Source organism: Chelonia mydas, chromosome 10 (genome assembly GCF_015237465.2).
Source record: "Chelonia mydas isolate rCheMyd1 chromosome 10, rCheMyd1.pri.v2, whole genome shotgun sequence".
In the NCBI taxonomy this organism is placed as follows: Eukaryota; Metazoa; Chordata; order Testudines; family Cheloniidae; genus Chelonia; species Chelonia mydas.
Window position 1 is genome coordinate 24,951,261 of NC_051250.2, and position 122,589 is coordinate 25,073,849.

Here is a 122,589-nt window from a genome sequence, read left to right on the forward strand (position 1 = left end):
TACACAGAGAACATGAAACAATGGGTGTTACCATACATACTGTAACGAGAGTGATCAAGTAAGATGAGCTATTACCAGCAGGAGAGTGGCGGGGGTGGCGGGGGGAGAAAACCGTTTGTAGTGATAATCAAGGTGGGCCATTTCCAGCACCAAGACAAGAACATCTGAAGAACAGTGAGCGGGAGGGAGGGGAATAAACATGGGGAAATAGTTTTACTTTGTGTAATGACCCATCCACTCCCAGTCTTTATTCAAGCCTAAGTTAATTGTATCCAGTTTGCAAATTAATTCCAGTTCAGCCGTCTCTCATTGGAGTCTGGTTTTGAAGTTTTTTTGTTGAAGAATTGCAACTTTTAGGTCTGTAATCGAGTGACCAAAGAGATTGAAGTGTTCTCTGACTGGTTTTTGAATGTTATAATTCTTGACATCTGAATTGTGTCCATTTATTCTTTTATGTAGAGACTAAAAAAGAGGCTACATGGTCTAGTGGTTATACCAGAAGGATGGGAGACAGAAAATCAGGGTTCTAATACCATTCTGACACTGGCCAACTGGATTACTTCAAACAAATCACTTTACCAGACTGTGGCTCAGTTTTCCCATCTGTAAAATGGGGCTAATAATAGGAATATAAGAATTACTATCCCGGATCAGACCAGTGAGTCTGATACCCTGTTACTGATAGTGGCCAACATCAAATACTTCAGAAGAAGGTGCAAGAAACACTGCAGTAGGCAGTTGTGCCATAGCCTGCCCTAAAAGAAAATTTCCTCCTAACCCCAAACACTTAGAGGTTAGACTAAGCCCTGAAGCATGAGGCTTTCTCTCTCTTCTAAAACTCTTCATCTTCTTAGTATTTATCATTATAACTTGGACATATTTGTTATCCATATACATGTTTAATCCTTTTCTGAATGCAGCTAACCGCTCAGCCTCAATGCTGTCTTGTGGCAAAGAGTTCCACAGGAAAATTGTAGGTTGTGTGCAAAAGCATTTCCTTTTATCAATATGAAATTTACCACCTCTCAATTCTGTTATATTTTTCACAGAGATGATGTGAGCCTTCATTCATAAATGTTTGTAGAATGCCCTGAGATACTTGGACAGAAGGGGATAAGGAATGGCAAAACTAATGGTAAAAATATGTGCGGTAATTAGTGAGGGGCCCTTATGGTGAAGACCCATTCTTGGTTCTGTGGTATGGGGCAAAGTATGGTAATAGAAAAGAACAAGAGAACAAAGTAATAAAAGGAACAATTGGGAGATAAATAGTGCGGAGTAGGAAATATTTGCCTGTTTGTAAGTGGAGACAGAAAAACAGAAAAAAGTATGCAAGATAAACAGTTAAGAAATTATTATTGGGTAACTCAGTTATGCTGCAACCTTCTCTCACCCTAGGAACCAAAGAAGGAGACTGTCCAATTTGTGCAAATGTCTGAGCATGTACCATGGAAGATGCTCTCTCAATATTGCTTTGCCTAAAAGTCAGAGTAGACAAACTGTGACTATAAATGTACTGAGGCATAAAAAGTGAAGGTATCATAAATTTAGACACACCTGGTACCAGCATAAATTTTTGAAGAATTCAGGCAGCCCAGGAGAAAAGAATATGAATTTACAGAAAAGAGATTCACCAATAGGATGAATTAAAAACAACCTAAACCAATGAAAATTAACTGCATTCGATGATTTCATTAGAATCAGTTTTGTTTCTCACTTCTTTTTACTGAATTACAAAGAGTAACAAATGAGTGTTGACTACATTGTAATCCCAGTACAGTATTGTGCTAAATAAACATGGAAAAGCAACACAATATGCTTTATACTCACGCTGGCCTTCGTTACTTTAACTCTTATACATGATTTTAATGAGGCAAAGTTCCTCATATAATTTCACTGTTTATATCAGCAATACAAGGGTGTCACCACAGCAGAAGCAGTACACCACATAAATCGTGTGAATTAAAATGAGTTGAATAGCAGGGAGTTTTATCATTTAAGACAGAGAGAGAATGGGGGGGGGAGAATAAATTTTAAATGAAAGAGTATGCTCACTTTTCATTCCTTTTCTCCCTGAACTCTTGGGTTCAACACCCCATGTTTTCTGAATTACCCTAACTCACATCATTTATTCACCCTGGGATACACTTACGCATCTGCTATTTATTTGTATTTGATACATTATTACTGAGATACTCAATCTATTGAGCTGATTGAGGAAAAGGTTAGAAGTGACTTGATCATGGTCTACAAGAACCTACACAGGGGGAGAGCATATTTGAGGTTAGAGAGCTCTTTAATCAAGCAGACAAAGGCATAACGAGATGCAGTGGCTTGAAATTAAAGTCAACAAGGTTCAAACAGGAAATACAATTCCCATTTTTTAACCAGGCCTCTAAAACAAGGGCTTATGTCTCAGACTCTCTTCCTATTACAAAAGTAATTAAGCATTGGAACAGAACACATAGGGATGTGGTGACTCCATCACCTGGGGTGTTTAAATTAAAGGCTTGAGCTCACTACCAGGGTAAGTCAACCTAAGTTACGCTAGCTATTCACATAGCTTAGGTTGACTTATCCCGGTGTCTTCACTGCGCTGTCTCGATGGGAGACACTCTCCAGTTGACTTCCCTTACTCTTCTCAGAGAGCTGGAGTACCAGAGTCAACCAGAGAGTGCTCTGATGTTGATTTAGTGGGTCTTCATTAGACCTGTTAAATCAACCCCTGCTGCATCGATTGCAGCAGCGCCGATCTCCCCATAGTGAAGACCAGCCTTAAGACTGGATGTATTTGTGAAATAAATGCTCTAATTCAATCACAAGCTGCTGGACTTGAGGCAGGAAACACTGGCCGAAGTCTGTGATCTTAGTTATTCAGGAGGTCAAACTAGATGATCAGATTGGTTGCCCCTCATTGGCTGGCGAAGGGTTAGTAGCAGCCCTTGGAGTGGTTACGCAGAACCCAGCCAACCAGAGGAAGGCTTAGAAGCAGCCAATCAGAGCCAGGCTGGGCCCTATAAGAAGGGCTGCAGGGCAGAAAGGGGCTCAATTTCTCCCTGCAGCTTGAGGGAGAAGACTGGCTGCTTGTAGAGAGAAGTACCTGTGACAGAGAGGTGCTGGTCAGGGGAGCAAGTGGAGCTCTAGCCTGGCTGGCTCCCAGACTGTAGCCTTGATACAGGGGCCAAGTAGGTGCCAGGGCTATGGGGACGTGGCCCAGGGAAAGCAGGTAGTTGCAGAGGGGAATGAGAGGCAGTGAGCGGCTGCCAGCTATAGGGTCTCTGGGTTGGGGCCCAGAGTAATGGGTGGGTCTGCCCCTCTCCCCCTTTTGCCTCACTGCCTGCCAGGGGAAGTGGCCAGACAAAGGAATGCAGTTTGTCTTGAGTGAGGGGCTGGACTAGGGACTGCAGTTTGCCACCGTGGTGAGAAGCCAGGTGAAGGACTGCTGGTTCCCTCAGAAGGGGAGAGACAACAGAGTTGGGATACAGCTGGAGGGCCTGGCCCTGAAGAGGATGCTGTGCTCCAGGAGTGCTGCAGATCCCCACAGACAGTGGAGAAGCAGTGACAGAGAGTGAGACACCACAAGAGGATGCTGCCCTACTGATAGATGGAGCTAATTCCCAGAGCAACCAGCAGGAGGCACCATGGTGGTAAGCACGACCCTTTACGTGCCCCCTGTCTTTAAAATGTACTAATCTCTTCCCGTCCCAATAACTCCTGGGGCCCCCATTGTGACTGAAGCCTCCTGTTACTTGGCCCTGTACAAACATAGAATCATAAATCTGGAAGGGACCTCAAGAGATCATCTAGTCCAGTCCCCTGCACTCTTGGCGGGACTAATTATCAAGACCATTCCTGACAGGTGTTTATCTAACCTGCTCTTAATCTCCAGTGATGGAGATTCCATCACCTCCCTAGGCAATTTATTCCAGTGCTTAACCACTCTGACAGTTAGGAAGCTTTTTCTAATGTCAAACCTAAACCTCCCTTGCTGCAATTTAAGCCCATTGTTTTTTGTGTTATCCTCAGAGGTTAAGAAAAACAATTTTTCTTCCTCCTCCTTGTAACAACCTTCTACATACTTGCAAACTGTTATGTCCCCTCTCAGTCTTCTCTTCTCCAGATTAAACAAACCCAATTTTTTCAATCTTCCCTCATAGGTCATTTTCTAGACCTTTAATCATTTTTGTTGCTTTTCTCTGGACTCTCTCCAGTTTGTCCACATCCTTCCTGAAATGTGACACCCAGAACTGGACACAATACTCCAGTTGAGGCCTAATCAGTGTGGAGTAGAGCAGAAGAATTATTTCTCGTGTCTTGCTTACAACACTCCTGCTAATACATCCCAGAACGATGTTCACTTTTTTGCAACAGTGTTACATGGTTGACTCATATTTAGCTTATGGTCCACTATAGACCCCAGATCCCTTCCTGCAGTACTCCTTCATAGGCAGTCATTTCCCATTTTCAATGTGTGCAACTGATTGTTCCATCCTAAATGAAGTACTTTGCATTTGTCCTTATTGAATTTCATCCTATTTACTTCAGACCATTTCTCCGGTTTGTCTAGATCATTTTGAATTTTAATTCTACCCTCCAAAGCACTTGCAACCCCTCCCAGCTTGGTATCATCTGCAAACTTTGTAAGTGTACTCTGTATGCCATTATTTAAATCATTGATGAAGATATTGAACAGAACCGGACCCAGAATTGATCCCTTTGGGACCTCACTCATTATGCCCTTCCAGCATGACTGTGAACCACTGATAACTACTCTCTGGGAACAGCTTTCCAACTAGTTTTTCATCCACCTTATAGTAGCTCCATCTCAGTTGCATTTCCCTAATTTGTTTATGAGAAGGTCATGCGAGACAGTATCAAAAGCTTTTCTAAAGTCAATATATACCATGTCTACCGCTTCCCCACTAGCCATAAGGCTTGGTACCCTGTCAAAGAAAGCTATCAGGTTGGTTTGACATGACTTGTCCTTGACAAATCCATGCTGACTACTACTGATTACCTTATCTTCTAGATGTTTGCAAATTGATTGCTTAATTATTGCTCCATTATCTTTCCAGGTATAGAAATTTAACTGACTGGTCTGTAATTCCCTGGGTTGTCCTTATTTCCCTTTTTATAGATGGGCACTATATTTGCCCTTTTCCAGTCTTCTGGAATCTCTCCTGTCTCCCATGACTTCTCAAAGATAATTGCTGATGGTACAGATATCTCCTCAGTCAGCTCCTTGAGTATTCTTGGATGCATTTCATCAGGCCCTGGTGACTTGAAGACATCCAATTTGTTCAAGTAATTTTTAACTTGTTCTTTCCCTATTTTAGCTTCTTCTGATCCTATCTCATTTTCAGTGCCATTCACTATGTTAGATGTCCAATCACTACCAACCTTTTTGGTGAAAACTGAAACGAAGAAGCTATTAAGCCCCTCTGCCATTTCCACATTTTCTGTTTTCCCCTTCATTGAGTAATGAGCCTACCCTCTCCTTGGTCTTCCTCTTGCTTCTAATGTATTTGTTGAATGTTTTCTTGTTACTCTTTGTCTCTAGCTAGTTGTTCTCGTTTTGTGCCTTGGCCTTTCTAATTTTTCCCCTTTGTACTTGTGGTGTTTGGGTTTTTTCCCATCCTTTGTAATTTGACCTAGTTTCCACTTTTTGTAGGACTCTTTTTTTGATTTTTTTTTTTAGATCATTAAAGATCTCCTGGTTAAGCCAGGATGGTCTCTTGCCATACTCCCTAGGTTTCCTACGCAATGGGATTGTTTCGTCTTGTGCCTTTAATAATGTCTCTTTGAAAAACTGCAAACTGTCTTCTATTGTTTTTCCCCTTGCACTTGCTCCCCATGGGATCTTACCTACGAACTCCCTGAGTATGCTAAAGTCTGCCTTTTTGAGATCCATTGTCTTTATGTTGCTGTTCTCCCTCCTACCATTCCTTAGAATCATGAACTCTACCATTTCATGATCACTTTCACCCAAGCTGCCTTCCACTTTCAAATTCTCAACCAGTTCCTCCCTATTTGTCAAAATCAAATCTAGAACAGCCTCTCCCCTGGGTAGCTGTCTCCACCTTCTGAAATAAAAAAATGTCTCCAATACATTACAGGAACTTATTGGATAATCTGTGCCCTGCTGTGTTTTCCCAACAGATGTCTAGGTAGGTGAAGTCCCCCATCATCACCAAGTCCTGTGCTTTGGATGATTTTGTTAGCTGTTTAAAAAAAGCCTCATCCACCTCTTCCTGGTTAGGTGGTCTGTAGTAGACCCCTACCATGACATCACCCTTGTTTTATACCCCTCTTATCCTTATCCAGGGACTTTCAACAAGTCTCTCCTATTTCTAGCTCAATATCAGTTAACGCCTTATATTTAAAAAAATACACATCTCCTCCCTTTTTTCCCTGCTGGTCCTTCCTGAGCAAGCTGTACCCTTCTATACCAATATTCTAGTCACGTGTATTATCCTACCAGGTATCTGTGGTGCCAGCTATGTCATAGTTGTGTTTGTCTTCATAAATGCTAGTAAATAAAGGAATTTACAATCTAAAAAGACTCGGGAGGAGGCCAGAGGGATACAATTCTCATATGCATATATACCTTTGCAAAGTGTATATGATAAGATTGTCAAGTACTTTTGTTTGGCACTTAATTTATTCATCAGTAGACTGATTTATTATTGGGCTTGCATCATTATGTTTACACATTTGTAAACAGCTGGAAAGATGAGGCATGAAAGCCAGACCTTGTGGCTGTGGGGAAATAAAGGCTTTGCTTCAGAGGTCTTCATGCAGTTTCCCTTCGTTTTGAGCTTTGAGTTCTTACCCCCGCCCCACAAAAAAAAAATCTCATTTTGAGTCTTCACTTGCAAATTCCCAGAGTGAAGTTCTGCCAGAAGCAGCAGTTATATAGGATTTCATGGTGAAAGCATGTGACACAGAAAAGCTGGTGTGGTTTCAGTGCAAAACCAGAAATCTGCTAGGCTTTGGCCAAGCGGTGGGCCACATGAGCTCGGGAGGTTTGCAAACCTTTTAGTGAACATAGTCCAAGTTCAAAGTGTGTGCTGAAACCCAGAAGCAGGTGCATTTAACATGATTTGGGCTGCTTAAATGACATCATTTTGCTAAACTCTATTGCACAAGGATGATGAGCTGTGCAAACTAAACTGTATCGATGCTGTGGGGCAAACCCTGCCACCCAATGCCAGCTGGGCAGCCTTTGCCCATTGTGGAAATGGAACTGGTGCATTTGCACAGTATACATTCCACCAAGGCCCTGTGCAGGGGATCCATAACCCCCGTGCACGATGAAGCTGTGCTCCTGTCTCCGCTCACAGGAGGTTGGGGGTTTAGAGTGACTGCGTGAGGGAGGGCTAGTGTGGCCATGCAAACCTGGCTACCCTATGTGGGGAGGGAGCAGATGCTGTAGGTGAAGGATTGGCCCCAGAGTGGCTTTGTTGCCACTCCACAGCTGTGGGGAAGAGAAAGGGGAGGGAACATTCCAAGCATCCTCCCCCAAAGCCCATTACATCGGTTTGACTATTCAGCCCTATAGATTTATGAATACTTAAATTTCAGTGGGTTTCCTTTCTTCCCTCACCTGAAATAATTTCCAAGTATCCTGATTCTCTAAGTATAACTTCTTTGGTGACATCTACCATATTACCCAGGTTGCTGCCCTACATACCTGGTACATCCCTATGCAACAGTGAAAGTGTTAACTGACATTGTTACCACAAAGCTACAAGGGAGAAGCATCCACTGATGTAAATGCATGTCACTGCATTGAAACTGGGGATGCCTTCAAGGTTTTAAACACATTTGTAACCCATCTTCTTTGTCGTGCTTGCAAGGAATTATTAACAATGTCGTCCACTTGCAGATCAAATCTGTCTTTGTCTGTTTAGGGGACATGTTATGTTGCTACCAGTTGCCTTGCTTGAGCTGTCAAAGCTTGTTTGCTTCCCAGTTCAAGTATGGAAGCGCAGTGAGCGGCGTCGCGGTGCCAAGGCATTGCTTGGGCAAGCAACGTTCCTTTCCACCTCTTCAAGGACTTCCTATCAATGTGATATGTGTTCGTTCTTATTACTGGGTGTGGCTCCAGTTTCCAAATGGCCACCTTAACTGCAAGAGCAAAGTTCACACGTGCAGTGCTTCTTTGGTGCACGTGGGAGTTTTGAGCTCACAAAGAGAATGCACCTGCAAACTGTTTGGTGCCTCTGGGGAAGCCATTTGAAAAACAGGTTAATGTTATGAAATGTATGTCAGGGCTCCAGTCTCTACTCCCCTAACCCACAGCATCAGGGTCTTCTCTCCAACCGAACAGGTGATACCCTTCCAAGTCCCAACCCCCAGTGCTTGGCCTGAACTTCTCCCTAACAGTCCATATACCCAGTGCTTCCACCAGGCACCAACACTGAACTCTCTCCTCCAAATGCTGATAGTCTGCTACACCCAGACCCCCAGCCCTGAGTCCAAACTGCCCAGTCCCCACAATTCATATGCCCAGTTTCAACTTCTTACTTCCTGCTTATGCTTTCCTCCCATAGCCAAGTCTCAGCACTGCTTGCTCCCATTGAAAGCAAGTGGGGAATCTTGCCACTTACTTCAGTGGGAGCTGGCTGGGTTCCACAGTGGCTTGCCATGCTGCACATGACAGCACCTGTACATCTTTGGGAGAAGGTGCTAACTACTTGCTCCACCCAGCTGAGGCTGTAAGGTATTGTCACACCTAGACAGTGGCTGTAACATCTGATTTTTCCCCCCTCTTATCTATTTGTCCAATAGTAACTTAAATTGAAATAAAGAACCCAGTAATTCCTTGGGAAATGTGGAGCATACACAAGTCACACACTCAGCCAAATGACTTAGCCCCCCCTAAATCTCAACAGCATGATGCTGTGCCCACATTACAAAATAAAGTGACTTGGACCACCATCCAATATAAGCTAATCTCAGATGAAAATTATTTGCATCTATTTGTCACTTAGAGCCAGGTTTTCAAAATGCTCCGGTAGGGATGCTGAGCTCTTCTGAAATCTGGCCCTTATTCTGGTGCCTAAATGGCTGCTGAGCTCTTTTGAAACTCTAGTTCTGAAACTGCTAAATGTCTGTCTCCACAGCTGCAGAAGTCATCCTGCAGCAGAACTGACATGTGGTTTGTCTGCATAAACTGGGGTTGGATTCAAGGGCCATGCAGTGGGCATATCGCTACAGAGCATTTAACTTAATTGGGAGTCCCTTCATTACAGCTTGCATGGAGTGCAGCTGGGCAACCTGGGGAGATGAGGGAGCAAGGTCAGGGGATTTTCCATTGTGCAGATTTTCCAGTCCTCTCCTCGGCAGTAGGACCATTTTAAGATTGGTCAGGGCTACCACAGAGCCACTCCATATGCTTGCAGTAAGGATGCCACACCCCCTTCTCCACTGTACCCAGCCCAGCTGCTGGGGCTGGGAGCTGTGCCAAGGACCTGACTCTTTCTTAAATTCAACAAAAGCACTCCAAATCATCAACCACAAATGCAATACCTTTTCCTAAGGGAATCATTACCACAGCATTCCATGTCCCAAGTCAGGGCACCTGTTCATCCCTCCTACAATGCATTACATCTCTTCCATTAGATGTATATGGGTGTAATTTTCCACCAGCATGTATTAGCATAAGCAATCCTCCAGTAATGATGACTGGGACCCACTGGAAGAGTATATCTAAGGCTGTATAATTACAATTGATTTTTCTATCAGATTTGCATTTGGAATAGTATCTTTTTGTACCTTGACTCAAGATAGCCCGAAAGGACATGTAGGATTTAGCTTTGATACAAATTAATCTTCCTGTTGGTCTGAGGTTATCAATTAATGCTGGGTGAACTTCAAATGATCTGTAGGTGTCTTTGTAGTTTTGTACAAGCACTCAGAAATTTGGGTACTTACAGAGTCTTTTTGAGACTGGACTAGAAATCACATAAACAGCTGTGATAGGCCAGAAGTTAAATGCCAGATCTGAACCTGGTTTCATATTCAAATTCAAACTCAGACCTCTCTCTATAGTAATCAGCTGGGAACACCAAATCTGAACACCTCAAACTTTGGCAAAATTCAGCTCTGGATCTTGAGTTTGAACTCCCACTTCTGGGATGTGCATTCAGTCAAGGTCATGATCTTGAATCTGGAGTTCAAAATCAACTGGTTCAGGCCAGTCTCTATTTTCTCATGGCTCTTGCTTCTTGCCAGAACACAACTACAAAAGAGGAACCTCTCTAGTAGTATGGCAGCATATCTGTTTCTGAGCCTAGAGAGAACTAGGAAGTGAATGCTGTGGAATGGTGGGAAACCTCAAAAAAGTTGTGCATTTTTGGGGTGGTGGCAGAAGGGTTCAGTGGATAGAGCATTAGTCTGGGACTGTGCAGACCTGGGTTCTATCCTGGCCTGGCCTGCTGGTGATCTTGAGCCAGTCACTTTACCGCTATCTCCTCCTTCTCTCATCTATTTAAACTGTTAGCTAGTTGGGGCAGGCACTCTCTCACTGTGTTTGTATAGTGCCTAGCACAACGGGCCTTTGTGTGCTGCTCTAATACAAATAATACATTGATCCTTACCAGGACCAGCTCCAGCTTTTTTGCTGCCCCAAGCAGCGAAGGCAAAAAAATAGATTGAGCTGCTGCCGATTTACCGCCGAAGAGGAAGAGAGGGAATGGAGGACTTGTTGCCGAAGACCCGGACATGCTGCCCCAATAACGCACCGAGTGCTGCCCCTTTCTATTGGCTGCCCCAGGCACCTGCTTCCTTTGCTAGTGCCTGGAGCTAGCCCTGATCCTTACTGATCAGAACCAGTTTGCCCACTTGGAGTACTTGCTGTACCAGGAACAATTTATCAACATTTTTAACATTGGTGAGCTATTGGTGGGGAATGAAGATGAAGCATTGTTGTCCCCCACACCACCATGTTTGTCTTACAGTGCCAACTGAAGAACCCCATATTATTGTCTTTAATACCCTTGCCTAGCCAGCTAGTCCACACCTTCAGTACTCTGACAGCATCCAAAATGCTTCTGGATGTTGCTTTCTCTTTCATTTTAACACATTCCCCCTCTGAATTTGTGGCTTTGTGTAGCAGTTACAATAATACACCACTCACATCTTTGTCCTAATTCTTTCTATATTAATCAACACTTTCTGTTCTGTTAGCTTATCTCCCCACTTGGAGAGTGGCCTCCTCATAACTTTTATTCGTGAGGCAGATATTATCTCTACTCCCAGTACAGCTTTTAAATACAGCAATATTTTATCTCCTGTGGTGCTCCAAATGACAACAGAATTCTCAGGGAGGTCTTAAAGCAAAGTTGTACAGTTTCATAACCTCCTTTGACTCACATTCTGCAACTCCAGCAGCACTATGTTATTATGCTGTTACACTCATTTACATTTTTCCAAGTACCTGCCAAGTCTGAAGAGTTATCCAGAAGGTGAATGCAATTTGATTGCTCTTCAGTAAACTGATTTCCAACTAACCAGGGCATTGGGAGGATGTCACTCAAAATATGGGCAGAGTTAACCAGTTTCAAAGGTGGTGTAGACTGTGGCGTAAATCTCAGTGTAACTAATTGGTTAACCCCTTTTCAGTTTGTCCCACCACAAGTAGGATGAGTGTGCCCAGCTGGTCAAATAGCACAAAAAGCAGGACTGATGGTGGCCCTGGTATAGAAAATGCTGCAGGGACTTCTAGTGTTTAACATCTTGTCAGTTGAAGCCAAGATTCCCAAAACAGCCTAGGGCAGTTAGTCAGTTATACTGACTTCCAGTGGGATTTGGGTGTCTAACTCCTTTAGGTCCCCTTGAAAATCCTAACCCAATTCTGCTTTAAAAGTTTGACCACTGAGGCTCACAAGTGATGATCTGAAGCATGTTGAGATCCTGGATTTCAGTTTACTCTAAACAGCTGGAAGTCTTGTCTCCTTTTTAAAACATTTAATCTTATAGGTAAAATGATTAAACTAGTGTTATAGATCTGGTCTCTATAGATGAATGTTTACAGCTTCTTGATTTATTAGGTACGCACACAGAAAAGACTCATCACAATTTAACATATAGGTGTTAAGGGATTGTACTAAGGACCCCGTGCAAAGCATGTCTTCTCAGACCAAAGGAAAAGGTTAGGCACTGTACTGAAGAATCAAAATCTTCAAATAACCTAACCACTGCACATGCCCACAGTCAAAATGGGCCTGAACTGCAGCTATTGAGCAGTAGTATTGCCTGATAGCTAGGACATTAGACTGGGTGTTAAGGTACATAGGTTCTACTCCTTGCTCTGCTGTTGAATTGCTTTGGGACCTTGGGAAAGTCCTTCTGCTTCCCACCTTTTGTTTGCATTGTCTGTTTATACTGTAAGCTCTTTGGATCTGGGTCTGTCTCTTGCTATGTGTTTGAACAGTATCTGGCACAACAGGGCCAATAAGTGCTACCCACCACATAAATCTTAAAGAATAAGGGCTAATATATTTATCAGCATTTAGCAAAGAAAAACACATTCTTACTTCTAGAACCAGGAATTCTCTCTTGACCAGAAATTAGACAAGAAAAACTTATTTACTGAAGCACAAGGCATAGGTTGATTTTTTTTTCCACCACCAATCACTAGGACACATTGCAAGGTCTAGGTTTTGTTGGGGTTTGTTTGTTGCTATCCATCGTTTCCTTGACTGTCCCACATTTACAGCAGATGGGATGGGGCCTCCTGAGACTTACTGCTATGCTGCATGCTCTAATATTGCTATGACTGTTTCTCTAGGATGCCTTTGCCGATTATTTTCTGGTGTCTTTGTAGAAGAATGGCATCATGTCTGATGACTGCAATGATCCTAGTTTACACCTTTATAATTGTATTCTACTCCCTAATATCTGTTTGCAGTGACTTTGGGATGGAGTCAATATATAATGGGTGCAATATTCCATTGGTAGGTGTTTCTAAAATTTTTCTACCAATCCCTCTTTATTGCAAAGGCTTCACCATTAAGAAATGTGTGGTGCATCAAGCCAGCTAATTCAAAGTCAAGGATCTCTAGCCAAACAAAGGGACAAACATTAAGCATAATCATAGTATAAGTGTTCTCCTTTCCTACATGTACAATGTTCTCCTACTTGGAATTCTCTATTGCAAAATGTATATCACTTACTCATATTCATTCTATGTGGGCTGGTTCACTCCAGTTCATTCCAGCAGAGTACTAAAAACCTCTGAGGGATAAAGACTGGATTTTAAAGGAGATTTCAGGGTGATGACCTGGATGACCCAACAAGCCTCTTCCAGCTGTAGATTCCCCTATGGATACAGAAACAGTGAGCTCTGGTTTACTGTCTTCTATGAAGAGATAAATTACATACCGAAAAGAAACAGAAACAAGCAAAACATAATGAATTAACTATCTAGGAAGAGACAAATCAAGGTGTTGGAACCAGGCTACACCTTATGCAAGCTAAAGAATGTCATAGGTACAGCAAACTGCAAAAATACTGGATATTCAGTCATGCTCTACAATGAAATAAAGTAGAGCTAGCAGCCTTCCAAGACACTCAGCCCCAGACACTGGCCTTTGGACATGGCTGGTCCTTATTCTTAAAGCTCACAATGCAGTTTTTTCCTGCAAGATCCATCATTAAGATCACATCCTCTTCAACTCTCTTTATCTAGGCATGGTCTACTATTTTTCTCTTTCTGGAACTGTAGATCATTAGACATACTCTTCTTTGCAGTAGCATTCACAAATATAATCTTACTTTACCATCCATGGAAATCAATTATTTCTACAGGTGGACTAAGCTAAAGGCTATCCCAGAGAAAAGGTAGGGAAAACCAGTGTGTGCTGCCACTGAAACAAGCTCAGAAAAATCACACTAATGGTAAAGGCAATGTACAGTTTAGATTGGCCAATTCCTCTACCTATAGAGGAGTCTACATATACTCTGTACTATAGGAAAAAAGCTGTGGGAATTACATTGTTCTTTTAGACTTTAAGCCCTTTGGCCTTTTTATCTTGTACGTTGCCAAATATGCTGTTGGCACTTAATAACCACAGGATTTAGTGATACATCCACACAAGTTACCTACAATTGCTGACTATGGCGTTTGCTGAGTTCATCATGGAGAGAAAGAGGGTCCTATCAAGTCATTCACATTCCCCAGTTACTAGGCAAAGCAGGTGAAGCCATTCTGAAACAAAAGAAAAGGAATTACTGACCTCTTCTCATCAGCGAGGGGTGTGTGTGTGGAGCATAGAACATCCTTTAAATAGGACAGCAATATAAAAAGGGGGAAATGGTAGCCTTGATGAAACCGAGTGCAACACCTGGAATGAGTTAGGGAAGCCCAGAGTTACATTTCCAGGGAGCCTGCTATTTTAAAAAAAAGCTGCATACGGTCAGTGCAATCCACTTAAGTACTGTACACAAGTGTCTCCATTTTGGGGAAAACAATTTCTCTTGACAAAACTCAGATATTCTAAAGGTGGGTATCAACACTCTTGAAAGGATTATAAATGACCCCCACCTACTGGCTAGCATTTATCCAGTGAGACTGGCAAAGCTCTTTAACTGTCTGGGGGAGAATAGAAGAAATCAAGCACAATCCAGCTGGCCTATTCCCAGATCACAAACTCTGACCTGGTAAACTTAGGACAGTTAAGACTCACTCAGGCTCAGCGAGAAGGCAAGCAAACACCCTTAGTGTTCCTCATTTGTCACCTGTTACCAGGTTACTTGTAGTCATTTGTAGAAACAGATGACTTTCAAAGCTATCTGTGACCTCCTAGCCTAGATAATGAGTACCTCTCCTGTAGCATTGCCTCTGAGTACATCTTCTGTATTTCTATTAATATTGAAAACAACAGAGCAAAATTTCCCATCTGGCCTGGGACAGCTTGGGAAACTTACAATAAGTTTTTCCAGTTGCTGAGTCCCTGACTAAGGATGAATAGCCAGAGTTCCCTCTCACTGGTGGAAATCGTGAATAATTGTATTGAAGTCTATGGAGTCAATGTAAACAGGTGTATGCAAAATGAATCAGGCCCTTCATTTCTATAATATTTCAGTGGAATCTCTTCAACAAACAAGATCCATTATGCCCTGATAAGCAGGCGAGGGTTTGTGCAATGGTCAGTCATTTTCAGATATGGCTATAACGATTTGCCTTCCCTCTGCCCTGCCCTGCCCCGCCCACGGCCCATATGTTGGGGGAACATCACAATAAGTTTTAATGATCAAACCGCACTGTAAATATTTGGGACTCAAGGAGATAGTTTGTCCCACTGGGACATACTCAGGAAGCATTTGAGTTCCTAACAAAAAGTCAGCCAAAGGCAGGGATGTGGGAACTTCTCTGAGAAAAGAAGTTTGGGGTTTGGAAGGACTCCAGGCTTTTTGACACTGCAGGTTAAGGGCCATGTCTGGCTGCAACCAGCAGCCGATATGCCAAAAGCTCATGCTGCTTAAATTTTCACCCTAATTTTTACAGATGCAAGAAGCCTGGATGAACTTAAATAGCCACATTTTTTGATCCTTATGCAAACCAAACCTGAATTATGAATCCTTTTGAGGTTCCACCAACACTAAGTAGAAGTGCCACTTCAAAGTCAACCTGGTATCCCCTTTCATAACATTGTCTTTTATGACCCAGGAAATAACTCTGCATTTGCATCTTCTGTTACAGGCACCTTTGCAGAAGAGGAGAAAAGAGGTACCACGCTAGGAAGAGGATAATCAATCCCAAAAGATTCAAACTGGCCAATCTGCCATTAGGAGAGAGCAATACATATCCCCATTTATTCTGCAGAAAAGCTGGTGAGCCTCCAAATATAATAGCAGATGAAGACTCTGTAGTCTGTACCCTGAGAGAGAGTGGAAAAGAACAAGGGTTGAACTATAAGTTTCCTGGAGGGTGGGATTTTACTTGCAATAGCCCATGTTTCCAAATCACTCAGGCCTCAGATTCACATTTCCTTATAACAGATATATACACCACACAACCGTACTTTTCTGTTCCAGAGAAAAAAGGCAAAAAGTCAGAATCTAGCCTATAGAGGGTTAGAGTTTAAGGCTAGATTCCGACTTTAGGCACAGTCTGAGCAAGCAGGGATGCACATGCTGCACCAACGCAGGAGAAAAGCCAGGAGCCTCTCTGCTTCCAAGACGCTCCTCTGAGTGACAATTCCTCCTTGCTCCCAATAAATACTAAGTTACTATTAACCAATACCTGCAGCACATTTCACTCTCCATCACACAGGCCCAGCTACTCTGCCCAGTGAGAGGAGCATGTACTCAAGGCTCCACCCACGTGCTCCAGGGAGGGAATAAGTGAACAAGTAGCCTATGTGTTGGGGGTCAGGGAGTGTCCTCCTTCTCCAGCATGGGGGTGTGACAACCCCCCCACATAATCTAGCCATTAAAGGGATAGCTTTTTGGAGGTGTTGCACGCTCCCAGGGATTTTGATCGAAACTGCAAGGGCTCAGCACCACTGAAACACAAATCCTTCATTTCTACTCCCACCTTCAGGGTTATGCCATCTTTCTCTCTTCTGATTATCCAGCACCTCTGCCTCCTAGGACTTCCTGCAGCTGATGCCAGGTTTGCTTCTGACCCTGTGTCTCACTGTGCTCAAGGGCTTATAAACAGGGAGAGGCCCCTTGTCCTTTGCGTCTTCTCTTGCCGAAAACAGATCTGGTTAAAGCCTGAAAGACCATCTGCCTTCTCAAGCATGATTAAAAGTAATTTCACAAAATCAGCAGAATGTTTTCCATGGTGGCTCATGTTCGGCTGTCAAGCAGTTATTCATGCAGATTAGCCATCTAATACGTGAGAGGGTTTCAAGGGATGCGCTTAATAGCTTTTCAAATTATTTTATAAAAAGTTCTAATGGTGTCTTCAGTTCTTTGCAAATCATGCTGTGAAGGCTATTAGGGTTAATCAAAATATGAGGGGAGCTCACCATCTACTCTTAATTAATAAATTGTGTGCCTCTGTGTAATCAGTGAGATTTCATCAGGGTTGGAATTAAATAGCAGCCCCATGACCCACGATCACAATTTTCAAATTAAGAACATGAGACAATAGCAGCAAATTAAGCCTACATTCCAGAGTGACAAAACCATGCTGTGGTTTGTTCAACTTGGTGAGAGGGACGCCCAGGTCTCCCAGGACAGCCATGATACAGGAAAGTGCTTGAGTACATGGCTTAACTTTAAGCATGTATTTAAGTTTTGTTACGGTGAATGCGGTTGAAGCATGAGCTTCAATTCTGTCCTGGATCGGGGCCTACGCAAAGAAGGAAAATACCATAAGGGTAATGGTGTTCAACATTAAGGCTCCGCTACTGCAAATACTTATGTATATATTTAACTATGCAAACCAGTGGCATTAACATGGGCCTAAATCTTTGCAGACTCAGGAGGCCCTTAATTTCTGTCTTTGATCCTGTAAATGCTTATGCCTGCATATAACGTTATGCACATAAGTAGCCCCATTGAATCCCACAGGGCTACTCATATGTTTAGCATTCATCACATCTGCAGGCATGAGGCCAACATCTGTATTCTCTGCAGTGACTTACAGTAAATAATAAATTAAACAATTTCTCCTATGACAGACTATAAAACCGTTTAACATGTTACTTAAGACTTTGATACTGAGCTCTCACATGACCATTGCCAATAACACTCCTGAAAGCAGCTGGCTGGTTGGCACCAGGAGAAGGCTCAGAAATAACAATTGCATTTTCTTTTAAATTTTCAATGCATTTTATGATTTATTCAGAGTCGTCGTCTTTTTTAAACTTCCAGGCTCCTGGGCTCAGCCAAATGGGATAATTCCATTCTTCTTGGAGGTTATTAAATTAAGATAAGGTAAGTCAGGCAAGGTGCAGTATGCTGGCTGATGAGGGAAGACTTGAAGTGAACAGAAATCATTTCTGATAAGCAGCTAAGGGGATTATGAACTTCCCGCTGGGCCTCAGAACTGAGAGACGAAGTGCAGAGTGACATTTGTATGTTGTTTTTGAGATCTTGCTAGGACTAGGCTTTAAATAGTAACTCATATGTATGCTTTTCTGGGGCCAGAGTCACTACTGAGGGAACGTGGCACCTCCCCCTTAACAGTTGCATTGTGCCTACTTATACCAGTAGACTATTTGGTCCCTTGGAACTGTGAATTTAATACCATTGAGGAGTTAACACCTCAAGAATTGGTGTCACAAAGTGGAGAATCAGCCCCCAGTACCCCAATTCAGGAAAGCTATTCAGCACATTTATTTTTAAACACATACCAAAACTTAAGCACATGGTAGAATCCTAAAATCATAGGACTGGAAGGGACCTCGAGAAGTCTTCTAGTCCAGTCTCCTGCATTCATGGCAGGACTAAGTATTCTGTAGATCATCCCTGACAGATGTTTGTCTAACCTGCTTTTAAAAATCTCCAATGATGGAAATTCTGCAACCTCCCGAGACAATTTATTCTAGTGCTTAACTACCCTGACAGTTAAGAAGTTTTTCCTAATGGCCAACCTAAACTGCCTTTGCTTCAGTTTAAGCTCATTGTTTCTCAGAGGTTAATGAGAACAGTTTACCTCCCTCCCTCCTTGTAATAACCTTTTATGTACTTGAAGCCTGTTATGTTGCCCCTCAGTCTTCTCTTCTCCAGCCTAAACAAACCCAATTTTTTCAATCTTACAACCTAGATGGAGCTACTACTATAAAGGTGGGTGCATAACTGGTTGCATTTCCATAGCTTGTTTATGAGAAGGTCATGCGAGACAGTATCAAAAGCCTCACTAAAATCAAGATATACCACACCTACCACTTTCCCCTATCCACAATGCTTGTTACCCTATCAAAGAAAGCTATTAGATTGGTTTGACATGATTTGTTCTTGACAAATCAGTGCTGACTGTCAATCATTACCTTGTTTTCTAGGTGTTTTCAAATTGATTACTTAATTATTTGCTCCATTATCTTTCCAGGCACTGAAGTTAAGCTGATTGATCTGTGATTCCCAGGTTGTCCTTATTCCCCTTTTTATAGATTGGCACTATATTTGCCCTTTTCCAGTCCTATGGAATGTCTGCCATCTTCCATGACTTTTCAAAGAAATAATCACTAGTGGTTCAGATGTCTCCTCCCTGGATGTCTCACTAGCAGTCCCTGGGACTTTTCATGGGACTTATCTGGGGATAAGGGATAGTGATTAGAGACATTCCATAGGACTGGAAAAGGGCAAATATAGTGCCAATCTATAAAAAGGGGAATAAGGACATAATAGTTCATAATCCCCTTAGCTGCATTAGTGATTAGAGACATTCCATAGGACTGGAAAAGTCAGCTGCACTAAGGGGATTATGACTAGAGCAGCTAAGGGGATTACGAACTTCCTGCTGGGCCTCAGAACTGGCTGTGGAGAAAAGCTTGGAAATGTGACCCATGAAAGCTCAATCCCCAGAAGGCAAATAAAGAGAACACCAAATTTATTATCTTAAAAGCTTCTGGTTTTCAAGCCAAGCTCATGAGTTTGGGGGCATGACAACTTTTTTTTAAAATACTTGGGGTTAGCAGTATTGAAGCTAATCACTCTCTGAGAAAGTCAGAACTAGAAAACAAATAGTGGCCTATCTGGTGTAAATCAGCATAGATCTGCTGACTTCAGTTTGCGCCAGCTGCGGATCTGTCTCACTGAATGCAAGTGCTGTGTTGGTGACAGATACTCTTCCCACACAGACATTGTTGAACTTAATTGCCCTAGTGTGTTTTTAAGGCTGGAGGTCATCCCTTATAGGGCAGCTCCACGCCGCAGATGAGCTTTCTGAGATGTCAAATGATCGATCCTAGGGCATCAACAGCAAATGCAAAACCAGCTGCCAGCTTTTGAAAGGCGGCGACAAGGAAATTCTTAAGTGACAGACTGAGAATTATGTAAGTGCCGAATGCCCTGCCAGCCTGGTGAGGGAGAGCTTTATGCATACATTTCTGGCCTTGGCTCAGTTGTCAGGTCATCCTTAGTTTGATGTTCTAAATTAGATCCCTTAATTATACCCTTAGGGCAAGATTGTGTCTGCTGGCCCTTGAAGTGGATTGTGCAGGGAACCAAGCTGTAGAAGCCAAGCAGAGATGGCTCCAGGTGTTCTGTGTGCATAACAAACAAACAGAATAGCTTGGGGGAGTGGGGAGATCTTGGGGGAGGGAACCTGCTTAGCAGTAGATAGAACTGCTGCTTTCAAAAGACCCAGTGTCCATTCTTTGCCCCAGCCAGCCATCAGCAAGAGTGCAGATGGTCACGCCCTTCTGAGGCCATGAAGAGTCCCAGGGAGTGCTAGTGCAGGTACACTAAGGGGCAAGAGGAGGGAAATTACTCCCTCTGTCCTCCCTCCCCTCCACAATGCATCCATTCTGAGACATCCAATATACATATTCCTTGGAGCACAATTGCTATACAGCTTCCCAGCATAAAGTTGACTATCACTGGATTCCTCGAGTCAGCTCATGTGCATTTCTCTGGCCTATCACGGGCTTTTAATTGCCAACTTTCTTCTAATTGAATCAGAATTTGTTTACTATCAGCATAGGTTAGCAGAGCAAAATTAATAATCACCACTCTTGGGCTGAATACAATATGTGCTGTATAAATTTGTTCTGCAGAAAAATAGATTTTTTGCTAATGCTGCACTTCAGCCAACAAACGTTTAATGAGTTCTGAGGTTGGGATTTGGTCAGGGGAGGAGTTATTTATTTAAATCCTAGACAAGGTTCACTGAAATGTCCTCCAGCTCCAAAGACACTGGAGAGTTGACATTTTAATTAAATGGATTATCTACAGTGATTCTGAAGTAGATAAGTTCATAAACCTTTCCCCTGCATTGGACAACCCAGCTTAACAATAAAAGAGAAACCCTTATTCCACTGCTCGAAACCTTTCAAGATGCATAATTTACTATTAAGGCAAGAGGACACAGACAATAGGCTATTGTGATTTGACAATTAGATCCCTAAACTAATGTGGTTAAGGGGAGAAAAAAAAATCATGTACAACAAATAAAACGTTTGAAACATCATGAAAAATGAAGCTTTGTAAATAACCCTTTCCCCATTTTAAGGGGGCACAAGCTCTCACTGAAGTCAATGGCAAAACTCTTCTCAACTTCAGTGGGAGCATGAACAGATCCCAGAACATGGTATGCCTCCCCCCAACTCCACCTCTCCCTGTGAATATGTGAACATGTGAAAGATTGTGATTAAGAATTTAAACCAATGGGAGTTTGGTGCCTAAATACTTTTGATGATCTAGGTCCTGGTCTCTGGAGTATTCTGTTCACCCACAGAGCAGTATTATAATGGGCACAGCTATTTCCCCACCCTAAACACCTCTGCAAGTAAAGGGATAGTTCGATCTCTACCCCCTTCAGGTCCCTATCTAGCAAGTTATCTGAAGCATGTGAATGGTCCCACTGTGGTCAATGACATTACATAAGTGTGTAGCAGAGCTCCCTGGCTCCTGCCTCTGCTAAGTCCACAAAGTCACTCAGACCCTGGCGTTAGTAACCACAGGTGCAGTTTACTTACAGGCTTTTTCCCCACCACCATTTCACCACATACAATTGGCCCTTCACCATCTGGAGGTGGGAGACCTACCTCCCTGCTTCCACTCTCTATCTTTTCCCTTTCTTTCTGCTCCCCCCTTGACTTCTATACAGCCCCAGGCTAATTAGGTGACAGCTAACTGCTTCCCCATTTAGGGCCAGATTATCTCCAGCCAGCTCTAATTTATTCCCCTAAATGGGAGCTGGTGTGACAGAGGGCTGAACCAGCAACCTTTTGCCCAACACCTTGTCACAAGGTGTTTAAAGTTATACAGGGGCTTAAGTTCTCAGCCCTTGTCATCTGCTGATATGGCCAACAAGGGTACCAATTAGTACTAACCTTGGTGGTGGATGGGTGATATAATTTGTCTACTGGATATTGCATCACTCATTCCATGTAAACCACAGAGCAGATAACAGATTGGAATTATTATTGTGAGGCACTACTGACTTGAATTGAATTCAGATAGGTCTGCTAGAGTTGAAAAACCCTATATCCTATTACCAATCCTTTTAGTCATCCAGTCCTCTCTTCACTGCCTATTTTGTAAAACAACCAAGTCTCCTCATTCTGAGCTAGTAGACCAAATGTAAACATTTAGGAAACCAAACTTCAACCTTGTATGTCCCAATGGTCTATACAAAGCAATGATAAATCACAAACAGTACATTCCTATGTAACAGAAGATAATCATAGCTCACGAAAAATGAGTATCTCTGGAATATGAACAGGCATGTAAGGCCTGATTTTCTAGGATGATCATGCATAATCACGTGTACCAGTATATTAACAGACATACAACTCCTGCTCCCAAGAGCCAGTGTGAGCGCAAATCATGTATTTTTAGGTACACATGGCCAATGATGGTATCTAACTCGTTGTGCCTGCTTAGTGCCTTGTGAGAGCAAACACTTCTGATTTGCATCCACTAAATCCTCACCTCCACCAGTTCCCAAAATATGGCACAAACCAAAGCCCAGCTGAGTCATTGGGAGCATATCCACTGACTTCTACGGGCTTGGGATCAGGCCCATAGTGCTTTTATCCACCTAAGAAAGTTAGGTCCAATTCAGTATTGTTCCAAGCCTGCCTTCAGTTAATTCCACTCTTGATCAAAGGCTTTTCCAGCAGCCAATACTAATACACATGGGTCTTTCTTTGAACAGGCAGAGTGGATAATCCCCAGACTTGTCTAATGCTGTCTGTTAGCTGCTTGCCACAGAGGAAGCATGTCTGAAGTCTGTGTACATGTATAGGTCGTATTTTGTTTTTTCTAGGAGCCAGAATCTTGGCCTAATTTTTACTGTTATTTAACTCCAGTCTAGGTCAGTACATGTCTAACAGAAATACGTCAGCTAAGATCTTTACCTGGCTTAGGAGAGACTGTCATGGAATCTTCTGTCACTGATGCTGGAAGTAGAACTAGCCAAAAAATTTCAAACAAATTTTCATTGGGAAAAAAAAAAGGGGGGGGCGGGGGGCCTTTTGTGTAAAAAAAAGGCCCTTTTGTGTTTTTTAAAAAAAAAAAAGCTTTTTTTTTTTTTTTTTTTTTTTTTAACACTACACAAAAGGGCTTTTCTGCCAAAATCTGTTGGCCTTAAAATTGCTCATTAAAAAAAGTGTTTTTGAAAATAGTTTAACAAAAACCATTGTTAAATTATCAAAAAATTGTTTAGCAAAAAATCCAGTTTTGCACATTTTAAAAATGTTTTAAGTGTTGGAAAAAAGGAATTACTTTTTAAATATACATATTAGCCAGTTTCAAACACTTGGAAATGAGAACAGTTTTGAAATTTTTCATGAACATAGGTTTTCATGTTTTGACCAGCTCCAGCAGGAAGCTTGTGCTCCACCAGTGTAGCATTGTAAACACGTGTCAGCATACCTATTATCCCTTCATGAAAAAAGGGTTATAAACCTTTGCAGGACCATAGGCTATGTCCCTAGGTTGCACTCTATGAAAGCAGGGATAGTGACAGCCTCTTCCTGGTGAGAGAGGGGGCTGAGGTGGGCCAGAAAGAAAACTGGAGGGGGGGGTACTGCACCCCTCTCTCCACAAGACCCCACCCCACTCCATGGCCCTGCCTCTTGGCCAAGTCGGAAGTCAAAGCAGGGCAGTCCAGGGTGCTGGCTGCTCACAGGTGGTAAGAGCTTCCCAGGTAGGGGGCACTGGCTACAGGGCCAGCACAGTTCTCAGGGAGCAATGATCATGGTGGGGGAATGCCAGGAGCCCAGACCAGAGGAGGTCAGTGCAGCCTGCCGCGAGGAGCCCCGTACCCTCCACCTGCCCTAGGTGGCATGGCCTAGCTGGCAGAGACATGGGCTGGGGGCTACTCTGGGGCACCCTGGCCCCCCACCAGGGCTTACTCCTGCACTGCTGCTGGAGCTGGGCACCTGGCCAGCAGCTACCGCTCTCTCCACTCTGCCTTAGAGCACAGCAGAGAGCAGCAGTTGCTATGGGCAGATGTGGGACTAAGGCAAATTTTGGGGTGGCTATAGCCCCCGTAAGCTCCCCTCCCCAGTGCCTCCTCCGTATGAAAGCTTCTCTTACACTTCTTCCATTACAGCCACTTCCCACCTTTCTCTATCTGAATCTATAAATCCTGAGAAACTAACGGCCTGTACATAGTTATAGGTTTTATCTACTTCTAGGCTATAAGATTTGTTCCAATTGTTATAGTACTCTCCAAAACACCATGCTTATTTCTTTGAGAAATGTAAAATGATTTACATTTCTCAATGAAACCATTTACATTTACACTGGGTACCTCTCATTTGTGTTTTTCCCCTACAAATCTTTCAACTTCCAGGTCAAAAGTCTCTTTTTATTTCCCCCTCATAATATTTCTGCTTCATCAGCTAAATGTTTTGTTTGCTTTGTTATAAAGATATGTAATTTCCATCCTTCATGTGGCAATTTTTGAAAAATACTTGATCAGTTTTGTGTAATTATATAAATTGGTCCTATGGTCAGATTTGGCCCTCAAGACCCTGTATTAGTCACCATAAATCCATGGGGATTCAGCCACTAAGTTTCTTAGATAGAGTGAGACTGGCATATGAGCTGACTATGTGATGTTTCCAGTGGTGCTGCCATCAACTAATTGCAAGCGAGAATATGTGATGAAAATCAAGTGAGAGAGAGAGTTCTATTCCTGCAAGAGAATTAAACAAAATCTTTATCATTCAAATGTACAGTTCTCCATTACCTCGGAGAATGTCCACCAGTAACTAAAATGGAGTCTCTTTTTAGAAATATTTGTCAGATCACATTTTTGTTTCAGGGTTCAATTAAAGAACCTGTCTAGTACAGCTTCCCATTCTCTAAACTTGTCTTGAATGTTAAATAAGTTCTCAAGGACTCCTTTATTCTTGTGTGGCTCCTTCTTTCCTGATTCTCACATAGCATCTCTGAAGGAGAGGATAATCTTGCTTCTCTCCAGCTGCTTGGTTTGGACCTGCTGATTCAATGCTGCATCTGCATGCTCTTCTATTCCACTTTCAGCTGTGCTGACCCTCTCATCTAGATCAGCCCCATCCTTTCCTATAGCTAGTAGCTTGGAGTGAATATTAGATAGGGTTGCCTTGATCGTTGTTAGAAGCATCTCCAGATAAGCTTCTGAAGCAGAGTGAGAGTCTTTTCCTTCACCTCTTTAGGTAGCCTAGGCACCATATCATTTCCTTCATAAAGCGGAGGTGAATCCTCCTAAGCTGTAGCTTTTAAGGCTTGGATTCCTGTTTGGAGTAGCCACTGGATCATTTATTTATAATTTTAAAGTTCAGAGGGCAAGTTTAGAAGGAGATGGATTCTTCAGCTGGCCACTTGGAGCTGGGAGTTCATGCTGCCATCCCTGGCAGTGCCCCCACAAAACTTACTATAGGACAGTGACTGCTGTTACAGTCATTCAAAGCCAACATATTGAAATCACAGAGTGCAAGATGCTTTGAAAATATTCTGCAGGGAGGCTGCAGAGTTTGATTGAATCTTTACAGGAAGACACTGAGTGTATGAGAAGACTTACCGATGACATTCTCCTTACACCAATTTCTTTTCATATGTTAGCAATAGATAATACTTCACACGTATGCAGAGCTTTTAATTCAAAGATCTCAAAGCACTTCACACTATTATTCCCGTTTACAGATGGAAATGATGAGGCAGAAAAAAGAGGAAGTGATTTGTTTAAGTTGCACAGACTCCACTCCAAGTCTAGTGCCTTCTCCACTGGACCACACTTCAGAGGTTTCAAGTTCTGTGTCTCCTCCTTCTTCCAGCCCTCACCCATTCTCAAATGAACTCAAAGGGACAGATCTTCAGCTAATGTAAATCAGGGTTGCTCTGTTGACTTCAATGGAATTATACTGATTATGCCAGCTGAGAATCTTGTTTTGGGCCATCATTGGAAAGCCATCAGAAATATACTAGCCAGGCAATTTATGGGTGGTATAGATAACTTATAATGTCAACAACATCCTCTGCTTTCACAGAAACATCTGGGGCAAGCTTTTTATTTCATTGTGTCATTTCCTAGAAGACTACTGGAGTACTTTGACACAAACTTTGCAGAGATTATGTATGACAAACTTAATAGATTGGACTCTGCAAAAATCTAATCAGTTGATTGAATTATTTAAACCCCTCTAGTCAGTTTGCTTAGCTGTCCCAAAATCTGTTCTTCTCTTTGTCCCATTTTCTATTTAAGCCACTTCACAATGTGGCTGCCATTTTTTTATTTTTTGGTCAAAATAATTTTTAAGCTGTTGAAAATGCTGTTTTTCTTCATTGTTACACCTGATATCTATTGACAAAGACACAGCAGATCAGCTATAGGGAGCTCAGCCAACTTTAACATAAAAGACGCCTGTGTTGCTATAATTGGAATGATGAAAAGCAGTTTTCCCCCTCTCTGCCCTGTGGGCTACTGATGTTTCTATCCTTAGAAAGGTCAACTGCTTTCTACAAGAGCATAAATGAAACTTCCAACTGCACTCTACAGAGCAAAGCTTTGGCCCCATAACTCACATTGTAAAATCTGATACAAATGCAAATCTGTTGTCCTGGGGGAGCCATGGATACTGTGAAAAAGTCAAGTAATTTCATTCCATTTTCCCCACTGTCACAGCAAGGACAAAAACTCATGCCAACAAAATTAATTTATTCTTGTGATGAAGATAGTAACAAGAAGAGAAAAGTGGTAGGGAAAACAAATGTAACCTTATGACATTTTTAACAGTGACAAGAATAAAAAAGGCCTGTTTTTAATAGCAGCCCATCACATCATCCTGTTATTGTCAGAGCTGACATTATTTATTCTACATAAGTCACCACTCTCAAGTCTGCAAAATAGCCAGAGTTACAGAAAGGAGGACAAATGTGACACAGACTAAAATACACTAAGAGTCTTGTGAGAGTCCAAGGAAGGACCAGTGTATGGTTTCTCCACCAATGCTAAAAAATAAAATTGAACCAAAAATATACAAAGACCACTAATGATGTGGAGGTAATGAGCTCACCCCAGTGCCGTGAGGTTCAGTGGGATGAATCTTTGTCACCCTCCAGAAGCCTGTTCACTCAGTTTAAGAGAGAGAAAGGCACGTTTTTGACCATTCATTGACAGGACTATAATACAGAATTAAGGCTGACATCAGCTGTTTCTTCATAGAGCAGCAATCCTGTGGTGCATGCACCAGGCACAGTCTGGAGCACATCATACAGGATTGAGGCACTTTGTAGGACCAACTTCAACCCCTAATAACTCTCCCAATATTGTTTCCCCAAAGTGGTTGTGGATGCCAGACACTAGCTGAGATCAAACGCAACTAAGCAATATCAATTTAGGACAGATCTGTGACATCATTTGGGCCTCAGATGCATGCAAAAATGTTACAAGAACAGGAAAATTTTACTGACATGTTCTTTTATTAAAGGTACTGATTCTCAGGAACCCCTTGACCAAACGACACTAATTTTGAACTATTAAACTTACCACATATTTCAACAACACACCCCAATGTTCAGGGCAATCTGAGCATGCATGTAGATTTTAGAGTCCTTAGAAAAATCAGCTGTTAAACTATAAACTCCAGTCAGTCTTGACTTGTGCTTATCCATAATACAGGGTGCTGCAAGATGAAAAAAATCGAGGACAGTGGTTCTCAAGTTAGGGTCCCTAGGCCACTGATGGACTGCAAAGTTGTATCCTTCAAAACTGCAAGGAATGCTCAGGAAAAACCAAGAGGCTGGTCCACCATCTAGAACATTTCAATTGTTCACGCATCCATCTTCAAGCAATACCTCCTCTAGGCCTGCCACAGCTCCCTTGTAAACCTCTGCCTGTTTGGGTTGCTTCACAGAGATTTAAGTTCTTTATTAATTAGTCCCATTCATTATTTCACATACCTTTGCTGTAAATTTAACCCATATTGAATCTGCTGAGGTCACCAACATTGTAGGTGACACATACGAGAACAGAGTCAAACTGGAAAGAGACCCTTCAGACATTTTTGCATTAAGAGGCTGCAAGCAAGGAGCAGAAATTCAGGACAGTCACTACAGGGGACAATATCAAGGTATCCCATGGAAAATGAATTATGCAGGAAGCAATAGATTGTCTTGGAGTGTCCAAGTTCAATACAATGAAAAAACCCATCTGAGCTAAGCTAGAAAAACCCACTGACTCCCTAGCTTCCATTCCAGCACTGGAATATGTGTAAATAAAACAAGCTGCACAGAGAATACATCCAGACTCCATGTCACTGGTTTCTCCTCCAACAGGAAAGTTACATGCAAGGCCCTACAGCTACTACCACTTGGCAGAGGGGTAACAATAGAAAGTCAGTGATGGGATTCAAGGACAGCACAGGCTGGAATGACAAGGGCAGGCAGAGAAAGGATGTGGGTGCATTTACAAACCAGCCTTCTTTAAAATGACACACACAAAGTCAGACACAAGGTGGGTGAAGTAATATCTTTTATTGGACCAACTTCTGTCAGTGAGAAAGACAAACTTTCAAGCTTATGTGGAGTTCTTCATGTCTACACTACCACTTTGGCAATCAGGGTTGTGGGAAAAAAAAATATTCCCCTGAATGTTATAAGTTTCAACAACTGAAGCGCCGATGTGGACAGCGCTATGCCGGCGGGAGACGCTCTCCCGCCAGCATAGCTGCTGCCACTCGCTGGAGGAGATTTCATTATGTTGACTGAAGAGCTAATTACATGCTGTCTGTGGAAAAGGCATAATAAAAGACATTCATTATCAGAAATTAAACAAACTACACTTGTCTTAGAGGAAAAGCCTACTTATATTGTAGATGTATCAAAACTGGAGCCTTGTTGTCAGAGACCCTTCAAATTTCAAGAGGGGTAGAGTGGCCAATCTTCAAAAGGTCATTTTTATATTGTTTCATTCAAGTAAGTTTCCCCATAACCAACACATCCCATACTTCACAATTTAAATTGTCCAACATGGGAAGAGAAGGACTGTGACTCTGGGATGCAATAAAAAGTCTGAGGGCAACCAACAGCAAGTGTAGAAGATCAGCTTGTCATGGGTGGACAGTAGCTGCACTAAGGAAAGCAAGAGGTATTAATTGGTACAGCAGAGACTCAAGATCAGGCTGACTATATTGCCAGGATGGCAAGTAAGCCATGGATAGAGTAAAATATGTAATTCACTGTTACAAGATCAGTACCAACTATCCTGGGAGAGATTTCAGGTACTTCAGACCCAGTACAAATAAATGAGGTCTTTCCCCAAAAATGCATTCTAATAGGCCAAGTCTTATGAAGATGCACTTGTGAGGACAGGTAGAATCAGAGCACTCCCAATCACACAGGATTTATAATTTCATGCCTTCAGCAGTTACAAGAGGGCCATCTTGTCTAATTTGATATCAGCATGAAGAAATTGCAAATGGTGACCAGGCATCAGACAAGCAACATGTATTCATTTCCCAACACCCCTTAGGAAAAAAATTACTCCCTGTCTTACTGAGACTAACACATTCCTCGCTTTAATAATATGCCAAGTGAACTCTGAATGGTGTCAGCAGTACCTTGGCTGCTGCTGTCTTATTACATTCAAATTCTATTCAGAAATTCACTTAGGAAAGTTTAAGAAATCGTCTCTCAAAATATCTAATACGTGTACTGGCATTTTTGACATTACCTGTTTTAAATTTCCTTTGTATCTACTTTTAAGCATCAGAGCTTAGAGCAGGGGTCTCAAAGTCCTGGCCCGCGGGCCATCTGCAGCCCAAGAACCTCCCCGCTGCGGCCCGTGGAAGAGAGACCAATGCAGCCATGCTGCCAAAAATGTCTGCTGCAGGCACCGCCCCCCGCAGCTCCCATTGGCTGGGGGAGAGGGACGAAGGTACCATCACTAGTCGCTGGGCAGAGTCAGCCATGGAGGCCACATCACTTCCCCCCTCCCCCCACAATGAACATAAAGTTGTATGACAGTTCTATTATTTCTAAGAAATTCAAAATAAAAAATACAATTTAAATGTTTTCTTTTCTGAACACCATCTTCAATGACATTATTGGCCCGCTGGGAGGATTTGAGGACTGGCACAGGCCCTAAGGTAAATTGAGTGTGAGACCCCTGGCTTAGAGCATAATCCCCCTCTGCAGCACTCAGGGTATGTGCTCCCAGCAATACACTCTACTCCCCAGTCAATGCCATTTGAATAATCATATATGGACCAAATTCTGCCTTTGGCTACGCATTTAGGGCTTCCACAACTTCCAAGACAGACAGGTGGATATAGCCAAAGGCCGCTTGTCCCACAGAAAGTGAACTGAGAATGTCATATCAGCACTACTACTACGAGTTACAATAGGAAGATGCCCCATCCTGATCTCATGGATACCAGTGTAGTTCCAGAGGCTTCAATGAAAAAGGGTACAAGAGGGAGAGGAGAATCCAACCCCTGGAGACAATGCATGATACAGGTGGGAAGCCAACCAATGCAGCTACTTATGTTTGGGGTGGAACGATTAAAAACCACCTTCCCTTGCAAGATTCACTCCTGACTTGCCATTTTGGACCAGGCTAGCTCACAGTGAATAGTGCCTTACCATGCAAACCATTCTACTGATTCAGTGCGGGTGCCTCACCAAATGAGGATGCATAAAGGGCAACAGAACCCAGCCCTTTAACCTTGAAGGGGTTGTTAAAGCCAGTCCTGAATAATGACTTTGGTCTGTGGTAATACCAAGTCTTGATATTTAGCTTTGCAAAAATAGTTGGAGATCTATTTGGGTCACTGAGGTCAGGAAAGGCCCCTAAGACAATGGCAGGCCAGATGTCAGTTTACTGCATGCAAAGTGCATATGACTTCTGAAATGGATACTCAGCACTGTGTTACATTAATTTAAAATTAGGCCCCTTTTCAGTATCTCAAGTTGGGCACCCCAAAAAAAATGGAGGCATCCAAAAAGGGACTCATCCCTTTTGAAACAGCTGTTCCTGGAATATGTGATTCACATCTTTTTGCAAAAGTCTCAGGGTATGCCACTGATTGTTTATTTCTCTCGCTGGAAAGCACCTGTCCCAGTGCATCTTGTTGCTGGTATATTCTGAAGTGCACCACTGTATACATTTGCACATATTTTTTAAACATGCAAATAACTTGGCTTATGAATCAATCCCAGTCACATATATAGTTCACCTGCAGTACAATAAAACCATCCCTCCTCTGACCAATCCCACCCCTCAGTCCAACCCTTCCCCCCAAAAATCATGAAAACAGCATACCATGAAGGGCATCAAATCTGAAACATGACCGCCTGAGACAGCATTCTAGAGGCGAGGATTCTTCGCAGAGACTGTCCTGTTACCAGCCTCATCTCTTTTAAACTAAGGAACTGCTAGGTCAGGCACCTTTGCTGGTTGCTATTACAGTGGTAGCAAATGAAGAAAGAACCTAGCTCTCTAGCAGCTATCCATTTAGGCATTTATAAGTCAAGATCAAGACCTATAACTAGAACTACACCCCAAAATTAAACCACCCATGTAAACTACAGCATAATACGCATTCTGCATTAAGTGCCTCTTAACTAGACAAAAGTCATGTCCTGCCCTAGCTTATGTTCTGGATGGCCCCGGGGGATAGATTTGCACCACCATCCTGTGAAAATGCAATTTCAGACTTATGCTAGTTGTGTATAATGTATAGAGCTATGCAAACTTATCACTGGGATGGTAATTGTGTGTGTCAGATTTTTCCCTCAAGAGCTTTAAAAACCAAAAGAACTCTTTACCTCACAAGATTTGTTAATTTTAAATCCACTCATTAGTACAGAACTACACAATGTATGGGAAACTACAGTGGATTCCTGGTGCACATCATTCATAGCTAGTGAGCTAGACAGACAATGTTATGGGTAGCCTGGCACTTCCTCACTTTGTTAAAAACTGTTCATCCAATTATTATGAAAACGTCTGTGTACTGGTGGGAGTTATGCATGGTAATAGGATCACAATGACAGAGGTTCATGCATCATCATTAATAAATCTAAGTACCTCAAAGTACATTATAACCATTAACTTACTTATCCTCAAAACACTTCTCTGAGGTAAGCAAGGGTGAGTATATAGAATACACACATGCAGGTAGATATGGGGGATGAGCACTGGATGTGCCCCCACTTTATCCAGGTGACAGCTAGACATCTGGGAAGTCTGTCATGCAATGTAAATATTTTGACATTGGTAGTGAATATTGTACATGACTAAAGACATACTAAAAAGATTTCTGAACAGCATTCATCCCATAGACATGTTCTTCTTTAAATCCTGCAGCAAGCTATTGTGTAGTTTAGCGATATCTGAAACAGCTGCTATGTTTCACTATAGAAGTGTGCTGCACTTCAGAAGAGTGGTGGTGACTATCTTCCACCCTAGTTTAGTACAACATAATTTAAAAATAATAAAATGTAAGAGCAACAACTAATGCAACACAATCTTTGCAAACTAGGTTAGAATGTAAAATGAACATGGAATCTATTTAGATTCCATACAGTACCTGCCCAAGTAAAAATCAATAATAAATCACTATTACGAGGGGCTACATTTCTAACTTTAGCACTTCGTATGAATTTAAGGGATTGCTAATCACTTGGTTCACTGAAAATACATTTCCATTACTTAATACTGGTATTTTTTATTAACTTTGATGTGTTATATACAATATCGTCACCGTGGTGATAGTAAATACAGCAAAGATGATGGCTAGAATTATCCAAAAGTTGTGCTGAAATGGAGAGGCATGCTTGATACGAACACTTGGGCCAAACTTCTCCCGGGTATCTCTGCGGCTATAGTGAACCAGCAGAGGTGGGATGATCAACTGGATGGTGGTTGCAGCATAGGAGCCAGTTATTCCTACAATCACCTCAATGTTCTCAGTAACGACCGCAATCACAGTTGGTGGGATGATGGCCAAAAGCGGAAAGAGGAGTCTTTCAACAGCCCAAATGCGAGAACATTGGAAGGAGCTGAACATAGCCCATATGTTGTCTCTTAAAGCCACTGCGTTCAGGGGAAAGATGGCACTCACCTTAAAAGTGGTATAGAGTCCCAAGAAGTAAATGAAGGACACTCCAGGCACAATAGAGCAATCCAAAAAATTTAACAGAACAATTTCCTGAATCTTGTCCTTTTCAAAGGTGAACATGATAGTTAATGAAAGCAGTGCATAAAATGCACCCACAACTATGAAGACAATAGCAATTCCCAGACCAAGGTTGGCCTTGTTTAGTATGGGAGGAATGATATGAGGAAGGGTGGCATGGGATACAGCAGCTAGTGAACAAGCTCCAAAGATGTTTGGAAGAGCACCAGAGTTAGCCAGAGTAGGATTTCCTTTGCCTCGGCCAATAGCTAGGAGGTGGAATGCCATGACGAACATAATGCAAAAAACTGTAAAAGAGAAGAGAGAGTTTGGATTAAAATTGTTGGGGGTAAACTCAAATTCCTAGATTACTGATGAAGACTCTTGCAACTTCTTTATTCCTTTTTAAAATCCAGGTATTAACCATCCTATTTCTCCCCCCCCCCCCCCCCCCCATCACCACCTCCCTTTTCTGAGAGCTGCTGGTTACTACCGTAAACAAGACAGACAGGCCCAAGATAAAACCATGGATGCAAACAGCTCTGAACTTGGACTTTGTAGCTGGGGGCTAATCTCTAGCAAAAATAAATAGTACTAGAAGGGGATGACTAACCAGCTCCAGGCCAGCTCTTCAGCTGGTATAAGTCAGGATAGCTCCATTGATTTTAGTGGAGCAATACTGATTGCCACCAGCTGAAGATCCGACTCACTCAGAATGGACATGCACCACTTATCCATGGACTTGGGCAAACAAAAGAGAAGGTGAAGAATAGAGCTAAGACATAAGTTAGTTAATAGGCCTGGTCTGGCTTTATGGGTTAGAGCAGGGGTGGGCAAATGTTTTGGCCTGAGGGCCACATCTGGGTATGGAAATTATATGGCAGGCCATGAATGCTTACAGAACTGGGGGTTGGGGTTCAGAGAGGGTGAGGGCTCTGGGGTACGGCCAGAAATGAGGAGTTCAGAGTGTGGGAGGGATCTCCGGACTGGGGGAAGGCTTGGGGTGCATGGGGTGAGCGTTCCAGCTGGGGGTGCAGGCTCTGGAGATGGGCATGAGTGGTTGTGGGTGCAGGAGGGTGCTCTGGGCTGGGACCGAGAGGCTCAGAGGGCAGGAGAGGGTCAGGGGTGCAGGCTCTGGGTGGCGCTTACCTCAAGCAGCTCCCAAAAGCAATAGCACGTCCCTCCTCCGGCTCCTACATGGAGGCGTAGCCAAGCAGCCCTGCACTCTGCCCCACCCACAAGCGCCACCCCTGCAGCTCTCATTGGCCGGGGTTCCTGGCCAACAGAAGCTGTGGGGGTGACGCTTGGGGCAGGGTCAGCATGTGGTCCCCCCTCCAGCTCCTACATGTAGAGGCAGCCGGGGGGCTCATGTCGCTGCTTCTGGGAACCATGTGGAGCCATGGCACATGTGGAGCAAGGCAAGCCCTGGACCCTGCTCCCTGGCAGGAGCTTGAGGGCTGGATTAAAACATCGGAAGGGCCGGATGTGGCCCCTGGGCCATAGTTTGCCCACCCCTGGGTTAGAGCATGAGTAACTAGATACTCTATATAAGCAAAGGAAGACCCAAGAAAATCTACACTTTAGACATTTTTCTCATATAAAGTGCCTGGGACCAAAGTCATGTACCAGGCTGGAAATGGAGAATATAAATGCCTTGGTGGATGAACAAATTAAAGGTTTGTGCAAACCCAAACCAGAGAAAATTTCTGATCAGTTCAATACACAGGGTTTGTGACCCCCGCCACCCCCAGCCCTCCAGTTTAATGTTCATACAAACTCAAAGCAACATTCAGCCAAAACCAGCAAGTTTTGCCAGATCTTCTTAGTGAAACTACTGGGTTTTGACAGTTTTTAGGAGCCCAGGGAGACTCCTCAGTTTTGTAATGAAACTCTGACCAGGAAACTTGCTGGTTTCATGCACGCTTTTCAGCATAGGAGTAGGAGTACTTTGTGCTGTCTGTCCAGAACAGAAAAATCTGTCCAAGGAAAAAAACCCCTGCCAGACTTTGCCAAACAAGTGAGTGCCACCTGCCTTTGCGTTGCAGGCCCACAGAAGGTGGAGACTGAACAGACCTGTGAATCAGTCTTCCTGCCCAAGCAGGGTCTATTAAATGAATGGGACAGATTCTCAGACACAACCTTGCTCTACCATCTTCCTACAGCGGTTCTGCTGCGTGGGTGGTGTTAATGTATGTCCTGAGATCTCCCACTGGTAGAAGCTGGCTGAGAGAGGTGCTGGCCTTGTTGATTATTCTGGCCACATATACTCTCCTGAGTCAGCCTAGCCCACTCTCTGGGCTGCATTGGCAGGCTCCATGCTCCCTTCAAGTGCAGGGCTGTGGCTTCCAGTTTGTGCACTGCTCAATGTTCCCTCCAGAATAGCTCTGTCCCACAGAAGGCCTGAGGTCCTGGGACACACAGACAGGCACTGGCATCTCTCAGCTGAATGGAACACAGTAACTAGTGTTGGGGGGGGGGGGAATTGTAATGTATCAATGCCCAAAAACCCTAATCAGAATTGGAGCCCCATTGCGTTTGATGGCGTACAAACACCTACTAAGAGACAGCACCTATCCCAAAGAGCTCACAAGTGAAAGAACAAGCAGTGCAGGGGATTTAGCCAGACTGCTATTAATCTAAGTGGAAGATGGATGACTGAACTCCCGATACTGCTTTGAAAATCTCAGCCAATTGCTTTTCTGGAGAATGATTCATAAACAGCAAGTTTGTAACAAAATAAAGGACTGCCTCCCAAGGTACAATATAAATGTGCCAGACAGTTTAAGAAACTCCCTTTTCTCCAAACAGCTTTAACCCAAAATGTCAAGGTGGATTTTCTGCTTATAAAGAATTCTGTGCTATCACACAAATACTGTATGTGTTATTGCTGCCTGACGTAACTCCTTGGCATTGACATAATGTCAGTGGTTGAGTCCTTGCTTTCAGCCATGTATGATTAATGGGCCACCTGGCAAACACACTATGTGTACGGTGCCAGGTCACGTTGAGTTAGTTTTTGCCAGGTGACACAATAGAAAATATTCCTAGCTGAAAATATCTACAGATTTCAGCTGCCAACATAATGTCCCAAACTCCATGCACTGCAAGGGTTGTTTCAGCCTCTCTGTCCTAGCCCTCAACATCACACACTGTGAACTCAGCTTCCAAATCTCTTCTTTCCAATGGTGCAAGCAATGGTGGGCCAAGACGTTCTGATCTGGACCTGAACTTTGCCTGGGGCTATTTTGGGAGGGAGCTGGAGAAGCAATGCAGAGGGGTGGTTCTGAGGCTGTGTTTCATGCCCACCTCTATCCATGTGTCTTTGAGTTAATGTGCAAGATACATTTAACTGAACAGACATGAAAGCCTTAGGTGTAAAGACAACATCTGTGCTCACGCCAGCATTAAGGGGGTAGAAGAACCCTGGCTCCCGTGCATGGGCTGCAGGTACTGTGCTGCTTCCCTGGACATGCTACTCCTATCCCAAGCCGGTGGGAGGTGTGGAGTCAAGGTTCTGCCCACAATGCACCAGCCAATGCAGCTGAACCAGCACAGAAGAAAGTAGCCTGCACACATGAAAATGCTAACACAGACTATTTCTTGCCTAGAGCAAGGGGGGAGGAACCAGGGACTGAACTGGGACTCCATCACAATTCAGTCCCCAGAGGCAGCACAGCTCTGTGCTGTCCCTTACTCAGGGTTTCTGGTAACTCCCTAGTCAAACCCAAATTAGGTACTACCATATAATCTAATGCAATCTACCACAGCATGCACCAGAGTCTGTTTGCTCCAGTGGATGTACTGGAGCACTCTGGGAAATAGCAAAATGTCTTGTGGATACTGACATGTTTTAAAAAACCTCAAGATCTTCACTTATGGTATCATTGGCAGCCATGTTTGGGGAGTTTTTAACTAAGAACCTCACACTTTCTTTTTCTTTCCAGATCCATTCAGGCCCAGAACAGAAATAATTATAAATAGTGAGGGATAGATGGAAGCAGAGATGGAAGGCTGATAAACGAAAAGGACCTTCTAGCTACTTGGACCAGACTTTCCTTCTGGGTAGGCAGACCTCATGGGAAAGGATAACTAGGAGCTGGCTCAAATGAAGCCTTGGTGATTTATACTTACATATAAAAGCAGTAGAGCTTGTTAGGATTTTTCTTTTTCTGTGAACATTTGATAGAAGTGATTTTTGTCCTGGTTTTTGTCAAAATTTAGACAACTTTGAAATCTGGGGGATTGTCAAAAAGCTAAAGTTTTGTTTTCCGAATGTTCAGTTATCAAAATGTTCAGTTCAGAAACCAAACAAAAAAACAATTTTCATTTGCCAAGCAATGAAGAACATCCAGCGTTTGAAGAAAAAACAAATGTTTGAGGAAAAACCATTTTCTTGTGCAAACATTTTGGTTACTTAAAAAAAATATTGTCAAAAAAAGAAACCTCACTGTGATGGAAAAATGTTTAACTAGCTGTAACAAACTACAGTAATTGTTCTAACGATGTTTCTCTGTGTCTTTGGTGCACCAATCAATTGTCTGAGAAACTCCCCAGCTAAAAATTCATTCTTAAAATGGCTCCTCGATGTCATGGTACTCTGAATTGGAGGGGGGGGGCATACAACACATGGGGCCCAATTCCATAAACACGTCACATAGAACATTCCCACTGAAATTCGTGGCAGTCCCACACGATGAGCACTCACAGGATCCAGCCCCACAGACGCAGCGTTGCAATTGGTAGTACAGCACCACTGGCCACGTGAAGGGTTGGGCCTCACATTTCCTGGATTCTCTAATTTAAGTCGGGCCTTTAAGCAGCCTTGAAAAATTGCAGCCTAGGGATTCGGACGCCCAATTCCTATGTAAATTAATGGGAAATGGGTGTGCAGATTTCTTCGCCTTAATGTTCGTATTCTCACCACTTCATGCTCATGAGCAGCTAACAGTTGCTCCCAATTGTAAAGGTTTTCCTTGTGGGTTTGGAAAGCTCATTTGAAATGTGTCAGTCTCCTTCACAATTTCAAAAGAACCAGCAACTTTTCCAGCACTTCGTTACCCACGGCTATAGGGGCCTTCCTGCTCCTTACTGAACCAGCTTCCTCAGTCTAAAGTAGGCTCCCTTAAGAGCAGCTACACCTTTTAACATGTCTTGTATGGTAACAGTCCTGGCAATAGCTCTCAGACAGGATTTTTGGGTAATGTACTAGAAAAATGAGAGCAACAGCAAGTAATATCACCTGTTGATTCAGGTTTATAACACAGGGGCTAATATTCTAGCCCAGGGGTTCTCAACCTTTCTTTCAGAGGCCCTCCCCCCCCAACAGGCTATAAAAACGCCACGGCCCAGCTGTGCCGCACTCACTGGTTGTTGTTTTTTTTTTTATAAAAGCCAGGGCCCACATTAGGGAGTAGCAAGCAGAGCAATTGCCTGGAGCCCCATACCACAGGGGCCCCTACAAAGCTACATTGCTGAGGCTTTGACTTCATCCCTGGGTGGTGGGGCTCAGGGCCCTGGGCTTCAGAGACAAACACCTACAAGATCTCTATCAAGAGTTCTTACAACTACAATACCCACCTGCTGAAGTGAAGAAACAGATTGACAGAGCCAGAAGAGTACCCAGAAGTCACCTACTACAGGACAGGCCCAAAAAAGAAAATAACAGAACGCCACTAGCCATCACTTTCAGCCCCCAACTAAAACCTCTCCAACGCATCATCAAGGATCTACACCCTATCCTGAAGGATGACCCATCGCTCACAAATCTTGGGAGACAGGCCAGTCCTTGCTTACAGACAGCCCCCCAAACTAAAGCAAATACTCACCAGTAACCACACACCACACAACAGAACCACTAACCCAGGAACCTATCCTTGCAACAAAGCCCGTTGCCAACCGTGTCCACATATCTATTCAGGGGACACCATCATAGGGCCTAATCACATCAGCCACCCTATCAGAGGCTCGTTCACCTGCACATCTACCAATGTGATCTATGCCATCATGTGCCAGCAATGGCCCTCTGCCATGTACATTGGCCAAACTGGACAGTCTCTATGTAAAAAAGACTAAATGGACACAAATCAGATGTCAAGAATTATAACATTCATAAACCAGTCGGAGAACACTTCAATCTCTCTGATCACTCGATTTCTGACCTAGAAGTGGCTATTCTTCAACAAAAAGACTTCCAAAACAGACTCCAATGAGAGACTGCTGAATTGGAATTAATTTGCAAATTGGATACAATTAACTTAAGCTTGAATAGAGACTGGGAGTGGTTTAGTCATTTCACAAAGTAAAACTATTTCCCCTTGTTTATTCCCCCCCCGGACTGTTCCTCAGACTTCTTGTTAACTGCTGGAAATGGCCCACCTTGATTATCACTACAAAAGGTTTTCTCCCCCCCCCCCCCCACTCTCCTGCTGGTAATAGCTCATCTTCGGTGATCACTCTCCTTACAGTGTGCATGATAACACCCATTTTTTCCATGTTCTGTGTGTATATAAATCTCCTCACTGTATTTTCCACTGAATGCATCTGATGAAGTGAGCTGTAGCTCATGAAAGCTTATGGTCAAATAAATTGGTTAGTCTCTAAGGTGCCACAAGTACTCCTTTTCTTTCTGGGTTTATATGTGAGAGCTTTACTCCCAGCAAATATTTATACTAATGCTTTTGTCTCCCAGGCTACTACTTCCACCCTTATCCACACTGAGAAGTACTTGACAGCCAATCAGCAAAATGATCTATCCTGGTTTTTTTTGAGACTCCTTATTCTAGGTACTGGCATTCTTGCTAGAACAGCATCTGCTTTGTTTCTCTACATCTTACAGTCATTTATATAAGTATATAAACAGAAAGCTGGTGTCCCCTTACAGATCCTTGTAGTACCTCAACTAACTCCTATCCACCTTTAAAGGGATTTAAGGCTGTCCTTTGTTTCCTGTTCTTTAGCAGTTCAAGCTGCCAATATTTTACTTATTCCATGACCCATAACCCCAAAGAGTCTCCCTTAAGACATGAATTTATTACATGCATTCTGATTGATTCAGTAGTAGATACTTTCTGCAGCCCCTTTGCCATCCCATGTGCTCAGACATTATGACAAGTTACAAAGATGTAACTATTACTTGCCTTGAATTAGATGGGTTATATCTAAGCAAACTCTAAAGTGCTTTTTTGATGCCCAAGTTGGTGACTTCATTTAAAAAAAAAGCCTTTTATGATTGCCCTACTGCTTACATCAGTCTAATCTAACATTTGGTGAACAATAGTTTTATTAGCCAATTTCAAATCAAAGTTCTCACCTAAACTGTGAGGAGTCTAAAAACCATCCTCTGAAACTATTGCTATATAGTTTTTCCCCTACATCACTCATTTATAATATCTCAGCTCATGTATGGACTACAGCAGGGGTGGGCAAACTTTTTGGCCTGAGGCCCCTGCCTCCTATCTGACCCCCCTGCTTCTTGACCCCCTGACAGCTCCCCTGGGACTCCTGCCCCATCCAACCCCCCTGTTCCCTGACCTCCCCACCCCGACTGCCCCATCCACCCCTCCCACCCCCTCATTCCTGACTGCCCCCCCGGGACTCCTGCTGCATCCAACCCCCCGGGACCCCTGCCCCATCCCACCCCCCTGTTCCCCACCCTCCGATTGCCCCAACCCCTGACCACACCCCCAAACTCCCCTGCCCTCTATCCAACCCCCCCACCCTTACCACACTGCCTGGAGTGCCAGTAGCTGGTGGCACTACAGCCGTGCTACTGCACCGCATAGAGCGCGGGGTCAGTCCGCGGCTCTGCAACTGCGCTGCCCATCCACCCAGAGCATTGTGCCGGCGGCACGGCACAGCACACTGAGGCTGTGTGGGGGGGGGGGAGAGAACAGCAGGGAAGGGGCTGGGGACTTGCCTCCCAGGCCAAGAGCTCAGGGGCTGGGCAGGAGGGTCCAGCGGGCCGGATGTGGCCCACGGGCTGTAGTTTGCCCACCTCTGGCCTACAGCCTTTTATTCCAATCAATCAATGGTCATTAACCTTTGTGCCAATATTTTCATGCACCAAAATCTAAGTTGCTCAAGCAAAATATGCATCTGCACATGCAAAACACTGTTCACTTTAGGCCTGATGTCAATGGGAGTCTGTCCATAGGACTCAAGCTCCTCGTGCATCAAAAGGTGATGTCTACCCTAACCCTTTGTCCAAAGGGAGAGTAAAGGGTTTTGAGAGAGTGACTATATAGGAATTGGAGCAGTTGAATCCCACATTCCCAGCAATTAAAAATTCCAGCCATTAGGCTTTACCAAAAATAGGGACAAGAACTCCTGCATACCCTCTGTGCTCTGGGTCTGGGGCCACTGGATCAGCATAATTTATTAGGTCATAACATTTTCCAGCCCTTTTTAAATTCAGCTATGGTATTTGGCACAGTGATAGCCTGTGTAATTTCCATTTCCACATCTCATTATACTTTCTCAGATGCCACACAAACAAAATAGTACTGCCTGCTTATTACCATGCCTGCAAGAATTATTGCTCCAAACAACTGCACCGTCTGTTGGAAATGCCTGATTATTTCCTACATTTTTAGTCTGTACTTGCTAGAGAAGAGCAAAGCTGATGTACATTGTAAGGCACAATGTAACTTCAGACAATTGAAATGTAGGAAGCTGGTTTGTGTACTGAATTTTCTACCTAGTGGATCAGATTCCCATCTCATTTATGTCAGCAAAGCTCCGGAGTAACTTCACTGAAATCAGGATTATTACAAATGTAAGCCAACATAATTAAGATCAGAATCTGGCCCATTATATATGAACCAGCTGGTCAAATCCACTTCCCATCAACCAAAGGGCTCTTTGAAAAGAGTTATTTCCTTATTTTTAGAGGTGGAGAATGCCCATTGTCAGTCTGTCCTCTGATGCATTCTGCCTGCTGGAATCCTTTGTTTTCATTTTAAAGAAAACAAACCTGCAGAGTTAAGTAAGGAGGCAGTGGGGAGAAGAAAAAAAAACAAACAAACAAAACAGAAATGGCCCACCTTGATTATAACTACAAAAAAGGTTTTTCTCCCCCCCGCCCCCCGCCCTTCTCCTGCTGGTAATATCTCACCTTACCTAATCACTCATTACAGTGTGTATGGTAACACCCATTTTTTCATGTTCTTTGTGTATATAAAATCTCCCTACTATATTTTCCACTGCATGCGTCTGATGAAGTGAGCTGTAGCTCACTAAAGCTATGCTCAAATAAATGTTAGTCTAAGGTGCCACAAGTCCTCCTTTTCTTTACTGTGGAGTTACTGTGCTACATGCCTGCATTTCACATTTAAGGAGTGCACAGCTGGCTTGTTCACTACTTCAGCTTCTACATCAAACATTTCTTCTATTGTTAGAAGGAAAAAATGTTCTTGGTAATTGGCCACTTGATAGAGAAAAATGCAATAAAAAAAAAGTTAACCAGAGAGATGTTACCATAAATAGATGGGTCAATATATTTTAATTCCTATGCTCTAACACCAGAAAGTGTCCTTAAACCTTTGCGTATTGAACTTTGTGGGTGTCTCTTATCTCACGCTGTTGGAGTCCCTCCCAATCTAACAAAGTCGTCAGGTCTCTGGATAAGGAGAAGCAAGTTTTCCCAAGGTAGATTAACTCCATAACTTAATGCAGCAGCAGCATTATGGGTTAGAACCACAAGGCAGGCTGTCTAGGAGTCAAAGTCGGCTTACGGAACATGACTCTCCACTGGAGTACCATGAGTCTTGAATAACGAATCAGATTCATGGTATTTCCCTGCAGCTCTCAAAGGAATAGCTAGATTGATGGTAGGGATTTTAAAAGCCACCAAACTCTGCAACATGACTTTATTGTTTGCAGTGCTTGGGGGAGCAGTGGGGGCAAGTGTTGTGAAGTCCATGTGAATCTGGGAAATCGAGGAGGACATATACATACCTAGGATAATTGCAACTACTAAAATGATAAGAATTAACATGGGCTGTGTCTAGGTTTGTAAAGGGTAAAAGACCCTGAACTACAAAGAGTTAAGTATGGGCTGTTTAAATGCTCTAAGAGCACTACCATGTGAATATAAAGTATACCTCTTTACTTACTAATGATTTATGAAGTGCTTCTACTCTTAGCCAAACGGCATTCATCATCAGCTACCGTATCACAGAAAATCCGCTACCCCACAAAGAGTGGCTTGATATAGGCACCTCATATTTGAAATTAGACTCAGGCCTTAGGTGATGTGGGGGGGAACTGCCTTTGATTCACTCCAGGAAGCTTATGACCTCAGCTCAATATCCACATTCAAATTTTGAACAAGGTACCACCAGATATAAAAAAGGACTTCCGTTTGCTAAACAGCAAAAAGGTGCCAGTAAAGATTGAGGAGAGAACTACAGCAATGCTAACATTCCAAGCTGCTGCAGAAAAAACATTTTCAAAGGGATGTGCACACAGGACCACAGAAGTGTTGTGAAGGCCATGATACTACCAGAGTAGTGCTAGGGGACATGCATGCTCATTACTAGTATTAACTTAGCAAACCTGGCAAGCATGCCCAGTTGCAGACAGACATCAGCATGTGGTTAATTTGTACATGACTCACCAAGTGCCTTCCTAGAACCTTATTCCAAAATTATGCACAGTAAACCTTTCAGAGATAGAGACAGTCAGCACCTACTACATAGGACAAACTCACTAGCTGAAGCTCTGAAATCACAGCTTTGGCTTTAGGCCCCAGTGTAATATGGGCCGTCAGTTTAAGATGGCATTATTTATAATTAAGCTGATTTTAAAATTGCCAGGAGACAGGACTAAATGGCTGAGGGGGCTGGTAATGGGATACAAAGCCTTCTGCCTCTAGATCAATCAGCTCAAGTTCCAGGCAGTAGTAAGTGAAAGCTATTATTTTTGTTCAATGGCACATGTCAGTCACTCCAGTTCAGACAGGCATCTTTCATGGGTTTCAGGGGGAAATTCAGACCAGTGAGGGGTTGTCTCACCACTTGTAAAGCATTCAGGGTTTCAGGACAATGTTTTGCTGCTGTAGCTTCCAGCCTGGGACACTCACAACCAGCCTACAAGCATGTAGGTCACACCCTGAAGTGTCTGTGTGGTTCAGCAGCTCTGACCTCAGCAGCCTGTCTACACTCCTACAACCCCACTCTGGCTTCCAGCAGCCTTACAATCAGCAAGCTGACCCAACACACTCCCAGCCCAGAGTTTTCCCAAAACCATGTGGTCTGTAAATTCCAGCCCTCTCCTGGACAGTCCAAAGAAACAATAAGTTTCGTTTTTTCTTGTAAAGACAAAAAAGCACATCACAGCTTATTAACATAACTGGGGTAAATACACCCTTCCATTTAAACAGCACTGAGCTGGCTTATAGTAAAAATAAAGCCAATTTACTTACAATAGAGCATAGGTTAAATGATACCAACCAAAAGGAATAAAGTTAGAAAGTTACAAGCAAATAAAAGTGAACACATGTGTAAAAGTCTAAACTTTACTCTAGCAAGGTACAGGCTTTGTTCAAGAGGTCTTTTCTCACTTGTATTCAGTTCCCAGAGACTTCAAACCCTCCCTGGCCCCTTGGTTGAAGGGCCCATCTTTCTCAGCTTGGGAGAGCTCTGTTCCCTTGTGTCTGTCTAGTGATGGATGCCAAAGATGGCTTCTCTCTTTACTCACATCTTCCAAATGGTCAATGACTGTTTCAAGAGGCAGGATAACCTCATGCTGTTCTTCCCTTCCAGTGGGTTTCCCATTCGCTGGTGACTTCTATTAAATGGGGCTTCCATTGGTTATGGTCACACCTTGCTTAACCTCTACTGTCTGGGTGGGAATGTCTTTCTCCTTGTTTTGCCACAGGCTTTAAAAATTATTAAGTATCCATATTTCTTCAGATGGAGTTAATACATTTCACAATGATATCAGTCACCAGTGTGTCAGCTTCCAGAAAGACCTCATTCTGTAAATGCTTATTATAAAAAAAAAAAAAAAAAAGTGTAATATTTCATACAATCAGTTGCTTCAATTGCATATTACTTGAAGTTAAACCCCTCCTGTCTTTATAGATGAGTGAACCTTTGAAATGGATTCTTCTGAGAGTTACCCCTCAAAGTAAAGTTTACTCAAGCTGTGAGGAAGGCAACAAGGAGTCTGGTGGTGAAGGATGCTGCTGCCCTTCTCACACACTTGTTAGCTTAATAGCTTTGTTTATCTAATGTGTGAAAATGAATCATGGTCTTTGCCTTAAGACTGGCAGAGACTCAAATACACATTCCTTTGTCTAAGGCAAACCTGTTTACCAACTTCCTCTGACATGTCTGGTTTAAACACACTTCAGTCATAACTAGCATATATCCATAACTCTCAATACCCACCATGTACACACATTGTGCAAGAACATTAATGATCAGTGCGTTATTAGACCTAGTTTGCACAAAGATTACTACAGTAGCATTTAGAGTGTCAGTGTCCACATCAGAATTGTCACCCTTGTTGGGAGTCTCAGAAGAGAACAAGGATTGAAGGGGCAGAGAAACTAAACTAGCCTTTCATCCCTAGAAGTAACCTCTAGAAAACAAGAGAGAAGCACATTGGTGATATAATACAGGGAAACTTATACTGCTGCCACCCCGCTGTACTTAGGAAATGGATAAATAGGTTTTAAGGCCAGAAGGTGCCATTATATCATCTAAACTGACCCCCTGTTGCACACAGGCCATATATAGAATGGTTATCCAGTGACTCCTGTACTGCACCCAATCACTTGTGGTGTTTGACAAAAGCATAGCGTTTAGAAAGGCTAAGACGACTTCGAGAAATAGAATCCACTATTTTACTTCGTAGTTTGTTCCAATAGTTAATTACCTGCCCTGTTAAAAATTCTGCCTTATTTCTAATTTGAATTTGTCTGGGTTTAACTTCCAGTCATTGGTTCTAGTTATGCCTTTCTCCACTAGACTAAATGTAATACCCAATGCATAGAAGATTTCAAGCACAAAGACTCTACACCCAGCATATGGCCACTAATTGACATTTATTAATTCCCAAACAAGTTGGCTCATTATCCTACTATTCTAGAATGACGACAATACTTCTACTTTGAAACATAGATGAACAAAATACAATTTGGGGAGAGACAAATAATGGATTGTTTGACCTTTCTGGGAAATACTGGGTCATTTGATCCTCTGACCAGCATACTAAAAAGCATAGCAACATATTACAGAAACTCCCCTGAAAACTGGAGCACAAGCCAAAAGTCCTACCTTGTATAGTGCTGCATGAAATTGCAACATATGCATCATTTCATACAGACGATCCTCAGAGCACAGACAGGATTGAGGCTTAGGAGACTGAGGAACCAGAGAACAAACAGCCCTATTTGATAACATGGTGGGGAAAAAACATAACTTACTACAGAAGAGGTGTGATTGGCTTTTGCTGCTTAAGATGCACTAATTTACGATTGGCAGACATCTGAAGTTCATATCAGCAGTGGATTTCTAACCATATTGAGACCATCTGTTTAGGTGTGGGGGGGCTCTCGTCTGAAAGAGGCTTGAATAAGCTTGCCCCCTAATTTACAGGCATCTTGGACTTCTAATGCTGCCATATATGAGTAGAGCAGTAGCCAGCATCTTCCCAGTCAAGGTCTCCATAGTCTTGAGCACTTTTCAGTGGGTGTTTTCAGCCATGCCTAAGGCCAGTTACAAGTGTCATTTCTTTCTCAGAACTGGACAGCATGATAACGTACATAGCTCGTTGTTGTAGCTGCTTTCTGGAGCTATTAGATCTTTCTGCACATTTTCTACTACAAAGGAGAACTTATGGCCCTGCATGTCTATTTCCCAGTTCTGCTGAAACTCTGCCATTTGACAGCAACAGACCAGAGCTATGGTTTTGGAAATAAAATTTTAGCAAATGCATCTTAGGCAATTCTGAATCCCAGCCCCCAGTCCTGTTTGGAGATACTCAGCTCATCTCCTATTCTTCAAGAGGGAGCAATAGGTCTCCCAAATGTAGTTTAACTCCTCTGAGCTTTCCTAATTAGACACCACATCTATGCCCCAAAAAGCCATGCTTGTTCCAGCTTCTTTCAGCACTGCATTTCTGACAAACTAGTCACTTTTTCTTCTCTTTTTTGATCTTGTATAAATTTGAAGACAAAGATTCTTCTGAATAATGGATGTTCAGAGATTTCACTCTAGATGAAACAATATGTTGTTTTCATGCTAAAAATAGATAATCATGAGTTCAAGAATAATAGAAAACTTGCCCCAGTAAATCCAAGGGGGAAGCTGCACAACTCTGAAAATAGCACTGGAAAAGGATTAATTAACAAGCAATGGTCATCTACATGACCTTGGTTTGCTGGCTCAAAATCTCTGTCTTACACTGATGCACACTACTCAAAAATTCTCCCCATAAAAAGTCTATTTTCAGTATGACTGGCTGAACCCAGAGACTAGTACAGAATCTGGAAACCTACAAGCAGACTTATTGCTTGATCTTTTTCCAATGTTATTCCACTAATGTCAGGTGTCATCTTAAAGTAACTTAAGCAACAAGAGGTGTTTGCACTTGAACCTCAGGATTCACAGTGAGCAGCAGGTCATGTCAGGAAATTCACATCTGAGAAACATCAGCCTGGCTCACATGCTTCCTTAGAACAGAGGTAGCATACCAGAGGTCCATGAACCAGTCTTGGTCTGAAAAACACTTGTGGGTGATCCCCAGTATGGTGGCTGTTCACATGGTCCTGGCTCTTCCTCCTTGTTTCCAACTGCTAAAGCACATTGAAATGAGATAAAAATGCATAAATATTGTCTAAATATTATCTTTTCATGTAAGCAGTTGCTGTAGTGGGCACAGGGATCTCATGCAACTGAAAGCAGGTAAGGAGGGGCCAGGCAAGAACCTCACATAGTCCATACCAGGGATGGAGCTCAAGCATGCCTGCATTAGAACTATTCCCCAGCTCACTCACAGAAGAGCTGTGCTTAGATCAAAGTACCTCACCATTGTTCCAGGAGCTGGAGAAAATATCAACATCTGTTCGCTTACAAATACTATAGATACAATCTTATGGCCTCTAACTAGCTTTTCCTTATTCTGAGCTTCTGGCTCTCAAACAACAGACCTCTTAGATACAAGGGGATTGTGCTGCATCTTGCAGAGATAGAAAAGTTATCTTGCCTCTGTAGCGCAGAGTTATCGACCCTTTTCCTTTATATACAGTAGCCGTTTGCAGGTCACGTTGCTATTAGTTATGGTTTGAATTATTTTAATCATGTATGTTTTGAGTCTTTTAAGTCAGTCCCTGTTGGCAGAGGGGCACTTTACTAACATATCACTAACTTTCACCAAGAGCCCTCCCACCACACAGCAGATCCTCTGCCAATTCAGACCCCCAGGAAGACCACCCATAATAAAGAATCACATTCTTGCCAAAGAAGGAAGCATTTTCTCAGTTTGTCTTTATTTTGTTGGCTCTTTTGTAGGCTGGGAAATGAATGGCCAGTATTTGCAAAGTGACAGGTTTCAGAGTAACAGCCATGTTAGTCTGTATTCGCAGAAAGAAAAGGAGTACTTGTGGCACCTTAGAGACTAACCAATTTATTTGAGCATGAGCTTTCGTGAGCTACAGCTCACTTCATCGGATGCAGTGAGCATCCGATGAAGTGAGCTGTAGCTCACGAGAGCTCATGCTCAAATAAATTGGTTAGTCTCTAAGGTGCCACAAGTACTCCTTTTCTTTTTGCAAAGTGAAAACTTCCATTCCTCTTGGGAGGGAGGAGCAGGGAATTCATTATTTTCAACACAAAATAAGTGAAACTTTTGCTGTGCTGAAAATTCACAAATTGTGCTAAGTTTGCAAAACTACCTTTGATGGAAAAATGCCACCCATAGCACAAGGCTGCAAAACAGTTTCTTGAAACTTAGGAGGATGTTAGTTTTCACATGCAAATATTCACAAAGCAAAAGCTCATACAGTTGTTTCCTCCAAATCTACTAATGAACTTGCAGATTTTTGTCAGTTAGCAAATGGAGTAAATATCTTTTGACCCAGGCTCCTCTATTGTGAACAGAATACAGGGAAACCATATATCTATATATTTAAATGCCTCCAAACAGATGTCCAATATTTAATGGATCAGGTGTGCACTAACTGATGGTAACTAGAAGGATCGCCAGATGCTTTGAATGCCATGAATAATTCAACACTCCCATATCTTCAGTTCACAGCAATTTCACAAAGTGTGTGTAGGCTAGAAACAAATCAAAATCCATCTGTCAGACTTGATTTCCTTTAAGGAAAGAGGTTTACCATTTGTAGAGCACTGTTTATAGTCTGGAAAGGGTCTCTTCTTCAGGCAAGTGGTGTATTTGTTGAGGCAGATGGAACAGATACTAGTCCAGGAAGAACAGACATGTTTGATTATTAATAAGAAATTCCCTTTACTAATCAGCATCACTTCTGTTTTATTTTCAGAACAGTATTACAACTAATAAATGTTCTCCAATTCACACTATACATTACTGTCATTTTAAAAAGGGTGTCCTTTCTAATTATGCAGTGTTGTTGTAGCCATGTTGGTCCTGGGATATTAGAGAGACAAGGTGGGTGAGGTAATATCTTTCATTGCACCAACTTCTGTTGGTGAGAGACAAGATCTCTTTATCCTCAAAAGCTTTTTAACTGTTAAACCTATTTTTCCCCCTGCTGTTCCTAGCATTTCTAGCTGTAATATATTCTTAGATTCAATCCAAAGAAATCACTGAGGACCATTCTTTTACTGTACCTAGGCACAGTCTCTCTACATGGCCATACTTAAGGCCAGACAAATATTAGTGCAGTGCTTTGGGAGAGATTTTAAATACAGATGAGCCAGAGAATTAGTTATAATTGATTTGTACTATAGTAGCTTCTGGAGGCCCCAGCCAAGATAGGGGCCCCATTGTGCTACGTGTGGTACAAACAGAGTAACAGACAGTTCCTGCCTTAAAGAGCTTACAATCTAAATAGACAAGGACACACAAAGGGTGGGAGAAATGGAATAGTATTATCCCCATTTTACAGATGGGGAATTGAGGCACAGAGAGATTAAGACCATGATTCAGCAAAGCACTTAAGAACAGTCTTATCTTTTACTTCAATGGAACTTAAGCATATATTTAAGATCACAAACAGGATATCTGTGCCACACTCAGGAGTTGAACTAAGGTCTTCCAAGTACTAGTCCACTGTCTTAACTACAAGCACAGCCTCTCTCTTTAGTTATTGTTATCAGGTTGTATTCCCATGGTAAATTTCCCTCTGTTAGACTAACCCTAATGTACGAACAGGCTAAAACAAACCCGATCTAGTTTCTCCTGTAGACTTATTGTTAACTGAGAAATGTATTGGGTTAAATATTTCCTGCATGATTTTGAAGAATATTAATATTTTCATTCAATGGAATTTCAAATCCCAGTGATACATATGCAGTGTTTAGAACAGCCCCTTTTCTAAGCTCTCATTATTATGCAGATACATATTTGGAGTGAAAAACAAGTTCCAGTTTTAAATGTAATGATAGAGACAGCTGACACTGTGAATCAACGGTCTTTATTTCTTGGAATAGTTGCTCCTGGGGATCTCAGTTCACGGTAGCTGCAACCACTATATCCAAGCCTCAATAATGCTGCTTGGGATCAGTCTCACTATCAATGGGGAGAATAATTGACCAAGGGAGATAAAAATGTTTTCCTAACTCCTATTTGGCAAAACAAGTAAGGTTTTAAGCTAAAGCAGTTTCAGTCATAGGCTGACATTAGCAAAGATTTACAATTCCTGCCAAGTTTTACAAGATTTACAGTTCCTGAATTCTCACAAAGAACTTCCTTACCTGGTTGCTTATTACTTTGAAAGGTATAAGCTCATCCAGGGTTCTTTCCCATAGACAATTTTCATTTTCTTTATCTCATGTACTCTATCCTCTGTTTTCAAATGGTGTTACTGGATGTACCTGCCTAACTCATATAGGAATCAAAGGAATGTGTGTGCTAAATCCTGTGCATTTCTCTGAAGATGAAATATATGTTTTTATACCCCCCCCCATTATGTCCATTGCTGAGTTACTAGAGAGTAAACTACAGTTTAAGTAAACAATATCTTACAGAAGAGGATAGAGGGGCCAAGACATCACACTCCAGGATGAACCGATCAAGGTGAACATGCAAGCTGACAAAAGAATAAGGTGTGCATTTAGCTGTTGTATAGAAGCCCTTGATACAAACAAACAGAGCATTTCCATCTGTCAATTTCGTTCCACATATGAGGACTCTGGGTTTCATACATCTGACCTGAAATCATTATGTGAGATCTGACCTCCCCACATCCTACTGCCTTGTAGTAGGATGTGACACAGCATAGCACACGGGACGTCACACAAACGGAAAGAAAAGAGATTCACGAGAGTAAAATGTCAATGCAGTGCAGAGGGGAGAGCAGGATTGTGCGTCCTATTTCTCCTACCCCACATTGAGAGATTAGCCCTTAGTAGCATACGTATCGGAACTGCTTTTGGTGGATACTGAAGCACTAAAAATGATGCAACAGCCTTACTTTTTATCCTTTACACACACAGTAGGATTCATGTTGGGGGAAAATGGGAAAATGTGGCTAGAGAATATTGTGCTCCAGTTGCAATTTGGAGCAGCCCTGACGCTGCTCAGACCTACACTGGGGCCAAACTGGCCCCTGGTAGCTGACGAGAGTGCTGAGGTGACATATGATCGATCTTTGCTTCCCCCACCCCCACCCAAGCTGTGGCTGTGCTCAGTGCAGCTAAGGACTGGAGCTTTTTAAAAAGCTCCAAGCTCAATACGGCAGATTGGGCTTTTTTTGAACATCCAGCAACAAAGTTCCAGCAGTCCTCCAAAGCTATGTGCTTCTAGTGATGGATGGTATGGACTTGGTCTGTTTTGAAGGCTGAACTTCCCAGGAGCAATGTGACTGTTCAGGAGCTTAGATTAATGTACTGTAGCACATCTGTCATCCAAAGAAATGAGACTCGTAGAAGTAGGAAAGAAAAGGCTTTCAACATTAAACTACAAATAAGAAAAAGCAATCTAATTCTGCTTCGCTAGATGAAGGTGGTTGCTGAATGGTAAACATTATGCGCCTGATTCTCCTCTCAAACTGGAGTAAATCAGGAATTATGCCATTGACACCAACAGAGTCACACATGTAGAAAACTGAGCAGTAAGCGAGTGTGGAATCAGGCCCTAGCTATTTCTGACATCCCTGTACAATACATCCGAGGCTGGATCTAATACATGCCTGTCTCTGAGGTTGGAGAGACTGTTTTCTAGTGGACAGAGTAGAGGACTGCAAGTCAGGATTCCTGAGCTGAATTTCTAGCTCCAGAAGTGGCCCTTGCCAGAGTAGAAAACCTTTTTGCACACATTCCCCAGCAGCCAACAAAATAGAAAAACCACAGGGAGGTCAGAGTGGAGCCAAAATAAAGCCCAGCAGCAGTACAGAAGCACCTTGGAGACCCCTCCTGCTCACCCACCCCCCAGAACCAGCCCTGCCTAGCTCTGACACTGACTCACTGGGTGATATTGGGCAAGTCACTTCAACTTCTCAGTGTCTCAGATACCCTATCTATGAAATAATACTTACCTTCCTCTCAGGGCTTTCCCAGTGAGGACCAATGATCAGTAATCCAGTGACTTCACCACTTTACAGACTGGGCACAGAGCAGTTAAATGATTTGTCCAGAGCCTCAGTGGAACTACTCCTGTGACTGAACACTCACCAACTTGAGCAAAGCTTGCCCAAATCTGTCCCTCCACCTTTACAGAGTTGTTTGTATGCAGTGCTCTTCATCAAAGGATTGCACTTAAGTATTACCGTTCCCTCCCCTAAAACTCATTCCCAGCTCCACTCCACAGCAACAGAAGAGGTTGGAAAGGGACAAGGATGCTTCCAGTTCCAGATACTTGGGGGAGAATCAGATGATGTTTATCTTGGAGATGGGAACCACTTTGAGGCTCCAACACACACTCCCTTCTGGTAGCGTTGGATGCCTGGGAGAAGAGGCAGATCTTGGCTTCTCTCTCACTCCCTATCCACATTACTTCCTATTTACTTATAAAAAGAGAATAACCTTTTTCCATCATCACTTTTGGCTATGCAAAGGCTAGGCTAGTCTATGGCTTAGAGTCATGGACTTAAAGAATTTAAGGCCAGCAGGGACCACCAGATCCTCTAGTCTGACCTTGGGAACATCACAGGCACCACCCAGGACCCACCATCCTAAACCCAACAATGGAAACGAGACCAAAGTGTTACACCCTACAGGAGACTAGACTATTACAGGCCATAGGCAGAAAACAGGAGGGACTGAGGTGCACCACTGCCCAAGACCCCTGCGATGGCAGGGAACTGATTAAGAAACAAAAATCTAAACAGAATATATGGGGGCAAAGGGGGAGGGATCTCTTCCTGACCCCAGCAGATGACCAGCTGAAGCCCTAAAGCATGAGATTTTAGGAACATCTGACATGAACCAGAAAAACTCAGGGCTACCAATCGCCCCCCACCATCACAAGCAAGTTCCTCATACAGTCCCACTTATAAATTTGTCCACTTCACTCTTAAAGCAATGTGGCAAGATGGCCAATTTTAGTCTGGTGGGTCCTGCGCTTTTCTTGGCAGGGAGCTAAGATGCCACCCTTTGCCCCTGCTCTTGGGTGCCAAGGGCACCACTACTAGCCCGGGAAGGTGGTAGAGGAGGGAAGCAAGGCGGGGGGCGGGGGGGGTCTAGGTTTGCTCCGAGTCCCAGCCCTTCTCAACCCCTGTGGTTTCTTACCCTCATCCCCCTTAGGTGGGGTTATCCTTGGTCCTTAGATGCTGGGGGCAGGGTTTCCCTTACTCCAATTCTCAGGTCTTCCAAATCTCTCAACACACCTCCAAGCTCCAGTCCTTCTTCCCTGTCTACCTGATGCAGGGGCTTTTATTAGGTTCCAAACAGGGCCTTAATTGACTGCAGGTGCTCCAATTAACCTGCAGCCACCTTCCCTAGTCTACAGGGAGCCAGGCCTTAATTAGCCTTCAGCGTATGTATTTTTCCTCTAGCACGCTCCGACTGCTCCCTGGCCCTCCTGTATCACAGCTAATTAAGTTGTTTGCCCCCCACAACTCCTGTTGGGAGGCTGTTCCAGAACATCACCCCTCTGATGGTTAGAAACCTTCTTCTAATTTCCAGCCTGGATGTGTTCATGGCCAGTTTATACCCATTTGTTATTGTACCAGCATTGTCCTTTAGCTCTTAGCCCTCCCCGGTATTCCCCCTCCCAGATATATTTATTGGCTCCGCCAGCCTGTCTACCCCATCCTTGCTCCCAGCTCTGTTATGCAAGGCAGAGAGGGCAAAGTTACTCCACTGCAGCATTCATCATCTTAGCAACAATGTATAATTAAACCATAAATTAATTATGGCCAAAAATCAGACACAGTTTACACTTAAAGCTTGTAACGTCAGCAAATTATGTGGAAGGGGTTGAGAATCATCTGATATCCCAAACACAGTACAAAGATTTTCACTTTAGAGGAACTGGGAGAGGGACACAGCTTCATAAACAGCTGTACATTCCATAGTAGATTGGTTGGTAATAGGGGTGCCAGCAATACCCCTGGCTAGTGCGTTATATTAAAAGGTTATTATTATTAATGTATATCACAGTAGTGGCTGGATCTCCTAACTGAGACTGGAGCTAGGGTTGCCAAGCTTCTAATCGCACAAAACCAAAAACCCTAGCCCCGCCCCTTCCCCGAGGCCCCACCCCCTGCTCGCTACATTCCCCCTCCCTCTGCGGCTTGCTCTCCCTCACTCACTTTCACTGGGCTGGGGCAGGGGTTTGGGGTGCAGGAGGAGGTGAGGGCTCTGGACTGGGGCCAAGGATGAGGGGTTTGGGGTTCAGGAGGGGGCTCCAGGCTGAAGAGTGGGACCGAGGGATTCAGAATGTGGGAGGGGGCTAGGGCCTGAGGCGGGGGTTAAGGTGTGGGAGGGGGTACGGTCTCTGGGGTGGGGCCAGGGAGGAGGGGTTCAGGGTGTGGGACAGGGGAAGGAGGTTGGGGTGCAGGGGGGGTGAGGGCTCTAGGATGGGGCTGGGGATGAGGGGCTTGGGGTACAGGAGGGGGCTCTAGGCTGGAGACGAGGGATTTGGAGCACGGGAGGGGGCTGTGAGTTGAGTCAGGGGGTTAGAGTGCAGAGGAGATGAGGGCTCTGGGCTGGGGGTGTGGGCTCTGGGATGGGGCTGGGGATGAGGGGTTTGGGGTGCAGAAGGGGGCTCCAGGTTTGCGGGGGCTCAGGGCTAGGGCAGGAGTTTGGGGTGGGGGGGGGGTGAGGGCTCTGGAGTGCTGACCAGAGCTGCCAGGGTCCCTTTTTGACCAGGTGTTCCAGTCGAAAACCGGACACCTGGTCACCCTAATTGGCACCCCACTGTGCTAGGTGCTGTACAAACAGATTGTAAACTCATCAGGGCAGGAACTGTCTAAACAGACAAGATAGACAAAGGTAGGAGGGAAAGAGAGACACAGAAAAGTGACTTACCCAAAGTAGAAGACATTGTCAAAGCCGGTTACAGAACTGAGAGCTCCTGGCTCCCAAACCAATATCCTTCATTATCCATGCTGCCTCTCAATGGAGACTTCCCACATTGAGTTCTCCTTCACTTCTGTGATTTTCTCTTGTTTTTGAAAATGAATTTGCAAGCATTCGAGCACAGAAAAATAGCATCATTGCAGGAGAACATCTGTGCTAAAACCCTAATCCACAGTCAGAGCCCCAGAGCCACTCAAGACAATCTGCCACCCTCGGCAAAACTTAAGCGGGTAGGAGGGGCATGACTCACTGAAGAGCTCACAGTAGACCCCACCCCCGTGCCTCCCATGCTGTAGCCACCCCCACCCCTGAACCTCATGCAGCCTGGTTGGAGGCTCATCGGGCAGGCCCTGGCTTGGGGCTGCAGAGGCCCCATGGCCCCAGTGACAGACTCTGTGGAATGGGAACAGTCTGACACCTGGGCAGGCTGAGCTGGGCCGGGCCAGGCCAGGATGAAAGTCCCTCCAGCCTCTGCCCCAAGGGCCTGCAAGAGCCCAAGACCTGCTCCCTCAGCAGGCGACGCCCCCCAGCCAGGACTGCCTTCCCCCATGGCCCTTTCCAAGTGGATTGGCACCAGCTGCATTCACTCCCTTCATCTGGCCCCCTGCAGCCTCCATATCCCCCCACCTGGCCTCCCACATCACCCACCCAGCCCCAGCCCCACCCCAGCCTAGCCTACACCCCCCACACACTTGGCCCCTAAGGCAGGGGGTGGCTAGGGAGGGTGCAGGAGTGCTTTCCCAGCAGCCTGGCTGGGGGCTGCTTCCTGCTCCTCAGAGTCCTAGCCAGCAACCTGTTCCATCTGCCTCAGACCCTGCCATCACCTCCAGTGAAGAGAATCAGGGTCAGTTTACAGAAATCTGCTGCCCTTAGAAGTCAGCCACACCAGGCAGTTGCCTATAGCTAGAGCAGCCTGTGCTGAGCCCCCTTGGTTCCTGAAGAACTGCATCGGCTTCAACAGGACACCAAGCAGAATCCCACTGAAGTCAGTAGGGTTCTGCACAGTTGCAGGACGCCCGCCTACCCACCCCCCTCCCACCAGGTCCGTCTGCAGGCTCAGGGCTCAGCCTAGCTTCCATCAAATTCAATGGGAGTTCATGTGGGACAGGCACTGGATGGATTCTACAGCTCATATTTATTGAGCAGGTGGTCAAACTAGATGATCATAATGATCCCTTCTGGCTTCAAAACCTACAAGTCTATGAGCAGCATGTTAGCATCACAGCAAGAAGGAACTACCTCTTGTGAACCCTGGAAAGAGATAAAGGAAGGAAGAAAATGAGATATCTCTTATTTCAATTGACCCTAGAATGAGTGAGAAGAAGCTGTCCTCTGCTCCTCAAGCTTCCCCAGTCAGAGAAGGAACAGCACTGTGGTCCAGAGCCCTTTACCCATATCAATGGCATTCAATGAGAGTTAATAATTGTTCCTTTTTTCTTTTACTTAAGAGTTCAGTTGTCATTCCGGATGTCTGACTAACTGCAACACATCACTTACGCCAAAACGTCTGGCACGAAAAAGATTCTCTCTCTCCATTTGAAGCTGAACTCCTGAAAAATGGCCCTTTCCCCCTCCCTCTTTATTACTGCTTCTATTTTTTGTGTGTAATCCACAGGAACCAACTCTAGTAAAGTTCCCTGAAGCAGAAACACACAGAGCCAGCAACTAAGCACAGAAGCGTTTGTAATTCAGCATCAACTAATATAGCAGTGTAAATCGGTCAATGGGGCAAAGGACGTCACTGCTCACTGGTTTGACAGGATTGATTATCTGAATAGTAAAGAAGATTAATTTACGAAGGGCACAGCCAGAGCAGTAATTGTTGGGTGCAGAGGGAGAAAGGCATACTTCTTTCTGGTTGAGAGAGGAATCATTCACAGCCCCAGAGGCAGCTGTGTAAGAATAGATGGACTTTGAACCCAAACAGCTACATCATGGGGTATTTAGATCTGCTCTGCATTGCACCAGGGATGCAGTGTACTCTGCAGCACACCGGAGAATAATAGTGCTGTCAAGTGGTGCTCAGTTCGCCAGCAAACTGAAAGCCTATGGCAGCATGAAATGCATAGGGAGACTCGCAGAACACTTCTGTATGTAGACACTGCAGCATGTGTATGCAGTGTAGTGGTAACCGTGTCAGTCCAAGGATGTGAGAAAGACAAGGTGGGTGAGGTAATAAGAAAAGGAGCTCTGTGTGGCTTGAATGCTTGTCTCTCTCACTAAGTTCTTACCTCACCCACCTTGCAGCATGTGTAGACGTGCAGAGAGCTAGCTTTCATCTAGGTAGCTCAGATAACAATAGCTGTGATTGGGTGGCAGATGGCCAGTACAGCCCCGCCCAAGATGCTAGGTATGATGTACTCCAGCAGCTAGCTCGCCTATGCTGCCACAGCTTCACAGCTATTGTTATTCCAGCTGGCTAGATCAAAGCCAGCTTGGACATGTCTACACACGCTGCAGTCACATCTCTGATTGCAGTGCAGACGTACGCACCAGGATTGATAGTGTTAACCGCTCATTTTAAAACCTTCTTCTTGTGAATGCTTGCCAAGCATTACAGGCCGCTGGCTAACCAGAGTAAAAGCAGGGGTTACAGTCAAGGCAGTGCAGAGGGGAGCGTAGCTAAGATCAAAGAAAAAGCTTCCTCTCCTCTCGCTTGCCTTAGGGGGTAGTGTTCCCACACAGCTTCCCCACTCTTTGGTTCATGCGGTGAGACAGCAGCCTGCTGTTTTAAGCTACTTTAACAGCTGAGCTAAGGGTTTTTGCTGTTTAATTTAGGATCATTCCCCTAGCTCTTGAGAGGGCTCGACCCCTTCCTCCTAAAGGCTGGTGTGAGGATGGCAGCAACAGGTGACAGTGAGCGGGACGGGGACATGACATCAACCAAGTGGGTAGCAGAGGGTGGGGGCAGTAGTCAAGAGAATGGGAAATTCAAAAGGGTGCTTCATAAAGGCTGTGTGTGGAGGCCACATTGGCCTGTCCTGGAAAGTTCCCTCTCAAGGGAGATGAGGTTTTACCTGGAAGAAGCAGACACACCAGCTGCAAGCATCAGGGCCAAGATCCAAATGAATAAAAAGTAGCTTGGGCCAACCTGAGACTCCTTGGACCCGGTTTTCAGAGGTGCTGAGCACCCACAGCTCCCAGTGATTTCACCCAGCATGAATGGATGTTCAGCCCTTCTGAAAATCAGGCCCAAGGTGTCTCCACAAGTGGGCACCTAAAATAAGTGGCCATCTTTGAAAATTCAGGCCTTCCATGTCTGTAATCAGAGGTGCAGCAGGCTGGGAAGCTCCTTCTTGTGGGTTATTGCTCCACTACCTCTAGGACATACACGAGTGGGGGCGGGAGGAGGTGGCAAGAGACAAAGAAAAAGGCAGGCAGGGAATGCAAAATGGCAGCCAAATGCCACCAAAGTGCAGGAATATCATCCAAATTGCCACCATCTGTGGAAGGGGCAGGAGAAGAGTGAAGATCCCAGGAGAGAGATTGTGTGTTAGCATTTTAACTTGTTTGCAAGTTTAATATTCAGCCAATTTGTACAGTAACAATCCCATGTACAATGTGTGTAGCTGCAGCCGGTTTTTACTGGAGGGCTGTGTTTGGGAGGCACGGGCAATGTTGGAGGGAGCCTCTGAGAGGCCCTGAAGTCCAATGAATAAGGCCCTGGACTGGGACTCAGGAGACCTGGGTTCTGTTCTTGTCTTTGCCGCTGACTGACCCCTCCATGGCAGCTTACAGGCACCTCGCCCCTATTAGCTCCCTTAAGCATGCCAGACAGTCTCTGTTGTGGCTCACAGCAGCCCTTTCCCAGGGCTGGTTTAACATCAAATAAAGTTCACGCAGACTCCAGAGTCCTTAATCACAAAATAATCCGAACAATCCTCACTGAGTTCCTGACAAAATCTAAACTCATAATACACCAATAGCCACACCCAGAACTCTTTCTCAGTCTGCTACACCTGAAGCCACCAGTTGCCAGCCCTTTCTGGCTGGAGCTCAGCCTCTGACCCTGATTTCTCTCTTTCTCTCCCTCTCTCTCCTGCAGCCTTTTATATTAGAGTACCTGAATCCCTGCAGGTGAGACTCATCTCAGAATCAGGACTGGCTCAGCTCCAGGCTCTCCAGTCCATTGGCAAGCCACCATGTTACTGTCACCTTAGAAAAGTCACTTCACCACCCTGTGCCTCAGTTTCCCCTCCCACTGTTTGTCTGCCCAGTCTATTTAGACTAGTTTGCTTCAGGTAAGGACTGTCTCTTACAGTTATAAGCGCCGAGCACAAAGTGATGGACAGTGCCTATCCCAGTGGGGTTCAACCTTCTTTGGGGTCTCCAGGTGCTATTGTAATACAAATCAAAATCCTGAGTGAGAATAAGGGAACCTCAGTGGAATAGGATAGAGCGACCTTTTGAGTGCAATCCAAACCAAACTGCTCTTGCCCATCACTGCTTCCAACCATTGAGAAAATGCAGGGGAAAGCCATGCAGGAAGTAGTAGTTTTGAAGCTGTGAGGTATTTTTCCTTTAATCATAAAACGCTTTAGAAAGGGAACGTAGGCCCCGCTTGTTACAGCTTTTAGGCAACAACATATGGACTGGCCTTCTGAGGGTGGGGAGGACCTCCAAACTCCTTAAGGAGGAAGCCTGCACTAAAGCACTGAACGCGGTTTTGTTTGGATTTTATGCCTCAGAGATAACCTGACTCTCCATTAAGCTGATACATGGTTGAATGCTTATGATAACAATTTGTCACAAGAGTAATAAAGTAGAGTGCATATTTAATAACTTTTTGCTGAATTCAGGGACTTAGGAACCCTCTAGGCAACACACTGAAGCATTAAAAGGATGGCAAATGGCAAATCAACAATGAAGAGAACAGAATAGCACATTTGAGGGGTCAGGAAGCAGCACGAGTCACTATTGCGGGAGCCTTGGGAAAGTAACAAGGGAGAGGACTGGACAAAGCGCCACCCCGCTGGATGTGTTGCCACTCTCACTCATGCTCCCCAGGCTGCAGGGCTCACTTCTAAGCTGATGCATTAATTCCAGCAAGGCCCAGGAGGGTGCGGTTACCATTGGGCCAAGCTGCCAGGGAACTAGAAGTTAGCTATACTGGATTCTATTCTACCACATGGGGAAAACACTCAACTTCCCCGCATCCTGGCTGCCCCGCCTGCCAGAGAGCGCTAATACTTACCTACCCACAGGGCAGGTAGTTTGTTAATATTTATTAAGCAGACCCTTGAATATTATTATTGCAGACCCTTGAATGCACAGGGTGACAATGTTTTTAATGATGGAAATGTTTCAATTTATTAGACCTTAAGGATCAGAAACTGGGCACTTGCACACTCACCTGAGATCACTTATAAACAGCAGTATAATGTATAGCTGTATTCAATACAAGATGCAGAAGCAGCTCTGAATCTGTAAATAGTTACATGTTCGATTAGGCAAATGGTCAGTTGGTGCGTTGGAGACAGGGAACTCTACATCCTTTCCTTGTGAAACAAAAGGGGAGGGGAGGAGAGAACCTGCCTTACTGGAGTGAGGAGAGGAGAGTGAGCTTGCTCAGCAAAGCTGCTCCATGAAGGAACTGCATGTATTTCTCCCATAGCAGCAGCATGCATGGGATAGGGGCATTCTGGGGCCTGGGCATGACCTCACACTGCTCATTCACTCTTGGCCTCCTGAGGAGAGCACTTGGGTTATAGCCTTCACTATTTCTGGGCAAGTGGACTACTTAGGACAGGAGGGGATGGAAGGCTCCCAGCACCCTCCCCCTCAGTTCATCAGGCTAATGCACAGTAGAATTTTCCCCTGATTAACTGGGGCTGAGCTGTGGCTTTGTCCACAGTTGCTCTGCCCCAGAAGCAGAACAGAAACCACATTGTGACTCAGAGTCGCAAACAATGCAGCCTGTGATCCTGGGCAAGGGGGAAGTAATCTACACCTGCCCAATACCTGGCACAGACTGCATCCCCTGTCATGCCAGCTCAGCTGTGTTGAGAAGGGTGAAGCCTTGCCCTGCCTGCCCATTTCCCACAGGAGCGGGGCTTACAGACTCATGGAGGCTGCTTTTTGTCCTCTGCTCCTTCCCACAATAGGGCTGACTCATGCAGGGGAGAAACGGGACTTCTTACAACCCCTTACTCCTTTATGGAGGAGTGTAGCCAGGAAAATAATATGGCCCTTGGCTGGGGTCAGGTCCCCTGTATTTGCAATGGTCTGATTCCATGTGTGATTAGCCCTAGAACATAAGTTACTATAAAACATGTATATAGAGCCATAAATGGACACAGCACAACTCAGAACATAGGCCAACACTGATAGCATTCATTAGCCAAGACAGCACGCAGAAGTAGGGTTTGATCCAAAGCCCATTTAAGTCAATGGGAGTCATGTCACTGCAATCAATGAGCTTTAGACCAGGTCCATGATACATCAATTCAGTGGCCCCCAAGGATTCTGGACTATACCTCTTTCAGCTAGGTCACGTTACCAGATCAGTTGAAGGTTCCTGTAAAACTGCAGAAATACAGCTAAAGTCACTATAGTATGAAAAGTTGAGCGCACCCCTACTTGGTCAGTTAGTTCATGGATTGACTTTAAATATGTATTTTATACCAGGTGGAACCAAAATTATGTAGGACAGTGGGATGCATACACTGTCTCCAATCAAGTATACAATATACGCATAGTTTTCAACCAGGGGTCCAGGACCCTTGGAGGGCCGTGAGCAGGTTTCAGGGGGTCTGCCAAGCAGGGCTGGCATTAGACTTGGGGCTGAAGCTTGGGGTCCTGATCCCCACTGCCACCACTGAAGCCTGAGCAACTTAGCTTAGCAGGGGCCCCTGTGGCGTGGGGCCCCGGGCAACTGGCCTGCTTGCTACCCCCTAATACCGGGCCTGGCTTTTATATGCAGAAAAGCAGCTGTTGCGGCACAGGTGGGCCATGGAGTTTTTAATAGCGTGTTTGGGGGGGCTCAGAAAGAAAAAGGTTGAGACCCCCTGCAATATACTACGCTACCCAATATTAATTCTAATGTTATCCTGTTCTGAAAAAGCACGTGAGGTCAGCCATTAAACTGTTACTCTTCATTTTTGCAAACCATTCACACACGAAAACCTTACAAGGCAGCATTGCAGCAAGCCTCAATAATTACAGCACTGTGCCTTCTTTATCTTTGTCTGTGGCATGGAGCCAGCAAGCTGGGTTCTAGCCCCTGCTCTGCTATAGACTCACCATATGACCTTTGGCCAGCCACTTAATCCCTTTGTATCTCAAGTCCCCATTTTACACATGGGGATGATAATCGTTCTTTTCTCCTGCCCTTTGCCTGTTTTGCCTACTTGGGGCAGAAACACTCTTTCACCGCATTGTCAAATCTCAACAATTTTTTCATGAGTCTAGCAATATTTGATGAGTCTCAAAGCCTCAGGCTCCTGGAGTCATGAGACTCTCACTTTCTATGAAAAATATGAAGTTTCTACCCCTCATGGATGCAGAGAAAAGCTGGAAAATGTGGTCTAAGTGTAACCTTAAGTGCTCAAAAGCCTTAAGCGCTAAAAAAAGAAAAAGAACCCAACTATTTTTAATCATGTAATTTTCAAGCCAATTTTATGATTTGACTCATGATTTTTGAACACTTGAGGGTTGGTAATTCTGCTTCTAATGTGTTCGTACAGCACCTACCCCAAGAGAGCCCTTTTCTCAGTAGGGGGCCTCTAGAATACGGATAATAAAGTCATGTTTGTAAAGGGCTTTGAGATTCTCAGATGGAAAACACTATAGAAATGTAAAGAATCATTATTATTTACCCCAATCCTTTTATAACAAAATACACACACACCCCACCCTCATAATAAGTTGTTTCCCCCGTCACAATCCTGTCACATACAGCAGTGGAATAAGAAACTCAAAAGGAGATTGTGGGCTTGTGACACTGCCTTTGAAATCATTTTTATCCTATTCCTTTAAACTAAGATGGTGCGATATCTGGTGAGCAATGCAAGACCTTGACGTGTAACCAGAAACTTCCATGTATGGTTGGAGAGTTCTTCAGAGTCAGTAATTTTATAATTTCACTCATTTTCTTTCTTATGTTATTTCTTCCTGATTTGCTTTTTCTACTGATCTGAAGTGTTTAAACTGGATTAGAAATGTTCCCTTCCATTACGGGATTTGACAGCAGTGCACTCATGTCTCTTTGCAACAGAAAACACACCAAAAAACCCGAGATTAAAAGCACACATCCACCAAAATGGTGGATTAGGAAAAGAAACAGATGGACTGACCTAGTGTTATTATCACAGGCCAGGGATCCTGCACCACGGTGAGTGAGAAGCTTCACCAAGCCTCCCACCTACCCTCTTTTCAAAGCTGTGTGTTGCTTCCACCATGGCATGGCAGCATGAGAGATGTGCTCTAGATGCAAAGCAGAATCCTCCTTTTGTCAACTCATGTGTCAAGAATTGGGAAAGCTTTTCCTGACTACAGTTTCCCGCCACTGAAGCTCTTGGTACAGACCAAAAAGATTTGGATGTGCCTGGATGCCTCCTCTAGAGAATGGTCTGGTCTGCACTTGAAAGCTGTACGGTGTAACTGTGAGTAGGCTGATTTTCTACCAATATACTTATACCAGTAAAAACCGCAGTGTGGACCCTGTTATAGCAGTAAAAAGATGCCTTACACCGGTATAGCGTATTCCCCTTCCCTATGGGAATAGATATACTAGTATATGCACCCAGCATTTTGTTTCATGAGAAATATCAAATTCTTTTGGTTTTGTTGTTTTGGAACAAAAACAAATCCTAAAAAGCAGAATGCCCTCTGAAATTCTCTCCTAGCTCTACATAGGAAGTGGCAGACTGGATCAGACCTGTAGTCCGTCTGGTCCAGCATCCTGTCTCTCTGACAGTAGCCATCACTTGATGCCTCAGAGGAAGAAAGCAGAAACCCTGTAGTAGGGACTTACAGAATAACCTGTTCAAAGGGAAGTTTTCTTCTAACCCTCATTTGTTGTAAATTGGCTCATGCCCAGAAGCATAACAATTATATAAACACCTAGCAGAGCAATTGCTCCTCTGGAATATAAAGGCAGTCGTGCCATTTAACTGAGTAGACACCACGCTGCAATTGTGAATTACAGTGTACTATTTTGCTCTAACTACACAGCAGTGCCTGTTAACTTGCACATCTCTCCTCACCCTGGGCACAGTTATACAGACTTGGATTCTGAGCAACAGTCAGCTGAGTATTTGGGCAGCAGTTAGTCATCCACAGAAGCGTTTCAAGGTGGCTTTTCTTTTTAGGCATGGGCAGTATGAATCAGTTTCCTGAATAGTTGATAAACTGCTCTCTATGCTCCCACTCCGGTTAACCCCCCTGCTTCAACCAAGAAATGCACTCCCAGGAGAGAATAAAAAACCAGTGTTATTTGTGCTAGAACTGAAGAAGCAGCAGAGAAAAGTTAGTTGGTATTGTAATAGAAACTAAAATCAGGCCACCGCTGTCTTTTCCACTTGTGGAAGATGGAAAGAAACCATTCCCTCTAGGTAGGAATGCAATGAATATAAAATGGATCACTTGCAAAACCACTTCATTTAAGACTTGGATCTATTTCAGAAAGAAACAATTTGCTGCCTTCAGATGCCAGGTGCATCATGCTCGTTACATGCTGTGGCCTTTTTAGAGCAGAAAGTCTGATTGGCCTGGACTGCTATTTGGATTACATATCTTTGAAGGAGCAATGGAAGAATTTTAAACACCATGTATTAACACTAAGAACCCCTTTATTCACACCCTACACACCACTGTAATAATTTTTGTATAAAATATGCCCTGTCAGTTATCATTTGAAAATGAATAACTTACTGATCATTAATATTCTTGCATGATGTATGTACACAGTGGGTACTAAGAGTTATGGATATATGTTAGAATTGTGACAAAAGTGTGTTTAAACCAGGCATGTCAGAGGAGTTGGTTAACAGGTCTGCCTTAGACAAAGGAATGTGTATTTGATTCTCTGTCCAGCCTGATCTTCAGGCAAAGACAATGAAGTTTTAATATTTACGTATTAGGTAAACAAAGCTAATAAGCTAACAAGTAGGGAGATGGAAAAACAACATGGAGGTTCCTTCACCACCAGATTCCTTCCGCCTGCCTCACAGTTTGAATAAACTTTACTTTAAAGGGGTAACCCTCAAAATAATCTATTTCAAAGGTTCCTGGTCTATAAAGATGGGGGGGGGAATGCAAACCTCAAGTGATAAGCAATTGACTCAACTGATGGTATACGATACTACTGTATTATAAAAGGGTATAAGACTGAGGTCTTTTCTGGAAGCTAATGACATACCGTGATTAATATCATTGTGGAATGTACCTATGAAATCTATATGGAAATATGAATATTTAATGATATTATGTTTTAAAGTCTGTAGCAAAACAGGGAGAAACAGGTTCCCTCCCTGACAGAAGAGAAGGCAGCTATTTACTTGTCTCCTATGTAAATTAAGTGTTGTGGAATCAAAATAATGGAAGCCCCATTTATATACAGGGGAATGAGAAGCTCAGAAGAAGGGAAGAACAGCATGAGGTCATCCTGCCTCTTGAAACAGTCATTGAACTTTGGAAGATATGAGCTAAGACAGAAGCCATCTTTGGCAATCATCACTAGACAGACAAGCAAAAAGAGCTTTTGCGAGCTGAGAAAGATGGGAACTTCAACCATGGTGGGTCATGGGAGTGGGGGTGAAATCTCTAGAAACTGAATATAGGTGAGAAACCATCTTGAAGAAAGCCTGTACCTTGCTAGATTAAGTTTTAGACTTTTATATGCGCGTTTTCACTTTTATTTGTTTGAAACCCCTTTTAACTTTATTCCTTCTTTTACTTGGCATCACTTAACCTCTGTTCTGTTTAATACATTTATTTTATTTTTACTATAAACCAACTCAGTGCTGTGTTTAAACGGAAGGATGTTAAGCTGATAAGCTGTGATGTGCTTTGTGTCTTTACAAGAAAGAACAAACCTAATTATTTCTCTGAACTTTCTAGGAGAGGGCTGGACATTCCAGATCACATGGCTTTGGGAAAGTTTGGGAATGAGAGTGTGTTGGGGTCACCTTGCTGGTTGTAACCAAGGCTGGGGCTGTAGACAGGGTGGTGGTATCCGAACTGCTGAGCAAGCGCTGTCTCGCACACAGACACTTCAGGGTGTGATCTGTGTACTTGTTAGCTGGTTGTGAGCATCCCAAGCTGGGAGCTACAACAGAAAAGCATTGTAAAGCACCCAGGGTTGCAGGGCAAGTGGAGACACCATCCCCTGAAATCCATAACAACATACAATTAACAACATTTGGTGATTTTCAACAACAGAGCTGTAAGCTTTAAGTAAAGAAGCACAACAGAAGCAAGTGGCAGTAAAAATTAACTGCTAGGTGTCAGATTTACATTTTACATCCAGCACTGTGAAACTAGCTCTAGGGAGAGTATTATCCTCTTGTTTCTTTGCTGAACAGAAGCAGATTTTGGGGCCTTACACGTCAGTTTCCCATTTTGAGCACAAATCAGTGACATGGAGCCAAGGACTTCTTAACTGTGATTGGTTTATCTACAAATGTACACAAGTCCTAACTCTTTGCACAGTGGTTGTACCAAAAGGCATGCAGGCAGCTCCCTCTCGCAGAACCCACAAGCTAAAGAACGAGTGCTCTGTCCCCTGGAGCAGCTGTTTTGGGCCCCTGTCTCTCTCTCCAGGACTCACACAAAGCTCAAACAGACCCAATTACTTCAACTCACCTTTTGTGCCCTTAACCCCCACTCTATGCACCAGGGGAAACCCCTAATCTCAGGCTCCCCTCAGACTTCATGGTCTGGAAAGGTAGCCTTTATTAACGCTCCTTCTGTGCAGCTGCCCTGCAACCTAAGGAAACTCAGAACAGTCTAATGGCTCAGACAAAGTGGTTTAACCTACACATCTCTGAGACTCATAACCCCTAACTCTTTCTATGGGGACCTTCATCCTGGGTGCTTATAAATCCATGACCTCTAACATGCAAGCCTTTGGCACCTATTGCTATAGCAGTGTACACACATACAGAACTCTGTCTGTACTTTGACTCACCAGATCTAGTCCTGTTGTTGCCCACCTCCATAATAACCCCTCCCCAGGGTAGGTCTTCACTGCAGAGCTAGCTCCAGTTATCTGCACTCAAGTTATTCCTCTCAAGTGAGCCTAGCTGGAGTGAGAATGGCCAGACTGCAAGGCAATTATAAGTCAATGGAATTACTTACAGTGCTTAAAGTTAAGCATATGCATAAGCCTTTGCAGGATCAGGGCCAGAGATTGCAATTGGAGCGGTCTTTACGTGTGTGTGTTTGGGCTGGTGCTATCTGGCAATCAATCAGTATTATCAATTATATTTTAATTCATGTGAATTTTATATTATTGTTTGGGCTCTCAGAGCTCTGGCTGGATATTCTGACTGTGAGAAACTAACATTCATCCAGCCTTTTTAAACCAGCAAGACTGGATAACTTTTATCCAAGAGGATTCAATTAACTGTCAAGGAACTATCTGAACCATTAATGTTGATTTTTAACAAGTCTTGGAAGACATTAGGAAGTTCCAGAAGACTGGAACCAATATTTTAGAAGGGTAATTGGGCTGGCCTAGGAACTGTAGACTGCCTAGCACAAAATCAATCCTGGGAAAAATATGGAAATGGAGATAAGGAGCATAATCAGTAAATAATTCAAGGATGGTAGCATAATTAATGCCAGACAGCAGAGTTTTATGGAAAATAAGTCTTTCAAGAAAATTGGATATTGCTTTTTGATGATATCACAAGTTTGGTTGATAAAGGTAATTGTGTTGATATAATGATGTACTTTAACTTCTGTAAGACATTTGATGTAGTCCGGGAAGATATTTTGATAAAAAATAAGTATTTTACAAAATCAATGTGGCCCATGTTAAATGGATTAAAAACCGGTTAACTGATAGATCTCTAAGTAATTGTAAATAGAGAAACAGTCTCCTGAGGGCATGTTTCTAGTGGTCCAATGCTATTTAGGATCTTTATCAGTGATCAGGAAGAAAATATAAAATTAAAACTGGTAAAATTTGCAGATGACAAAATACTTGGTGGAGTAGTAAATAATGATGGGGACATGTCAGTTATACAGACTGATCTGGAAGGCTTGGTAATGTGAGCAACCCATGTTTTAATACAGCGAAATGCAATGTGGTATCTACAACAAAGAATGTAAGACACACTTACAAGATGGGAGCACTTATCCTGGAGTACAGCAACACTGAAAAGGACGTTGGAGTAATGGTAGAGAAACATCTGGGCATGTGCTGACAGGGTGATGCTGTCGCTAACATGGCAAACACAATCCTTGGATGCATAAGCAGGGGTATATAAAGTAGAAGTAAGAAGATGGTATTACCTTTGTATACAGCATTAGTGAGATCGGTAATGGATAATGCATCCAGTTCTGTGATCCATTTTCTGATGTTGCAAAATTCTAAAGCATTCAGAAAAGAGCTACAAAAATGATTGAATGTCTGGACAACATGCCTTATAGCGATGAGTTTAACAAGCTAAATCTATTTAATTTATCCAAGGGAAAGTTCAGTGGCAAATCTGGCGATTCAATTATGGTCTAAAAATACTTTCACAGGGAGGAGATTTCTGATAGCAAACAATTCTCTTTAATCTAGCAGAAAAAGGCATAATCAGACCCAATGGCTGGAAGTTGAATCTAGACAAATTCAGACTAGAAATAAGGCACACATTTTTAACACAGAGTACTTACCCATTGAAACAACTTACATAGGGCCACAGTGGATTCTTCTTCACTTGGAGTCTTTAAATCAAGACTGGATGTCTTTGTAAAAGATGTGTGCTGTCACTCAAACAGAAGTTATAGGCTTGATGCAGTAACTTCTGGTGAAATTCTATCGCTTGTGACATGGAGGAGGCTAGACCAGATGGTCATAATGGTCCATTCTGGCCTTAAAAATCTATGAATAAATAGGGCTCCATTTATCCATAACAGGATCAAAACAGAGAGACCTACAGCTATGTGTAAATACAATTGTTATCCACTTTTCCCAATCACCCCCTATTCAGTGGTTGATCTCTGTATGTTGTGGTGCCCTTGTACAGTTGTGAAGGTAGAAGTTACTTTGACATTTTCTAATTCAAATTAATTTAATAAGGGGGAAATAAAGGATGGTATCACAGAATAAATCTACACAGCAGAGGCTTCCGAACAGCATTCTGGCTCGGATGGTAACTGATAAAGATTGTCCCAAGCTGCACATTACAGGTCTCCTTAAACGGAGTTTCATAGTGAACACAGTAATTTATGTTCTGTAGAGCTCAACCTTGTTTTCATGCATCCTGTCACCACAAAGCTGTAAATTACAAGTTTTTGAGCACCAGCCTTGGGAACAAATTGCACTGCATATCATGTCCTTGTTGATCCCCTTCAGCACTGACATCGCATTATTTCAAACAAACAAACAAACAATTGGCTTGTTCTTCCCACAAATGTAATAGCGGAAGCTCCTGGAAGTAGCATGTTTATCAAATAAGGGAATTGGATGATGATTTGTGTAGAAAGCCCTTGTGATCGGGGTATCATAACACCAAACATTAGTAATCAACCACACATACTGCCAAAATGAGTGGACCCAAACTCAGCTGGTGGACCCTGTGTGCAGCTCTGCTTCAAAGTGGACCTCCACAGATTTACACCAGCAGAGGATCTGGCCCTCATTCAACTACTGGAGAGGACATTTTTTTTTCAGAAAGTCTACATGCTGATCAGCATCTTTGGGGATTCATGTACGTCAAGAAAAAGTTGTATCATAGTACCCACTCTGTGGGCTGTGTTGCATTAGCCTGTCATGGAGAGACTGCAGTGGGATGCAATACAGCACAATGCCAGTCATCTGTATGTGGTATATAGTGGCCTTGGTCTAAAAGCACCACTTTTGAAGCTACACCTAATCTCAAGTAGGCACATGATCAGCTTAGTGTGAGAATCACAAAACCCTCATCTAGTAGTAAAGAAGCCATTGTCCAACACAAAGAATAGAAATCAAAGGTCAAAATGTAAATGAAGCCCATTTGATAAGGGACATTGTATTTGCACAGAAAATGGAAATACCTGCCTATGATCAAGCCATCAGTATTCACAATTATGTGATCACAGATTGCATTTATCTAATAGTAATGCACATTAGAGTGTGTAAACTTAACTTTATCTCAGGCTACTAAGAAACAGCAGAGATTTCATAACTGCCAGTCATTTCCCATAGGGATCGTCGCTGTGCCTGCTGAAAATGCTGCTCTACTTCGCTTAGTGACCTCCAACTACTTATTAAAGACTAGATCGTGACTATATGCTTTGCTGTGAGCAAAGGGTAACACACTGTTAAGCTGCCCCTAGAATAGTCCAGGTGAGAGATTATAACTCAAACACTGTGACTCCCATTCTTCTGATACTCACAGGAGGGAGCAAATTGGACTGGGTCTATAGCGAGCACAACATATGTTACCAGGCATGTTGAAGGGGCAGCTCATGGGAGATGGGGATGCTCAGAACCTTACAGCAACAGGCCCTGACTGAAAGAGCTGTCTGCCTATTCCCCACCACCCAGCCCTCCAACAGTCCAGAGGTCAAAGGAAAACAAAGTTTTCCCACATGATTTATCCACTACATACATGCCATAGAGGTGAATGGGGAAGGGACAGGGTGCAACACTGCTAGTCTGTTAGACACAAATCTACACCGCTTCATTATATAGCTGGCAGAGTCTACATATTCAAATGAAGCACAGGACTGAAAGCAAAAAATATTCCTTTCACTTCATCAGTAGGTGGGTCAGATTATTGTTTACTGGTAAGGTACAGGATGGTGTGTAGGACCTTCACACCTAATTATACATAAATGAACTACAGTCTCCTGTAGCATGTCTACTATGCTTCCCAAACTACCGCTATTACTTAAACAAAAATCTATGCACTCCTTAGCATAGAGATTCTACATGTGGTCTGATTCCAAAAAGGGAAGTAAGATTAGACAAGCCTCCAGGGTGATGAGACAAGGTGGGGAAGGGAATGTCAAAACACTAGTTTTAATTCAAGTTTGGAATTTGATAAAACAGATGTGAATAATATGAAATAAAGACTGGCACTTCAAAAGAATATACTGTATTATCAGTATCAATGGAGGTTTGTGGCATGGGATCTTTTTTAGGAGAAAATTACTTGCAAAGACAAATGATCTAAAAAATTGAGTATTCATATAAAAATTCTTCTGTGTCCATATAAAAAGCATCAACTAGATTAAGTTTAAAACAGCTTCAGGGAAAAATAAAATTAATTTTCAATAAATAAAGATTCCAAATTCTTCTTTCTGAACAGCAAATCAAATATTTACAATCCCATAAATCCCATTTCCTACTTGTTATTTTCATAAATTCATCAAGTCTTTCTTAGATGGGAATGTATTTTCTTTAAGCATATTATTTCTTCATTGCGGATTACAAGATATACATATATAAATTAAAATTCTTGCTAACTTTTATGGCCCACACCTGTTCATGTATATAACATTATGGGAAGCCATGAGGTGACACAATTAAAGTTAGTACTATAATTTCGATATATCTTCAATAAATGCTTATTGTCAGATGTGGTGCATTTCTTTTTTGAAGCTGAGTCTAACATCAATAAGCACAGTTCTGACTGAATCTTGACTGAAATCACTTCCTAGATGAAGCTGTTACCTACAGGTTACACTCACATAAGCAAACAAAACACTGCAATGTGCACAAGGCAATGTTAATAAATAAGAACCCATAAAGAGAGAACACAATTTCCTCACATCAGCACCATCCAAAACTGTGGTATATTAAATTAAAACATAGAAGTTTTCCATGGGCTTCTGCAACGATGGATTATGAAATGGGGAAACTCAGAAGACTCTCTGTTGGTGCAAGTCAAACTCACCTGAAGGATTTTTAGCATAAATTATAGGTTTTCAGACTCATAGTAGGTCACAGTACTACATTTCTTAGGGCCCTAAACAGTACATTTTTAGGTGTGTAAGGAAATATATTTTGATTGCAGATGTCATGCTTTAATCCGCTGTGGCCTTGAGGCAATTGCTAGCACCTATTGTGAGCAAGATGTTGGGGAAAGGTTCCTCAAAAACACAGTGTCTGTAGCACAGAGTAGCAGTCACTCAGTTAACCTGAAAAAGCATGCAGGATAATTCACTAGCTTTAAGTTACATTCACTTAGAACAATTACAGTAATATTGGGATCTCAAAGCACTAAACATTATTATTATTTCCCTCATTTTACAGATGGGGAAACTGAGGCAGAAATCATTCACAAGCACCATTACAACAAGTCAAGGCAGAAATAGAGCCCAAGTCTCCTGACACTGGTCTAGATCAAGCTGCAAAACTAAACACTTCACTTATAAGAGATCTGGAATCCTAAGAAGTTGGGCCCATGGCCTATTCATGCTGCCAGTAACATTAATTTTCCATTTTGTGGTGTTTCTGTTCTCCCAGCGTTTCCCAGCCTATTCATATAATGAATAAAACCATACGTGCAGCATATGGAATTAAGCAAAAATCCTTCTGAACTTGCTGCCAGCTTCCTAGCTTTAGAATAATTAATTCAGAAAGTAGGCCTTCCCTGCAGTGATTTGATTAAGTGCAGTGGCCACTTATAAACAGCTTGCTACGTTCACTTTGATTTAGCTAGGCTGATTATATATTTAAATATATAATGACCCTTTTGATTTTTCTCCAGATTTTTACCAATTAACAACAAACTTGGATTTAACATAGGAATTTAGCTTCTCCCCACCCCCACCTTATTCAAGGTTGTTTTAATTAACCTTTAGACTTCAGAGCAAATATTACACACACTTACGTAATTCACGCTCATTGTAGTTTGGATTAATCTTTTCTACATAAAACTTCACAAGAAGAAGAGGATCACTAGAAGTGCAATAGTGTTTTGAACACCACTCCGTACTAAAGCAACTCAAAGGGTGAAAACCTGGCCCCAATGAATCAAGGACAAAATTCCCATTGACTTTAGTGGGGCCAGGATTATACCCTAGATTTTTATTCCTCTTCACAAAGGGCCTGCTTCCAAACCCAGTGTAGTCAGGAGCAAAGTTTCCTTACACCAAAGTTCATTGCAGATATGTTCCACTGCACATGTACGTACATATGCACCCATCTTCAATATGTTGCAAAGGCTGATTGCTGTCCAAATGGCATTGCTCCTTTTAAAAGATACAGAACTTTCAGCACTGCTTACTATAAAAACAAAACCCAGAGTAGAGTTAGCAGCCATTATTATCCAGCAGCAAAATATATATTTCTAATTTAGTGACCAGACAGTGCTAACTTGAGACTTAATGGCCCCTGAAAGGAAAGGAATCATAGAATATCAGGGTTGGAAGGGACCTCAGGAGGTCATCTAGTCCAACCCCCTGCTCAAAGCAGGACCAATCCCCAATTTTTTTTTGGCCCAGATCCTTAAATGGCCCCCTCAAGGATTGAACTCGCAACCCTGGGTTTAGCAGACCAATGCTCAAACCACTGAGCTATCCCTCCCCAGTTTCAAGAAATGCTATAAAGTTGTCACTGCCACAGGCTGGATTCAGTTAAAATGTCCTTGAAATTAGAAAAGTGACTCAAAGAATGACACTCTGGGGTTCCATGCTTTTCATTATCTGACACGCTGATCAGATTTTATCTATTATTAAGCAAAATGATGTTTTTACCTCCACCTGCCAACCCAACAAACTCAACCTGGGATATGACAGTCAGGTAGGGTCGCCAGGCATCTGGTTTTCAACTGGTACGCACAGTCAAAAAGGGACCCTGGTGGCTCCAGTCAGCACAGGTCACCAGGCTGTTAAAAGTTCAGTTGACCACAGCGGCCAGCTCCACATGGCTCCTCTGTAAGCAGCCAGCATATCCCTCTGGACTCTTTGACTTCACCGTACACTCAGCTGCTAGTTGCCACCTAGCAAGAGAATCCATCAACCCTGGATACTGACAGGTTCCAAGAGGTCTTCTGTTCCAGTTACAATGAAAGAGAGATGGACATTACAAAATAGCAATAGCATAGTAAATGGTGACTCTGCTTGTGAGGAAACAATCTAGACTGTACACAAAAATGTACACAAAATGTTCAGCAATGCTAGAATTCTCTGATCAGGAGAGGCTTGGGAAGGAGATTTACGGTAATCAAGTTACCTTTCCACTCTCGAAGGTACTTCATCTCAGCCCCATTACCAAATATCTGAGCACCTCAAGGTCTGATGTATTTATCCTCACAAAACCCCTGAGAGCCAGGGCAGTGCTATTATCTCCATGTTGCAAATGAGGAACTGAGGCCGAGAAAGACGACAGGTTAAATTTCCAAGAGCCTAAGTGACTTAGGAGCCTAACTCCCATTTTCAAATGTGGCTTAGGCACCAAAGCCAATGGGCATTAACTCCTACATCACTGAGCCACTTCTGAAAATGTTACCCTAAGCGACTTTCCAAACATCACACAGGAAGCCTGTGGCAGAGTAGAGATTCAAACCCATGCCCCCCAAATGCCAGGCTTGTGCCCCATCCACTAGACTATCCTTCCTCTCAACGTAACAGTGATCCCCTCAGGTCAGGTTCCTTAAAAAAGACTTCAGTTTTCTATGCATTTACATAGGGTATGTCCCTCTGTGGGTTCCCATAATGTCCATCAAAGGTGAACACTACAGAGAAAATACACATTTTTCCTCCCCCAAAATATCAATAAAATTATAGCCCTAATTTAAAGTGGAGAACTTTATAATATCTGGTTTTACATTTTTATTTTTGGCTAACATTGTAATAGTAATGGCAAATAATAATAATCCTCTGACATTAAGTGACTCTCTCCATTTTCCCTCTGCTAGATTTGTTTTTGGATAGGAAAGTCTTTGAAATACCTCTGACTGTGAAGTGTAAAGAGCTTAAGCTACAAGTGTTTTGCCTAAGTGATTGCTTATCTGTGTGCAAGATGCTAAGATCTTGTATCTGGGCTCACTATGTTCCTTTAATCTCTCACACAAACACACACACATACACACAATTGTTATGATCTGGATGTGAGATTTTAGGTAACATCTTAACTGAACAGAGTTTCCTTTCCTTGGAAAACCAATGGACTCTCAGAAAATTACATTGTTAAAACAATCCCTAGAGAACTTTAAGTTAATATAAGAATGGCCATACTGGGTCAGACCAAAGATCCATCTAGCCCAGTATCCGGTCTTCCGACAGTGGCCAGTGTCAGTTGCCCTAAAGGGAATGAACAGAACAGATAATCATCAAGTGAACTTGTCTGACTTCCCAGAGAGGGCGAGGGCATGGAAATCAGACAGCAGTATCTACTAAAATGATGGAATGAGGTCACAGGGAAGATCTAAGCAAGTTGTGCCACATGAACATAAAACCCACTGTCACCCTATACAAGACTGGCTCAGGTATCAATACCCCTTATTTAAAGGCAGAGCCACAGGCACCATGAATAACCCAACCCCACCCGACCTCATAGCCCTAGGACACTAGAGTATATGAAGACTGGCCAGGGAAAGAAATCAAGGCTAATACAGAACATCAGCATCTGCCCAGTCATGCTGACTGTAAAGAAAATCTGTAATGCTCAACCCCAGGCTTCTGCCAAGCAGGGTTTACGGTTGCTGCTCGGACACTGCACTTCAGCTGGGCCTACTCAGAATTCATAAAAAGTGCTGTCTGCCAAGGTCAATTATCTCTGCATCTGACACAGAAACACAAACCTCATTCAGTAAACTAATTAAGTTGCTTGGGCCCTCTGCAATGAACAGCTCAAAACACAGGCCAGGATTACAACACAACACAAACAAGAGACAAACAGATTTCTCTTGGATTTACTAATGATTCCTTTGACAGGGCTTGACTGAATACAAATGCTCTTTGCGTGCATTCACCACCTGGGCAAAGGAGCAAAAGAAAAACAAATAGCTGGCTATGTTGCCTAGTGAGCATCGCCCATTTGGGAACCATCAGCGGTGCAAGTACGGTCCGGTACACTGAACCAGTAAGCTATTTGGAGCCATATGCCATACCGGAAAGACACAGGAGGAGCAGAACGCAGGGCCACCCAGCGGCCCCATGCCAGCAGCTCCTCCGGCGCAGCTGTACCTCCCCCAGCTCTTCCACACAGCTGCGTCTAGCATCTCCTGTCTGGGGTCTGTAGGCAGCCCTGCCGGAGGAGCTGCTGGCATGGGGCCACCCGACATTCTTCCCCTTTCGCCACTGCGGTTCCTACGAGAGCTCTGTGGTTCAGGGCTCTCCCAGGAAGCGCAGCGGCGAAAGGAGCAGAACCCCATGCCGGCAGCTCCTCCAGCGTGGCTGTACCGTCCCCAGCCTCAACCCCCACGGCCCTGTCCTCCAGCGGGGCTGCTGTACAGACCTTGGACAGGACTGAGGAGACTCAGCTGCATGGAAGGGCTAGGGGCGGGGCAGGGGGCAGCACAGCGGCACTGGAGGAGCTGCCGGCACGGGGTCCCCTGGCAGCCCCATGTTCTGCTCCTTTTGCTGCTGTGGTTCCAGAGAGCCCTGCGGTTGAGAAGTCTCCGGCACACCGGGAGGAAGACAGAGCCCTCCCGCCAAGTAACGTGGGGTGGGTGACAGGGAGGGGAGGGAGAGAGTGCGGGGCCTGGGCTGGGGGCGGAGCGGGGTCATGTGAGGACTTGCATGGGGGGTTACATGCCCACCTTTACCTGGTGCAGCGTACTGGTAAGAAATGAATTCTACTTGCACCACTGGGAACCATCAAACAATATTTGACCTTGTTGCTGTCCTCGTTTCCTTTGTGTGACAATGATCGTCAGGGCTGTCACCAGGGACTGAACCCCAGAACTCCAGAGCCAACGTGTGGTTCATGCCAGCTTGAGTTAAAGGATCAACTCCCATGGCTGGGAGCTGTAGTCTGTGCGGATCAGGAATGCAGCAGGGTGGTTAACACACATGGAATGCTGGGTCACACTTGCACTGTAGCCAATTGTTTAACCTTAACTTACTCTGATAAAAGCTGCCCCTGAAGAATGTCAATGAACCTAGAGATGGCAACTTGACCACTGGATGGGAAATTGGCCTAGACAGGGCTTGGCAGTGACATCATGTTATCATAACCACCGTGACAGGGGCTTTCGCATGCAGCATTGCACTTCCCTGAAACACAAAGGAAACTGCAAGTGATAATTCGGGAGGCTATGAAAAGAATACGCTTCTATCCCCATCCGCCCCAGAAATGAGGTGGATGAGTCACCACTGTAGGTAGGTCAGGCTGCTGAGTCGCTTTCAGGAACAATGTTCGGAACAGTTACGTAATACTTCAAGCATCCCCACAGGAATTAAACATCCAACTCACCTCTCTTTTCGATCCAGGAAAATGAAAACTCAGCCAGAAGCTTTATAGCCTCTCAACTTTAAAAATGAAATGGAAATAATCTTTTAAAATAAAGTTAAAACTTTCTAAAGTAAAATGTCCATGAAAGAGACAGAGTCCTTAAAGCACATATTTCTGAAAAGCCTAGCTCCTCCACAGTACACCCGGGTATGACAAGTCATGTCCTGCTCAGTCTGAGCCTGGGAATCTCCAGAAAACTGCTGACCTGACTTCCCAGTCAGTGTTCTAACCACTAGATCACACTCCTTACCCATTCATATAAAGTCAAATGTAAAGGCACGAATAGCTTTGCTTTGGAGACAAGGATTTACAGCCGCTGAAGATCTGGCCCCTAATGTTTAATACAACGTTCTGAGTAGGAGACCCAGCCCCTGAAAATGGCATTGTGTGAAGTGAAGTTAATTAGCCCATAAATTATAAAAGACCCTATCCAGTCATCTGTAAACACAAGAGTAATAATGATGAGTAGAACTGTGTTTCTCCTCGTGCTGCCAATGCAAACAGGAAAGGCCAAGTACGTAGAATTAAATAAGCAAATGTGGAACTGGAGCAGCTCCTGAACAGATCTGAGAGGAGCAGCATGAAAGAACTGAGCAAACTTCCGAATGCAAACAGACCTCAAATCCTCAGAGATGCTGCCAAGCCCACAGCAGACCAGAGGGGTCAACTGCTGTAGAGAAGAGGCAGGTCTCTGTCTTCCAGCCCTCCCCAACATTCCCAAATGCATGTACTTGTCTGGTAAGCGCGTTTATTGAGTGGCTAGACAATACTGTTTCAAATGTATTATAATCCTCCCTCTGTACTTCAACTCAACCAGCTGACACTGGTATCAATGCACACAGTCACAAGAATGATGAATATCCATAACAGACACTTTTAATATAGTTTTGAAAAAAAGCCTTTAGTTTGGCCACAAAAACCCAAGCAAACAAAATACAACAATCCAGGATCATGCAAAGCTCTGGAGTCTCAATGAACAGCCTATTCCCATAACACATGGAACTGGCCAGTGTGGTATATGTTTATCAGTAAGCATACGATCTTCTCTTCTGTACCTGTAGGTATCCTGACACCAGACCACATTCTGGTCCCAGTGAAGCCAATCATATTTTTTTCCCCATGGACTTCAGTGGGACCCTATACCCTGGACACCCTGCATTTCTTGTGCCAATAAATGGGGGATAAATTAAGGTTTTTTTCCAGAGGTATTAGGAAACAAAAGAAGAAGGATCACTGCAGAAAGAGAACCAGAGACACCAAGTCACAGTTATTCAAGTACAGTTTGAGGAAGTAAGTTAAATATAACTTTGTGTCTGCAAGTTCAGGTTCATTTGGGATTTACCCATGATCTCAGACCTTTCTATCAGACCCACAATCTTCTATCACAAATGGTTTCAACAACTGCTGGCAGGGAAAAATAATCAATGATGTAGGACTTTTTTTTTTTTTTTATAAGCCATCTTGATTCCGTCTTCTCAGTCTGCAGCTAAATTCTGAGATATTCCTTAGCACTGAATCACACATGCTTAGAGCAGAATCCAGGAACCCTTCCGTTCATTTCAATGGACTTTGGATCAGGCCCTTAGGCCAGACTTTTCAAAAGGTCTCATCTAACAGAACTGGGGCCAGATTTTCAAAAGAGCTCAGTTGCAATTCAGGCACCTTATCTATAACCAGATTCTTCTGAAGTGCTCAGCATCCAGCAACTCCCACCGAGAGAAACAGATTATACATAGGAGCTGCCAGACTGGATCAGACCCCTAGTCCAGTGTTTTGTCTCTAACAGTGACCATCGCTCTTCAGAGGAAGATGCAAGAAATCACAGAAGGGCAGTCAGTTCTGAGCTAATCTGCTCCCTTGGGGCATTATCTCCTAACAGTTAAATAGAGGTTGGCATAAGCCATGAAGCATGAGGTTTAATATACCTTCCAAACTCTTTTTTAGTAATTGCTATTTTAATAGTAATTCTGGGTATTCCTGTGCGCCATATAAATTTGAAACGCTGCTCTGAATCTTACTCACAAAATGGGAAGCTTCTGGGTACTTTTTTAAAATGTGTCCTTGCATGATTTGGCGCAACAGAAACCAGGGCCCCCATCCTGCAAAGCCTTTGGCAAGTATTTAGCTTTCAAAGCACCTAGGGAGGGAGGTGCCCAATTCCTATTGAGTTTCCAAGGGAATGAGGCCCCTAATGTCTTAGGTCCCATTGAAAATACCAGCCTTATTTCATATGGAAGTCTATGCAGGATGGAGCTTAAACCGTTTGAAAGACATGCACATCAGTGGCAAAATATGAATTAAACAAATCCCTTAAAATGACCCTTGTGTGGTTTGTGGGGTAAGGGTGGAAATGCAGCTATTGTTTCAAGAGATAAATAATTCTACTCACTCAGCAGCCTGAAATTATCCCAACACTTACTTGTATTTCATCTTACCTGAAAAGGATACAATGGTAGCAAAGATTTGAATAAACTTATTCTTCTGAATGGAGAAGAATACAAAAGGTCCTATCAGTAAAACAAAGCCAGCCTGTTAGGGGAAAAAAAAAACACAAAAGGGGGATGAATATAATTACTGATGGCTGACTCCTTTAATATAATAGCTTCTGCTTTCTAGGGAATTACAGTAAATGCCACCAAAAATTCTCACCAGAAAAATCCTGTAAGCATTAATCCTGCTGATGGGCCCCCAGCAGTGGTTTTCATTGTAGGAATTACTCGTGAAATTGCTCTGTCCTGTGCAACTTGGGATATTGCTGAAAAAGGCAGAAAGATACAGTGTCCTATCTCTGTTTGTAGAAGCAGGGCAGTTTTAAAGGCTACTTTAGCTTACAACATGTGAAGCCAAACCTGGAGTTCTCCAGCAGCCAAGACTGGTCAGTGTTACTCATGGACTTCCCCTGGCATACCTACATGAGCCTGACAATACTTCTCATGGCCACCAGTGGCTCCTTTGGAGAGCACTAATGGTACGCCATGCCCCCCTCTTCCCTGCTCCTGTCTAGTAGTTCAGCATGTGGTCTGCCCGCTTCCAAGACAATTCCTGCGCAGGACATGTGGATGGGTCCTGTGCGCCCTGTGTCTCAGCAGATAGCTTCTCAGCCTCTCCATTTACAAAGGTAAGGGTTTAGTGAAACATGTACATGACCGTGTGTTATACCACGCAGCATGTTGCAAGAGAAACCTGCTGCAGGGAGTGAGAGCCACCGAGGCCACTTGACAAGAGCACAGAGAATAGTTTAGGTAAGATCTAATTCCCAGAGGTACTGAGCACCTATAACTCCAAGTGAATTCAATGGGAGATGCAAATGCTCATTAGCTCTGGAAATCAGATCCTCAACCTCTTCCTAATCACAGCCACTTCCTCTCGAACATCTCATTTCTTCCTCTTTGGCCAGAAACCAAAAGGATGCAACAAGACAGACACTAGTGCCCCCGGCACACAGGTGGTGGGAAAGGGACATGCCGTATCTCTCAGTTACATTGACAGATCTTTCTAGGACTTGCCATCAAAATAAATTCAAAAGGTCAACGTCCCTCAACTCATCTAATGTGCCATTTGTGAGTCTGCCCATTTCTGTAGCTCTCAAGAAGCAATTCTGCCTTGGAGAGGACAAAGATTCCACAGAGGTCCCCGAAATGGAACATACTGTGGAAAACAAAAGGTATGTCTACACTGAAATTAGACACCGGTGACTGGCTTATGCCAGCTGACTCAGGCTCACAGGGCTCAGGCTGCGGGGCTGTTTAATTGCAGTGTAGACATTCAGGCTCAGGTTGCAGTCGGAGCTCTGGGACCCTCCCATCTTGCAGGGTCCTAGAGCCCAGGCTGAATCCTGAGTCCAAACATCTACACATCCCCTACAGGTCATGAATCTAAGTGTTATTATTTGTATAGCAGGAGTGCTGAACAGCCCCACTAGGGATCAAGCCCTGATGAGCTCGGGGCTGTATAAACACACACACACACACACACACACACACACACACACACACAGTCCCTGGGTGAAAGAGTTTACTCTCTAAAAGAGACAAGGGACAGAAAGGAAGTGGAAGTGGGATACACCAAAGAAGCAAAATAGTCAGGGAAAGGATAGGCATATCTATGTATTACAATGTAATAAAATATGTCTAAGAAGCCAACACTCAACGTGCAACAGAGGAGTACAATTAAAATAGGTAGTTTTATATATATTACTTAAAACAAAGAGGTATATAATAAACTCCCATCAATTTACACTACAGCCTCTCAACTTGACCCTTATTGAATGGCTGATTGCTTGTCTCAGTAGAAGAGAGCCTTGAAGAGGGACTTGATGGAGTAGAGGAGAAATGGCCTTTTGGAATGCTTCCCAAAGTGCAGATTAACACAGGGAGGAAACACTCAGTGCCTTTGGTGATCGGAAAAAGGCAGCCAGACAGCAGGCCGAGCCTTGGGTTTTGCAAGCTACAGCCATTTTAGACTTGTATGAAACCATCAGCTCTACTTGGAAACTGCCATTCTATATTCATTGGGTTTGGTAAGAAAACTAAAGGCGGCACTGCCCGGAGGAAATACACCCAGACACAAACAAACAAGTCAGAAAGGCACCAGAGCAAAGGAAGAAACAGTGCTCAAGGCAGGAGAAAAGAGCAAGGTCTGTGTAATGCTCAGGGGGCCTGCCACACCCCCTTTCATCAATACACAATGTACACTGGAACGCAGGGGGAGCACCTCAGCTGGTGTACATTGTCAGAGCTCCATAACAGCTATTGGAGCCATGACAACGGACACCAGCTGAGGATCCACCGTGCAGTGTTTAATATGGAACGCCAATGAAAATCTCGGTGGTATTTACTGAATACTGGGAAAAGGCCCTTCTTAAATACAACACTAGGCCAGTCTGAATGACTGCCAGCTTTGGACTCGGACCAGATCCAAAAGCCTTTGCTCATCAGTTTTTACCCAGGAAAGCCTTCCACTGAGCTGTGGATTGGGACACTTGACAAATGTCACTAGAGTTGCTCACTGCTGCTCTCTGCAACTATTACACAGCTATATCCTTTGCACCTCTGGCCAGCCCTGGAAGACATCAGCCAGTACTGCAAGGAGCAGCTTTATTTACCAACAGCAAGAGGAGGAAAAGCAGTAGGAGGAAAAGCACCTGATTAGTGCAGTGTCTATCTTGGTCGTGGCATCTCCATGGCAAACAGATTGCTCATTCCCCCCACTGAACCCAGCAAAGGAATCCATGGCTGTGTGTATCCAGCTACAAAACCACAATGCCTTCCCTTGCACTTTATGCATTGCGTTTTGTTGTGGAATTCTGAAACAATGAGAGATGCTGGTGTGATCTATCACACTTGAGGCATCCCAGGTTTGAACCCAGGACCTACAGCATGTAATGAGCCTTTGCTGCTGGAGCTAAAGGAGTCACTCCCCTAACTTGCAGCTATAGCTGACTCATTAAACTATTCTGTGGATCAGCTGATAGAAGGGGACAAAGTCCTCTCCCAGTGTGGTCTTGTCATATGTGTATGTTAATAATCAGAATATATTTCAAGCTCCCTGCTCTTTCACAGAAATGTAGAGGCCTTACCTCTAAGTAACCTGAAAACCTGAGTGTACGTGTTTGTGAACAGCTGCCCGTCTACCATACTCCAGCCAATTACAATACAAAGGAAGGGAAAAGCTTAAGATTTAGAGTATGTGAGTTGATCAGTATGTGCACCTACTAACAAGCTAGTGACCTCTTTGATCAGCTGAAGTATCGGTGTTTACTGTGAGACACTGCATGAAGGACACCTGCTTTCTAAAGAACTGCATAAAGAAACTAGCCTCAGAACACTTTCTTCCCCATTGAAATCTCCAGCAAATCTTGCACCCATAATTTCAACAGCTATGGAGAAATATCATTCCATTCAGGAAAGGAAGTATCTATGTGTTCCTGCTTCTTACTATGTGTTTCTCAAAATATCTTTGGAGGCTATTCTCCGAGTAATGAGAGAGGGAATTCTGTTCATAACTTGGAGTTATCTGCACACCAAAAATCCTCCCTGATCCCATGCAAGAAGAGATTTCCAAAATATGCCAGAGTGTTTTAGAGACAAAGCTAGCCGTCCATAGCTAACTTCAAAGGAGTGAGAAAAGTGGTCTCCAAAGGCATGATAGTAGCACATTTTGTTCTCCAAAATGTCATGTGAATCTAAATGAGTATCTACATATTGTGGGGGGCCTCATTTAGTGCAGGGGCATGTATCTGTGCTACTCTGAACACACACACACATTGAAATACCTTAACTAAAGATCCCCGGACACCATTTCCAGCACTGAGGTCCTCAATTAAAGGGAGTCTTACTCTAAACAAGCCAGGCCGCTACAAGTTTTGCACAGGATTTAGTCATGCTAATTGCAATTCCTAACCACATTCCAGCCAGGTAGTAGTCTCAGCAGTGGAGGCCACACTGTAACAGACAAAAATCTTCCTCTACTGACATGCCATTAAAACAATATGCCTTCATTTCCAGGCACCAGGGGGTTAAAAAATGGACAGAGATCACACAGTGCTGTATAAACTGTGCATACATATAGAGTATACACACATACAGAGGTTAAACTCAACCCCTGCTAGCCCCAAAACTAAGCCTAGTAGTCACACAGACTCCCTCAACCCCCAGAGTCACATCCCCTGTAACAGTTGCATTGGCTGTGTAATAATAATTTAATGATGATATTGACAATTAACACTCTAATGCATTTTAAAACTACATAATTTGTTCTTTCCCTTCCTTTCCTGGCTCCACCTACATCTTTCCCACTCTACACTGTGTATTTTTCTCCACAATGGCTTTCAACATCTCTCCCTATTTTACCTCTCTCCCCCTCTATCCTCTTATATCACTTCTGCCTTTTCCTTCCCTCCATTGTTCATGCTACTTTCCTCCTTTATATTTCCTGTCCCTGATTTCCTCCTACTGTTCCCCTCACTTCTGTCCCTGTCCCCTTTTCTAGTTTATCTCCTCAATCTCTCTCCCCTGCACACTTCCCCCAGACATGTTCCTCGCGCTGGCAGTGAGATAAGCAACTGGGCTGTCCCGCCATCTCTTTCCCAACCTCACTTGTCCATTCCAAATTTCCACTCACCCTGGTCAAGCAGGTTTTTATTATTATTAACTAAGGTGGGTCAAAAATTTTCCATCAACACATCTTCCCAGCCAGACTTCATCTCCCATGATGCACTGTGGCCACACGACTGCCATGATGCACCTACTCCCCTCAACAAGTGGGGAGGCTGTCATGCATGATGGGTGATGTAATCCGACCAAGGAGCCCTGCCTATAAAGGAGAATAGGAGCATGAGGCACTCGACCTGCAACTCCCATGAGGCACCCCAGCAGCTTTTAATTTAATTTTTAATTTTCACTGAAAGCTCAATTCTCTGCACAACACATTTTCCAACCAGCTCTATTATTAACCACCTATAGCCTGGTAGTGCCTAGGAGGTCTCACTCAGATCTGGGGCCCATTGTGTTCGGCGCTTGTCGCAGGGTGGTCCCCTGGAAGTCTTTTCCATCCTCCGTAACTGACCATCACAACTCCAGGTGTGCTTAACGCCCCCCTGCTTTATTGTATCCCTTCAGCCTGGGTGTTATTTAGATACGATTTACAGTCAGTAGCCAGCTTCTCTCACTTGCTTCCACTCCTGCCTACTCCTGCCCGCCTTCCGGCAGTTAATTAACACCCTGCGCCAACTGCCTGTCTTTCAGTCAGGTCCCAACTAATGAGTCCTGGTGGGGATTTGAGTGACAGGGCACTGAGTCAGCATCTGGGGAATGACCTGGGGAATATATACAGTGGCAGAGTCAGAGCAAGGAGACTGAACATTCAGCAGACAAGCTGAGGAAAGGATCAAAAATAGGAACAGAAACAAGAAATGTGTGTGCTCGAGTAATGGGACTTTATACATGGGAGTTGTTCTTTAAGGAGAAGATGCCCATATTAAAATGCCTCTGAACAAATCATTGGTCTTCATTTCTTATATGTACACACACACTTACTTGAAGGCACTTGCATTTGCTCCAGCCATAGACAGTATGTCTCTCATGTTCATTTAGCTCCTACAGTTTTAGAAGTAGCATTGATATCCTATTGTTCCCCCTTGTTCCCCCTTTATGCTTCTTCTCTCTTCCCCATTCATGCAAAATAAGCTTGACTAAGGTTAATTTAAAGGCCAGATTCTTTGCAGTAGTTGCTAAAACGTCTGCACTCCACAGCAATCTGTAAAAGGCTTTTCCAGACTCTAGAGTGCCATCTACACGAAAGAAGGGGGATTTGCTGAGAGTTAGCCAACTGAAGGCAATAAATCCTTCGGGGATGCATCACAGACTAATGCCAACAAGGTGCTTTTTGGAACAGCTCTTTGCAGACTGCAGATGTTTTGTGGCAATTTTTTTTTAAAGCACTAAAACACTCCTGTGACTGAAGGAGCAACGCTCTCAAACAGCTTGTACGATGAGATGAGAGCCTTTTTAGTTTTAGCTCCTGAATATTTATGCACCCTTAAAGAGAAATGCTTGCCTACCTTATGTTTTTTAGGCTGTTGTCTAAAGTTCACCTTCAGCCAAAGTGTCACTGACCCTGCACGCTTCAGTCTTTGGGCACGAGTTTGGCACCTGTACACTGAGGCGTGAAAAAAAAACAGCTGCCCTTTTTGAAAAAAACGTGGCACTAATTGTTGAATAGTCCCTTGGTATCATTACTGGATCCAGTCTCTTGCGTGCCTGTTTCACAGACTCTTATTAAAGAAGAGCTCTGTAGGCACAGATTTAGGCCTGGATCCTGTAGTGAGTCAATGAGAAGTGCCAGGGGTCTGCCTACAGGGAATTACTTCAGGATTGGAGTTTCCAGAGCTGTTTGAGGCAGCCTTAGAATCTATCCCTACATGATTATTTTAAAATCTCTACCTAGGATAACCACCTAGCAGTACAGCAAAGGCAGCCAAAATGCATCCCTCAGTATACACATTCCACCAATTCACTGAAATAGGACAATGGAAATATTATCCACGCAGGAGTGCCTCCGTAACATCCATATCCTCCCTCTGATCGACCACTAAGAGAACTAGGAATCTATAACAAAAGAACCAGACATATTTCCCATTCTGGTTTTCCAGAAAAAACAATGGAAAAGTCTCAGTGTGCACCTCCTCCAACCAGCTGCACTGAACATGCCTAACAAAGTGGCAGCTACCACTGCAGCTGGCAGCCTCCTTCGACATGTAGAGATGTGGTGCACAGCAACAAAATTGCAAAGAGCTGCTCTCTCACACTCACACACAAACACACAAGCTGAACACCAAGGGTACGTCTCCACTGCAAAGAAAAGCCAAGTCCCAAAGCTTGGGTCAATTGATTCGAGCTCACGAGGCTCAGGCTGTGGGGCTAAAAATAGCAGCGTAGACATTCGGGCTTGCACTGGAGCCTGGCAAGTGGGGAGGATCTCAGAGCCCAGGCTCCAGCCCTGGACCCGCAAGCACGAGTCATCTGACCTGGGCTCTGAGAATTGGTGCCCAGGTTTTTCTTTGTGGCATAGACACACCTGAAGAGGAACAGCAACATGAGAGAAAAATAAGCTAAGAATATGGACCATTAAGGCCCCAATCCTGTAATGGGATACATGTGGGCAGACTCCCATGCCTAAATGGCACCCCAACAACTTCAGCCTTTATGCATTACATTGCAGTACTGGGACCTAAGTGATTGTCATGATTATTTAACACCTGTGTATAGTGCTAGCCTGCATGTCACGATTCTTCAGTAACTCAGCGTGCCACAGTTGTTCAGTAATATGGACAACATAAGAGGTAATTTCCTTGTGGGGGGAAGAGGGAGGGGATTGGATATTATTTAATTTCTACTCTTTGTGTTCCTTGTAAAGTGGAACTGTGCAAAAATTCCCACCAGTTGATTACAACGGCCTAGACAAAGGCATTACAACAGCAAGCCAGGGGTGATAAGATTATAGAGTTTCCACGGGCAGAGATGTCAAGGGCACAGCATCTATTAAAGAACTACACTGAAAATAAATGGAAGTCTTTCAAAACCCAGTGTAATAAATAAGGCAAGCCCCTCACCAAGCTAGCACAATTGCTTTCCATCTGAATGAGCCTCAGCTCAAGGGGAAGCAAAGGTGGCCCCACACCCGACTACACGATGGACGGGTAGAACAGCAAGCGACTGGCTGCAATGTTGCTCAGTGCCGGAGTTGGACTGTAATCATACATGGCTGGGCTGGGCTGTGTCACACCTCAGTGGACTGGGTTTATGGAACAATTAAATGATTCATGCTGTATAACCGGCTGAAAGTGACAGTGTTATTTCAGGGGGTCTGGATGTTACTCTCTTGGCAGTAAATCCTAACCCTCTTTTCCATGGTCATGCAGGGCCCCGGATGCAGTGGAACAGGGCTTGTTCCACTGAACAGTGCAGGGAGCAGCCCACACATGGGACGTGCACCCCATGTGCACTTAGTTTGAGGGGTTAAGGGAGCAATGGCACAGGGAGGATAGATGCTGCAAATCCACTAGCACCTTCCTCCCAGAGCAGTGGTGCAGCCTGAGGGTAAACAGTTTTATGCAGCCATAACCAATCAAGGTTCTTTTTTTTCCAACCCCAGCAGCAGCATCCCATCTACCAAATATGCCTTGACAACCCAGCCCCTTCAAGAGGAAGGGCAGCAAACCAGAACCAAAGGTGGAATTTTCACATGGGCACATTTGCAGGATCAGGGCCTGTATGCACAACTCCCCTGTAGCAGTATTAGCAGGAGTTACGTCAATGTGCTTAATGGGAAAATATCCCTCCAAGAGTACTCACTGGCTTCAGATGGGGAATGAGCTCAAGTTCTGCTTTTAACTGGACTCCTGTCACCTTCATCTATTTTCATTGAAGCCAGCTCTGAGAACCCACTGCACATACTCAGTACACATTACTCATTCACCTCACCCTCCCACTCCCACACATTCCCCTCAATGCAGGATAACTTCAGGTTTAAGAAGATAATCTACTGAAGCCAGGGCTATGGAGAGAGCAGGCAGCATGAATATGAATTTCCTCTCTCCTAAGCCAATGTCAAAATCCAGCCTGACACATTAGTCTTTTAACTAAGCAACAGTGAAATAGCCAAACAATATACTATACAAAGAGACCTTATTTGAAAGGCAGACTTTCAGCACACCGCTACCTTCCACAAATGCAATCCTTTCTTTGGGTTTTAAATTGATGCTCAAGCAAGAAAATGCAGTAAATAACAGAATCGGGTGAATAATGCAAAAAGCATGTTCCATTAATATTTCTTCACATTTTTAAACAAATTCCCTTCAGCCATATTCATGAATCTTTTGTGCTCACCTTCTACAGACATTCATGCTTTGGGGAAAGTGGATTTTAAAGGTGACTTGCACTGGAACAGACTGGGCTTCTGGGCTTTTTAAATTTCTTTATATGGATCAAGAAAGCTGGAAAGTTTTAGTCTGGTTTCAAAATACTTGTTCTTTTCACCTATGAAAGGACTGTAAAGAAGTAAGGTCTTTAGTTTTGCTGGAAGCCTCAGGTATGAATGCAAGCAGTCTTGACCCATAAATCCAATGGTGGATGTGTTGCATCTTTACTCCTGAGTGCTTAATAGGTACTAGAGTTAAACAAGTGTTAGCAAACAAGAAAAAACTAAGGGCCTCATTCGCATTCACATTAATGCCCTTTTACACTACCAGAGCATTAAGGAAATGAGATATAAATGAGAATCAAGCTCAAAGAGTCTGACTACAAATCTCTTCCTTTGGCAATTTAACTTGTATGATTTCTCTAATTGCCATAATCCTCCCAGTTCTCCACAAAAAGAAAAGGAGGACTTGTGGCACCTTAGAGACTAACCAATTTATTTGAGCATGAGCTTTCGTGAGCTACAGCTCACTTCATCGGATGCATGCTGTGGAAATCGCACAAGACATTTTATACACAGACACCATGAAACAATGCCTCCTCCCACCCCACTCTCCTGCTGGTAATAGCTTATCTAAAGTGATCATCAAGTTGGGCCATTTCCAGCACAAATCCAGGTTTTCTCACCCTCCGCCCTCCCACAAACAAACTCACTCTCTTGCTGGTAATAGCCCATCCAAAGTGACCACTGTCTTCACAATGCATATGATAATCAAGGTGGGCCATTTCCTGCAGAAATCCAGGTTCTCTCACCCCCTCACCCCCCTCCAAAAACCACACACACAAACTCACTCTCCTGCTGGTAATAGCCTATCCAAAGTGACCACTCTCCCTACAACCTGCATGAAAATCAAAGTGGGCCATTTCCAGCACAAATTTGGCCCACCTTGATTATCATATGCATTGTGAAGACAGTGGTCACTTTGGATGGGCTATTACCAGCAAGAGAGTGAGTTTGTTTGTGGGAGGGCGGAGGGTGAGAAAACCTGGATTTGTGCTGGAAATGGCCCAACTTGATGATCACTTTAGATAAGCTATTACCAGCAGGAGAGTGGGGTGGGAGGAGGCATTGTTTCATGGTGTCTGTGTATAAAATGTCTTGTGCGATTTCCACAGCATGCATCCGATGAAGTGAGCTGTAGCTCACGAAAGCTCATGCTCAAATAAATTGGTTAGTCTCTAAGGTGCCACAAGTCCTCCTTTTCTTTTTGCGAATACAGACTAACACGGCTGTTACTCTGAAACCAGTTCTCCACAGAATCTACCAAGAAAAACAGGGCAGACAATATCTGGATTTCTTCTTGAATAAAAGAAGCTGGAAAAAATGCTACTAGGGCCTTCTTTCTACATCACAAAGGAGGAGGAAAGTCTGCAAACCCAATTTTGTCTTTTTCAGGTTACTTAACCATTCACTTTACAACTCTCTGTATTCTGACTGGCTGAGGAACATTATTAGCCAATCAGAGTGCAGGGACTTGCCTCATCACTGATAGTGGCTGCGCACTTCCAAGCACATCTGGACTTTTTGGTGATACAGAACTCTACACCTTCCTCCTCAGTCATCCCATTCAGGATGGTCCCTTGGCTACTGCACTGTCCAGCTGGAGGAGAAACAGCAAGTTAAAATTAAACCAAGGCAAAACCAAGGGGCTGTTCCTGGTGTGTATGTTGGGGAGGGGGCAAATACCTTGGGCAATTTGACAACAGGTTAGGCACAACCATCTTTCAGACAGTACAGTGGTGCCTGGTAAGACAGGTGTGGAAGACGGGGGTCACCCTCAACTTCTCCCTCACCAGAGGCTCACATTTCAACAGTCCTCACGAGTGGTTATTACCACCTCCAGAAGGTCCCAGTGGTTTTTCCTTTGACTTGTAATTTGCCACACTCATTCACGCCTCTTTCTATCATCCAGGCTACACTCTAAATTCCTATCAGGCCTCGACATTTGGGGGAGGGAGGGGTCGAAAAGAACTAAGGGAATTAGCCACAAATCCCCAGTGACTTACAATGGAGTTTGAGAGCCTTACTCCCTTCAGCCCCTTTGAAAAAAATCCAGCCTTAACTCATTTCATCTTTGCTTTTTGTATTCTGTGTCCTCCACAGTATCCAACCTGTGCCTCACAAGTAAACAGGGCTAAGGATCCGGGAAAGTTCTGGCTGACTGTAGTGACTGCCTTCCTGGAGTTTTATTCAGTCTATAGTTTTTTGAAAAACTCCCAGGAATAGACTGTTCTGCACCAAATGACGAGTGCTGATGGGATCATCAGTTATGGGTCACAAAAGAGAATCTACAGAATATTAACCAAGCCACTAAGGAATCTTTGACAATAGCTTGTCTTGGCTTTATATTTTTTCTGGATCTCTTGTTCTGGCAATTGAGGGAGCAGCATAAAGACAAAAGCATTACTAGCCCTGAATAATCACACTAGCCAGGTATGTCTGAAAGAGCATATAGATTTTACATGGATCTTAGTCTGACCCCTCCAGAAAAACATATTGATTAATCCCAGAATAAACCGTCTCCACGAAAATGACAAGAACCGAACTAACTGTTCCCTAGTCTCTGAACAATTAGAAGCAATTAGCTTAGCTCTTCTGAACACAGTATTTCTAGCCTAGATGTTTTCAAAGCACAATGCAAAATCCATTCTTTCATAGTTGCTCATGGCCAAATAGTGAGGAGGGGGAAAGAGAAGACAAGCAGTAAGCAGCGGGGTGCTCAGAAACCATGGCAATGGGAACCACATAAAAATCTAGATAGATAAAATAGAGAGAAAGAAGTAAACAAGTGTGGGTGGAAGATACTGAATCCCAAAGAGGTGGAGTGTTTCAGTTCCCTTGGACAATGGTAGTGCCACTTAAAACAGTGTATTGAGTGTCTACTGTAGATACCACAGAAATGGACATAAATATTTCAGATGGATGGCCAGATTCTTAGCTCATGAAAATCAGCATAGCTCTACTGAAGTCAGAGTAGGGATGCCAACCCTCCTGGATTGGGCAGGAGTCTCCTAGAATCGGCTTCAATCTCCCAGTTGCTATTGAAAGCAATTCGGGAGATTTTAATAGGCCAAAAGTCCAGTCGGTGGTGCAGTGGAGATAAGGCAGGCTCCCTACCTGCCCTGGATCCGCGTGGCTCCTGGAAGCAGCCAGCATGTCCCTGCGGCCCCTATGGGCAGGGGCAATCAGGGAGTCTTCGCTCACTGCCCCGAGCGCCGGCACCACAGCTCCCATTGGCCAGGAACCATAGCCAATGAGAGCTGCAGGGGCAGCGCCTGCAGGCAAAAGCAGCGTGCAGAGCTGCCTGGCTGCCCCATGCCAGTCGCTTCCAGGAGCCGCCTGAGGTAAGCACCGCCCGGCCAGAGGCTGCACCTTGGACCCCCTCCTGCACCCAAACCCTGAGCCCCCTCCCGCACCCAAACTCCCTCCCAGAGCCCACACCCCACACCCTCACCTGCACCCCAACCCCCTGCCCCAGGCTCAGCCCGGAGCCCCCTCCCATACTCCAAACCCCTCGCCTCCAGCCCAGAGCCCACACTCCCTCCCACACTCCAACCTTCTGCCCAGTGAAAGTGAGTGAGGGTGGGGGAGAGCGAGTGATGAGGGAGGGGGGATGGAGTGAGAAGGGTCAGAGCAGCGGGTGGGGCAAGGGTGTTTGGGTTTGTGCGATTAGACAGTTTGCAACCCTAGAAGTCACTGATGCTACACCAACATATGCTAGCTGAATATCTGGCCTACTGGTTTTAACATTGCCTTTCACTTACATATAAAGAGTGTTGCCCAATTCTTTAGTGGTTAATGACTGTTATAGATTTCCAATTAATGCTAATTTAAAGAGCTGGGGGATTGTAGAGTTCTAGTCCCAGAATTAGGCACAACAGTATCAAAATTATGAAGCTCAGTATTAGGTTGGGAACCCTGGTGTGCACAGCAATGACACTCACACTGAGGGCAAAGCAAAGCTTTAACCACTCCTGTTAGCACAATTAGCAAAGACAGAAAAGTTCCAAACCATATAAAGATACAACAGTAATACACAGTTAATGTTATTTCTTGTACCATTCCTTGCATACACTCATACATGCACACCCTCCTTGTGGATCTGGTGGTAAGAGACAAGGGTCTTGCCTTGTCCCTGGCATGCCAAACGAGTCTGATGGTCCAGATCCAGATCAGATCAGTCCCTTCTTACATGGTGGTCTGGCCTATTATAGGATCCAGGGACTGTCATGAATATTCATTCAAATCCCCAGACTCCCTTGTCCATATTCTAACTTCCTCACTCTAATAATTCTGGGGTGCCTTTATCCTATAGGTTAGCATATTAATGCTTTTAGCTCATTACCATACTCGTCAATTTGTTGGCAAGGCAAGTTCGCGGTTAAGCATCTGCCAACCTTTCTATCCTAAAATATCCAAGTCTAGTAACAGTTCAGTGTTCCTGTGGCTACCTGGTATCATTTTGTACAAACTATTCCCAGGGTCCCCAAAACTCAGGGTGACCACTGAGCCATTTATCTATGCCAAAGTTCATAGGCCTCAAAGCCTTATGCTAACTGCTTAAGCCAATGCCTTACAGGATACAGGCCTGCAGGTTCCTTGTTTTACTGCTAAGTAAAATAAAATGCTAAAGCTAGCTCTGTGGGCTACAAGGGCCAGACCCTCAGCTAGTGTAACAACATAAATAACTCCATTCATGTAACCCCATTGACTACACTAATTTACACCAGCTGAGGATCCAAATCTTTAATTCTCCAATTTTCAGTGAGAAAGTCATAATAACTTCAAAGCCTCTTCTTTCCCTTCTCTTGAAGGCTGTCGTCTTATAACTAAAAGCTGGGTACCAGTGTGTGACACAGGTGCTGGAACTACAGGTTCTGGTGGTGTTGCCGCACCCCCTGGCTTGAAGTGGTTTCCTTTATAACAGGGTTTACGGGTTTCTTCAATGGCTCTCAGCATCCCCACTATACAAATTGTTCCAGCAACCCTGGTGTGTGATGGATCAGACTGTGCAGCACTTCCACAAACTTCAAGCAGAAAGGAGCAGCCCAGGAGTGCTGGAACCTTGGTAGAAGTGTTTGGGGGTGGGGGGGTCCATGAGGCCCTGCCCTCTCCCTCCGCCCCAGCTCCTCATCTTCCCACAAGATCCCACCTTTCTCTATGGCCCACCCCCTGCTCCTCCTCTTCCCCTGAGGCTCCACCCCTAGCCAGGCCGGAAGCTGGAGCCAGGCTATCATAAGAGCCACCTGGAGAGCCTGGGCCACTGTGGGGACCCTTAGACCCTCCACCTTTCCGGGTGGCATGCCCCAGGGGGGTGGGCACATGGGCTGGAAGCTGCTCTCGGGCACCCCAGCACCCTGCCCAGGGCTGGTAGCAGTTCTAGAGCTCCCCACAGCAGCCTGGGATCCCTGGGCAGCTTTTACCAGAGCCCGGCTCTGGCTTTCAGCCAGGAGGTGGGGCGAGGAGGAGCAGGGACGGGGCCACAGAGAGGGGCCGGGTCTCATGGCAAGGGGGCACTAAGGTCCACCTCAGCCCACCCACTGGGAAGAGGCTGGGGCTGCCGGCAGGGGCTGCACTTCACGGCAGAGGAGCTATCAGCTCCCCCACCGCAATGTGCAGCCCCTGCCTGCGCTGCTCCGTGTCTAACCGAGACTTGCACTTTGGGGGGTCAACTGTGCCCTGTTAAAAAGTGGGTGGGTATAGCCCTTCCACATTTAAAAGTGGGGGGTATGAGCCCTTCCTCTCTCCCCCCCCGACCCTGGCCCGATTCCAGTACCCCTAGAGCAACTGCCTGGTGAAGCTGGGATCCAGTATTCCTGAGGCATGCAAAGAAAAGTTTGAACTAGTGGAGTGCCCTGTTGATATCCCAAAGGGTTTGCAGAACACCAGCAGAGTGACAGCTGGGCCAGCACAAAGATCATACCCCCGTTTGTGAAGGAATTTGGAATTCCTTTTTCTTCATAGTTTTGCACTCCCTGTGCCGGTTCAAAGAAAGCATCTCCCCTAAAAGGTGCTGAGCACCTAAAGAAAGGCTCTGAGCATCCTCACCTCATGCTGCCTTCAGCACTTTGCAGGATGGGAACCAAATTCTCTGCCATTGGTAACTCTCAGCCAACAGCAGAAATACACAAAGGTATTGTTGAAGCACTACTGCCCTCTGCTGCTCAAGAGGAGAATAAGGTAACACCATAAAAAAGAACCCACCACCACACTGAAAGGCCTAGAATTCACTCCTGGACTAATATGTCTTCAAACTGGGGGTTTCTTCCTACTCACTTCACACCCCAAAGAAAAAGCCAGTTTGTTTAAAGGCCTTCCTGCACTGGAAGATGAGCAGGGTTTGAAAATGCTCCCCAACCCAGCTGCAGACTATAGTGAGGGAAAGAATACATCATTAATAGAGAGTATCTGAAAATGGTGCATAGGGATCAGAAGTGTACTGTATTTTCTGCATTGCATTCCAGACAAAGTATTATTTTGGCTGGGACAGTGAGGGGGGACTCAAAAGATAAAAGGGTTTAAACACCACATTGATGCCATCTCTAAGTACGGCATGCCCTGGATTTATTTCCCGAAGCATACTTTCACCACCACAAACAACTGTTCCTTCCTGTGGCTGTTACTAGGACTGTAGCCATCACCCAAATCTTTTGACATACAATCACTGAGTGGGAACCTAAAGCTATTACAAGGTTAGCAATGAGGCTGAAATCGATGCAGAAGTTCAGTATGCTTGTATTATTTCTGACCCATAGTCTAACATTAGAGGTTTTTAAGGGCCGGCTTGACAAAGCCCTGGCTGGGATGATTTAGTTGGGGTTGGTCCTGCTTTGAGCAAGTGGCTGGACGAGATGATCTCCTGAGGTCTCTTCCGACCCTAATCTTCCATGATTAGTCAGTTACGATTGCACATATACAGACACTTAGACACATTTTACTCTTCACTGGCAGCAAAAGCTTAAGTGAAGCTATAAAACATTTTCTATCAGAAGGTCATTTTCAAAAATTTCCACATTTCTGAAGAATACTCCTATTGGTGTCAGTCTGTCTCTTGGGGGCAAGGAAGGAAGGGAGAGAAATCATTGCCATCATTCTTTTCTTATGAGTATGGGTCTACTTCAATCGCAGAGGAATCACACACTTTTCATGCGAGCAGCAGTGCTGCCTTCAGAGCTGGGCGCCTGGCAGGCCACCGCCACTCTCCAACCACCCAGCTCTAAAGGCAGTGCAGAAGTAAGGATGGCAATACCACAAGCCCCCTACAATAGGCTTGTGACCCTCTTTTGAGTCAGGACACCCAGTTTGAGAAATGCTGTGTACTTTTGTATACTTTCACCCTAATAGAATAAGGTAAAAGTACACAAAAGACCAGATTTCGTGGTCCGTGCTGCATTTTTCGCAGCCGTGATTTTAGTAGGACCCTACTTTGAGACATTCAGATGCTATGGAGAGGAGCAACAACTCTCAATTTTATTGCATGTATCACGATATTTAGGGGTTTTCACAAATCCCGACCTCCAGGAATCATGTTATTGTGTGAGAACCTCAGCTTTCTTTTTTTTCTTTTCTTTTTTTTTTTAAAGTTTTTAGCTCTCATAATTGCAGAGAAATACTTGAAAATGTGGTCCCTAAAGGCTCCACACCCATAAGACAAATAAAAAGTCCTAAGATTTATGCATTTAAAATCTTGTGATTTTTTAAGCAGATCTTGTGATTTTGAGGGGGTTGTCTCATGCTTTTTGAACAGCTAGGCTTGATGATGCTGTAGACAGGGCTAGATACCTTAGACAGCTCAAATGTAAGCTGTGTGTATGAACTGAGACTTTGCTTGTAAACAGTCCTAGTACTAATCTTGGGAAGGTGGAGTGGGTAGAAGAATCAAAATGTGGTAAGGAATTAAAAATCAGTTCTGTGCATGCTCAGTGGCTATCTAAGTTTTTTTTTTTTTTTTTTTTTTTTTGATGAATCTGACTTGAGCTCTCCACCACCTGCTGCAACATCATGAAGGAGTGAGGAGAATTAAAGACTGTCTTTGCCAAGTCTACCAGGCACATGGAGTGCTCAAAGTTATAAGGCATTAAGGGTTAGATTCTGTTTCTATCTACCTTATCTAGGGGATGTGTCATCACCTCAGTTTTTAAGCAGAGCTCCTCATTAAAATCAACTGGGAGTTCTTAAAAATATATGGTTCAATACAGCCCTAGGTGTCTAGATTATGCTCATCAACTCAATCTCAGGGTGTTTTACCAAAATTCCCTAAAACCAACAAGCAATCTGTGCATCTCTCCCTAGTCCCCAGAGTGAATAGTTGGGTCCATTTGTTCTTTATTATCATGACAAGGCTAGTGTAAAGGATGGGCTTTACATTTTGATCAAAGTGGGGTCATGATTGGGGTCATCCTCAACCTCTGCAGCAGGGAGTATGCTAATCATTGTTCCCGCGGCCAGCTGTCATGGCAATTCTTAACCCCAGCAGCTATACCCGAAAGCATGCAACCAGCTCAGACATGTGAACATCCTCATAGGGTGAACACCCTCAAATTAAATAGGGGAAATACATTTCTATCAAATATGGCTCTTTAAAGGAACCTTTTTACAGTTACCTATTTACACTGGTATCTCTTTAAACATCCACTTCCTTGCCTGCCCCTTTACCCCACACAGTCTTTGCCCCACGGAGACTTGACACCGGTAGGGTGACAGGTGGTCCCAAGTCGGCACTTGGTTTTTACTGGCCTCTGAACGGAAACTACGTTGAACATGGATGCAGTTGGAGCTGCTGTTGAGGCGGGGGGGGGAGGGGGAGGACCCACCGTCTCTGCTGATGTTTATGAATTCTTACTGACCAGAACAGTTCTGTGAGGCTGAAAGGTACCATGGTCAGGAACATGGCCAATGATCCATATATGCCTAGCATCAATGTAATTCGACTCAGGAGGTCTCCAACTGCCAAGGAAAACAAAAGAAACATGAAACTGATTCAGACTTTGTTGTTATTTCTTACTTCACATTGCTACTCTGAATGACTGGGTGGAAACTGATGGCATGGCATATTATGCTATAATACACACAGACCTAGACGAGACAGGCAGAAGCAAAATAGACAGCTAGATCTATAGATTAGAACTATAGAGGTTTCCTCTGTCTGCGGTTGTAGACAGACATCAGTATAAATAAAACAGTATGGGACTGATCCTCTGCTCAACTTGAAGGGTTGGATTCACAGCAGCTGAGGATCTGGTCATAGGCACATGTGGAAGGAGAGATGGAGAAAGGGAGATTTTTAGTATGCAGGAAGGGGGGATAAGAATCTCGAGGCAGAGCTTGACTTCAGTGGAGACTGGCCATGTTCTACCCACAAAGGATCTGGCCCTTTGTTTCCATGATTTAGAGGATCACTTCACTCTAAGGCAGGAGAATGGAGGGGGAGACTTGAAGTCAGATGTGCATCTTTCATTACCTCTAAGCAGTGGCATAACTAGGAGTGGAAATTTGGGTGAGCCCCAACTTTCAGGCGGACGGGCAATGATAGACTGTGCTAGCTCAGCTTCTCCTCCGACGCCACACCCTATTCTTAGCCCTGGTGCCCCCCAAAACACAGGGCTTCACCTGCCGAGCTGGGCATGTGCAAGCCTCACCTTGGGCAATCACCGTCAGCAGCTCCTTCTCAGGTCACCTCTCCTGGGGGGAGCCATGGCACCACCTTCTCGCTCCGCGCACAGAAGGGCCAGATGCAACGCTGGGCGTTATTGAACCCGGCACAGCACCCCTGTGTGCCCACAACCCCTCTGCTCTCAGAGCCAGCTGCCGGTGGTGGCCCAACCATTCCCCATCCAGCGGCAGCAGGGGGAGACGTGGTGGCCACCCCTCACCATACACGGGGTTCATTTCCCAGCACAAATGGCCCACACTGAGTTCTGCGTGGGGGAGGGCCCAGGCCCCGCACGTGGGGTGGTGGTTACCATCACCTCTTTTAAAATACTCTTTCCCCCCATGCCTCCCCCCCCGACCTCCCATGCATTAGCGGCCCGATGGTACATCCAGGCGGAGGAGAGCTGGGCTGCAGAGCAGCTGAGGCGCTAATGTGTGTCTGCAGTGCCCTCCTCTCTGCTTCGTCGTGTGTGGCTGCTGCATGCCGGCGAGTGCTCCTGCTCCTGCTGGGCAGCCCAGAGAGGTAAGGGCGGCAGGAACGCTCTGGCCTGCAGCTCAGAAAATGGCAAGGCAGAGCTGCAGAGCATAGCTTTCTGAAGGGTGGGTGCATAGCTCTGTCCTGGATTTCAGGTGGCCAAGTGACGCTCCGGGCCACTCTGGCAGCACTACACCTCTGCTCAGATTTGGGAGGGCCTGGATGCTAAGTGGGCCACAACCCAGCCATGGCTACACCCCTGCCTCTAAGCAAAGTCATGGAACTCGTACAAATACCTTTCTTGTCATATGTTCCCACCAGGTACTCCTGGGGAGATTCTGGGCCGAAAAATTAAAAATTCTGCATATTTTATTTGTCAAACTAATGCAATATGATCACACACAATATGATCAATTGTTTTGGTAATTTATTTAAACTACAATACAAAAAAAAGTCACAATAACTATTCAGCATTTCCTAAATACATGAAAATTAAGTTACAAATACATGGTAACTAATACTCTGCATTGCAGTTATAATCCTGGATTTTCATTTAAATTACTTTAGAGAACACCAAACAGCCAAAAAAAAGTCATTTTAAATTACTTATTCTTTTACACGTGAAAGTCATACAGTTTTGCTAATCGTTGTCCTGGACCTGGCTGGGTACTTTGGGAAGTGTTTGCTTCTGACTGTCCTGACATTTTATTGACTGCTTGGTAAATGTTTTGTTTGCCCTCAAAGTCTTTTTTTTAATGGGTAAGTAAAATAAATCCTGAGCTGTAATCTAAAACCCCATTGTGACACTTTGGCACAGGAAAAAAGTGAGAAAGCACAGAGATCTTCTTAGCTGATTCCCTTACTGTCATTTATAAGGCTCTACATCACTTTGGCAATGCAAAAAGAACAGGAGTACTTGTGGCACCTTAGAGACTAACAAATTTATTTGAGCATAAGCTTTCGTGAGCTACAGCTCAGTGTATCCAATGAAGTGAGCTGTAGCTCACGAAAGCTTATGCTCAAATAAATTTGTTAGTCTCTATGGTGCCACAAGTACTCTTTATTTTTTTTGTGGATACAGATTAACACGGCTGCTAAACTGAAATTTGGCAATGTAGGGGCCTTAAAACGTTTACAGGTTTCATGCTGCTGGGGGAATTGACTGAGACTGGGGAAAAGTTAGCTAACAGTAGGAACATTAACAATGTTACTACACAGGCAGGCTCAGAAAATGAGATCAATTAACAAACAGGCAGGCTGCTACATTTCTGTTTCAGGAACAGAGCCTTCCTCATGTATAATAAAAAGACATATCCCTCTCTCGCCCCTCCCCAGGCGAGCCGCCCCCTGATGGTAATCAACGTCTCCCTCTCAGGCACACATGCCCAGCCCCCCTCCCACGGCAGTGATTTGTATCTCTGAGGCTGCTCCAGGCACGCTGGAACAGACGTGCTACCTGGACTGCCGTGGAAGAGATGCGTGTCCCCCCGCAGATTTCTTTTGCATTTTTCTGCATGCGGGGCACAGAAATTTGCAGACCACATGAATCCTGTGCCCCCTGGGTCTGTAGTCCAACAATCACAGTCACAGAGCCATTCAGGAGCACTGCCGATGACTTCCAAGGACAGCAGCAAACAAGTATGAATTTCAAGGGCATCCCCATAAGGTGTACTGAAAGAGGAAGTCCATGAGAGGAAGGATGGTCCATTAGGATGCTAATCTAGGACTTGGAAGACCAGGGTTCAAGTCTCAGCTCTGCCACAGACTGTGTGTGAGACATTGGGCAAGTCACTCTACGGCTCAGTTTACCTCATTACAAGGGTGTTGTGAGGATAAACACATCAAAGAATTGGACAGGCTCAGATACTTGGGTGGTTCCTGTTAGTGCAGTTTGGGCCCTGTGCAGATTTCTTTTTAGTTGTGTTTGTTTTTAATTTCGTGTGAAAATTCAGTAGTTTGATTTCACTTTGACTATACGAAAACATTCACCTGCTTGCCAAAGTTATACTTATCTCTATACCTTGCATAAGCGCCTGTATTTTCCGCATGGGGGCCAGTTCGTTAGCTGACGTAAATCGGTTTAATGCCATTGAAGTCTATGAAGCTACCAGTTTAAACAGCTGAAGATCTGGCCCAGGATACTTTTGTGAACATGGCTCACTATATTCATGGAGAAAAGAAAATTGTTCAGTCAAAATTCTTCCCCAAGCACACCAGGCCTGTGACATCACACTAGCCAGCCATTCTCATGGCTTGGGTGTTATTCTCACTCTTACCAAATAGGACCTTCAGCTGAAAAGTAACCAAGCAAGAGCCCATTGAAGTCAATGCAAAACGTATCTCCTTTGTGTAGTATATGGCTCAGATTTCCTCTGATTTTCAAGTCAAGACTAATAAAATCAGTTTAAGTGTGTACAAAAATAGTACCTCATGTTTCAGCATTGTGTGAACAGCAGTGTTCCTATATGCTGCCTCCCTGCTTTTAACGTTGTTTCACCTTGTGCATCATGTAAATTATCCTGCTTTCTATTTTGTCATTTGAAAATAGCAAATACAGCTGCTCCGTTATCAGCTGCCAGGTTTTCTGTCCGTTTCTTTCTACATACCTCCTTCACAAACAGCTCGCTATGGGAGCCAGCTCTCAGGGAGCCTGATCCAAGTCACCTGGAGTTCATGGAGTTTCCATGTCTACTGCAGAAAAGTTACCGATGCTAGAACTATCAAGACTTATGATGGGTGGATTATGTCGGGAGGGCAGCAGTGGAATGGTAGATTTCCTATCTCTCTGAGTATGAAAGTATCACACAGAAGAAGCTAAGAGTGCTACAAAAGGAAGAGCATCATGGGAGTCCCACGGCAATTTAGTCACACGGAGAGACCACAGTGCATCATGGGAAATATACTGCAGTCACGGAGCAAGGCCCATATGGGTGAAGGAAGGTATAAGGGACCTAAAACTACAAACCCCACAAGGCACCATGGCAGCTCAGACACAGAGATTGATGTTGATCCAAAATAAAACACTGACATTTCCAAATCAAATATTTTCAGAATTCTTCATTCTCAAAAAGTTTTGCTATTTTCTCCCAATCTGGATGTACCACTTCAAAATGTCAAAACAACAGACTTTCCCGCAGGATGGAAATTCCATTTTTCAATCAGCTCGCCTCAGAACATATGCTCATGAGACACCACCTAGGAACATAACAAGACCTTGCTGAAAGCCCCGTGGAGCAAGGGAACCAATGGAAACGTATCCAACAACAAAGTTTGGAACTTCTAGGACATTGCAGCAGAGTAAGTTTAGAGGATTTTGGAAGCAATTCAGTTTCAGAAACTGTCTTGGTTTGGGTCCAGAAAGCGCTTTGTATGGTGTTTTACTGACAAACACTTTCAAGAAATGCAATTACTTGTACCCGCAATTACAAATGTAACCAGAATTGGGAAAGTGCTCTGCTGAAAGAGCCAGTAACAGATTAAGCTGCCACAACCTCATCCAGCTCCATCCTGTGAAGGTGGACATAGAGAGAATAACTCCAAAAGTTTCCCAGAGAATCAGTTCCAACACAAAATAGGAAGGCAAAATCCATCCAGGAAACCTACCTGTACTGAAGTACATCTTAGTCAGGTCAGTCAGAGAGAGCAGCTCACTTATATCAAACACACTTGGCTTTGGATCATCTGGCAGGCAATAGCAGCAGCAAAAGTGCTTTGATGAGGATTCCTTCAAGAGAACGTAAAAGGGACAGAACCATCTTCTGGTCACGTGGACTCTGTGTAACACACTAGCAAAGCAAGTATTGCATTCCACTAGAGGACAACAACTTACTATTTATAAAAGACAAGGGAGATACTCTAGTCTCTAAGGTGCCACAAGACCTCCTTTTCTTTTTGCGAATCCAGACTAACACGGCTGCTACTCTGAAACCTGTCTTTTAGCTCAAGTGGTCAAAGTTTGTTGTTGTGATGTTGAAGATTCTCAATTCAAATCCTGCTGGCAACCCATGTGGGATGGGAGGGGGTTGTTACATGTACACTAAACATGAGCACACAGCCTGCAACTGGGCATCACCATTGGAATTGGACACTGCTGTGGGTGCAGAGTTCAGAGCTGGCCTTAGCATTGTTGACTGGGACTGCGAAACAACAGACTGGGCGTGAAAAAACCCTCCCCAGACATAACAGTGTTTTATCGCATTACTCTGCACAGAGCAGGCCTAGGGATTCTGGGAAGTGTTCCTTAGAAAGATGATTCTTTGGGGATATGTCCCAAACTTAACTGAGGGGAGTGTGTGTGAGAAGAACTCTTCGGCGGTCTCCCCTCCAAGGATCCTAAGGCACCATAGGCTTGGCAGGGCCCAAACACTGCCTCCAACAGAACTGAAAGACATTTATAGCACAAAAGGGCTCTTACAAAATCCCTTTTCATGGCTAATCTCAGTACGACTAACAGGGTGCTTTCAATGTCAAAAAATTGCTGATTCAGTACTTTCTCTTCCCAGATGCTGCAGCTGTTCATTGACTCTACAGACAAGCATGCTTTCCAGACATTAGTTGGGTCCTGGTGTCAGTTTTCATTGCGTCTGGAGACAGCAGACTAGTTCAATTAAATCGGATTCATATTTTTATCACAGAGGAGGTTGCTTAACGGGGCTCCTACATCACTTAAGGGACCACTATGTACTTTATATTCCATATTCAGAAGACCTCTGTAGTGAATTACTCACTTTTTAATTTCTCTTGTTACTAGCCAAATAGCTTCCTCTTAAGTCATGATATAATCACATAATAATATACACCCTATATATGTGTACACACACACAAGATTTTTTGACCTTCAGGTTATTATTTACAGTTTTTATAACAGTGACATGTATTTATTGTTTATACATAATATATATTTGTACAATATGTGTGTTGTATACACATAATATAGTCATATAATACACACCCTTGGAATAAAAAAATAAAATTATTCATTCTCCCTGTAGAATTGATAATTCCACAGGCTCACCAGCCCAATAGGAAAATGTATCTGAAATGAGAAGCATTTTATTAAGTCCTGCATAACTGAAGGATTTGAGTCAATTCCTCATATTCAGATTTACCAACTGGCTCTCAAAAGTTAAATTCATGTGATTAATGGGCATGGTTCGAAGTCTATTGAAGTCACTGGGAGTCTTTCCGCTGACTTCAGATCAGGTTGAGACGCCATATGACTTCAAGACGATAATACAGCAGTACTAACTAGATTCTTCTCTATACTTTGCGTTATATTTGGTTCAAAGTAGAGCTGGTCCAAAATTTTCAACAAAGCTTTTTTGGTCAAAAAAAACCACAAAATATTTTTGCAAAAAAGTATTGTTTCATCGAAACTTTCTTCACGTCCAGGATGGAATTTCTGGCCCCAGAGACACTCTGTCTCACCCTAGAACAGCAAATAGCCCAGTGGTTAGAGCACTCATCTAGGATGTCAGAGACATTAACTATTCTTGAGGTTTCTTGACATTTTTGAAAGGTCTCCTTTGCATAGGAACAAAACAGCCATCCCTGGTTCAAAGGTTATGTAAGAGGTCACACGGTTTATGTTCAGACTTCTACACCGGAATCCAAATTCAAAAACAAAACAGATACAAGGAAAATTGTGTGGGCACACCACATCCATCAGAAGTTGGAAACATGGCACCAGTTCTTCCTCCTGTATGCTATGGTGCAATAGAACCATCTACTTACCAGCTGGGGAGCAGGATCAATATACTCTCAACCTCTCAGTGCTCTCAGCTAAAAGGATGGTAGCACTGGCGAGAAGTTTGATAATGGAGAGGATCCTCGGAGCTATAATGAAGGATAAGGGATGCCCTGCCCTTACCCTTTCAAGCAAAAGAATCCTATCCAAGGAAAAATTCTTACTGAAGGGAAACTTACTGAATGAAGGGCCTTTGACTTGGTGGACTCTTCTCCTCTCTTTGCAGACATGGGAATATTTTCTTTCAATATTTCATCCTAAAAATGCAAAGAGGAAAGTCAGTGGAGCTTTGCAGAGCCGTAAATATAGTAAACAATAAGGCCAAGTCCTCAGCCGGTGTAAATCAATGGAGCTACACTGATGTCCACATTCCACAGAAGATCTAATTTATCTAATTCACAGAGTGTGGCACTATAGGTGATTGCGATAGTCAATACAGCTATAATCATCAGTATTCAGAATTATACATCCACTGTAGCATAGTGTCATCTGTGTGTGATTAAACCGTCTCACTGCCTGTAAAGTGAAATAGCACAACATCCAGTCATTATGTGTAGATTTCATTTGTAAAAAAAACATATGGAAAAAAGCATGTAAGACAAGTGTATGGGTCGAATCAGCCTATGAACATGCTGGAACTTTGCATGATTTTTTTAAGAGAGTTTGGTCCATAGTTTGCTATTTTAGTCAAGAATTTAATTTCAAAATATTGATGTTTGTGTACATATATCTAAGAAATCAAGGGCCTAAATCCAAAGCTCACTGCAGTCAATGCATGTCTTGCCAACGGTTTCAATGGGCTATGGCTCAGGCCCTAAAACCAGACCTACGCTCATTAAAGTCAACCACGAGACTCCCATTGACTTCAGTGGGTTTTGGATCAGGCTCCATATGAACAGTACATATATTACAGAACAAAATTATCAATACAGCATAGAACAGATCTGTACACTAAGGCATTATATAGTCAACACACAAGGCACAAGTGCTGAATGATGCATCTCCTACACTTTCATGAAACCTTTACACCTTCTGTTTGTTTTCTTGCTGGGAGAGCAGAGGGAGAAGGCTAGGTAGGATGCAGTGGCTTGCTACAATAGCCACACACATGGTAAAGTTAAGGAAGAGCTCATCAGCCCCAGGTTTTGCCATTAACTCTGAAAGCTCTTGCCTTTTTGGCTCTAAGTCAGACTGTTAACATTAGGTTAATGGGCTTTTTTGTAGTTTAATGAAATGATGAATGGGAATGTTACTGGATACAATATCTTTTGAACTACATGAAACACTCCAGACGAGCCAAGATGGGGCTACTGAAGCAGTAACTATTTTAGATAAGCACAAATCATCCAGTCGAACTCGCTCCAAGCATTGCGTAGGAATAAAAAAGCCACTTTGCTCTGCTCTGTTATTCACAAAGTTCACAGGCAGTGACTGGAGACTTTCATGTTCCATTAATATGAGCAGAATTCACAGGCCCTATACCTATGGTTAGAGAAAAGAGCTAAACTAAAAGCTTTGGGGACAGAGGAATTTTGGCATTTTAACTAAAATAACTCTGCCAGCTTTGACATGCTGTTTTGTCCTCTACTCCAGCAAACACCTCCCATGCTGCCTCTATGCATGAAGTATTCTGCCTGAACTTGTCCACAAGGTTACCGTGCTCTCCTTAGTCAAATCCCACCTACAGCAACTATCCAGCTGCAAAAGGCAAGATTACAAGGTAATTCAGTCTACATATTACAGACACATTTTATAAGTGTGCATGTAGATCATATCGATATATACATACCCACGCAGCAGATTTGTTGACCTTCAGGTTACACTGTGAATGTGGTTATTTATTCTTTGCATTACACCAGCACCTAAGGCAGGCACTGTACAAACATAGCAAGTAACAGTTCTTGCCCCCAAGAGTTTATGATCTAGATAGACAAGACAAAGGATGGGAGAAAAGAAGTGTTATCAGCCCCACTGTACAGGTGGGGAATTGAGGTCAGAGGGAGGATGTGACATGCCTGAGGTCACACAGTCTGGAGAAGAGCCCAGATCTCTTGAATTGAGTTCCAGGGAAGTAACCACTACCTTTGGGAATCTGTCCTGGGTACAGCTGATCAAAGAAATGGAGAGTGTTTCTATGACAATTTTTAACTAAAATTTTTAAAATCACATTTGCAGGAGAGCCCGAAGGTCAACAAATCTGGACACCGACAGACAGAGGCAGGGAAGCAAGGGCCCAGAGTCAAAGAACCTTCCTTAAAAGGCTCTGCCCCCATTCCTGCTTAAACCTGGAGGTTACTCACTTGAGCACCACTGCTTATATCACAAATGGAGAGGGGCACTAATTTAATCTCAGGAAAAATACTTAAAAAATGTAAAAAAGCAAAGAGATTCACCTCTTTGTGGCAGTCATTATTCCTGTCCCAAACAACTCTTGCATTTGCAGAGGACATTACTTCAATCAGGAAGGTCACAGTTATGTAACTAGGGGAGAAATACAAGAGACATTGATTCTGGAAGATTGCGTGCTTGCTTTATTCATAACAAGATACTGCAAAAATAGCACTGACAAGTCATTCATCTCACTCAGACTTTTAAGTGAGATGGGACAATGAGGAGAAGTTTAGATCTGGATCTGAATTAATTTAGCCTGGAATTTGGGCTCCAGGTAAAATTGTGGCTGGATTTTAAGGACCTCATTCTTCTCATTAAATGAGTGCAACTCCATTGTTTTCAGTGGAGTTAATCTTGATTTTAGTCGAGTGTAAATGAGAGGAGAAACAGGCCCAACATTTGGATTTGACCCACTGAAATCCCTTGAGCTATTTTTTGTGAAATGTCAGCTGAATCTGAACTAGGAGTAGAAAAGAGGCCCTCTTCCTGTTATAGCCCTGATTTGGAACCAAACCCATTAGGGCAGGTTAGAACCCAGGGATTTTAACCTCAACCTGCCTTTCTTTTTCCCCAACTACACACCCTGAAACTCAAATGGGATCAGACTGGAGGTTCTGGCTTTAGCTCATGTCTAGTCTAAATTTTTCCGTTGAGCCCAAGTTTGTAATAAAGATCACTGGGGAAAGGACTATGCAGCATGTGTGTGGAGCAAAGCATGTTTTATACAGTGAGGCACGTGGGCACGTCCATGTTGCTGCTGAGCAGCCATTTTGCGTCTATTTGTGCAGACGCACAGGTTGCTGAGACTCATACTTGCTGCATGCACAGACCATAGCCTGTGGCTGCACAAGTCATTTCCAATGGTCTCAACTAGTATATCGCACAAGATACATCAAGCCTCATAGTTCTTTCGTTTGCATTACAATAGCGTCTACAGGCCCCAAATGAGATTCAGGGCCTCATTGTGCTAGGTGCTGTGCACACACACAAAGCAAGAGACCACTCATAACCCAAAGAGTCTGTGCTCTAAACAGACAAGACAGAGTGGAGTAAGGAAGGCACAGAAGGAGGAAAGTGACTTCCTCATGATCACACAGCTAGTGAGTGGCAAAGCAGGGAACTGAATCCTCCTCGGAATAAAATATTGTAAGAACAGAAAATGTTGTTCCGTTCTCATAGCCTGACTACTATAGTATGACCTGGAATGGGATGAGTGAATACACACTTCCTGAACTGCATTCAATCACGCACTTTTAAACACCTCTGGAAATTAGCCTGGCAAATTCTGAAGCTGTTGGGCTTTTGCTGTATGTGGGTCTGTTTTCTCCCATTTACACCTCTAGATGGCAGTAGGGTTTAAGGATTTTTTTTTTTAAACACTGAGGTTCAAGTGCATAGAAGGACCAGAAATTCCTTTTTGATCTAAATACCTAAGCCTCAGATGTGAGATCTAATGTCAATCTCCATCTATTTTTGTCGAAAGCTGGAAAAGAGCAGTTCTTGTTTCTCCACGATACATGCTGCTTAGAACACATGACAAGGTGATTATGTCACTAATTATGTTTATGCAAAATTTACTTGGAGATCAGAAGGATCCTAACATGAGCTTTACAAATAAAGCCTAGAAGCCTGAACAAAAAATTCTGGCCATGGCCAAAGCATAGTATTCTTTTCAATTTTATTTTTACAGCTTGGCTTATTTACAAAGCCAGTGGCTTGACGGTCCTAGTCCTCCTCTCCAATTAAAAAACCCAAGCGTTCTCTGAGATAACAGCTGGAAAACAATTCATGGAACAGACACCATCTTTCTGTAATAAATGCCCTTCCACCCATTGTAATGCTGACAATAGGCCTGTTAAAAAGATACTGTTGTTACCTAGGAGAGGAAGAATTGCCCCGTGGTTAGGGTCCTAGCCTGGGATGCAGGAAAACTTGGTTCATTTTCCTGCCATGCCACAGACATCCTGTATGACATTGGGCAAGTCACTTAGACTCTGTGCCTCAGTTTCCCTCTGTAAAATGGGGATCACAGCCCTGCCTTCCAAGGGTGTTGTGAGGATAAATACATTAAAGACTGTGAGGCACTCAGACAGGACAGTATACCTACCTTAGAGAGATTGGAAGCTCTTTGTAATAAGTTTATAAACACATTAACTCTGTTCTGTTTGCACACTGCTTACTACCGGGGGGTGCTGGCAGACAATAAACAGCACTAGTAATAATAATCCTGTACTTCAGCATAATAATACTGCTTCTTCACCAGGCGGGCAGTCAGAGCAGGACCTTTGTCAATAGCTTTGGTCAGTCTATAGTCTCGGGACTCAGGATTTTGTCCCATTTCTCACATGACAGTGCAAAGACCAGATGCTACTTGTCAAATCCATGTGCCTGTGTGGGTATTTTAATCTTAGAAGTCTTTCCATTTTCCTTCCCTAGAGTAATTTTAAACTGGACAAGTGAACTCTTAACACCACATGACCAGAACAATCTCAAAACAGCCTCACAAACACACTTTGCCCAGGCGCCCAAATAAGCACTTGAGCACGCAGCTCAGGGAGACAGACACAGCAGAAGCCAGTCTGCATGTGCAGACATAGCACTGCATGTGAGTATGCGTCTATGCAATGTCTATATATCTATACACACACACACAGTGTGTATGCAGTGTCTGAGGCCATGTTTTACCTAAGAAACTTTAAGTAGAAAAAAAATCATTCTGGTTTAGTATTTCTATTCCATTAGTGACCAAAAGTTCCAATCAGGATCAGGCCTGGCTGCACTAGGTGCTGTACAAACACAGAAGAGGTAATGATCCCCGCTCCAAAGAGCTTGCAACCTGAGAAAGGAATCTCACAATTACAGAATTGTTCAGATACATTTTTATCAGCACCACTTCATGCCACACAGCAATGTTAGAAGAGTTGGAAAGTAGGCCTGGATCCCAGCTAAGCCCCAGGATAGGAAGGAGAGACCATGTAAAAAGGTGTTTCTCTATAGTTTACCTCATCACCATGGCAAGTGCCAAGATAACACTGCTGGCCAGCCAGCCTGCATCAGCAAAGGCTTTGGGCAGGGCTAAGATTCCAATTCCGAACATTGAGTTAAATACATACATCATGCCCACCTAGAGTAAAAGAGACGGCAGTAAGAGCGAGCAGAGAATGCCTGAGGGGGAGGAGGGGGGTTGGAGGGAGGGGAGATCCTGGTGAAAAACCACCGGAACACTGGGCCACAGAGTCATAGAATTTAAGGCCACAAGGGCCTACCAGAACATGCAGTCTGACTTCCTGTGTATTGCAGCCCACCACCACCACCCAGCACCCGCATCCTAACCCTAGCAACTGAAATTAGACCAAAATATTACAGGGTACTAAATTATTATGTGCCATTGGCAAAGAATAGGTGAGACCAGATCAGCCTCTACACAGAAAGTTTCCACAGCATGACCAGGAATCTGCAAATTGCCATGCATGGTATGGCACAGGGATCATGTATACTGTGTAAAGCAGTTTGACTATCTAAGTTCATGGATCTTGGGGTCCTCACAGAGGTCTTGGACCTTTCCACTGGTCTCCTCACCCACCTCAGCCTACATAGCAACGTCCCGTGAGCTCTCCGCTTGCCTTCAACCCCAGAGAGCTTTCACTCAGCTGGTGGAAGAACTAACGTAATGCTGACACGATCATTGTTTTACATGCTCATTCCACACGGGCATTTCCGTGCATGACAACATGGACAGTAGCGGTAACCCACCAGCTCCACACCTCACCGGGAATGGGTTGGGGGTTGGTAGGAGGGTGGATACTACACATCTGGAGCTCTTCCTCTTCCATACACTTCCTGTTCAGGGCACGATCTATTCCCATGGGAGAAATGTTCCCTTATGCAGAGAACCAAGTCAAGGCCTACTCACTACTTGCTCCCTGTGTAAGCCCTCAAATTGGGATTTGCGTGGTTCAGAGCCCTCTTGCAGCCCCTCTGCACAGAGGTGAATTTCATCCTCAGCAATTGGTTGGTGCTCACTGATTTCTGCAAAGCCTCTCTCAGAAGTGGCTTCACAAAAGTCTTGAGTCACCACTATAGAAAGACCTTGACAAGTCTAGTCCCACAGGGAGCTGATTTAATTTATGCCTTCATGACTAGTTTCTAGCTGAAGTAAACTGCTGTAGCAAACCGGAAATGGCTCAGATCATCTTGTGCTTTTTCTCTCAGCTGGGGACACACTACCAGAAGGAGATCATGTACTGAATGGTTCATTGAACTCATTCACTCCCAGATAGCTCTTCTCTGCCTGCTCTCCCCTCCCTTGTTGCACTCCCAGACAAAATCTCAGCATCACCAATATAACTCATTATTTATAGAGCCACTAGCTCCTGAAACATCTTTCTCTGAAAATGATATTGTGGGCTTTTATTCTCTCAATGATTCTACATCAGATTGGCTCAGTTCACAACTCAAAGGACAAATTATTTTTGTTGGGTTTTATTATTGTTGGCTTTTGTTTGTTTGTTTTAAATTGTCCAGCCTTGAAAACTCCACCTGAGATGAAAACCCCAGCTATGATTTTCTGCTTCTTTTCTCCTCACCAGAAAGAAACAAAAATATGCAGTTTGTTTAAAAAGGGGGGAGAGGCTGATTCTCCTCCCACTCATGAGAGCAAAAATCAGGAGTAACTTTTATTGTAGTCAATGGAGACACACCAGTGTAGAACTCGTGTGAAACAAGACTCGGGCACAAAGATTTTAAAAGGCTGAATTAGACACAAAGCAGTTCTGACTATATTAGAGATAAGGCTTCTGTTTTTCAGTGTTTACTAATTTAATTTTTCCAGGGAGGCTTTTGGGGAGAGGGGGTTAGCAATTTTTTGTTTTCTGTAGGAGTCCAAAAAATCAGGATTCTGGGGGGCTCTCTTTGTATATACAGTGATGAGTCATATATATTATATATATTACTCATTACAGAAGTAGATACCATAATGAATAAAGTGCACTAGAAAACATTGCAAGGAGATTAATGTAGTGCTTTTTCAAACAGCACGATGGAACCTGTAGTGGATTCCAGGAGGGTCCACATGGACCAATTAACATGCAACATATTAGTGCTCTTTAGACATCACTCCACCCCGTAGTCCAATTACTGCTGTGTCAACAAGCATCTTAGGAACAAAGTAACGATTTCTGGTGTTTATTGGATAAAACACTGATTTCTTTTCTTTGTGTGTGTTTGTTGCTGTATCTGGGGTGCTTTATCCATATTCATCAGTGAAAACCTAAAATAATAAACCCTACTACAGAGATTGACCCTGGCCTTAAAATCTACGAAATGGTGCAGGGGCTACTTCCATCACACAGGCCTGGCTCTCAGATTCTTTCCTTCTCCCTGGCTCCCATTCATGTTTCCCCCTTTCCCTGACTCTGCTGCACTGAGATTTTATGGTTCTGCTCCTAAAAGTTCACCTAGTTCCCCTTCTCACTTACCTTAATAATATTACTGCCAAGATTATCAGGTGGCCAAATTAGAGGGGAGGGAGAGTCTGTTAAAAGAACGGCCCCATTGCACAGTTTTCTCAGCCTCAATGCAACCATTTATGTAAGAGGTGAGATTCCCACCTCCCAATCTGGATCCTTTACATCATGTAAAAGGGCTGGAGCAGTGTAAAGGGGCCCTAAAAGCCACAGCTCCCACCAGAGAAGAATTCTTCCATTGCAAACACGGTGGTAGACAGCTTGTGAGGCTGCTTCCAAGAACCCCTCCACAAGCCCTGGCCCAGGGCCGAGAATGGAAAGGGCATGTTAGGGCCAGGGCCATTGTGTGCAGCCCAACCGAGATTCCAGGCAGTGCAGGAGCCTGTAGGGGGCAGCCCATGGAGGCTGCCGTAACTTAGACCCTGGGGGCTCAAAGCCACCTTAGCCCCCACAACGCCTGGGCAGGCTGCACATTCAATGCTGCGCATCTTAGAGGTACAGCACAGAACCTCTCCCAAGATCTGGACTGAGCATCAGAGGTTAAAAAAACAGCCAGTAGATTTGCCTTACACACTATGGGCCCTTTACACCACTCCTGCAGCATAAAGAGAACTTCATGTAATTGAGAATCAGGCCCTATACGCTCAGAAAACATGGCGGTCAGTGACCTACCAGGACATCTTGCAATAGCCCCCTTGCAGGTCCTGGGATCCCAACTGACTGTGAATCACTTAAATCAAAACACTGAGAGTCAGTGGTGGGGTACATGACTATAAACTATATCAATCAATCATGCCTGCAGTGCACAAACAGCCACACACCCCTGGCTATTTAACAAGATTCCCAAAGTCTTGCCCTGGAATCTGTTGGGGTAACTAAAAATCCATTCCAGATATTGCAAAGATCAGGATCTTCTATGGTTGTTCCAAAATCCCGGTCAGGAATCAGGCAGGGCTGTCACCAGGATGCTACATCCACCTGTTCTGTAAAACAGTCATTCTGAAAGAGCATTTTACCATCAGTGAATATTGACTTTCCGCTCCCATCATTCAGTTCTTGGTCATGTCCTGTAAAGAAACAAAGTCAAATGATGGGGACATTCATCTTATTAAATACCCCATGTACTATCCAAGTCCCATTTACTCTGTGGGAAGCTGGATCTAAATTCTACAGCAAGGCCTCTTGGTTAAGTGGCACTCTGTTGGGGCAGACTGCAAGTTATATGGCAGCTAATGGAAAATTCAAACGGGAGGTACCAGAGAATTAAAACTAGGAAAAGAATAATCCTATCCGCATAAATAACACAAGAGATATTATCTTCACGTGGCTAAGACATTAGGATCGGAACTCAGAAGTTGTGTGTGGGGGAGGTTTCTTGCACTACCACAGACCTTAATCAGTCACTTAATCTCTGACCCAGATTTTTAAAGAAGCCTAAAGTATCATTTTCAAAATGGATTTAAGTATTTAGGTGCCTAAATCTCATTGACTGTCAATAGAATTTTGGCTCAGAGTGCCTAAATACCTTTTGAAATGAGACTTCAGTTCCTAAGGCATTGCAACACTAAGCACAACACCACCTAAACGCCTTTAAAATCTGGGCCTCTGGGTCTCAGTTCCCATCTGTATAATGGAGGTAATAATACTTCCCTGCTTCACAAGTGTGTTGTGAAGATAAATTCCCTGAGGCTTCTGAAACATTCAGATATGGCGGTGGCTGTAGACAAAGTCCTGTTTGAGATGGAGGTAAATCCAGCTTTTTGAAGCACATCTGAAGTACAGGTCAATAAATTTGGATGGGAAGAGAGGGAAGAAAAGGGGACTCACTTGATTACTACTATAATCAGGAGAAGACTCTTCCTTTGAAGTCCAACCTACCTGAAAGTCAACAAGCTGGTCATTCACTGCACACATGTCCATGAAGATGGTCAGCAGTGGAGCAGATTTCTGCATGGGATTATACTGAGTCTTTGGGTCACAGGGCAGATATTTTGCATGACAAAACTAAGGGATTCAAACTGAAAGCGCACAGGCCAATGTTCATGTGTTTCATGTGCAGATTAACACAGGTTTGACAATAAAGCAAAACTTGTGAATCAAAGACAGTGAAAAACTGCCCTTGCCCAGTGGAAAAGCACGTAAGGTGAAAGAGGCAGGCTAACCAGCCAAGTTAAACTCACGCCTGCTACACAAGAAAGATGGCAGTGCAGAGCTTTTCTTCTGTGGTGTACAGTAAACATGCAAATATGGCAAATTTATTCCAGCTTAGCAATTTCAATGTTTTACAGATGAGGAACTCGGACCCAATACTTCCATTCTACAGCACTGTTCAGCCAACAGTCTTAAAGTTCATCAATTAAACCTCACAATTCCCATGAGATCAGTGTTATCTTACTGCACTGATGGGTAAATCAAGACCTAAAAGTTGCTACGCAATTTACGCAAAGCCACACATCAGAATAAAAACCTGGCGTGAAACCTGGCCCCATTGAAGTCAATGACAAAATCCCAGGGACTTCAGTAAGGTCAGGATTTAGCCGCAGTATTGTGCTTTGACCATAACACCTCCTTGTTTTGGGCACCATCTCTGCTGTCCCAGCTGGTTAAAATGGAGATCAGCATAGCATTTCTAACACCACAATATGCTGTGTGTCCTTTACAGTATTCTAAAAGACACAAAGTTAAAAGAAGCAGAAACAATGTAAGAAAGAAATCGCTAACAGCCAAAGTGTTCTCAGTACGAGCGTATTACGTCAATACTGAGCATAGCGGGCTAGCAGTGACATCACTGCCCTAGTACATAGAGACAGCGCTACGAGGACCTTTGAACACTGCAAGTTTCTCAGTCACATGTATGCTTGATACATTTAAGGGTTTACTCTTCCCTTTCATAAGTTTTTCCCCATAAATCCCCTTCACATCAATGGGAGCTGCAATCTGCACATCTATCAATAGAAGGGTAAATCCTCATCTTCCCCAGCACCAAAATACTGTGAAACTTTGCAGTGTGAAAGAACCCTTAGCTTGATCCAGATCCTCAGTTGGCATAGCTCTATTGACATCAATGGCTTACACCAGCTGAACATCTGGCTCAGATTGACAACGTTTTTATTAGTGGTGTGGTGAGCCTAGTTAGAGGTAGCCAACTGACCTGCTCTGAGGGGCAGTGTATTCCCTTTAGAGATAACAAAGGAGATGTTCAAGAGGATGGCCTCTGCACATTCCTTTGAGAGATACTTATTCGCTCCCACCGTACTACTCTAAGTAATTTGGGAAAAGGGCAGATTATAGAATTAAAGCAACCAAGGTCACATTAACTCCTCTTTTCCTAGGTTTGGTCAATTATTGTGCTAATTAGGAGAGGACACTGCATTCAGCGAACCAGACTGGAATTCTAGAGACTTCTCATTGCACCAGGCATGAGCGCACAGTTTATTTTTATCTTGCCCCAAAGCCATGCCATGGCTCATGAGAGAAACAACAGAACTCAGGACCCCCTATTCCCGTGCGCTGTAGGCCTCCACTTGGCATGGCGCTTAAGCATGTTGTTTCATTAGCGATAAGTGATGCAGTTGGCGGGGTGTAGAAAAGATCTGTACTGTGCATACACAGAGGCTGTTGTTGCAGGCTGATAGCTCTGTCTTTGGCTGCTTAGCAGCCTGGCCTAGCTGGCACTCCTGAGCCTGCCGATGGGACACTGAACTAGGCCCCTCTGGAAACTTGATGCTCTTTTGTCCACTTCTACTCTCACATGAGAGTCACTTCAAGCACGTGAGTAGAGCTATTCATTTCAGTGACACTACTTGTGCTTAAAGGCAAGCATATGCTTCAGTGCTTGAGTCTGTAGACCATGTTTCCTCTCTCAAGCGTAAGCAATAGTTAGTTTGGATACTTTTTGGAACCACTTTCAGCTGCCAGGCTGGAAATACTGTGGGGGAAAGGACTCATTGTGTTGACTACACTTTCTGAACCTCAACTTGAGTTTTGCATTCAGTTTGGGCCATTTATTTTATCCAAGCTGGTTTACCCTTCTCTCTGTTTTACCAGTGGCAGTCACCACCTGCCTTGCATCACTTCTCAATGGTGAGAAGTTTCCTCAACACTGAACCTGCCCGTTTCACACGCCAGTCTCATGATCTGAAGCGCACTTGTACAGCTGAAATTTCAGAAGAGCACGGTGACCTTGGGCAAGTCACTTTCCCTCTTTTTGCCTGTTTCCCCTCCTGCCGTTGGTCTTGTCTGTTCAGTTTGTACGGTCTTCATGACAGGGCCGGTCTCTTACCACGTGTTTGTACAGCACCTAATATGAGGGGCCCTCAGTCGCAGCTGGGGCTTCCAGTGCTACAGTAATACAAATAATGCTGCAAGTGACTCTGGTGAGTGCTATTTGTAAACCTAAAGAGTCTTTGAGTGATAGGGTAAGTCTCTCTCTATTCAGGAATGGTTGTAGCGCAGTAAGATTGGACAAAACATTAAAAAGTTGGTGATGGACTCCCAAATATACACATGTACACACTGATCAAAAGTTGTGGCCATCTGATGACTGGTCAACTGAATGAGATTAGTTGGTGATGTCAGCCAATAAGAACTGGGCTAGATGTCCACAACACAAAAATCACCACCCTAATTGAAGTACCCCTTGATACTTCAGCAGAAAGCCCAAGGACTGATTAGTCCTGGAAACAGGTCAATACACTGCCACTTCCTGTACATGTTCTGTAGGAAAATACAAAGACTGCAAAACTTCGTGTAGCGAAGTCCAATACCTTTCTTAGGCACTGAGCCAAAGATTCACATTGACTTTAAGAGGCGTGGGATCAAACCCTAATTCACAGAAATACAAAAACAAGACTTACTTCACTAAGTTTTGGCCACTATCCTGGCATGCTCATCTGTATATCCAGCCTCCTGGAGATGCAAGAAAATGTGATAACAGTGCTGTGAATTTCACTTTAAAAGACTCGTTGGCAGCTGTTGCTGACTAAAAGTGTTCTGTACAGAATTGAGTGTCATAATCCACGACTTCCTAAGTTCTAAATTCTATGCTGTTTGGTTAGTCAATAAGACAAAAATGGAGACATGAACTAATTTAGCAGGTATCTGGAACAAGACAAGTGGCTGACTGACAACATCCAAGTTCCTGCTTAGCTAGAATCTTTGGTACACATTCAAGCTGATTTTTGACCTTTCCTTCAGAGTTCATCAAACACTTTAATGGAATTTCAGCTGTTCAAGTTTTAGAGATACAGGGTCATATCAGCATGGTTCTGTTGACTTCAGATGGCACTGCATTGATTTACACCAGCTGAGGATCTGGCTAGCCCAGTATAATTACATTTAGTGCACTATGAGCAACATCATCTTTCCTTTTACGTGCTGTTCACCTAGCAGAGAAGGAAGGAAGGAATCCAAAAGGTTCAGTAGCAGTCATCTGTAGTGATGGGGGGCTCTTAAGGTAGAAAGGGTACAGGAAGGCACAGGGGAAAAAAAAAATCTGAACTCTGACCTTCCAACTGCAGGTCACCCAAAATTATAAGAGAACGTGTGTTGATAGGGGGAATTGTTGAAGGCTTAGAGAGTTTATTTGGGGTGTTTGCAAAAATTTGCCACACGGTCAATGTGATCCAGATATGAATTAGGGCAAACGCCCAGATTTACACAAATATGGAGACTCAACCCAGTTATATAGGAGTTGGTTGACCGTAAGGAAAGAGGAAAGAAGCAGCTAGAGGAACATGTCCACAAGAGAAGCTGTGACAATTCTGACTGATTTCATGGGATTTGGCACAACTGCAGGGTACAGACATATCAGAGGAATGACAAATATGTTCAGGCTGGTAGCACCGTTAACTAAAACACAGGTCTTTAAATGCAACATAAACCAGTTTCCACTTACTGGGTCTGTCAGGGTTCCCTCCCCACTCTGGGGTACAGATATGGGGACCCGCATGAAAGACCCCCTAAGCTTATTTCTACCAGCTTAGGTTAAAACTTCCCCAAGGCACAAATCCTTTCCTTGTCCTTGGACGGTATTGCTGCCACCACCAAGTGATTTAGACAAAAATTCAGGAAAAAGGGCCACTTGGAGTCTCTGTTTCCCCAAAATATTCCCCCAAGCCTCTTCACCCCCTTTCCTGGGGAGGCTTGAGAATAATATACTAACCAATTGGTTACAATGTGAGCACAGACCACACTCCTTGGTTTTTAGGACACTGAAAATCAATCAGGTTCTTAAAAGAAGAATTTTATTTAAAAAAAAAAAAGGAAAAAGAATCACACCTGCAAAATCAGGATGGAAGGTAACTTTACAGGGTAAATAAAACGATTTAAAACACAGAGTATTCCCCTCTGACTCTTCTTTCCAGTTACAAAACAGGAATGACATTACCTCTTAGCATAGGGAAAATTCACAAGCTAAAACAAAAGATAATCTAACACATTTCCTTGCCTTACTTACAATTTTTGTAATCTTAGCTGCTTATTTCAGGTATGTTTTCAGGAGATGTTTTTCCTGCCTGGTCCCTCTCTCCATCCAGAGAGGGAACAAACAAAGAGAGCACAAACAAAACCTTCCTTCGTCCCCCCCCAGATTTGAAAGTATCTTCTTTCCCTATTGGTCCTTCTAGTCAGGTGCCAACTAAGTTAATTGAACTGATTAACCCCTTTCAGGTAAGGCAATTCAGTACAGCGGCCCTGTGTATATTTATGATAGTGTCACTGGAGTGAGGCGCATAGAGATATTCTCTTTTCAAATGCCACTTTCAACCCACAGCAGGATTGTGCTTTCAAGCTCCCTAAATCTTTATATTTCTGAATACAAGAGCACAAAATTAATCAATAAACCAAAGGACATGAAGAGAAGAAATTCTTTCATTGCCTATTACACCTAGGAGCCTGGGTAACAATCAAGAGGAATTGAAATTGCTCATTCATGAGCAGAAATTTGATCTAGTTGGTATTACTGAAACCTGATGGGATGACTCCCATGATTGGAATGTTAAAGTCCATAGTTAGAACTATTTTAGGAAGGATCGAGTGGACAAAAGGCGGGAGGAGTGGCATTTTATGTCACAAATAGCATTACCTGTTTCTGAGCCCTGGTCTACACTAGGAGTTGAGGTCGAATTTAGCAGCAATAAATCGATTTAACCCTGCACCCATTCACACGATTAAACCCCCCCCCCTTTTTTTTTTTTTTTTTACTTAAAGGGCTCTTAAAATCGATTTCCTTACTCCACCCCCGACAAGGGGATTAGCACTTAAATCAGCCTTGCCAGGTCGAATTTGGGATACTGTGGACGCAATTAGACAGTATTGGCCTCCGGGAGCTATCCCAGAGTGCTCTATTGTGACCGCTCTGAACAGCACTCTCAACTCAGATGCACTGGCCAGGTAGACAGGAAAAGGCCCGCAAACTTTTGAATTTCAATTTCCTGTTTGCATGGTCACCTGCAGCTTGCCACGCTGGCCAGAGCTCATCAGCAAAGGTGACCATGATGGAGTCCCAGAATTGCAAAAGAGCTCCAGCATGGACCGAACGGGAGGTACGGGATCTGATCGCTGTATGGGGAGAGGAATCCGTGCTATCAGAACTCCGTTCCAGTTTTCAAAATGCCAAAACATTTGTCAAAATCTCCCAGGGCATGAAGGACAGAGGCCATAACAGGGACCCAAAGCAGTGCCATGTGAAACTTAAGGAGCTGAGGCAAGCCTACCAGAAAACCAGAGAGGCAAACGGCCGCTCCGGGTCAGAGCCCCAAACATGCCACTTCTATGATGAGCTGCATGCCATTTTAGGGGGTTCAGCCACCACTACCCCAGCCGTGTTGTTTGACTCCTTCAATGGAGATGGAGGTAACACCAAAGCAGGTTTTGGGGACGAGGAAGATGATGAGGTTGTAGATAGCTCACAGCAAGCAAGCCGAGAAAGCTGTTTTCCCGACACCCAGGAACTGTTTCTCACCCTGGACCTGGAGCCAGTACCCCCCGAACCCACCCGAGGCTGCCTCCCGGACCCGCCAGCAGGCGGAGAAGGGACCTCTGGTGAGTGTACCTTTTAAAATACTATACATGGTTTAAAAGTAAGATTGTTTAATGATTAATTTGCCCTGGCATTTGCGGCTCTCCTAGATGTACTCCCAAAGCCTTTGCAAAAGGTTTCTGGGGAGGGCAGCCTTATTACATCCACCATGGTAGGTCACTTTACCACTCTAGGCCAGTAGCACGTACTGGGGAATCATTGTAGAACAAAGCATTGCAGTGTATGTTTGCTGCCATTCAAACGACATCCGTTCTTTATCTCTCTGTGTTATCCTCAGAAGAGTGATCTCATTCATGGTCACCTGGTTGAAATAGGGTGCTTTTCTTAAGGGGACATTCAGAGGTGCCTGTTCCTGCTGGGCTGTTTGCCTGTGGCTGAACAGAAATGTTCTCCGCTGTTAGCCACAGGAAGGGGTGAGGGGCTAGCCACGTGGTGGGGGGAGGCAAAATGCGACCTTGGAACGAAAGCACATGTGCTATGTATGTAATGTTAACAGCAAGGTTTACCGTGAAAGAGTGTACCCATTGTTCTATAAAATGTGTCTTTTTAAATACCACTGTCCCCTTTTTTCCCCTCCACTAGTTGCACGTGTTTCAAGGATCACAGGATCTTCTCCTTCCCAAAGGCTAGTGAAGATTAGAAGGCGAAAAAAAACGCACTCGTGATGAAATGTTCTCTGAGCTCATGCTGTCCTCCCACACTGACAGAGCACAGACGAATGCGTGGAGGCAGACAATGTCAGAGTGTAGGAAAGCACAAAATGACCGGGAGGAGAGGTGGCGGGCTGAAGAGAGGGCTGAAGCTGAAAGGTGGCAGCAGCGTGATGAGAGGAGGCAGGATTCAATGCTGAGGCTGCTGGAGGATCAAACTAATGCGCTCCAGCG

The 122,589-nt window shown here is 43.9% G+C and overlaps 1 protein-coding gene across 6 annotated transcripts; it reads right to left on the bottom strand.

Moving 5' to 3' along the window:
• Positions 1–32,769: 32,769 nt before the first annotated feature.
• Positions 32,770–119,649, bottom strand: LOC102937474 (transmembrane protein 104). Of its 6 annotated transcripts, XM_043524400.1 has the most exons (9): positions 118,521–118,536; positions 115,492–115,542; positions 114,681–114,731; positions 111,202–111,323; positions 108,202–108,289; positions 105,988–106,065; positions 103,666–103,786; positions 98,783–98,882; positions 32,770–33,547 (listed from the first exon to the last, which is right to left on the bottom strand). In XM_043524400.1, the coding sequence occupies exons 3-9, from the start codon at positions 114,711–114,713 to the stop codon at positions 33,472–33,474; spliced, it is 618 nt and encodes a 205-aa protein (XP_043380335.1). In that variant the 5' UTR covers positions 114,714–114,731; positions 115,492–115,542; positions 118,521–118,536; the 3' UTR covers positions 32,770–33,471. The 6 variants fall into 6 exon arrangements, with proteins under 6 accessions (XP_043380335.1, XP_043380337.1, XP_043380336.1 ...); XM_043524402.1 differs by lacking the exon at positions 115,492–115,542 and having other exon boundaries at positions 118,521–119,649; XM_043524403.1 differs by lacking the exons at positions 32,770–33,547; positions 115,492–115,542 and adding an exon at positions 74,761–75,051 and having other exon boundaries at positions 118,521–118,551.
• Positions 119,650–122,589: the final 2,940 nt, after the last annotated feature.